We start from the raw sequence: 144,179 nt of genomic DNA on the forward strand, positions 1-144,179 counted from the left end.
AAATGTAAATAAGAATTCTATCTTTTCACTTTTGCAATTCATATGAGGGTAGTAATAACGAAGGAGCAGACTTGTCTTTGTTCTTATGTGCTCTTAGACTTCATCCTTACCCTCTTTAAGTATACGAGTCAAGGGACATGTCCTTAGAAAGGACATGTCTCTTCCAAAATTATTTGCCTAACCTCTAGAAGTCAATGACTTTCTAAGAATGATTAAGTTTAGTCACAAACATAACCAATGATGTTTAGATTAGTTTTAAACCAAAACACAAGGATAGACACTGATCTTATAAAGGCAGCATTGCAAACAACTTAGTCCTATATTTATCATGCTATCTCAGATCAGATTGATCTATTCTCAGATCAATATGCTTTAACAAGTTACGTAATTAACATTCCCTCTTAACTTGATAATCATACTGAGAGATATCATATCTAGCAACATCAATAAAGATGAAAAAGCAAGAATTGATACTCTATATCTATCTAAATCCCCTTGAATGTGGTATCATAGAACACATAATACAATGTCATATTACTAAACCTGTAGTATGACAAATCAATGCAACTAGTGATAACAATATTGCAAAGAATACAATGTACAAGTTAAATCTAAAGAGTAATTTATTTTCTTCATTTATCCAAGTTGTGACTCATAGATACTGGTATTCCTATATCACAACATGATCCCGAGTTTAAGATCTACCAGAATATAGGATAAACCTGGAGAATGATAAAATTCATTCTTTATCCAAATTCTGACTTATTGACATAGTAATGTCAACATCACAATATGATCTTGAACTCATCTAGACCTTACAGTAGAACTCTATTATTTAGCACATCATCTAAGAGATCATCATCTCCCATAATGTCTTTTATACAAGTGTTCATTATCTTAGAGATCGTCACCTCTTAAATAATGAATACAAATGGTGGAGCCCATAACAGTTAATAGCCTAACAAATAAAATTATTTTATTAATAATTTAAAGAATACAAATAGATTACAATTCAACCATATCAACTCTTCTCCTAAAGTGGTCTATCTTCACTCTAGATAGAGGTTTGGTGAGTATGTCTACTGTCTGATCTACAATGCAAATGTATTCTAATTATACAGAATTCTTGTCTACCATATCTCTTACATAATGGTAAGGAATTTCAATATGCTTGGACTTGTCATGAAAACTAGATTCACCAAAAGCTTGATGGAAGTTTGATTATCACAATGAATAATTGTAGGATGCATGGCTTGCCCAAATAGTCCCACAAATAATTTCTTCAGCCAAAGTGCTTCTCGAGGGGCCATGGCTACTACAATGTATTTGGCTTCTGTGGAGTTTTGAGCTACTGAAGTCTACTTTCTGCATATCTAAGATGTCATTGCTGATCCTAAACTAAAACAACATCCTAAAGTACTTTTCTTGTCTTTAACACTTCCACCCTAATTTGAGGTAGTGAATCCATGTAAATCTAAGCCAACCTTCTCATGTTTGAGTCCAAAATTAATAGTGCCTTGTAAGTATCCCATAATGTGTTTAATTGCAACTAGGTGAATGTCCTTTGGCTCACACATAAACTAGCTTAAGGCATTAACAACATAGAAAATATCAGGTCCTATATTTACTAAGTACATAAAGGCCCAATAATTTGTCTGTAGAGAGTAGAATTTATGGAAGGTGATTTTTTTATTGCTTCTTTAAGTTTATGTAGATTAGTCTCCATTGGAGAAGACATAGACTTTTAATTCCACATTCCAAATCTCTTCAAAATGTCTGATGTATACTTCTCTTGATTAAGTATGATACTATCAGAATTCTGCCGTACTTCCAGTCCTAGGAAGTAATGAAGGAGTCCCAAGTCTTTCATCTCGAATTCTTTAGTTAGATCTTTCTTGCATTGATCTGTAAGATAATCATCACCTGTTATTAGTAAATCATCAACATATAGTATCATAATTACCATATCATCTTTATCTCTTTTGTAATATAAATTTGGACCGGCTTCATTCTTGGAGAATCCTAAGCTATTGAGATACTTATCAATTCTTTTATACCGGGCCCATAGAGAGCTTTCTTGAGCCCGCAAATAAAACATTATGATCATGAGTTTCAAATCCTTTAGGTTTCTCCAGATATACTTCTTATGTAATATTTCCATTTAGGAATACTATTTTTACATCCGTCTGATGTACTTTCCATCCCTTCAATGTTGCAATTGCTAGGATGACTCTTATGGAGGCATATTTGGAAACAGGAGCAAATGTTTCTTCATAAGCAATCCCTTCTTTCTAAGAAAATCCTTTGGCTACAAATCTAGCTTTATACTTCTCAATACTATCGTTAGCAACATGCTTTATTTTAAATATCCACTTGGAAGAAACAACAGATTTTCATTTAGGTCTTGGAACAATTTCCCAAACATCATTCTTCATAATAGATTGGTACTTTTCTATCATAGCTTCATTCTAGGCTAAATTTTTAATAGCATCTAAAGGATTGGTTAGTTGTATTTTGGACAAGTCATTCATGTTTGCTATATAGCTAGAAAATCTTTTAGGTCTTTTGATTTCTCTTACTGTTCCAGAAGGTGGAACAAAGTCTTGTGCTTCCTCTACTAATCTGATGGCCCTCTTTTCTTTGAATTTTGAATTTCTTCAAGATTTAGATTATCAATTTCATCTTCAATTTCTTCTATGTTCTCCATCTGAGACCCATACCAATATTTCTCTCAAAACTAGGTAAAGAAGAAGGTTTTTCAAAACTTAGGGCTCTTTTGAATGCTAGATCTTCTTCAAAAATTACATCCCTAACAAGTTCAATAGTTTTTTGTCCAGGTATGAAAATCCTATATGCCTTAGATGTTTCACTATACCCTACAAAAATACCTTTCTTCCTAGAGGGTTCTAACTTGGTTCTCTTTTCTTTTGGAATATGGATATATACAAGGCACCCAAAAATCCTAAGATGACTTATATTGGATTTAACCTTAGTAAATATTTCTGGAGTTTTATCTCTAAGTAAAGAGTGAGGGATTTTATTTTGAATATAAACAATAGTACAAGAGGCTTCTGCCCAAAGATAATATTTTGGATTTGATCAAATATCATAGCTCTAACTGCTTCTATAATTGTTCTATTTTTTCTATCTGCTATGCTATTTTGTTTTGGATTATAAGGAATGGTGTACTCCCTCTTAATTCCTATTTTTTTACAAAACCTTTTAAACAAATTTGAGGTGTATCCCCCTCCATTGTCAATTCTAAGAGTTTTAATTTTATGTCTTGATGAGTTTTCAATTTTCAGTTTTGAATTCTTTAAATCTCTTTAGGATTTCTTCTGATTCTTTGCACTTTAAGGAGTAAATCCATGTTTTCTAAGAGAAGTCATCTATGAAAAAAATATAATACCAGAATCCTCCAAGAGAAGGAACATACATAGATCCACATAGATATGAATGAATTAATTCTAAAACATTATTTATTTTTCTAGTGTTATCATGAAATAGACTTCTAGTGTTCTTATCTAGTGCGCACCTTTCTCATATGCTTGAGTGGTCTTTATTGAGTTTAGGTAAACTAGTAACCATCTTTTTCATAGTTGATAAGGTTTTGAAGTTTAGATTCCCTAATATTCTATGCCAAATTTTATTTATGTCTTTAGCTTTATGAATTAAGGCTTGAATAGGTTGACTAGATTCCGAATTCAATTCATACAAATATCCTTTTCTTTGTCCAATCAACTTTGCTTTCTTGATTGAGGAGTACTTTGCCCAAGTTATCACTTTACTGTCTAGAAATGCAATATTATGCCCATTATCTTTAAGTGCTATAATTGAGATTAGATTTCTTTTAATTCCTAGTATGTAGAGTACACCTTTGAGAAGAATAGAATTTCTAGATTTTAGTTTCAAGGTGCAATTTCCAATTCTTTTGACAAGATGTGTTGAATTGTCACCAATGGTGACTTCGCCATTGAACTTTTTTGAAATAGAGTCTAGTGCTTCTTTGTATCCTATTATATGTCTAGAAGATCCATTATCAATTACCCATGCTTTATTTGAGATTTCATTTGATAGTGAGGAATATAATACATGATTCTTAGGATCATAATTATCTTCTTCCCTAGTAACACTTGTACAGTTTGCTTGTTGTTTAGAATTCTCAGGACAGTTAGATCTATAGTGTTCAAACTTTTCACATTTGAAGCACTTTATTTTAGATAAATCTTACTTGGGTTTTCCATTCTTTTGATTTCCCTTTTTCTTCTTGAAATGCTTCTTCTTGCTCTTATATGAAATTTTATTAAGAACATGAAGTTCTTCATCTTTTGTTTTCAATTTCCCTCCTTTCTTTAGTTTTCTAGATTCTTCTTGAAGAAAATCATTCTTAAGTCTGTTGAAGTCATGAAGTTTATCTCTGGCACTTATTCCTTGTGCAAAAGTTTCCCATGAATCTAGTAATCCATCTATCACCATTAGTGTTAGTTTCATGTCACTAATAATGGTTCCTATACTTGATAGTTCATATCTAATGCTTGCAACCCTTAGGAAGCAAGAATTCATTGATTCTTCTTGCTTTATTTGAATGTGATTTAGTTGCCTTTTCAGTGTGAGGATCCTAGTTGCATTATTGACCTCATATGCATTTAGTAATACATTCATCATATCAAATGCTATCTAATGTTTTGTAAGAATGGGCACAATTTCATTTTTTACTCCATCTAATATGATTTGAATTGCTTTCCTATTTCCTTTGCTCTAGATAGATTTGTGAGGTTCAACTTGAGGTTGTTTGGACACTTTATCAACAAATTGTTTTACATCATTCACTTCAAGAATCATCACGATTCTGAATTTCTAGGCTTCAAAGTGTTCTTTCCCATCAAACTTGTCCTCAAGTGTGATTGTGTATGCCATTGAAGATAGGAGATAGTTGCTAGATATATATAAAGTTTGATTACTAAATTTTGCAGAGCCTAGGTTCGACTACCAGAGCTTTGATACCATGTAAAGTTTCTGCAAATTCTATGACTGAATATAGACTAGATTTTATTCTTCTTCTCCTTGTGATTTTATAAGAATAACTTCAAAAATATTGCCTTTGATTGAATTATAAATGTAAATCAAAATTTTTTCTTTTCACTTTTGTAATTCATATGAGGGCAGTAATGACTAAGGAGTAGACTTGTCTTTGTTCTTGTGTGCTCTTAAACTTCATCCTTACCCTCTATAAGTATAGGAGTCAAGGGACATGTCCTTAGAAAGGACATATCTCTTCCAAAATTATTTTCCTAATCTCTAGAAGTCAGCAAATTTCTAAGAATGATTAAGTTTAATCAAAAACATAACAAATGAAGTTTAGATTAGTCTTAAACCAAAACATAAGGATATACACTGATCTTATAGAGGGAACAATGCAAACAACTTAGTCCTATATTTATCATGCCATCTTAGATCAGATTGATCTATTGTCAGATCAATATGCTTTAACAAGTTACAAAATTAACAATTTTCTCCAATCCCAGATGACTGAAATAGAGATTTGTAATCTACAAATGGAGTTGTAAGTTGTTATCAAATCAAGCCTTATTGTTACTCTCTAAAAATTTTATTGGTCTAGGGTAAATCCTTTGGATTAAGGTTGACCTAATAGTCATTTGTAAAACCTTCAACTAGGTGAGATTCCAAGTGAATGGTTTAATGTCCTTTAACAAGGCTCATTCCTAATAGGGTGATTAAAATCCTTTAACAAGGTTGGCCTTTCACAGGGCATCACTTCATAAGAAAGAAAAAAGTAGCATGTTACTGGTGGTTTTTCCCAAATTGAGTTTCCATGTAAATTATTGTGTCAAGTGTGTTGTTGAATCTGTTATGTTTCATGTTTACATTTCTACAAATTGATTTAATAATAACCTACAAGTTTCAAGTGATTGCATAATCTTATGGATGCATGCATGATGGTAAATGTTTTATGGGTTTAATAAGATGTGAAAAGTTTTATTTATAAATATGGACCTTGGATAATTGATTCACCCCCAGTTATTCTAAAGAAATCCAACAATTAGTATCAGAGTCATCCACTTCAGAGTACTAGTTTGAAGGTACTAGAATCACAAAGATCAAGATGTCAAAAAGAGATGTGCCCAAGCTTAAAAGAGATAACTTTCCTGCATGGAAAATTTTGATGAAGCTACATCTTGGAGGACTTGGGGATCATGCACAATTTACCATTACTACTAAGCATGTTGATCCTACTGGAGCCCTAACTATTGAAGATTTGAAAAAGAAGAAAGAACACAACCTAGAAATGTTGGAGATTGCCTCTACCCTAAGCTATGCTGAATTTTATGATATCAAAAGTCTTGACAATGCAAAGAAAATGTGGGATGCTTTACACACCATCTATGGAGGAGACAAGAATGTTCTAAGAGCTAAATCTGAGAGTCTTAGAGGTAAGTTTGATGATATGGGAATACAAGAAGGTGAAAATATTGCTCAAGGACAAAAGATTTTGTTAATGCAATAAGAGGATCTATTGGTACAATAGATGATGATATTTTACTAAGAAAAGTTTTAAGAACACTACTACCTATATATGCTATTAGAGTTTCTTTGATACAAGAATTGAGATGTATACCAGGCAATACTCTATCTCTTGAAGGTCTAGTAGGTATACTCACTGCTTTTGAGCTATCTAACTTTGATAATTACAAATCTAAAAATATTGAATCTACTTTCAAAGCTAAGCTGTCATTGAAAGAACCTAATGTGAAGAAGAAAAGGACAAAGTATTTCTCCAATGATAGTGATACAAATGAGGAGGATGTAGATCAACTTGAAGCACTATTTTCAAGGATATTTCATAGAGGTAAAGGCAATTTTAAAGGTAAATTACATATCATTTATTTCAATTGCAATGAGGTTGCTCATATTGTTGCTAGATGTCCATAGAAGAAGAACTATAGAGGTGGTGACAAGTATAAAAGTAGAATAGATGAAGACAACAAATATTATAAAGACAAAGGTGAGAAGTCTTGCTACATTTTTGAAGAGGAAATAAAAGATGAATCTGATGAACATGATGATGAAGTGGTGTATGTTACAATGAAGGATGAATTTGATGAAGATGAGTCAACTGTATTTTTGTCTTGTGTGAACAAGAATGACAGATGGAACATTGACATTGGGTGTTTACATCACATGACTAAAGATAAAAATAAGTTCATTACCTTGAATTGTTATGACAAAAATAGTGTAAGTTTTGGCAATGATACACCATGTTTGATAAAAGGAAAAGGTTCTATCAAACTCATAGAAAAGATTTTATGTGACAATGCATACTATGTTGAAGGAGTTAACTATAATCTATTGAGTGTGTCACTATTGAATAATTTAGGATGTAAGGTTGAGTTTGAAAACAAGATTTCTAAGATATATGATACTGATGTAAAACTGATTGGAAAGGGTGATCAAACAAGGAGTAATCTATTCTACCATTATATAGAGGATGCTACTTGTCTAATTGTAAAATTTGATGATCTGTGGCTATGACACAAAAGGTTATGTCATGTTAATTTTGATAACTAAGTTAGTATTAGTAACATGAGAAAAGTTAGAGGTTTGCCTAAGTTGAAGAGGCCTGATAATGTAATGTGTAAACAATGTTAGCTAGGAAAAATGACAAAGTCAAGTTTTAAGAGTACAACTCATACCTCTAAAGGAATACTAGAGATTGTTCATACTGATCTGTGTGGACCAATTGAAGTGAAAAGCTACAAAGGAGATAAGTACATTATGCTACTTGTTGATGAGTATTCTAGAATGATGACAACTATGTTTCTGAAATAAAATTTTGATGCTTTCCAAATGTTTAAGTGGTACTTATCAAGAGTTGAGAAGGAAACAGGTAAAAGTCTAAAATGTTTGAGATCTGATAGAGGAGGAGAATTTACATCAAATGAGTTTGAGATGTTCTGTAATGATAGAGCAATCAAAAGAGAGACATCTACTCCTACAATCCCTCCACAAAATGGAATTGCTAAAAGGAGAAACTTGTTTATAATGGACTATGATAGGACACTCATGATGGAGAAAAATGTTGCTTTATGATACTAGAGAGAAGCTATAAGTACAACTGTCTATACTTTGAACTTTGTACAAGTTAAGAAAGGTACTCATTCAACACCTTTAAAACTATGGTATGAATACTCACCCAATGTAAAATATTTTAAGGTATTTGAAAACAAATGCTTTATTTTCAAAAATTTCAAGAATTGTAAACTAGATGCAAAAAGTGAAGAAGGTATATTCCTAAGTTATTCCACAAGATGTAAAGCTTATAAGTGTTTAATACTAACACTAACAAAGTTGTGGAAAGTCCAAATGTGAAATTTGATGAATATAGAAAAGTATATGAGGCTGAACCTATGAAGGAATTAAAAGAATACAAATCATTTTTACACTTTTATGAAGGTATGCATATTAAAGAAGATGCTACAAATCAAGCTACAAACCAACAAAAAGTTTCAGTGATTATTGAGTCACATACTATGAATGCCGAGTTGCATTCAGGAACCAAGCTACATTCAAATGCTGAGTTATAGAATGAAGTTGAGGCACATTTTGATTCTAAGATTAGTGTACATGAGAGAGATGCTGAACTACCTGACAGAAATGTACATAGTGATTTTGAAATAGATAGACCAAATGAAGAGACCAAAGCTGAACCAAGATTGTCTAAATATGTCAATAGACATCATCCTACTGCACAAATCATTGGAGATAAAGATGCTAGACCAATGACAAGGAACAAATTGAGAAATGATACATGTTTGCTAAGCATGAAAGAACCAAAAATAGTAAAAGATGCCTTAGAAGATGTGGACTTGAGTAAAGCCATGGAAGAAGAGATTGAACCAATTGAGAAAAATAAGACATGGACTCTAGTTCACCAAGTGGGTATACAGAAATGAGCTAGATGAAAATGGTGAAGTCACAAGGACTAAGGCAAGATTAGTTTGCAAAGGCTATGCACAAGAAGAAAGAATTGACTATGGAGAAACATTTGCTCCTGTTGCTAGATTGGAAGGAGTAAGAACTCTACTTGCTTATTCTACATACAAAGGTTTAAAAGTTTACAAAATGGATGTTAAATTTGCATTTCTGAATGGCATATTAGAGAAAGAAGTTTACATAGAACAATTGATGCAGGAGCATCCAGAGGTATAAGAGCAATCCTGTGTCACCAAAAAAATGTCCCTAGACATAGTTTATATTTCATGTGTTTTCATTTCTGGATACCCATTTGGGTCAAATAAAGGTTCCAACTCTCACAGTTCCACTATCAATGTTCTTGGTTAGAGTATTTAAGCACCTTGGGATAAGTGTAAATGTCAAAAAAATAGAACTATGTAATTGAGCCATAAGTATGGTGAATCAGAATGTTTAAATTGGAGGGAGGATTAAAATTGTAATTTAGAACATTCTAGAAAAAGAATCAGGTCAAAAGGCTGCATGGTTTGAAAGCTATCGCAATTTTTCAATTTTTGGAGACCTCCTAAGAATGCTTCAAAGTAAGGTTCAAGGCATTAAATGACCTCATAAAAGGCCAAAAAATGGGGGATGAGTAGAGCTGGTCCATAGGGCTATAGAGCACTCTAAGAACTTTTCAAAAATGTAAACAGTTTGTCGATCGGAGCTACGATTCAAAAGTTATGCCTCTCGAAAGTTCGGCTACCATTTTTGGATTCTTCTAATTTTGTATTGACTTCTAAAGTGACTTCTGGAGCCTTCCATTTTGGCGGTGGATGCCAACTAGCACTTTCTAGAATGTATTCCTAATCCTTAACCCTTTGGGGTCTATTTAAGGACATTTTTGGCATTGTAAAAGGCAGTTCAGAGTGGAGTTTGAGAGAAGGTACTGGGAGAAGAAATTATCTCCAGATTTATGCTATTGTAAGCCCATAGGGAATGTTTTGGAGTTTGTTCCCTATGGACTAAGTGTACTAGCATATTTTCATAGTTAATAAAATTTTCCCTTTCCTATTATGTCCATTCTATGCTTGGGTCGTGTCCCCATCAACAACCAAAAGGATTTGTTGATGTTAATAATAAGAACATGGTATGTAGACTACACAAAGCTTTATATGGTTTGAAACAAGCACCAAGAGAATGGTATGAGAGACTTCATAATTATGTTGTGAAGATGGGATTTGAAAGGACTAGTGATAACAATAATTTGTACATAAAGATAGTGAAAGACAAAGATATTTTGTTATCTAAAATTTTGGTTGATGATTTAGCCGAGATGATTCAAATATTATATAGGTCTATGATTAGCAAATTATAATATATAGTACATGGCAAACTTGATATTGCATTATCTGTAGGGATAGTTGCTAGATTCTTTGCTAATCCTAGAGAGAATCATTTGATGGCTGTAAAGAGAATAATGAGATATTTGATAGGATCAGAGGAATATGATCTATACTACAAGAAAATGAGAAATTTGAATTAAGAGCCTATACTAATGTTGATTGGGCTGGACACATTGATGATAGAAAGAGCATCGATGGAGGAGAATTCTTCTTATGCAAGAGGTTGGTTACATGGACTAGCAAGAAACAAAACTACAGTTCACAATCTACTGCTGAAGCTGAATATGTTGTTGCTACTGTAAATTGTACAAACATTGTATGTATCAAACAACTACTCAAAGGTATGAAGGAAAAGACCACTGAACCAGTGATACGTTATTGTGATAATACAAGTGCTATAAATATATTAAAAAATCATGTGATGCACACAAAGACTAAGTACATTGCACTCAAATATCATTACTTGAGAGCATTAGTTCAAGATAAAGAGGTGAAGATGGAATATGTTAACAAAAAAGAGAAAATTGCTAATATCTTCACAAAATATTTACCTAAGGATGCTCATGAGTATCTAAGAGGTAAACTAGGGGTGATACTCCTATTAAAGACTATCTAAGAAAAAAAGAAGTGCCTTGCATCACAAATGCTAATTGACATATGTTACACATTGATGTAGTGGATCTTACTTTAGGAATTGGCCAAAGTAATCATAGTGCTGAAACTACAAATTAGTCACAAGCAAGGTGACTAAAGAGAAACTAAAGAAGTTCATATATGCATATTAAGATGACAAGTCTTTGGCATTGTTGTCAAAGAGGGAGAAATACAAGAGACTGAACTGATCCTAATTGGTCCTAAAGGGAGAAATACAAGAGATTAAACAAAGAGGGAGAAATGCTGACTGTTGAGAAAGAAAGTGTATCTACTAATAATATCTATCTACCTAGTAAGAGGGAGATACTATAGAAGGGAGAAATAAGTAATTTAGAGGGAGTCATAAGGATGAATTAATTGTTGATTGTCTATTGATTAGAGCATAACATAATTTTGTAACCTATTCAAAAGATGAAAGTTGCTGATAGAGGGAGAGATTTCAATACAAGGAATTGTTTCTTTTTGGTATTTTGTTGGTCTTAATATTTTAACCAAGTCATTTTGGTTTTCCATCAATGTCAAAGATGGAGATTATTGGAAACATATTGATACAAGTATGATAAATGTGTTTCAATCATTGTTTTGTCACTGATGTCAAACCTACTTTTTGTTGGTAAGACAACTTCTTATATGATTTAAGTACTATCACTTATTTGATTAATGAAGATGATTTGATCAAAAGATGTAACAATATCACCTAGAGGAAATATTGAGTTATGATATAAAAAAGGAGTACAAGAATCAACTAAGACAATGATATCATAGTGCATTGATAATCTACTTAAGGTTACAAAGGTTGGTTACGCTAAGCAAGTTCAAAAGAACAAGTTAAACAAAGTTTTTCTACCAAGCTTGAATGAATGGATAGTAGGTGCTGAGAAAAGTTAGTGTAAGTTGAGCATAAAATTAGTTCGAGCCGAGTAAAAGTGTATTTTAGTGTATGAAAAGTAAAACAGTGGATGCCAAGTAAAGTTTAGTTGATACAATGTAATAATAAACTTTAGTTCATGCCAAGTGATTTTATAGAGGATGCCAAAAAATGTATTATGTGCTGAGCATTAGAAGTAAGTTAATGTCGAGTGCCAACTTTATTAGAAAGATCATGAATTTTATGGATCTAAGTTGACAAGTTTGTTTTCTTGGATTGTGTGAACTAGGTGGAAGATAGTATTGATGAGCTGGTGGCATAGAATTCATGGTAAACCATTTTGAGGGAAATTCAAAGAGGATTGAAGGAGGAGTTTCTAGAAGTGATATGAAATGAGGGGTAGATTCATTGAATCCTACCTAATGTATCCTAACCCTAAGTTGGATGATGGAGAATGAACGACAAAAGATCTTAATTCTCTATTTATAGGGATGGCTAGTCAGAAGCAAGGGTTGTCATGTGAAAGAACCTAAGGAAGACAAGGAGTCAAGGGTATTACTTCATTCAGTGACCTAATTGAGAGTTTGCATTGGCATGTTAAGCAAGAAGGCTTAAGGGTATGGATGCTTGAAGGGTGAACAATCTATTAGAGCTGAAATGTGTGAAAGCCAAGCAGAATGGAGGACTAAAATAGAGATCTATAATCTACAAATGGAGTTGTAAGTTTTTATCAGATCAAACCTTACTATTACTCTCTAATAGTTATATCATTCTAGGGTAAATCCTTTGGATTAAGGTTGACTTTACACTCATTTGTAAATCCTTTAATCAAGTGACATTCCAAGTGAATGGTCTAAAGTCCTCTAACAAGGTTCACTCCTAATAGGGTGATTGAGATCCTTTAACGGGGTTACATTTAACAATTTGTATTTGTAACCTTTAATAAGGCTGGCTTTTCACAGGGCATCACTTCAGAAGAGTGAAAAAGAGTAGCATGTTACTAGTGGTTTTTCCCAAATTGGGTTTCCACATAAATCATTATGTCAAGTGTGTTGTTGAATCTATTATGTTTCATATTTACATTTTTGTAAATTAATTTGACAGTAACCTACAAGTTTTAAGTGATTGCATAATCTTATGGATGCATGCATGATGATAAATGCTTTATGGGTTCACTAAGCTGTGAAAAGTTTTATTTATAAATCTGGACCTTGGATAATTGATTTACCCCTCTCCTCATTTATTCTAAAGAATTCCAATAGTTTTTGGAATGTTCTGAGGATATTTTCTTCAAGGAATTATAGTAGTGGTAATTTTCATATTCACCATTGGATTAGCACAAGAAATTGTTGCACTCACAATTGGATTAGTAGTGAGAATTATTGGAATCAATATTGATATTGTTTCCATAAGTACTCTTTTCTTCTTTACATTGTCTTATTGACTAAGATCACCTCAAATCTTCATGTATAATCTTAATATCCTTTTTGAACCACTATAAATATCCATTCCATCCTCACTAGTGGCAATTGACTTGGTTTAGATTGAATTTGAGTGTTTAGAATATGTGGATTTGGAATTAAAGATGGAACATATGAAGGTGCAAGGGTATGAGATAGAGTTGTAACTTTTATTTGATGAACCTAATGATTCACCTCCAATGACTAGTTTATTATCAGAGCTCATTTTAAACACTAGGAGCCTAACCCATTATGTTTCAAATTATGCATAAAATTTGACCTTGTGAAGGATGCCTATAGTTACCTACAATGGTCACCGAAGAGGTAGGATCACTAGAGCTATACATGTGGTACAATTTGAGGTAGAGAAGGAAGTTAGGAAACCTCCATCTAAATAGCATCACAACCTCAACTAAATACTTTATGTAATTCAAAACCTTATTGGAGTAGTTCAACAAAGGCTACTACCCATAACCTCTCAACGAGAGTAGCAGTGTCGAGAGCACCTAGAGACATAGGATATGCAATTAGGGAGTTTTATTCCACTAATATTTTTTTTTTCCTCTTCTCCCATCAAGAATCCTTGGCATGGCTGCATCATTCTTGTAATGTGAAAATAGTTATTCAATATGAGTTGTTGCTGGTTCTTTGTTGCAAATTCTTTTATTTATATGTTTTTTCCAACAATGTGAAGTTTATTGTTACGCTACTTAGCTAGATCTCTTGTTCATGGTCCTATTTTTCCCTAGGGACATGCCTTGTTTTGATTGGGGTTTACCATTGTGGCCACATTTGTGTTTGTTTCCTTTAAATTGTTTTTTTTTTTCTTTGGTTTTTAGTTATTTATGATGCATTTTCTTGTGAACAATGTTGGCAAGTATATTGTACTATGGCTTATGAAACAATGATACTAAGAAGGATCCTTGAAAAACCATATATGAAATTAGAACACTATGAGACCTTCTTGTTATAAAATATGAAGCTACTAGATAAGGCCCCTAGGACACCGTCCTTTCCTATGTTGTAAATATGGGGAATAGTCAAACTCCTTCAATTGCTATTAGCATAAAGATAGTTATTTCTTAAACTTATTAAGGCTATATATGGAAACCATGTTAAGGACAATAAGTAAGGACATTAAAAAGTGATAAGAATATACAATGGGCAACTAAAATTGGAGCCCATTCACATTTTGGCCTGATGGACCTTGGTACTTCGAGGCAGAGAGCTAGATTAGGTTAGGGTTTAGTGGGATTTTTATGATGAGGACATTACATCATGGGAGGATGCAATACAAATGAGATCTTATTTGCCATGCCTTTTGATGAACTCTAGGAGGAGGTTCATGCCTAGGGGGGAGGATGTGAGACCTCACCCCGACCCATCATAGCATAGATGATACATTCATAATTTGTCATTTCATGACTTGATATTTTGACACACTTTTGATTTAGTTAGACAATGAATTTTATAGTTATGTTACTTTAATACATGTGCATTATGATGATATTCATTTATGTTGTAGAACCTAACTTATATGTTTTAATAACTTGAGATACATGTTTCCAATGCTTTATTTATTTGAAATTGTATTACAGAGATGCTTGAAATGTTAAATGGTAATGTTTAGGTGAATAAATGATGTAGATGAGTAGGTCACGATGTTATAATGTTACAATATTTATGTGATATTGTTTTGATTAAGTAAAAATAGGTTTTAAAGGACCCAAAACCTTATACATAAAACCAAAAGTCTAGAGATAAACGAGAGAAGTAAACATCAGAGAAAAGTAGCACAAGACAACATGAGACAAACCTCCAAAAAGAATAGCCATGAGGTCACCCAAGACAAAGCTGAAAAAGACAACAAAAGAATAGTAAAAGAATAGCAACTGGATAGCTAAGAAGTCTTTATTAGGTCAACAACCTGATCTGCCAGAATATGAATATTTTCAGCAATGACCTTCACCTCGTCCTTTTTACTCACATCCTTATTCTTCTTAGAATGAGCTTGGGTGCATTTGCTAGGTCCTTGAATATCTTCCACCAGAGAGGAGTCCTGCCCTTTGTCATTCTCAAGGCACTTCAAGAGGTTACGCACATTATTAGCCATCTGTTTAAACAACTTTTCCAAATTGCCCAACTTAGCATCCATTTTAGATGCCTTCCCTTGAATACCACTAATCTCTTTATCCATCACCCTTTATTTGGCATTGAGCAATGGTATCTTATGCATGAGGTTTTTAACTTCTTCTACATTCCCAATAACCTCCAAAAGTCTATCTTAATGCTGGCCCAATATATGCTCACCTATGGCATTTTTGCTGACTTGCTCCATTTCCTTGCCCAACAACTACATTTGTTGCTTGAGGAAGCCAATTTCATTCAAGATTGTACTAAAGTTACCAAAAAGACCCATCGACGACCCAAGCCCACCATCAATATTATCACCCAAATCTCGAAGATGCCCCTATTCCCCAACATCCTCATTATCCAAATCCCCATTCTTCATAGTCTATAACCTCTCCTCCTGCCACCTTCAAGATTTTCTTTTCCTTCCCAGCCGGTGAGCTAGAGGCTCATCATCAGAAGGGGGAGAGGTGTGGTCATCTTGAAATCCCTTAATACCCTTTCATTTACCTCCACTCCTCTTAATATAGCAATCTCTCACCAATTCCTCCATGAAATTGCTTTCCCAGTCAGAATCACAATCAACAACTATCATTTTCTTCTTTTTAGAGCTACGACCAGAGCCCTTTTTCAAACTCCCTATACCCCCTTTAGCTTCATCTTGGGTATCTGAATAATAACCCTTATCCGGGAGACTCCCTTTTGTATCCTGGTCTACCCCTTTCAAACTGCCCCTAGGTTTCATAATCTTCTTGGAATTTAACACATTCATTATTAGAACCATAAGACCCTCATGGAAAAATGCTCAACATTTGGGTCTTTCTGAATAGCCTGAGTGGAAATGCTAAGAGACTGCATTAAATAAAATGGGAAGTTGATCCTAACATCATGCCTAAAGTGATTTTCCAACATGAAATGGTACCCATACAACTTAGTAAATCTCCCATCTAAAGTTAGATATTCCATTATCACAAAAAGCACAAATCTCCGTGGTTGAGAAATAGAGGCCGGGTTGAAATACAAATCACCTATTTTTACCAAGTGACTTTTCTCCTACTCTATCTCCACAAAATCATCTATGGCTCTATCCGAGAGCTTCCTCTCTTGATAAAAGTTAATCCTGCCCAAGTCTAGCCCCGTGGCCTTTGCAATTACTTCTTTGGTAACATCCATTCACTGGTTACCAACCATAATAGAGCCATCCTTCCAAGATTTAATAAATTGATGCATAATAGAAGGGTTGTTACCTCTAAGCCTTTCCATATACCCTGTGAAATTTCCATGCCTTAAAATATCCTAGACCTTAATCTTGTTCCTCCACTCTGAGTAGCTTGTTGGCTCCACCCTTTTCCTTTTTCCTCCCATATTCACTTCACCAAATTCACTAGTTTTCTTTGTCTAAAATTCCCAACTTGCTCTATAAAAAAAGGCCACACCACAATCGAAAAGAGAAATAGCAAAAACTACCCAGAATCTATGTAAAATGCTCAACTTTCTAAAAAACATAACCCATCGCACTTTGAAATAGTTCTCCTCGTAATTAAAAAACTATTGACACCATCACAATTAAAATAAATTTTCCTAGCTCTCCATTTATCAAACTCGATAAATTGGTGGCTATCTAGAGGTAAGGACTCATTATAATCCCAAATGATTTTATGATTACTAAAGCAAGCCATATTCATAGCCCAATCAATAGTATGGTTGGCTTCTCTAAAATTATGAGTTATAATGCATGTTTGAAAATAATTTATAATGTGAATAGCTTTGAAGATAATATTACTAATAGTCCATGATGGTTTAGTAGTTTTATTTAAACAATTAATAATGTTGAGGGAGTCACCTTCCACCCATATCTTCCTCAAATTCATACTCTTAGCATAAAGAAGACCATGAAGAGCAGCATAGGCTTTGGAAACATGATTGGTTTGATCCCCAATTGGAATAGCCATACCTCCCACATAGTCACCATTAGAATTTCTAATAACAACTCCACATCCTGCTTTGCCTAGGTTCCCTTTCAAAGCCTCATCAAAGTTTATCTTGAACCAATTTGCCAGAGGACAGTCCCATCTAGCATTATCCCTTGGATTAGGATCCTTAATATCCATTCCCAAACTCTTTAGATTCTAGCTATTAAACACCCATTCTTCCCACTCATTATAAGGTTGTTATCCATAACCATCTATTTTAATATTCTCAATCATAAGGACATTAATTTTATAGAACACCTGATCAATACTAGATTCTACTCCTCTAAAGATCCTATCATAGCACTCCTTCCAAATGCCCCAACATAGATAGGGAGGAATGAAGTCCCATAGTTTGACAGTCAAAGCATTCCTGGAAGGAGCCATCCAATTGGTGAAGAAAAATTGAATAGTAGCATGGAAAACCCAATCCACTTTCAATAAGCTACAAACTTTATCCCAAAGCTTCTTGGTAAAGGGGCAATGCAACATGATACGATCCACTGATTCCCAATCAATTTTTGCAGAGAACACATCGATTTATAATGATGAAACTTCTCTTCTTAAGATTATCAAGAGTCAAAATTTTATTCTGTAGAAGAATCCAAAAGAAGATATTAGCTTTGGGTGTCATACCTTTCACCCAAGCCTTAGCCCAATAGGGTTCATCATGATCATCGAAAGAATTAGCATAGGCAGAGGCAATAGAGTATATACCACTAGAGTCAATTTTCCATATTAGATCATCCTCTTTATGGTTTAGAAAGAACACATTCAAACACTTACCCAACTCAACCAAGTTATGGTCCACACTATTAAGATCCACCCACATATCATCCTTCCAATAATCACCCACAAAAGTACCAAACTGATTCTTGCATTGCTCCATATACCTGTTCCATCTTGGATCATCACAAAGTGGGTGGTCCAAGATCCAAATTTCTTCCCAAAAAAGAGCTCTTCTACCATTACCCACCTTCCATTTAACCCCTTTCCTTAAAATATATTTGAAATTCTGAGCATTCTTCCAGATCATGGACCCCCCTTGTTCTAATTCACTATTAAGGAAATGATTAAAATCAAAGTAGTCCCTATTATATTTATCAAACCAAATATTCTTTCATTCCCCCTCTTCCTTATGCCATCTCCATAATAATTTAGCCAATAAGAATTCATTCATTGTAGTAACCCTTCACAATCCAAGCCCTCCCTTCTCTCGGGGCATACACACATTTTCCCAAGCAACTAGAGGGAGTCTTTTTTTGATCTTCATTCTAGTCCACAAGAAAGTCTTCTAAATTTTCTCAATAGCAAGAGAAAACTTTCTCAGAATTTTAAAAACACTCAAAGCATAAAGCAAAACACTTTGCAGGATATACTTGAAAACAATAACCTTACTAGCTTGACTGAGGAGAGAACCTTTCCAATCAGCAAGTTTTGAGTGGATTTTATCAATCAACAAGTTTTAAAAGCTGTCAGGAGGGGCTAAACCCAAAGGTAAACCCATATAGGTTCTAGGCAGAAAGCCAATCTCACAACCAATTATCTTTTTGATCTTATTTTGTCTTGACTCACTAACATTAATAAAGTAGATTAGGCTTTTGCTACAGTTAATGATTTGACCAGTGGCCATCCCATAGTCGCTCAAAGCCTTCTTAATGTTCCTTGTATTTCTCACCAAAGCCTTCCCCATAACAATATAATCATCAACAAATTGTTGATGAGAGAAAACTAAAGCAAAAGGTGAGGGATTAAGGCCCACAAAGTCCCCTTTCACCACCATATTATCCACAAATCTCCCCTTTATGTGATATTGTTAGTAGAGAGACTTAATTGTAAATATTGGATATACAAACCTAATTTTAAATGCAATCATGTGATAATAAATTATTGTGTTTATATATATATTTATTATATGATTTCCTTAGACTATTGATGCTCGAGTTTAGTGTGTAGGGAATTAACCATGTAATTAAATCGGGGAATCAAGGCTCAAACTCTTGTGTACAAGGTTAAGCCAAGGTGAATCTTTGGAAAATTCAAAAACCTTGTTGTAATGTATTTTTCATTTCATAAATGTGAATTTTATATGTGAGATGTATTTAATTTCATGAGAAATTAGAGACATGTCATTGTGAATTATAATGTGTTTTATTGTGTCACTTGACACTTGTATGGTTCATGTGTAGATGACATGTCATTTAGGGAAGTAACCTACCCTAAACCTAACATCAATATAATACCCAAGTTAACTTAACATGGAAAAATGTTACGAGAAGTCTCCATCCTTTTGAAATTCGAATTCCAACTTCCTAGTGACTTTAGGGGATCTAAAAGTAGTCCTAGGGGGTTATTTTGGTGAAAATATAGTGCCCATATGATAGTAGTATGAGTTGGGGGTCTAAATTTCAACATAGTTTGGTTTAGATGGCTTAGGAGACCCTTCAAACAAGTCACTTTCAAAGCATTTCGAAATTAGGAGTGTCACATGACTTCTTCCACACCCTCTAAGTTGGTCAAGGCTATATTTTTAGAAGGAGATAGTGGTGTAAGGAAGGAAGGCTTATGTTATGCCCAATTTTAGTAAGTGAGGGTTTTGGGATCCTTTTTAGTGGACTTGAGATAGAATTAGTAAATTTTCTACCCACTCTCTAACTTTAGAGATACTTAGGATTTTAGAGACTTGGAGGGAAGGAAAAAGGAGCTCTTCTTCAACTTTCATTTCCATTTGCATAGGACCAAGGTTGGTGCTTCTTTCCCATGTAGTTAATCTTCTTAAAAACTTGCATAGTAGTGTTGCATTCATGTGCATGAAGGAGTGTGATTTAATATTGTAAGAAGATTGTGGTTTATGTTGTTTTGTGGTGAATATGTGGTTTTTTTGCATTTGATTTTCTCATTGTTTTTCCTCATCTTGCTATGCGAGTGTTGTTATAGGTGTGAAGACTTCACTCACCCTTTAGGAAGGGAAGAGAAGTCTTGGGTGAAAGGGTTAGTTGGGATCAAGAATGTAGTTGAGAGCCTCTTCTCTTGGAGGGAAGAGAGATTTCATGGATTATGGGCTCCATTGAATCCATTATCTTGATATTATGATTTGGGGGTGATATGTGGAAAATGTGAAGAGAAGAATGTGTTGTGAAAGCCTTGTAGAGGCATGGTGAATGTCAATGTATGTGATTGGTATTGACATGGAATTTATCCTCTTGGAGAGTTCACCTTAACCCTCTGTTCATGGTTCCATTTGTGAACCATTGTGAAAAACCTTGGGTTGGGATTATTCAAGCATTACATTGTGGTGTTGATGCATTTGCAAGATTGCATGTTGTATCCCATTTGATCCTTATTACCCCTAGCTCGGGGGTGGTCTCGTTGGAGGCCTATGGTTGGGAGGAGAGTCTCCATGGTTATTGTTGTTGTTTTTATTTTTATGTATTTGCATATTTTGTGCTCAATGGACCAATGGGAAAAGCTCAAATTACTCAATGTGATGATGTAGCATGAGGAAGAATCCTATCATTATGTGATCCATTTGAATGAAGATTTCTTAATCTATATTGTGTATTAAATTTGTAAGAATGAAACCTCTATTATATGTACATTATTGTGAAATGTAATTTCATGAAAAAGAAGATAATATTGGGATATGATTATAGTTGATTGCGTTGCAAGTTCAATCACACTCATTTAGGTGTATTGAAATGGAAGGATTGATGTATCAAAATAGTCTTAGATGGAATGTAAAATGGACTAATATCTAGGATAACTCATTGTTTGATACTTATGTAATGAACATGCATTAATTGTATCTTGCTCATTTTGAATCATGAATCAACACATGTCCAAAATATTGTTCATATGAAGAAATCTCATGATGCCTTAGTTCAATAAGAAATATCACTTAAAGTTCCATAATTGATAGGAATGATTAATCTATTAGTTCATATTTAATCTTTCTTCAAATTCAATTCATGTGTTAAATTTATTGCTCAAGTAATTATAACTAGGTTCATACAATGGAATTCTAAAGACAATATAATATCTAGATACTTCCCAACCAATATTCCTAACATCATAGTTGATTAAGGAGAATGAATCACAATAGTAAACTTCCACAAGGAAATAAGGGGACATGCTAATATCTAGAAAAAATGCACTAAAGACAAAATAAAGTCAATTTTTTTTTCCAGATTCATGAACACATAGTGATTTTTTCCATTTTTGTTGTTGTTTTCGACTACAAACTATGCAGATCATGAAGATCAAATGCTAATTTTTTTAGAAAAATCCATGATGTTTTTGATTTATTGAGAATTGGTCAACTATACAGTTTGTAGGGAGGATAACCACGTCTAGAAATAAGTCTCTACATGTATATTAGCTCTCTAGATTTTGTATGGTAAGTGCAAAATAATTCCCCTCCAGAATACTTTTGAGGGGGGGGGGGGGGGGGGGGGCGGTGAATTGCCAAACTTTATGCTATAAACCTTTTAATTGAAATCAATACATGCATGAAACATTTCTAATTAACATGAAAGTAAAGGCATGCATGAAAATAGATAACACAATATTTGATCACCCAGAAACCCTCCAAAATGAGAAGGTAAAACTTGGGTGAGGATGACACCCACAACTTATCACTGTAGCAATATGTAACTTGTCAAGGTTACAAAGTTTGACCATTAGCAATGGTCTACCCTGTGAAAGGCCTGCCCTATTAAAGGCTCCAATGCCCTATTAATGGTGTATCTATCTAAAGGATTTACAAACATTCACTTGGAATGTCACCTTGTTAAAAGATTTACAAAATGGCTGTTAAACCAACCTATCTTCATAGGATTTTCATTCTCCTAATACAATGGCTAGAAAGTATAGTAGAATGTGTTGACCTGATAACTTACAATCTTCAATTGTTGATTTTAGATTGATGTTCAATCCATTGTGATATGATCCTTTTTGATCTGATATGATTCTGTATGAAATGTTGACACTCTGTTCTGATGTCTAGTGATCTGGTAATTCCTCTATTTTTCTAAGTCACCTTGAATGTATTCTTCACCCTTCTATTCTTCGCTCTCTTTTAATCTATCATTCCTATCTTCAATTCTCTTCTCACATACTCTCTCATTAATTCCCATACATTACTAAATTATGGGGTTTCAATCTCCTTAAAAAGGTTTCATGGCTTAAGGTTAGGTATGAATCTACGATTGAGATTCATCCATCTTTCCTGCTCAATTCTTTCCATTTTTTTGATTGGTTGCATGTTGATTTCATAGGGAATCAAAAATATTTGATCTTATCTTTTAATCCTTTGAGATTCATCATATGTTGGCTCAAAAATAGTTTACATCTTAGTTTGTGAGGGCACAAACTCTTATGTTAATTCTGTGTTACTTGACACTTACTGATTATTGATGCTTGACACATATAGAAATTATGTCTTTCTTGGCACCTATAGAAATTCTGTCTTACTCGACACCTATAGTTTACTCAGCACATATATTGACTCAACATCTATTAGTCACTTGATAGTTGAAACTTTCTTGGCAGTATCTATTTTCTCAGCATCTGAATGACTTCTCACATATTGTAACTCAACATCTATATTATACTCGACATTAACTTAAAATTTTTCTCAAGTGTGTTGACACTCAATTTTCAAAACCAATCTAAGACCTACAATCTCTGCCTTTGAAATGAGTGTCAAAAATACTTAACCATACATGATGAATCTACTTTCTTCGAGTATAATATACATTCTGTTCAGCATATATATAAAACTTCAAAAATTATTCAAAATTTTTGTGAAGGAGTTTATACCTCAAAATTTATAACTCCCCCTGAGTTGATGTGCCTTTGTTGTATGCACAACTTCTCATGCTAATTCTGTTACTCTTGTCATTCTTTCTCTATCTGCTCTGTACTGACTCCCCCTTTCACACATCTTTACTTGTAGTTATTGTTTTCTTTTGGCTTATCTATTTCTCCCCCCAAAATTTATCTCCCCAAAATTTTATCTCCCCCTTTTTGATACTTATGTCAAAGGGGTCTATACATTAACTAAATATTTAGCCAAAAATAATTTATTTACCTCCATTACTATCCTCAAAGTAGCATCACAATTTTCTAGTGCAATTTCTAGTTATTTAAGCTGGATGGTTGTCTTTGTTGCAAGGTGAACTAGGCCTTCCAATGTAGAAATATTGGGGTCTTTCTTTAACACATTTTTAGCATAGGTTAGTTCTTTCTGCAAAATTTCCATGTGTGAGGTTATGGCAGATTGAATTAGTATCAATTTGACCTTTGTATTTTCCTCATCCACTTTTAACACAGCTAGTTCCTTCTAAGTGTGAAGCGTAGTTTGAAAATGCTTTTCACTCTGAGATAGATCTTTAGGTAGTTTTATAGATATATTTAGGTTCCTCTCCAAGCTCATTATTCATTGGCTGAATTCTTGTTTGAAAATTGATGGGCCACACAATTTTGAGTACAATGAGAATATATTCTCAAGTACTGCCTTTACCTTTTCAATCTTCTTGGCCAACTCAACTTGTGAAAGTGCTATTTCACTTGACATTCTTTTATTCACATTTTTTTGAAACTTCTTTTCAGACCATTCTAATAGTTTTGCATTTGTATCAAGGTCTTCAGTCTGTACCTAGTCCACTATACTGGATAGTTGCTCCATAATGGGCTTAGTTTCATCAGGTATCTGCAAGCTAAATGCATCTAGAAAGATGTCTTTTATCTCAATTAATTCTTGCCTTTGTTTATACTCATTTCTGAGTATCTCCTATTTCTTTTTCTTTTCCAGTGCCTCTTGCACTTCATTTATCTGTTCAATGTTCATGGTTGCATAGTCATACTTAGGAATGACTATCTCTTCATCTAGAGTAGGGTCTCCATAATGAATTACCCTTGCAACCTTTGTAGAGCTTGAGCCTAGTGCTAAAATTTGAAGTGGTATTGCATTTGTACTTGACTTTTGAGATGTTCCAGTTGGAGTCCCTGTTGTAGGAAAGTTTATAAATGTTTTTATTGCCTCTTGCTCCTTCTCCTTAGGACTTTTCTTGTCCTCTTTAGATCTTCCCTTGTCAATTATAGTAATCTTTGGGGGTGCACCTTGTTCTTGTGCTATAGAGACAGAGGTATCCATCTATCATATTTGATCCTTTGCGGGCTCCTCAACAGTTGTAGTGATTGGTACTATGGAGTCAACCTTAGTTGATGTGTCTTGTGTAGTTTTCTCTTGGGGTTGTCCACTTGTAGCTATTAGGATATGAGAAGGTGGTTCTTGTGGCTTATCCCTTGTGAAGTTAGCTACAACCTTTTGTAGTTCTTCCACACTCACCAAGAATGGATTTGTACACATCTGTGCTTGTAGGGTAGTCTGGTGAAGGATTCTTTTAATATCCTCTACAATTAGTGGATTTATGTTCTAACTAGAATTGTCAGGAACATCTTGTATAGTTACTGTACCTGTAGGTGTGGGAGTTACATGTGGAGGACTTGGTGGTGGCAATTGTGTGTCTTGCACACTCTATTCTATTTATTGTTGTTCAACAGTTGCCATATCATCCTTTTGTGTTTCCTTCTCCACTTTTTCATCTTCCTTTTCTTTTTCACCTTCTTCATCCTTATCATTTTCCTCTTCTTCTTCATTGTTTCTTTCCTCAAAGGGATCTACCTCTCCTTGTTTCACAGTTGTGAGGCCATAGATTAACTTCCACATCTAAGTGGACTTCTTCACAACATTCTCAATTTTATTCTATAGAATACTAAAGGCTCTATACTTGGGTGCAAATTTTCTCCCATGCTTCTTATTTGCCTTGCTAATTTTCCCTTTAGTAAGTTCAAGCATTACTCAAGCCAATGTTGACTCTCTTATTTATTTTTTCATATTGAGACAATAACACCATTTATTTTCTATAATTGAATATAACTCCTTAGGCATTGAATTGTAAAGTTTAAGTGGAGTGTTCTTGAACTTGGCTATCATAGTGTAGACTTACTCTTCAACTATGTTCTGTTCTTCTCTAGTCAATTTATTAAAATCAATGCCTTTTAAGCCAAATAAGTCTGCATTGTCTCTAATATTATCACATATATTTTCTAAGTCAAACTTGGTGGTTTGACTTATCACTCTAAATTGGCTTGTATCCTCAAAATCTATTCTTTCTTCATCTGATTCAGAAGGTGCAACATACTTTCTTCTCAACTTCTTATTGGTTGGACTTTCTTATTCAATAGCCTTCTTCTTTTCCTGCTCCTTAGCCTTCTTTGTTGTAGCTCTTATCTTTTCCCTTGTAGTAGGCTTTTCTGGGCTTGGCTTAGCTATCTTCTTGCCTTTGGGTTGAGCTGCAAGCTATTTCTGAGCTTTTCTCTTCTTTGGCTTAGGTTTGGTAGGAGCTTCCTTGGCTTGCTCTTCCTCCTCGACACCTTCTACCTCTTCTACATCTTCTCCCATGCCTTGGGTTAATGTAAGTGGCTCCTGGTCTTGTTCTTGTTCTTGTTCTTGTTCTTCTATTGTCCCTTCTCCAAATCTAACCTCTAGCTTCTTCAACAGTCTATCTTTCTTTTTCAAAATTGATGTTGTCTTCAGTTCCATGTCCACCTTGGATCTGACAACATCATAAGTGTCAAAGGGTTGAGCAATTTTATCCACTTCCTCTACAAGTAAAGTTGTTATTGCTGCTAATTCCTGATCAATATTGATTTCATATCCAAGTGGCCTCATCCATCTCACCCTTGGTCCTACTGCTTGGATATATGTATAATCAATGTCCACTAAGAAACAAATGTCATTGATGTGTTGCTCAACAAGAGAGACAGGTATCCTGAGTCTCTATTTCATAGACTTCTTGAAGTCTTCAAAGTAATTAGTCATTATAGTTTCAAAATTTCCCCCCATCTACTCCATGTATTCATTAACTTGTACTGCTATTGCCCTGTTTGTTTTCCAACCTATCTTGCCAAAGGAAGGAATTTCATTCTGAACATAAAAGAATATGCATATCAAAATTGCTCCAAATTTGCATTGGGTACCTTTATACCTTCTTATGGCTCCCAAGTTCTCCATAATCTGTTGTAATTGTATTTCAACTAGATCATATGTATGATCCTTCTTGACAATTTGATCCCTCCTTTATTGTTCACTGTGCGTATAATCCCACACACCCATTTGATCTCGAATGATGATATGTACTGAATGCTGAGTGTCTATGCTGAGTGCTCCAAAACCATCCATTTCATGCCTTCATCTATACACAATGTCTTTCTAGTTTCCTTCTACTCGCACACCCATTTCATTTCATATGATCATCTGAAAATTGTCACTCTAACCTCTCAACTGTTTCCTCTTGATTGATCATCTCATAACTACTGATTTCTCTAACATAATCAGTTTTTTCCTGACATGTCATCTGCTAATATAGTGATTAATAGTAAATACTATGATTTATCTTGATCCTAGTTTTAGTATTGGCTATGGTATTGTTATTATTCTAAGCCATTTTGTTAAAGATTATATCTCTCAAAATAGGGGCATGTACTAGACAACCTATTCATCATGTATTTTAGAGACAATAGCCTTCACATAAATATAAGTTTCTTCTTATCATCTCTAGAGAAAAATATAAGACAACTCGGGACTCAAAAAAATTGAGTGTAAGCTAGAACCATACCCAATGTTGTCATCATGAACAAAATAGATCAAGTAACCACTATCCTCCTCCAGATCTAACCCAGAATCCCTGGGTATAAATATTGCCTCAGAACCAAATCTTCTAGGTCCAAAGTCAAAAACCCCTAGCACATTGCCTCCAACTTCAATCTGAAACTTTCTTGCCTCAGGTTCTACTTGAAGATCAAACTTTACGAGTCCGTTGACCTTAACTACTGAATCTAGTGTAGTACCATACACATAACACTATTTTCTACATGCATTTTCAATCATAAAGTAGGATTAGATATTTCCCAATCAAACTTGTATCCAAGGTAATAAGATCGACCAAAAATAGAGACAAAATCAGAGATATATAAAACTCCCAAGAGATATCTCAACTTGTTTTCAGAGTGATTGACCAGCCTATGTAGGATGATCATAAAACTAACAATAGTAATATAAACTTATCCACTACTAGTTGTAAAAGAGAAAAATGTAAGTTTATTAAATATAACATTAAAAAATGCGAGGAAAAATGAGTCTTGAAGGAAACTTAAGGCAAAACAGTCTATAAGTTATCAAGACAATACTAAAATATTATGCTTGTGTCTTAACATTACCATTATGAAAGATGTAGCAGTTTGGTAGCTCAAACCATCTCATCTAAAGATCATTTTTGGCATATTGAGGTAGTATACCAAAATGTAATTTCACTGTAGTATCGTAAGAAATAATGAATTTTCCATCCTTCACCATATCCTGAGATAGTAGCAAGTAAAATTGAGCAATCTAATTTATTTTGGAGAGATGTATAGACAACCTCTACCCTATATTTTCTTTATGAGGAAAAAAAAGGATCTAAAGTTCTAAGGCTTTAACTTTAGTTATAGTCATGATATGGGTGATGCACAACTACCTCTTGGATTCATGTTCCATCCTACTGAGGAAGAGCTCATAACACATTATCTCATTAGCAAGGTTTTAGACAACAATTTCATAGGAAGGGCCATTGCTGAAGTGGACCTCAACAACTGTGAGCCTCAGGGAGGGTTTGATTTGCTCCTTTAATATTCATTATGCATATAATCCCACACACCCATTTGATCTTGAATGATGATATGTACTGAATGCTGAGTGTCTGTGCTAAGTGCTAAAAAACCATCCATTTCATGCCTTCATTTGTACACAATGTTTTTCTAGTTTCTTTCTACTCGCACGCCCATTTCATTTCATATGATCATCTAAAAATTGTGTCACTCTAAGCTCTCAACTATTTCCTCTTGATTGATCATCTCGTAACTGCTGAATGAGAGCTTTGGGATAAGCTATAGGCATCCATCAAAGCATAAAGGATTTTTTCAGATGGCGTAGATGAAGTAGTAGTATTTTCCTTGGGAGACATGCTTGCAAAATGGAAGCATAGATAAGTCATGTGAACTGTTTGACAGGATGCCTAAACTTAATGTGGTCATCAAAAGCCATGGTTGCTGGATATGCACAAAATAGATATATTGAGAGAATATATTTGTTTAAGTTGCAACTGCCTTGGTAGACATGCATGCAAAATGTGGAATCCTAAATGAATAGTTCAACTGAATCCTCCTCCTAGAGGAAGGCTACAAAAAATACCTATTTCAATTGAATGGTCTATATATACCATCAGGATCAACATTTTGAACAATCCATCAAGATCCTAAATTTCTAGACCACACATTAATGAGGCTTGGTTCAAGCACTTCTTTTGGTGTTTGAACATAACCAATGCAGGTAATAAGCAACGAATTTTATATCCAATATAGGTTATAAGCAGCAAATTCTATATCAAAGTTTAACTCTGGCAATTCAAATACTATTTACTTCATGAAGAATTATGAAGACTTGTCCTTGAAAAGTTGATATCAATTTTTATTAAATATAGTGATCAATTCCATCAAAGCTAAGCCACAATGTCAAAAATCTCATGCCAAACAGATATTTAATGCCCATTCGCCATTACATTGAAAGTGAGAAATGAAAATCTACTATTCCCTCAAAACATTTAGGTGCTAAAATAACTCATCTAGTGATATCCAGTTGATTAAATGGTTTCCGGCCAACAAAACATTTCTAAATCTGCATCACATAGTTCAAGTGAAAGAAAAATGTCTCTTTTACATTAAAGAATTTAATAGTTGAATTTCCATCAATGGACACAAATACTGAAAGAATGAAATCTGATTTTTGCAATCCACAATATCTAAATTGTAAAATTAACTTGCTAACTAAAAAAATACCAAAGATAATGTGGGACATCCATCATCATGTATCTTCAAGGCTCGCTAAATGAAGGATTTGGCTTCATAAACTTTAAAGACAAGTGGCGATAATCTCCATAAAGACAACTAGAATATTTGGGCTGTGTCCAGGGCATGCATGACCAATCCTTATTGAATAGTGGCTTACCACCCACTCTTTGTTTATTTTAATTTGTCTTTTTTTTATCTTTGTATTATGGCTATTATGTGTTATCAACCGATTCTCAATCTATATATAGGACAATTGGTACTGATCAAATAGCTAGAAAGAAGGAGAAAGGGCAACATCATGCTTTGTCAAGATGGCACTATCACTTTTCATTGATGATCTCAGAGGATTTGTCAACAAACAATGAACTCAACTTGCCTCTATTCAAAATTCTTTCAAGCTTAACAACACAAAATTTTGGGCACACGTAGAGAAGGAGATGGAAGATATGGAGTGGCTGGGAACATAGGTTGAGCAGATGACTACAACTGAACTAGCATGAAATGATAATCTCCACAAAGGCACTTTGAAGAACTGGGGAACATTTATCACATGCATAATCAATCCATCTTGACAAGTGGTTTGCAAACCACCTATCATTGGATCAAAGTCTATTTTCAATTTTTTCTCTCCTTGTATTAAGGGTACTACTATTACATTTTTTGATCTAATTCTCGATCTGCATGTATGACTATAGGAAGTTGGCATATTCTTTACAGGGCCTATGGGAATATTGATAGGCAACCATTACCATTAAATAGATTACCAAAAAATCTTTGATTCCATTTTTACTCAAAGCTTAACAATTTCACATCTATCCATTACTCAAAATGACAAAAATAGTACTTTTAAGCCCAAGAGTAAAATCTATGAGAATGGAATGGTTTGAGTTATACCTGAGCATTGACCATGTACTACTTCTAGAGATGCCTACTTTATCATTCCTCCAGTAACAATGCCTCGTACTGGATCTTTCCAGATTTTATACAAATCTTGAATGAGCTCTTACCGGTGCGCCTGAGCACAAACTAGGCCTACATACTTTGTGACTTTAGGCCAGTCTTGAGATGTAACCACCTAACATTTGCAACAAACCCAAAATATTAAGATAAGCATTTTTCATATGAATTGTGTGAACCAGAACAATAGCAAACAATGATCTATATTGAAAACCTACTACCGCTATTGATGGATTGGAATCTTCTCCAGGGTATGGATGTGTAACATCTGCCCCACGAGAGTCTAAAAGACATTGTGAAGCAGAGTAGTCCTGTTGTTGGCAGGTATAAACTAAATTCTAAAAATCAAAGAACACATTACAACATCAAACACTTCAAGAAACTATCAACATTAACAATACACCATAGTTGATGTGGAACCCCTTCTGAAGGTAGAATAAAGTAATATTAATTACCTCACGACCAACTAGAGTCAACAATATTGTTCCAAAACCTCTAGCAAAGATCTCCTTCTAAATAGAAGAGCCCAGAAGCTAAACAAACAAGGCCAGTACAACCACCTCCACTGTAGTATAAAGAGCATTGGTGGTGAATTCAAGTCCAAGCTGCAAAAGCAAAGACATTTACATAAAAACTAAGCAACCCTATTTGGCAAGAAAAGATATATAGAGATTTATGAGCGAAATTACAAATTGATGCTGAAAAACTTAAACCATAAGAATTGTTCTGTAGAAGATAGATTTTGAAATATCATCTGAAATGTTGATACAAAAGTTAAATATTATGGACTACAAACAAGGGACTACACTGTGTACAAGGGACTAATCCTTTACTACACTATGTACAAGGGACTAATCCTTTACGACACTTTTTACATGTTCTAGTTAAATGTTATGGACTACAAGAAATTGTTACTATCCTCAGCCTTATGCTTACATTCTCCTTGCGCAATGATGTCTTTACTACTACCTTGGGTGTATGCCCCAGAAGAAGTTCTTTCTTTTCTTCAATCTACTATCTACATAACATTCAGAAAAGGTCCAGCTTAGCAAACATTCAAGACACTACAATCAATTTTATAAGATGAGTAGGAAATTCCATAAAATGTGAAGGAATCACATATATCTATTCATAAATTAAATCTTTAAAACTAGCAAATTGAATGTTCTATTTATTACACTATAAACTCCTAAATATTTAGGTAGTACTCCAAAATAACTCTGAGTGTCCTTGCTACTTTTACTTTTTCATGAAAACTAGATAAAATAAGTCTTTATATACAAGATCTACATCAATCTCTAGAACATCTAGTAATTCATCCTTGTGATTCCTTTAAAAAATTTCAACACTCACTTGTACCACCCATTGATGTTTATAAATGTTCCCTCGTGAACCCATGAAACTTTGTCAAGATCTAACAATAAAGAAATCATACTAGAAAAATGCAATGCACTAAAACATATAATTAAGAAGGTATGGTCAATCCTCACTGGTTAAGTGTCTTTACATCCAGAGCCTTTTATCTACCAAGTTGCAAATACTTTGATATAAAGTTTTGGTGTCAAAACTATGATGATTTGCAACTTGTCATATAAAACCATGGGATATGTCAACCCCCATAGTATTCTTAAATGATATTTTTCCTTAAATAGTTCTAACAAAAAAATTAATACCCATGGATGCACTTAAATTTTTACTAAGATGGTTAAATAAGCATGTCCTTGGTGGGTGCACTTAAATTTGCATTATCATCATTCGTTGCCTATTGTTGTTATCATCATTTGTTGCTTGCTCTTGTTAGAAGCACTACATATATATAATTTGTCAAGTGTCAAAGGAAATGACAGAAACATAAAACATTACTGAAGATTTTTTCGCATTCTTGTGCTTTGCCAGTGCATCATTCTGTAACATCATGTTGGAGAATTAATGTTGAATCATTTTTGATGATCCATTTGAAAGATATTAAGAGAAATTCTCTTCTTTGCAAGGCAATCTAAGAATATGCTTTGTTAAGAATGATGAACTCTCCAACACAAGGAATGAAGTTGAAAGTAAAACCACATGCAAAGAGGGTCAACTTGGTCCCAAAAATAGGAAGAAGACCAAAAAATGATAGTATAATCCACTCAAACTAAAACAAGAGATAGCCAAAGTTCTAGTCAAGAAGCTATCTAGGGTGCAAAAATGTGTGAGAAACTATAGGACCAAATAAAATTAATTCCAATTTCTAACTTTGACCTTATAATTTTGTGTGCTTGCTTCTAATATTATTATTACAATTACTAGTTTGGAGTGAGATTCAACATTGTTTGTCTTGTTACTTGTATGCAAGATGGTTGATGAGCAACTATCCAAATAAGTATGATTATGACCATTTCCATGGCAAAAACCAAAACATGTTGTTGTGAAGGAAAAGCTTAGAAGGATATAAGATACTGATATTAATAAAAAATAATTTATTAATCATATTCTAATTTACATGGTAGAATGCTCATACTGGTTGAGGCAAACATGCATTCCCAGTGTATGCAAGAGAGTTACCAATTTCTCTTTAAATTAGAGTCATCATGTCTCACAGGCTCTAGGGTTGCAAACCCATATTTGTAACCTATTTTATTCTTCTGACAGACAATTAGCTAGTGTCTACCGAGTTTCTATGAATCAAGGTATCAAGTTGTGGCTATTACATCTTGTTCTCAAAAAAATACTTTATTCAAACACCTAATTGGGCACAAGCAATATTTTGAAGGACTGTAAGAGTTGACAAAAACTTTTGTTCAGAAGCATAATTTAGTGCATATTCAAAATGGAGACATCAAGCTGTTGAACACAAAATGATAGTAAGCACGCAAAAGGCAAATCAAAGTGAAATAAAAGGTCTTATACATCCTAGGGCATCTCAAAATAAAAATAGATAAGTAGAAATGTCACTATAGGAAAATCAATGTAAAATAGTACAAAAAAATGATGGGCTAAAGACAACCTAGAGTTAGCTGAATATAAATATCTACTTCATGTTGTTTATATGTAGAATATTTACAAAAAAATGTATATACTCAAGATAACTTGGTGTGATAAAGGACATACCTTGTGGCTTGGACATCAAGCATCTGCCCATGGTGTTTTCCCAGGAGCTCTACAACAACACCCACATATGTTTTTGGTACTTTAACAATAGCAATCTGCATTTCATTATTTCTAACATATGAGAAGTAATGTTTGATATTGAAAATGCATATAGTATATACTGTCATCATCTTTTCATCATTTTACTCTTTATAGGATTCCACAATCATCAATAGAAATCTAGGATGATGAAGATATTATTGTACCTCATAGGGTTCAAACAATTTATCGTTAACTTTTTTGTTTATAACTTTAGGTGGACCTACCATAAACTCAAATCCTTCCCTCTGCCTACAAGATCAAAATGTTAAAATAATTGTCAAAGGTTCCTTATGATTGTAAGATTTTCAAGATAAATAGTTGCATAGTGATAAGAAACTAGCTCCATAATTATAAATGTGTTGCAGCTTGCAAAAGAACATATTATTGTAATTAACCATATCTAGCTTGGAGAAAATAAAAATCCATATACACCTACATGTTCTCAATTAATATTTTTATATGCAATGTACCCCTCCCACTAACAATGAATGTATCAACTATGTCCCCATCTTCAACTTTCATTGCCAAATTCCTCTCAAGTTCATGATAAAGATGTTCCCTAATTTTTCTATTTGTCACATGTTTCCCCTGAAAAATTGTTCAAAGAAAAAATGAATTAGCTTGATCAATAGAAGTTTCTATGATAAGTGCATAAACACTATTTGACTTAATCAAGGAGCAAACCTCATGCCCAACAACTGGTGAAGTGTTGATTGCAAATGCCATTTTCACAGTAGGTTTTTCAATTTTAATTCTAAGCAAAGCTGAGCCATTAACTTTATCTGCCAAAGTTTCACCAATCTGTATTGATCATAGTACATAACCAAAAAAACCAAAAACTATACATTTTAGTATTACCTTGAAAATTACTCAAAAGAAATGCTTTGCGATGGACAAGATTAGGAATGCAAATTAGGGATATTTAATGGATGAACAGAGGAACATATATACATACAAGGACATCATTTATACCACAGAAAGCACAAATATCTCCAACTTTGACCATTTCAGTTGGAACTTTTGTAAAATTCTCATACACAAACAATTCATTGACTTTACCCAACCTAAATTTTTCATCTGATGAATACACCTGTAGAAGTTTCAATTAAGAAGAGCTGAAATTAAATTTGTAACTTAAATACCTGATTAAGACCTCTTAAAAATTAGATGAACATAGAAAATAATGTTAGACCAGTAGGAAAATAGCATTAGAAAGGTAAAATAAATGTAAACAGTAAGAAAATAAATATTATCTCAGCAAATATCTTCAACTTCACATATACTTTGACATTTGTGAGAAGATTTCTAAAATATTTATAATACAACTAGTGCTGTTACCACCATCCAATTTTTCTTAGCATAACATATATGGCCCTAGTTTGTCCATTTGACCCATTCATAGAATTCAAGTAACATTTCTAGTAATTTAAAATAGCTACATCAATTTACAAAACAATTTTGATATGAAATAGGAATATAAAATCCTTTCTTTCTTTTGAGCTTCACTTGGAAGTTGAAAATGAATTACTAAAAGTCATAATTTGGCAACAAGAAAAGCTACTTTGTAAGCATCCTTTAAAACTAAGAGTTGAAGAGATTGTTGAAAGATGTAATTTTAAGAAACAAATGATTGAATAGGAAATCAAGTAAAACAACCTTAACAAAAAAGTACAACATAATACATTACTCATACAGAACAGACCCTAGAAGCAAAAGTGTAGCAGTGACAAATATGTTTTAAGAACAATTTCTATGGAATAGATTATAAATTATAATGTTCACCTTTTGCAATAAAAAGTCTAAAAAAGAGTAGCCAATAGGTAGCCTAGTCTTTAGATTTACAATTACTCTAGTATTGAGATTTCTTATATTCAATTTGGGAATTTTATTTTTTTCATTGCAAGGATTCTCTATTTTTACTTGCATAATATTGACCATAAAATTTTCCCAGAGTCCATACAAAATTTCATGCAAATAAATTTTTTGACATTATCTTCAACCAATCATATACAATGTTGCTATGCCACATCTAAACACCACATTTGTTGGAATATATCTAATATAAGGGTTAACTGTGGCATCAAATTTACCGTATCTTTCTATATATCTAAAATATCCTTTACCTTTATCTCCATACCTCTGTGAATAGTACTAGAGTTTACCCTCCTGATAACTATTTGTCCTTTGCATTCATCAAAATCCAAATTTTTTGCCTACAACATTCAACCACATTTGTTGATAGGTTATAAATTTGTTAATTCATTCATAAGAAATAACCTTTTCAACCATTGTAAAGCACTATGGAGGACCTGGTATTAATTACTAGATCCAAACAAAACCAGGGTAGAAGTTGCATTGATCTGATATCAGATCAATCCATTTTTAGTAAAAAAATAGAAACAACTATTACAACTATTTGACTTAGTAAATAAGTAACTGTTCTATTCAAATTACAATATTCCTAAATAGTAGCTGGCATGCTCCACGTAGAAACATTATCCTCTACTCTAACAACTTGATGTATGTGGCCAAGTGTTTTTTGCAGTCGGTCTCTCTTAATTTTTTATCAATCCATTAACTCTCTAGAGTGCTTTTCTAACTCATTGTGATCACTTGCTTTATCTACTACAATGAACTAATGATTTCTCTTGGTGTGTCCTTAGCATTACAAACTGCAAGATTCCTATTAAATTCCTTTATCGATAAGCTGCAGATTGGAAGGAAAAAACACATTGGGGAAGGATATCATTCAATGTGAAACTTTTAGTGCTTCCACTAAAGAAGAGTTTTCTGCTTGTTTAAGTAACAAAAAAGGAAATCACTTGTTAGAAGGTAATTTTGGTCATCCATCCATCTTTAGATATTTTCCTATCCATAGATTAATTTTGTATCTCAGAAAAGCTAAATTTTTCAGAGTTGTTTTTGCATGTACGATAGTCAAGTATAAAATTTCTTTGCAAAGTTCTTCTAAACATTTTGCTAGCACCATTTGTTCCATCAATCTAGACATAAAGCTGAATGGAAATGCCAATAGCATAAGCTTGCCAAGAAAGAATGGAGAATCGCAAGAAGCCTTGCATTGAAGACTATCAAGAGAGGAAAAAATGTTGGGAACGTGATAGAGTCTCACTCGGTTCAACTTGAAGGCATTGATGAGTCAAAAAGACTTCGTGAGGATTAGCAAAATTTCCTAACAAAGTTTCACTGCCTCTCTGAAGAACTCTTCCATGAATCATTTTTGTCCCATTAGATTTCTCATACATGTATTCAATAAAAAGAATATTGGGAAGATCCTTAGAGTGCTGGTCCTGACCTTTTGAATACACTAGAACTACGCTTCCCATAGCAATATCTCCATCAGTAGAAACCATCTTATACATGGGTTCTCTAGATGATGTTTTACTAATAGATTGGCCTTCCCATTTTATATCTTTGCTACTCAATCTACCTCTCCCTATTCTAATGATAGGGGGGAGTTCAGTTTTGTCCACCATAATCAAATCAGTCTCTTCCTCATCCTCACTATCTTCCTGAGCCCGTTCTTCCTAATTTTTCTCACCATTCTCACCATTTTCTTCCTTTATTTCATCAGACACAGAAATTGAGTAGTACTCACTCCAAATGCGACTTATCAGCTTTGTAGTAGTTGGACGCATTTCTTGTTTGCTAATAGTTTTAGGCTGTGCATTAGCCCTAGGATTTAAATTCTTTTCTTTGACTATGACTCCCTTTTTTGTGAAAGACAATTTTGTATGATGTCTTTGTTCCATCTTTATAGAAAGGCCTATCACAAAGGCATTCCTTTGTATGCATTCATCTAGATACTCTGCAAACTGTTGCAAAATGATTTGACCATGAACAACAACATACCTTTCTATAGCATCCAGATTGGGTGAGATAAAAAATGGCTTAGTTTTATGTAGGCTTGCTAGCTTCCTAATCACATTTGAGAAAGAAAGTTTTGAAGCTTGACTCTGCTCCTTCAGCAATACAATTATTTTGATTGCAAGCCTGGCAATTTTTAGAATGGGTTTATACCATGGTAAATATTTCTTAGAAGGCTTCCCAAGCCTATACCAAGCACCATCAGTGCGTATTGATATGAAGAGCATATTTGCTCCAAATTCTATCATCCATTCCTTGATAGCACTTAAATATATGTGAATCCCATGTAGCTCATTATCTTGAGAATTTTTACCCCCTCTAGAGTCAGCATCCAAGCAATAGCTGCTACCATCATCTTCTGTCATGACACCTGAGCTAAATACTATAGTATCTATCTCAGTACCACCAAGAATTGGAAGAAGTTCCAAGGGAACAAGCTTGGAATCAGAATTGTATAAAGACCAATCATGCAACATCCTACGAGATAGATCTTCAAGATCTAATATACATGAATCATCATAAAAAAGATATTCATCCATTTCATCTTTAGTGGCCTTATAATATGTAGGCAATGGATAATCATTTAAAATTTCATCTTCATTGATTTTAACATAGAACTTCTTCTTGCCTTGAGACTTTTGACTTGGTCTTGCAGCCATCCAATCATTCTCCGCTTGCATCAATCTTGCAAGCTTCTCATCCTTGTCATAGACAGATGAAGCACCAACAACAATACTAGTGGAGCTCTCTTTAATTTATATACCAACAAGCCTCATATGTTTTGATTGAAGACACTCTTGCTCCAGAGCTATAAGAGCAGGAAAACCAATAAAAATTTGATCACCTTCTTCAGAATTGTTGTCCAAACTAGTTAACTTTTTTACAATTAAATCTCCCCGAGAAAGTATGAAATCTCTCCTACAAAAGCTTCCCTAAAAACTCTTATTAGAAGACATAGATCATGCAACATGTGCCACCAATTCATCCAATCCTAGTTCAGGATTACCTCCATCAGACTTGGAAAGAGCCTTGTATATCTCAACACAAATCATTGCTTTTTCATTTAGAATACTGAAGAACTTCTTATAAGAGCCAACAGGCTTTACACACACATACTCTGCTACCTTAGTTTGAAGCCATATAACAGGAGACCCATTTTCATATCCTGTTATGGACCATGTTTCCACAACCCCAAACCCCTCACAATTAACCCCTTTTGATTTATCCAATAAACCTTCCTTTCACAAAATTAATCTAGAAATATAAAGATCCATAGCATACACTATTTCTATTGGCTGAGAGGCACCCTAAGAATCATGGATTATAAAATCTATCAAGTGTTGTTGTTGAGGCATTTCTTCTTGGTGTTGTTCATTCACTGTTAAACTAATGGAAAGCTCCTCCTCTTCCACGGTTGTTTCCTCCTTGGCTTCAATGATTGAATCTTTCGCATTCAGACGAAGTGTCTTTTCCTTGTAATTCATCATAGTGGCTGCTTGTTTGGGGTGTTTTCTAGCTAGTTTATGTTCACCCTCATCTTGAACCTTGACCACATTAGCTTGATTTTTACCAATTTTCTTTTTGGGTCTCTTTCAGCCCATATCCTTTGCACTGTCAGAATCCTTGCCTGATGCCAAGTATTTCACACAGTCCTTCAAGCTATAAAATTTCTCCCCTGTTCTCACATGAAGGGCTTATGTATTAAGGGAAAAATGTATGAACACATCATTTAGGCAAATCTAGTACTTGAGTTAAATAATGAAGTGTGTCTTATATTAATCAAAACTTGCTAAAGAATACATTATTTGAAAACAACAGACCCAAGATTCCTCACCCTCCCAGAGAGATATTATTGTGTATGTGTTCAAGTATCTCATTGGGTCAAATTATGTTACTTTTCTAAGGCCCCTATGAGTGCTTCTTTCCATTGAAAAAGAAGAAAATTCAAGAACCTAGCTCCTTTCCATCAACTGTTTGCTTGCAAACAAAGAGTTTTTCACTACTAGAAGTAGAACTTAGTCATGCCAAAAAACCAAGGGCTGATTAATCTAACTCCATGGTTTCTCCAAGAAGTCATGGCCTTCTCACAAGGAAATCCTCATAGTAGCATAGATTAGAACTTCAGATATGCTTTTCCCAAAGAGAATCCTTAGATATGCAAAGAAGAGTTACTCCTTGACAAAGATAACATTCTCAATCAAAAAAACAAAGCGAAAAAATCTTGATGCTCAAAGAACCAACCCTTATATGCAACACACAGAAACCCTCCACAAACAAAAAAATTTAAGGATTTGATTCCAAAAGAATTGGAAATCATCAATACCAGTGCAAATTTAAATGGTGTGAAAAGAATACACATCAAAGTCTTTTGAATAAAGCAAGAGAATAATCAAACTTGTCAAAGTGAGCCATTGTTCATTAAAAAATGTGTCTATTCATGTATTTAATATGTGCTTTTCAATCCAAATTGAGACTTACTTAATATCTGCACTAGCTGGTTGGGGTGGATGGGAGGAGATAGAGGCCTGCCGGAGAGACAGAGTCAATAAACGAGATCGTGAAGTGAGCACACTCAATCGCAAATAGATCACCCTGAGAGTAGAGTGAATAGTTTAACTTCTTCTACTTGATCGAAGCCCTGGGGTCCCCTAACCCAACCCAACCAAGGAGGCATACAACCCTTCTTGGCTCCTACAGTCCAACAAATCTCCAATGCCCCTAAAATCAACAAAAGTAGTGCGGGTAGCCACTTCCTCCAGGATATGAACCAGTGACTTCTGTTTTTGCAGGAATCACTACAAGGATGCCCTCACTTCCTCGTAGAAGAGATGCATTTCCATTTTCCCTAGTGTGTTTGTATTTGTGCACGTGAAATAGAACTTTGATGCATTTCCATTTTTCCTAGCGTGTTTGTATTTGTTTGCGCGAAATAGAACTTTTTGTATTTTAACATCATGAAGCCCATGTTGGTCAAAATTTTGACCAACACTTAGGGTGAAATATGTGTTGGTCAAAATTTTGACCAACACGGGCATGAATTTGAAAAAAAATATTTTTCCTTGCCTATTTTGACCAATTTGACCCGATTTTAATAGATGGTCAAAAATTTTGGTCTAAAAATGGGGTCAAATGTACTAGTGAGGGCACAAGTTAAGCCCTTCCTCTCAACAATTTGAAATTCTTCCTTCAATACCCTGTTCTCGCAAATTTTATCATAAGCTTGTTGAATCTCCATGTTGCCAATTCCACCTATCTTACAATTATAAAACCCTCTGACATCTTGTACCATCACAACTTTAGTTGGAATAACAGATAAATCACTGAAAGGCTCATTCTTATATGCAACTTCAAGAATTGTTCTAAAGTTTGGTTGTTTTACTTCATTACTAACTAACTAAACCTTAAATTGTTCCTTGTCATGGGGTTTCCTAGAGCTAGATTCCATTTTCAAAAACTAGGGTTTAATGACTTCAAATACTGTGTATCTTAGCACTAGTGTAAATACCTTGAATTGATGAAATGATGCTAAATCTTGGTTGGAATCTTTGCAAAAGCATTAATCTCTGCTGGAAATCATTTTTGCACTCTACTTGCTCTTGCTTTGTGTTCACAATGATGAAAAATGATTGAAAACTCAACCTTATACCTTTCATTTCATAGCATTTAATGCTTAGTGCATATACAACTATCCACTTGGATCCTTATGCAATTCTATTTCACTCAGCATCCACTGGAGTTTTCCTTACTCAGCTTCAATAAGAATTTCCCTTTATTCGACAACTACAACTAACTTGGCTTCTACTAAATTTGGTAGATAAATCGACATATGAAGACAAATTTTCTTGCTCGGAAATAATTGGGAGATTTTAAAGATTTAACCTTGCATCTTTATTCATGCTGATCTATCCTTTTCAGTGCTAACTTATTTTGGGAACTGATGTATAATAAAGTATTTGAATATCAATCCCACACACCTTCTTTTGCTTAGTTGGATGAAGTGTGACCACTTGACCTTTTAGGTGAAGTGATCACTCCATTAGATGTGCTACTTCCATCTTTTCTTTTCCATGTTCTATTCATTTCTCCTTTGATGTGTTCAACATCAACTTGCCCTTTTCCTTTGTGGAACTTTGAGTTGGCTACCTTTGATCTTGTTGGGCAACACTTGTTGATATGTCCTATCTTTAGGTAGCTAAAACAAGCGGTTTGACTCAACCACCTATTGTAATTGCCACTAAAGTGTGTTCTTATGCAGTTCTCAAGAATGTGTACATATTCTTGACAGTAGTGACAACTCTGCTTGGTGTTGTAGTCCCAATTGTTGTAATGTCTATGAATATTTGACTTTTTTGCTTGGTTTGGTGTCCTCATAGGCTTAGATCTACATTTGAAGGCTCTATGTCCATACTTGTTGCAATTGTAGCAGTGTCCTTCAAATCTAGGTGTCTTGATGATTGTAGTCCTGCAGTCATGTGCCTGATGACCTTACTTGTTGTACTTTTGACAGTGACCCATGTTTTTAGGTTTGTCATGCTGATTGGTGTTCTTTCTCATGAATACATTAGAGGTATGCCCCTTTTTACCACAAAATGAAAAGTGGGTTTAGTATTCTTACCTTTGTCACTACTTTCTTCTACAGTCTTTGATGATTCTCCTTTTTAGTGCTGGTGTATCCTAGTCCTGAAGTGTCATTACTAGATTGGTGATTTTAATAGTTTTTTGAAGTACTTGATGGCTTCATTAGGTTTGTTGGAGCTTTCTAAAATTTCTTTTTCTCTTCTCAAGTCATTTTGTAGTTGTTCATTCTGCATCTTTAGTATGGAGATCTCAATGTTTTTGACATTCAACTCATGATGGGCATTCATCATTTGACTTAGGGTGTCTAGCTGCATGTTGGAAACTCTTGCAAGCTCAATTGAGTTTTCCTCTAGTATGTTGGCAAGGTTTCTCTTTTCATCTTCTATCATAGCTTTATCTTCAATGGCTCTCTTCTTCTGTTCAATCGCTTCACAAAGCATCAGGGCTTGTGATTCTTGTTCAATCTTGAGAGTTCTGATCTCTTCTGCTTGAGCTCTGTTCTTCTCCATTAGGTTTGCAATTGCTGCATCAAAATCTTTAGAATCTCCATTGGCAAATACTTTTGAGGGGTCAATCTCCTTGTACTATGTATCATTCTTAGCTATGGAAATTTCTTTTCTTCTCTTTAGGGATTTCCTCAATTCTTCCCTAGCTTCTTCTAGAGAATGTAGAATGATATGTATCTCAATCTCTTGATTCTCTATAATCTTCCCAAGCTTGTAGACCTCCAATTCTAGATCTTTTCTTCAAGCTATCAGGCTTCTCCTTGTAATAACTTGGCTTTGATACGAATTGTTGAAATTTACAAGTGGGAAGAATACTTTGGGGGGGGGGGGGGGGGGTTGAATCTGAAGTACCAAAATTTAAGCTATAAAACTTTTAACTGAAATCAATACATGCATGAAACATTTTTAATTAACATTAAAGTAAAGGCATGCATGAAAATAGACAACACAATATTTGATCACCCAAAAACCCTCCAAAATGAGAAGGTAAAACTTGGGTAGGGATGACACCCACAACTTATCACTACAACAATATGTAACTTGTCAAGGTTACAAAGTTTGACCATTAGCAATGGTCTGCCCTGTGAAAGGCCTACCCTATTAAAGGCTCCAACACCCTATTAATGGTGTACCTATCTAAAGGATTTACAAACATTCACTTGGAATGTCATCCCATTAAAATATTTACAAAATGGTTTTTAAACCAACCTATCTTTATAGGATTTTCATTCTCCTAATACAATGGCTAGAAAGTATAGTAGAATGTGTTGACTTGATAACTTACAATCTTCAATTGCTGATTTTAGATTGATGTTCAGTCCATTTTGATTTGATCCTTTTTGATCTGATATGATTCTATATGAAACGTTGATACTCTATTCAGATGTCCACTGATCTGGTAATTCCTCTATTTTTCTAAGTCACCTTGAATGTATTCTTCATCCTTCTATTCTTCACTCTCTTTTACTTTGTCATTCCTCTCTTCAATTCTCTTCTCACATACTCTCTCATGCATTCCCATACATTATTGAATTATGGGGTTTCAATCTCCTTAAAAAGGTTTCATGACTTAAGGTTAGGTATGAATCTATGATTGAGATTCATCCATCTTTCTCACTCAATTCTTTCCATTTTTCTGATTGGTTGCATGTTGATTTCATAGGGAATAAAAAATATTCAATCTTATCTTTTAATCCTTTGAGATTCATCATATGTCAGCTCAAAAATGGTTTACATCTTAGTTTGTGAGGGCACAAACTCTTATGCTGATTCTGTGTTACTTGTAACTTACTAATTACTGATGCTCGACACATATAGAAATTCTATCTTGCTCGGCACCTATAGAAATTTTTTCTTTCTTGGCACCTATAGAAATTTTCTTGCTCGGCACCTATAGTTTACTCGGCACATATGCTGACTCGACATTTATTAGTCACTCGGCAGTTGAAACTTGCTCGACACTATCCATCTGTTCGATATTTGAATGACTCGACACATATTGTAACTCGACATCTATATTATACTTGGCATCAACTTAGAAAGTTTCTTAAGTGTGTTGACACTCAATTGTCAAAACCAATCTGAGACCAACACTCCCTATTACAAAACAATAAAATAATCATAAGAAATATTCCCTAGGATCTCTTACTTCTAAGCTCAAATATATGCCTAGTAGATAACAACATTTTTGAAAAGAAATTAATCTAAACTAAAATAAATTGATGGTATGTCTAAAGTATTTCCCCCAAGAATGACCCTTGGGATGAACATAACATGTCCTATTAACAATAAAATAAAATAAAATAACAAACTAATACCTTTCCCCTTCATCGCCTCATTCCATGCATTCTAGGACATGACGTTGACTTGAGGAAGGAGGGAAACAGTACCAAGAGGTTTTTGGTCATATATATCAATCCCTTACTCCATATTGGCCATGGCATCTCACTTGTTCCACCACCCCATTTACCAAGGTACCTTATGGAAAATAATGTATGATATTGCTTAGAAACACATAGGACATTTCATAACTACACCCACCTAACCCTCTTACCCACACCTCCACACAAGCATGCCATAACTCTACCACATCTCCACGTCTTTCTCATACCTATGCCTCCAAGGAAAAGTTGCCACCTCGTATGGAGAATAAAAGGCATGAAAGGTGGAGGGTGCAGGAGTAAGGGGCACGTGAGTGAAAAAACCAAAAAAAGAAGCACTTAGGTTGGGAAAAGGGTTAGTCTTAAGCTAGTTCAAGATGTGTGGAAGGGAGTAGGTGTTAGAAAAAAAATTAGTGCTTAGGATAGGATAATTAATGAATTTGTTAGTTTGGGGTTTGAGTAGTTAAAAAAATAGTTAGTAGGTAGTGTTAGTAGGAGATTAGGTTTTGGTGAGTATAATTAGTAATTAGGTACTTGAGAGGTTATTCGTTGGGTTGAATTAATATTTAGTAGGTAAATTAGTAGAAAAATAAATAAGAAAATTAGTATTAGTCTAATCTTAAATAAGTATATTTGATTGTTGATATGTTGCATATATTAAATAATATGTATGTATATTTCATATATTTTACTATATAATAACTTTATATAGCATTTAAAAAATAATAATTTCAGCAACATGCATAACATACAAAGTGCATTGAAAGTCCAATATCAATTTTAAATAACTAATACTTATTATTGAATGTATAATCAATTCATATTATATGATATGAAGATTTTGAAATATCATGTTTAGTTATTAATTGTAAATATAAATATTGGACATGACATCCAATGGATTGTTTAGCAATTACCTTATCGTGAATTTATGGTAACCTAAACCTTATGTAGTATAATTTATATACCCATATGATAAATATATATACTCATGAAACAAATATTAAATCTAAATGAACACACACACACACACACACACACACACACACACACACATATATACATATATGTATATGCATATACATATATGTATATGCATATACATATATGTATATGTATATACATATATATGTATATATACATACATGTATTTATGTATATATACATATATATGTATATGTGTATACATATTTATGTATATATACATACATACATGTATGTATATATACATATATGTGTATATACATACATACATGTATAGATGCATGCATGTATGTATGTATGTATATATACATATATATATGTATGTATGTATGTATATATACATATATATATATGTATATATGTATGTATATATACATACATATATATATATGTATATATGTATGTATATATACATACATACATACATACATATATATATATATATATATATATATTGTGTGTGTATATATGTATACAAACACACACATATATATGTATGTATGTAAAATCAACTTAAGGATATTCACTTAACCTAGGAATGCATCAAATTTTATAAATGTACATTTGATAGATATTCATAATTAGTAGATCGAGTATGAAGATGAGTGGAGCAGATTTATAACTCTAGTGGAGCAAAAAGAATAAATAGGGTTTTAATTATAAACATTTGAATTAAATATTTAATTGTGATATTTCACTTCCATACCTTAGAGTAATTGTCACTCTAATAAATATGATGTAATCATTATACATGCATGATAAAATGGGAAAGTGAGCTTGGCACATTACTCCAGTGAAGTGTTGAATGGATCATCCAGCTTACCATAATCAAATTCACCACATGTGCTTAGATTTAGATACTTTAGCAAGACCTTCATCCCTATACCATAGCTCAATTGACAACAAGAATAAATCATAGTCCAACCCATGATTAATATAAGCATATTCATCGATAAACAAGGACAACATATAGTGAACCTACCTAGATGCATAGTTCATGCCATGAAGATTAGTAATCCCTAATATATTCTAACATCAAGAACTCATGAGATTTGAATTTCTTTCTAATGAGGTTGTATCCACAAAACATCTCCTCTAAATTCTTGATGCCAATTAGAGTAGAACCTTCAACCAACCTATTAAAGATTATTTCGGTTAAATATTGAAAGTATGTTGCAACTATATGAATATAACTGTTAGGTATTCCAAACTCTTGGTCATTCAATAACCTAGTTGGTAATGTATAGTGCCGTAGGAGATATTTCTAGGTGTTATCATCAAAAAAAAAAATGTAGTTGTGTTTTTGACTGTAAATTTTTGGCATGACATTTATTATCACATTTTGGTGGATCTAGTTTGGCAACTACAAACCAAAGTCCTTCACCTATTGGACCCAACCCACCATCACCTAAATAACGTAAATTCTCTATCATCTCTACCCCTTTTCCATAATATGTCCTCATCTTTATATCAAGTACAACAAAATATATATAGACTATAGTATTTTAATGAGTAAAATCAGTGTATTTGGGATCCACAAAATCCTCTTATTGATCATCTTCACCCTTATTAATGGTGTAATATGATTCATCTGTATGCTTGTTATTCTACAATTTTCTAAATATTTTATCCTCTTCCAAATAATAAAGATCCATAGAGGTATTTGGATCACCAAGATTCTTTCTAATTTCCCAAAAAATAGTAATTTTTGTTTCTATCTAATTACCATCTTTACAATCCTCAAATTTTTGATCCCTAGGTCTTATTGTCTATTAGAGTCAAACACTTAGTCATTCCTATGGCATAATTGGTTGGTCATCACTATGAATAAGCCATCTTACTAAGGCCGAGCTATGTATATAGGACTTATTCTTATCTTAGTTGAAGCTGAGTAGTTATTATTGCTGAGAAAGTCTATGGTCATAGAGTACTCCTATATATACCAAGTTGATTAGGATACTATACAAGATGAGCTATCCAAAGTCAATTCATGTTGAGTCATACAATTTTTGCTGAGCAGATAGAAGTCAAGGGACAACATGGATATTAGTTTTGACAAAGCATCAGAGTGTTCATTTGTCAAACAAGCTAGTTTTGGTATATTTGTTTGGAATTGTACAAAAACTAAGATAAACCATTTTTTAGCTAATGTAATGCATGATTTAATGATTGTAGAGTCATTTAAGGATATGCTTACACATTTATTTCAAGGTCACTAATCCTTATGCATAGTGATCAACCAATCATAAAAATGGAAGGAAAAAGTGGCAAAAGTGAAGGATCTAGATCATTGATTTTGATCTAGAAAATTCTACACATGGTTCTAAAAGAAGGATCAAACCCTAATTTTATGTATACATAAGAGAAGAAAAGTTTGGAAGTTGTAAGAAATTTTTAAAGGAGAATCAGATAGAGTGATTGAGCATAGTAGTGAAGGCAAGAATATATAACTATCAGATTAGAGATCAGATCAAATATTGGAAAGATGAGATTTGTAATTAGCATTTTAAGTGTACACCAAAGGATCAGGTATTGATACATTCTAGAAAAGTGTTTTAGGGTAAAACTCTTAAAAAATGGTCCTAATAGACCTTTGTAAATTTCCCAACATGGTGCTTACTTAGTTGCAATTTTTAAATCCTTTAATCAAGGTAGACTGAATCAATCTTGTAAGCTCTTAATAGGGTAGACCCCTTACAAGGTAGATCATCATGAGTGATCTAAATTGTAGCCCTAATAGGTGAAATTTATTATTGCAGTAGTGAAGATTTGTGGGTGTGATCCCCATCCTAGTTTTACCTTTAACTTGGAGGGTTTCTGGGTAACCAAAATCTTTGTGCTATGTGTTGATCATTTACTTTCATATTTTATTGATATGATTAGTTGTTAGATCTGATACATCATTATAATAAATGTTTATGTAATTTATGATATTGTTGAGATAAGGGTTTAAGGTGAAAGATATTAGATTTAATATTTTTTTTAAAGGTTAAAAATTGTATAGATCCCAATTCAACCCCCTTAGTATCTAACTTTCCCAATAGACTTCCAATAATTGGTACCAAAGAACCATTCTCTTAGAAAAAATCTAATCACTTGAGATTAAAGACCTTGGAGATGGAGGCTTATAATTTGGGAAAGATCATTGAAAATCAAAAGCTTGACATACAAATTGTACTGCAAAAACTTGAAATGGAAAGAGAAGAATTGAAAAAATCTTAAAAAGAAGGAAGGAAATGCTGATCTAATAGAATGATACACAATACCAGTAAGAAGACACTAAAGTTCTACTTGATGATGGAAATTCCAATGAAAGTGATTTAACAATAGAAAATCTATTAGAGATGAACAACAGACTGAATGGACAGATAAGAGGACTAAAAAAAGAACACGAGATCCAATCAATAAGACTGTGTGAAGTGACTAAACATAAAATGAAAGATAAAGAAGATAAGATAATGGTTGATAAAGAGAAAAGGAAAATGGACACAAGACTTGATGAAAGGATATCTGATGTGCATAAACTCACACATAAGAAATTTGATATGCTCAACCAACTACTACATGTAAATCAAGAGCTTAATAGGGAAGATGTGGAGATTAAAAAATATAAGATGAGAAAATTATCATTTGAGGAATGAGTTGAGATCTGAAAAGGAATTCATTGAAAGGTTGATTAAATCCAAATAAGATATTAGATACTATGAAGAGCTGATGAGATCATAGAGAAGATCCCATGAAACATCCAAACTAGGATATGCTGATAACCTATCATCTACCAAGGAAGGAGAATCATCAAAAAGTGGAGATAGAGGAATGAAAAGCCAAAGAATAGGAAACATACATGTTATCATTGTGGGAAACTAGGTCATACAACAAATGTTTGCGGAAGTAATATTGGTAAGAAAACCCTAAGCCCAAATTTATTGGATACTGTAATAAGAAGGGTCATCAAACACATGATTGTAGATCCAAAGCTATCAATACACTAGTTGCACCTAAATTTGAAGGATATTGCAACAAATGTTAGAAGTATGGACATAGAGCTCAAGAATACAGATCAAAGGAAAAACCTAATTGGGCACCCAAGAAGCAAGGAAATGCACCTTAGAAAGGTAACTCTTACAATTGGGATTACAACACATGGCACAATTGTCATTTATGTCATGAATATGGTGATATTAATTTTTTATATATATTAGGACACTTTTCAGGGGTAAATCCAAGAGTTGGATGAATGACAATATAGTTTTCTATAGATGTCATAAGATTGGACATTTGAGGATAAATTATAAGACCCAAGCACCAACACCTAGAAATGAAAATAAAAAAGGTAAAAGTGTTGTTGATGTAGAATAAACAAGAAACTAGATGAATCAAACATGGAGGAAGAAGGAAGAAGAAAACATTAGTAGAACTAGTGAATTCAAGATCACCCAATCCAATAGATCAGGTGATCACACCACTTCAAACTAAGTAAAGAAGGTATGTGAGGAACTTTAATTGAAATGATAAATAATACAATAGTTCTTAACATCTGATGTAGTGAAGTCCATTTTTGCATAAGATGAGATGCATTAGGATAGATCTAAAGTGTGAACAAAGCAAAGAGCATATATATCAAGTTTGAGCATAGTTGATGCTAAGCATCAATATTAATGATAGTTGTGATTGAGTTATAGTGTGGACCTAACCTCGTGTATCAACCGAGTTGATGTGTTGACTAAGCAAGTGAATGAAAGTATAAATGATGAGTTTTTGTATGTATGTTGAGATAGTTGTCAGACATTTTGCATCCACCTACTAAAAGTACAAAATATTAAATGAAAGAGAATTTTGACTATTTAAAGGTATTTAGTCAAAATTTTAGTTCATTTTTCATTCACCCAATAATTAATAACTATCAAAATGATATCAAGGTGATTGTAGAGCAATTTGTGCAAATTTTAGATAGATTATAGTGCATTCTATCAACCAAAGAGTGTAAATGTACAAAGTTTTCTTTGCACTAAGATGATTAATTTGTGAAATTGTTTGAAGTTCAAACCTAGTTTCAAAATGACATTATCTATGTCTACAAGTGAGAAGGATGCATTGAAGGGAAATACTAATTATATTGTGTGTAATGATTTATGTCCTCCTCCAAAATTCAAGACATATCCAAAGATTGTGATGATTGGAGACTCATTTGGGGTATTATCCTCAATGCCACCCCATGTGACCATGGTGCCTGATGTAAGGTCATGCTACATGTGAAAAATTGAAAAAATTGGTGATTTTTAATTGAAGAATGCATATGATAAGCTATACAAGAATGGGGTACTGAAGGAGGAAAACAAAGTAGCTACCAAGAAAGGGTTAACTCATTCCCTAGCATTTCCCAAGGTATTCAAGGTTGAATGGATTAAAATTATTTTGAGTAGGTTTCATGATATTAAGTTATGGTTGTAGAATAGGCTAGTTAAAATCACAAAATCCATCATAAATCATGTAACCGATTACCCTACTCTTGACCAATGAAGAATACTCATTTCCAGGAAAGAACTATAATTGAAGACCATAGAAAAGAAAAGTGGAATGATCAAGGGATGTCTATTGATACAATCACAGATCTAATCATTAAGTTTTCATGTAGAGTTATTGCACATAACTTCTATCAGTCGAGCTAGCTAAACAATGTGTCTTGTGTAGTAGTTGACATGGGATACAAACTAGTCAAGAAGGACCATAGCTACAACTTGGCTGAGCTACAATTGGTATAGTTTGTAGAAAATATTGGAGCCATCAAGAAAGCCATGAACACAACATATAAGTATAAATCACTTTTATTAAGTATATTCTTTTATATTTAGAACACCTTTCCCATGATTGGAAATGCAGAATGGGATAAGGCTAGACTAGTGACTGAGCATATATACGAAAATATAGAATAACTAGGTGATAATTTTGAAACAATTTTTGATAGATATTTTGAAGATTTCAAAAGGAAAATGAAGAATAGGTCAAGGATACCTAGGTTGATGGTTGATCGATATTATGATCACATATTTTTTATGGTTGATACCGACTATACTTATGTACAAGCAATAATACCGAGAGTGGCATGGCTAAGGTCTATGTAGTATGAAGTCAACATTGATGAAGTGTCTGCTACTATTATAACACTATTAGCAAAGGAAATTGACAAGAGTACAAAGCCATTTGGTACATATAAGACCGCAAAGATAAAAATGATGATGTACACAAAAGTCCCTAAGATGGATAGAAAGAGAAAGAAAATGATAGACTTAGAAGGTAAGCTTAGAGAATAACCACTACAAATCAAAGAAGGTCAAGGAGAAGATCATGGTAGTGAAGGTGATGACGAGGAATAATATGAAGCTAAAGAAAAAGAGATTTGTGTTGCCAAGCCTCAGGCAACAAAAGGTAAACAAGATTGTAATTATTGATCCTAGGATGAAAAAGAGCCTTTAAAGTGGCTACACCACCCACTTCTATGCCAAGGACAGTTACCAGACAAGGATCTAAGGCAACATGACCTACAGCTACCAAGTCAAAGAAATAATTAGTAAAGATTACCAAACCAACAAAGGGAAAGACTCCAAAGAAGAGGACATCTTAAGAAAAGAAGATCGAGCTAGGTCAACAGTAGAAAAAGGCCATGGAGAAAACTTGTTGTTAAACTTGATGATGAGGAGGATGATGAAGTTGAGAGGAATTAATCTAATGACTTGAGAAAGTTTCAGATAGTACCAAGGAAAGCTCCTTAAGACATTTAAAATGTATGTCAAAATATAAGAAGTTCAACATGATTAACATTCTATAAACATGCAAAGTATAATACTTTAGATAAAGGTGATAAAGAGGAAGTAGAACAAGCTGTGTTGGAAATGATGGTGAATTTTAAATACACACCAATAGAACTAGGTAAGCAATTTCATGACGTACAATTATATAATAAAATTGATGCAAAATGGAAATGACATTAACTACTAAAAGAAAAATGTGAGAGGCTACATTGACCCAAGTTATGCCAAACTTAAGGAAGCATCATGTGGCTATAGCTATGAAAGATTTTGTAAAGAAATTTTTGCCTAAGACAAAGGAATATATATTTTTGAGAAACATAATTGAATATGTTGTACATGAGAGAAAAATTGTCTAGAAGAAAGCTTTTGGGTTGATGCCAACATTAGCAGAAGAAGAAGAAAAGGAAGATGACAGAGTTGAATTGGACATCACATAAGACATCTACAATGATGGTGAAGAATTTGTAGAAATAGTAGAGAAAATGGCTCAAGAAAAGACACAACAAACATATATAGTCATAATTGAGGATGAAACACTGATCACTACATTGCCCAACATGACTATAACTGTCAAAGAGCCAGAAAAATTAGTGTATATTGAGTAAGAAATAGAGGAGAAAGATCCTAATTATATCAAATACACTTTGATGTACACCACCAATCCAATTATTGTGCAAATTAAGGAATATCCATAGATTGGAAAGATAGATTTGGATCACTAGGTAACTGTGACTATAATAGAAAGACCCAAAATTATTGTCAATTAAAAAAAAACACTTACATAAAAAGACACTTGTTATAGATGTCGTGGAGCAAAGTGTTCCAGCTATTGAAGAGAAAAGAGATGGAGAGCTTACTAAGGAATATTAGAGTACAAAGGGTCATACTGATGAGATGGACACTTAAATAGATAATTCTAGTATTGGTGAAATAAGACCACAAGTCTCAGGACCTCTTGATCACCTGGAGATTTAGTAATACTTGATGAAGTTAGAGCGATCCTAAAGTATGACACTAATAACTTAACTAATGAGAAAATGCAAATCTTACAAGACCTATTAGCTAGGAAGACCAGGCAAGAGATTTAAGAAAGGAGCATCAGCAAAAACAAGTACTACAAGAGATTAATGATATCTTTGTAGATGCTTATGATATCAAAGATGTTGATGAAAAAGCCCCAATAATGGCCCAATTAGTTAATATTGTATAAAAGGTAAATAATTATGATATTTTGGCTAATGATAAGCTCATGCAATGGTTTGAGAAGAAAGTGTCAACTGAAATCGCCATAAGGAAAGTTGAACTTTCTAATCTTGTAAATACTTTAGAGGGAGTTGTAATGGATATCCAAACTTTGTATAAAATATTATGTGATGTACCAATATTCATGGGATATTCATGATCAGATTGAGAAGTTGCAATTAGATTTGAAATCAACAAGGCATTCTTTAATATGGACACACGTTCAAGTTCTATTCATTATAATAGATTGATATTTTCCCAAGGAAGATTGGCTAAATTGCAAGCTGCAAATGGTAGGATGAAATAAAAAAGTATTTCCATTCAATAAATGTCGATACCTCACTTAAAGTTTATGCATAGAGAGTTATCATTAGCAAAGGAGATAGTTAAAAGAGATTCACATCTCTCTACTATTGATAGTTTGGTTGATCTAGTTGCTCAACTAGAAATAAAAATTCAAGTTTTGGAATATGTTAATTTAGTTGGGATAATGCATTGGTAATGGTTATATAGACTCACAAATACTTTTTGGAGAAATATGATTTGACCCCATCACCCCAACAACCATGAGTGACAATAACAAGGGGAAAATGAACATAAAGGGGAGATACAAATGAAAATGGATATGATAAAAGGTATGATTCTTTGAACATTTTTTGTAATGTATTGTATATATTGAAGTCTTTATGAAGACTGAGTCATAGTCAAAGGGGGAGTACTATTTTCAATTTTGGATATAATGTTGGATAATGAAAAGGTATTTTTTCCACTAATGTCAAAGGGGGAGATTGTTTATCCGTAAGTCTTGTTGTCTATTAGTTACAAACACTTAGTCATTCCTATGGTAGAGTTGGTTGATCATCACCATGACCAAGCCAACTTACTAAGGTCAAGCTATGTATATAGGACTTGTTCTTATCTCAGTTGAAGCTAGTCAGTTAATATAGCTGAGAGAGTTTATGGTCGTTGAGTACTCCTATACATGCCGAGTTGATCAAGATACTATATAAGATGAGCTTGAGATAGTTCATTCCAAGTCATATAATTATTGCTAAGAAGATAGAATCAAGGAACAACATGGATATTAGTTTTGATTGAGCATCAATGTGTTCATGTGCTAAGCAAGCTAGTTTTGGTATATTTGTTTGGAATTGCACAAACACTGTGATAAACCATTTTTAATTGACTTAATGCATGTTTTAATGATTGTGGAGTAATTTAAAGAGATGATTATGAATTTAGTTTAAGGTCATTAATCCCTATGCATAGTGATCAATGAATCAAAAAATGGAAGGATTAAGTAGAAAAAGTGAAGGATCCAGATCATTGATTTTGATCTAGAAACTTCTACACATGGTTATAAAAGAAGGATCGAAGCCCTAATTTTATGTTTGTGAGAGAAGTGAAGTTTGGAAGCTACAAGCAAAGTTTGAAGGAGAATCAGAGAAAGTGATTGAGAAGAGTGTGAAGGGTAGAATATAGAAATACCAGATTAGAGGTCATATCAGAGATTGGAAAGAAGATATTCCTAATTAACATATTAAGTGCACACCAAAGGATTAGGTACTGATACATTCTAGAAAAGATTTTTTAGGGTAAATTGCTTAACACAGTGGTCCTAACATACCTTTGTAAATCTCCTAACAAAGTGCTTACTTATATGTAATTTTTAAATCCTTTAATTAAGGTATACTGAATAAGTCTTGTAATCTCTTAACAGGGTAGACCCCTCACAGGGTATATCATCACAAGTGATCAAAATTATAGCCCTAATAGGTGAAATTTGTTTCTCTAGTAGTGAAGATGTGTGGGTTTCATCCCCGCCCCAATTTTACCTTTACCTTGGAGGGTTTCTAGGTAACCAAAATCTTTGTGCTATGTGTTGATCATTTATTTTCATATTTCATTGATGTGATTAGTTGTTAGATTTGATAGATCATTGCAATGAATGTTTATGTGATTTGTGATATAATTGAGATAAGGGTTTAAGTTGAAAGACATCATATTTGATACTTGTTTCAAAGGTTAAAATTTTTATAGATCCTGATGCACCGCCCCCTCTCAATATCTAACTTTCCAATAGACTTCCAACACAAATATGTTGTTTGGAACATATTTTCTAGATGGGTGATCAACTTTATAGTAGAAATTGTAGGATGTCCTAAGTTTCACTTTTCCTTTCTATTTGTGCAATGCTATAATTTGTGATGACAATTCCTATATTGAAATATTGTTTTCAGCAGTGTATTTCTCCATCTCTTTTTTGACTGCATCCTAGAATCCATGTTTTAATTTTTTACATCCATGACATACTCTCATATTGACATTTGGATATGGAGTTCCTATTATGTATATGATTTGTACTAATTATGGAGAGTGAGTCATATTGCTAGTGATTGTCAATATCAAAGTTAAAAATTGTAAGAAAATGTTTTGTCACTTTGAATTCTTTTCTATCAAATATAAACCCTTTGCATGAGAAAGGAAAGGAATAAACATCATTTTCATTTTTTGACCATGAAAGAATACATGTGTTCTCTCTATCTACCATACATATTCCAATTCAAAAACCCCATCCATTACATGTATTTGAAAGTTTGTAGGGTTCTTTTGCTGAACTATAAAACCTTAATGATGCATGATCTGATGCAAGAGCATCTTGCATGGGAAAATTATTTATTCACAAAAAAAAAAAAAAAAAAAAAAAATTGGAGGAGAGAGAAAGTGATGAAAATAGAAGGAAAAATAATTTAAAAATAAAATAAGGGAAAAAGGAGAAAAGAGGAATTTCTATTTTCAAGGTGCATAGGTGGCGTAAATAGAAAAATAATAAAAATAGTTGTTATTCCATTAATCGAGGTGTGTAGGTGGCATCTTAGAAGTTTGTGGAAAGTTCCTTGAATCATACATTTAATATTTGTTGTGAAGGAAATGTAATTTTCTAATTGGGCCACATAGTGGTGCTTAGTTGTATTTAGGTGGAAATTCTAGAAAGTTGTAGATATTGTAGAAGGTTGTAGGTGAAATTCTAGAAGGTTGTGGATATTCTAGAATGTTGTGGATAAATCATCCATTGGGTGGTAAGTGCCTATTTAAGGAAGGCTTATGTTCATTTGTAATCAAGCTCTTCGAATGTAATCTCTCTTAGGGCCTGTTTGGTTGCTGGAATACAACCGGAATAGGAATAGGAAATTAGAATATGATTTGTATTTTTTGTTTGGTGCGTGGAATAGGAATAGGGAATAGGAATATGTATTCTCATTTTAGCCTCAAAATGAGCTTTTGTCCATTCCAAAAAATACCTGTAATTGGAATTGCTATTCTTGCATTCATTTTAACTTTCTCAAATTTGATTAAATTTTCAAATCCACTTTGACCTGGTGTGAACGCTGGAACTTTTTCTTCAATATTTTCAAATATTTCAGCAATTTTCCAATGGCGTTGGTTGCATCTTCAAAAATATTTTCAAATGGCATCGATTGCAAGTTAACCCTATTCCAATTTAAGCTTGCATAACCAAACAAGGGATAAACAAGATTAGATTGCATTTTTCCATTCCTATTCTTCATTCTCCATTCTCATTCAAATTTTCTATTCTAATTCTCAATTCCTACGCTTGCAACCAAACGGGCCCTTAAGGAAGCTTGAGAAGTAGAAGTTTGGGGAAGTAGAAGCTGTTAGAAAGAAAATATCTCTTATATTGTAAGAATTTGGAGTCCTTTCATTTGGAGGATATTGTAATGAATTTCAAGTATTAACAGATGCTTTTATGAAGCATTTTTGTCATCTCTCTATCTCCATATTGTTGCATTTTTGGTTGTGAGTTGGTACGGGTGGTGTGGCCCTTCATCAGTGGTATCAGAGCAGGAGTTCTTGAGCGTGCGAACAGATCACCGACTGTGAGGCAGTTTGCACCAGGACCTTGAGTTGGTTGAATTTTTTCAAGAAGTTCTTGATTGTGTAGACAGATCGTCGACTATGAGGCAGTTTGCACAAGGTTCTTGTGTTGCATGAGATTTGTCTTCTAAAGACTTGATTATGGAGAAGAGAAAGAAGAAGATGAATTTTGTGATTGGATGGATTCTAAGGATTCCTCAACTAGAGAAAATTAGGGCAAGAAATCAAGAGGCATTGATAGTTGATTTGCAGAAGCAAGTAAATGGATTAGAAGCTGAGTTGTGGAAATGAAGAGCATGTCACCAGAAAAGAGATGTTGATAATTATTTGGATGCAAAAAAGAAAGATGATCCAGTGGAAGAGCAAGCGGATGAAGAAGAAATCATTTGTAAACCTAAAGAAGATGAAAGAGAAGAGGAAGAGCATAAAGATGACAAGATTTATGAACCTGAAATAGATCAAGATGATGTGAAGATTGCAGCAATGGAGGAAAAGTATAGTGCCTTCATTGGGGATCAAGCAAGTGAAGTAGTTACATGCATTGTCGATGACATGAAAGAGGCAAGCAAAGATGAATATGTCAAACAGGTAAATTCTTATGTATCATGGGATGTTGTCTTTAAGATGAGTTTAAAAGATATTGATGATGGTTTGCATGAGAATCTTGTTAGTTATGTGTGGTATGCAAAGAAAGATTGGTATGGTGTTGCTAGGTTTATTACAGGTGTGATTAATTCAACAAGATTGGATGAGGAAGAGAGATTTCAGCAGCAAACACTTGTTCCAGCTAGGTATTGGAAAAGAAGAAAGAAGGAAATATATCAGTACCGGATACTTGTTCCAGTTATGTGTTGGAGGAAGAGAAAAAAATATATCAACAATGGCTACTTCATTTTGTGAATCCATATTCACAAAATTTTCCTACCATGGGAGTCAGATGCATGAGCATCATGCATCAGGAAAAAAAAAATGTGGAAGCCTTTAGTGAAGATGAAGATGGATGTATATCTTTCTTTTGGCATCAAAGTGTGGGACACACTTTTCTATCTACCAAGGGAGTCTAATGCAGGAGCATCTTGCATGGGAAAATTATTTATTCACAAAAAAAATAAAAATAAAAAAAATTGTGGAGGAGAGAGAAAGTGACAAAAATAGAAGAAAAAATAATTTAAAAATAAAATAAGGAAAAAAGGAGAAAAGAGGAATTTCTATTTTCAAGGTGCATAGGTGGCGTAAATAGAAAAATAATAAAAATAGTTGTTATTCCATTAATCGAGGTGTGTAGGTGGCATCTTAGAAGTTTGTGGAAAGTTCCTTGAATCATGCATTTAATATTTTTTGTGAAGGAAATGTAATTTTCTAATTGGGCCACATAGTGGTGCTTAGTTGTATTTAGGTGGAAATTCTAGAAAGTTGTAGATATTGTAGAAGGTTGTAGGTGAAATTCTAGAAGGTTGTGGATATTCTAGAATGTTGTGGATAAATCATCCATTGGGTGGTAAGTGCCTATTTAAGGAAGGCTTATGTTCATTTGTAATCAAGCTCTTCAAATGTAATCTCTCTTAAAGAAGCTTGAGAAGTAGAAGTTTGGGGAAGTAGAAGCTCTTAGTAAGCAAATATCTCTTATATTGTAAGAATTTGGAGTCCTTTCATTTGGAGGATATTGTAATGAATTTCAAGTATTAATGGATGCTTTTATGAAGCATTTTTGTCATCTCTCTATCTCCATATGGTTGCATTTTTGGTTGTGAGTTGGTACGGGTGGTGTGGCCCTTCATCACTTAATATAGTGTAGTATTCCATGAAGTAGTAGTTAGCCAATTGTATTCGTTTTCTGAGTTGAATATAATCTCTACACAGAATAGACAATCTAAGCATTGAAGTGCCTATAATTTTATGATACATCAATTTCAAAAAGAACTCCACAAAATAGTGGTAGCTCCTTTTGTCACCACTTATCCTTATTAGAGGTGTCCATTCATATATTTGAAAATAAACTTGAATTTGAAGCTTGTTTGTCTAACATATTTGATGATGCTTTGATAATAGAATATAACACAAGTAGGATTTGAATTTAAGTATCTTCAATGAACCTCTTTTAATCATTAGAAATTTTTCTCGCATGTAATTAAAATGTGGTCAATAAAATTATATCTTACTAGTTCTGATTGACAATGAATATTATAATCATTTTTAGAATGCTAGCACCCACTTCTTTGTCACTTTTCATTCCCAAACAAAATGTTAGCAAGGAAATACTATCCTAAAATCATTGCATAAAAATATCATAATTATAACAAGGCTTATGATCAAGATCTATTCTATAGTAATTTGTTATTCTTCTGATATAGTAATCTTTATGATTTTTATTTGAGTTCTTATATTTCTTTGCCAACTCTTCTAGGTCAATGTGCATGTCTTATTTGTGTGCTTCAATTTCTTTACTGTTTTCATCATATTTTTCAGTACAAAATATGACATTTCTAGACAAGGGAATACTTGAGGTTACATAATGCATGCCGATCCAACAACCCATGGTACAATTTCATTTGTTCTTGAATATTATCTGTTGTTAAATGGATAAATTTTTTTCTCCTTCATTATATTGTTCCACTAATTTTCAAGTGCAAATCTAATTTACATGACATTCTTTTTGTCATGGATAATAGGATCATAAATATCATAGAATTCATAAGTGAAACTTAGTTTTTTAACTAATTTGTGAAAGCCTGTTACCACTTTCTCCTATTTTTGTGTTGTACTCTTTAAAAACTTCAAATGACTCTACATAGTTATAATTTTTAGGTGTGATTAAAACTTAAAGTCATATGTGATTAAAAATTAAACCCTAATTTTGGTTCTATAATATAAATAATAAATCACAAGATTTGTTTTGGCCATCATGGTACAAACAATTTGTTCTACCATCATGGACTCTTTTAAAAATTGAAAGTAATTCTACAATTTAACAATTTATAGTCACACAAGTGATTCAAAATTAAACCCAAATTCTAGTTCTATAATTTATAATCACTACTACATTTGGGCTTGAATTGCCACTGTAAGGCCCACACTTGTACCCTATTATAAATCATAAGGAATGAATGTGATTAGGAGTTAAATTAGGTCACGATTGACATCTTCATTACTAATAATGATTTATGATATCATATTAGAGAATGATGTAAATTTTGGTTATTATAATTTTAATACCATTTCAATAAAATTAGGTTGAATAGTTAAGATCACATGAAAATGAGACTTAATATGTTCTAGCTAGGAACTTGGTCAAGGAATTTAAGGTATGATCTACAAGACAATTAGGAAAGATGAAGTAACATTTACTTTCGTGAGAAATAACAATGATTGTATATTATAATGACAGCAAAACATAAGTGGTTACATTCATAGATTGCTTTTAAATCATGATGACATAATTATGAAAACATCCAATGGCTTGAGGAATTAACTTTTGAACACATAGCCCCCTCCTCATAATGTAATAAAGGGGCATTGCTAGGAATGGCATTATGTTTAACTTGATTGAAAGGATACTAGTTACATGTTTGCATATTAGTGACTTCCACTTAAGACATATACTAGGATCCATTTAATTTCTTAAATGATTTAATAGATATGACTTCAGTGTTTCATGATTATGATAAACAAGTATTGTGATAGTGTTTAGAATGGTAATTTCGCTATGATAAAAAAGATAAATGTTGATATACATATTTTGATATTGTAACGTTTTGAGTATTTTATGAAAATAATTAGATGGAAGTTAATTAAATATGTTAATGAAAATTAAGTGATATTGGATTATTCTACACTTATCTACATGTATTTTTGTATTATTTCATTGGGCTACTGAAGTTAAGTTGAGTGTGCAGGAAAATTGAACCATGGAAATTATTCAGGGAAACAAGGTTCAAATCTATGTGAACATGGTAAAGCCAAGGTGAATCTTTGGAAGATTCAAAACCTCATTGTATTGTGTTTTTTTGTAATGTGTTTATGCATGGGTGTAATTAATTCAAAGATCATGATTAATTAGAGACATGTCATCGTGATGTGTAAAGTATTTTAATGTGTGTGTCATTTGACATTCTATTGTCTATGTGTAAATGACATGTCATATGGGGTTTTTGGGAATGAAGTCACTTAACCTAAACTTAATATTATTATGAAATTAAGTCAATCCACTTTGGAGAGTGTTTGGAGGAGTCACCATCTTGTTGGCATTCGAATTCAAGCTTGGTAGGAATTTTAGAGAGCCTAAAAGTGATTCCCAAGTGTTATTTTAGTGAAAATAAGTAATTCACATGGTAATAGTATAGGTTGGGGGTCTAAATATAACAATAAGTTGGTCTAGGGAACTTAGGAGACCCTCTAAACTAGTCATTTTCAAGCCAATTCGAAAATCAGAGTGTCACATGACTTCTTTCCTCATCCCTCCACTTGGTTAAGTTCCTATTGGTAGAAAGGTACAAGGGTGTAAGAGGGGTAGGTAGGGATGGAATGGGAGGTATTTTATGGAGTTTGCACCAAAATTAGTGGTTGTTCACCCACTCTCTAATTGTAGAGACAGTTAGGGTTTCTAGGAGAAGAAACTTGGAAGCCAAGGAAGGAAAGCTCTTCATCACCATTTCATAGCCATTAGCTTGGAAGGAGGTTAGTGCTTCATGCCATGGATTATTTCATCTCATGAAAGTTGAAAGATGGAATTTGTAAGAGTTATCTTGTAGGATTTATGTGTTTTGCATATGGTGTATGTGTAGTTGCTTATGTATATAAATGAGCATGTTGGATGTACTTGCCTTTGATTTTGTTTTCTTTGAGTTGTTGTGGTAGATTGAATGTTGTGTTGGGTGTGAAGGCTTCACTCACCCTTGGGAGGGAAGTGAAGCCTTGGGGTGAAGGGGTTAGTTGGGCTTAACATTGAAGTTGAGAAATCCTCCTCTTGGAGAGGGGATAGATTTCATGGAGTATGGGCTCCATTGAAGCCATATACCTTTCTATTGTCCCATGGGAGGTATAAATGAGGATATGTGAAGAAGAGTAAGTGCTGATAGCCTTTTTGAGGCATGTGATTATTGATAGCCTTGATGAGGCATGATTCTTGAAAGCCTTATTGGCATATTGCAATTTTCAAGATTTGCTGTTCATAAGGATATGGCATTCTCCTCCTTGGAGAGCCCACATTCACCCAATGTTTATGATTCCATTTGTGAATCATTGTGAAAACCTTGGTTAGGGTTGTAAATGTGTTGTGAGATTCTTGTATCCATGTTGGTGCTTCGTGTGATAATGTTGAATGTAACTTGGTTGAGCCTTGTTTCCCTTAGTTTGGTGGGTGGCCTCCTTGAGGCATAGGTTGGGAGGTGAGCCTCCATAGTTCTCTATTTTTATCTCTCAATTGTAGGTTTTATTTGATGATCTTGGAAACTTGGAGTCCCTATAATCCTTCCATGTGCATAGAAGAAGAAGACATTATGGTATTTGTGTTGTGATAGAGAGCAACTACATCTTGTTATGTGAATCTAATTGTATTGTAAGAGTAATGTTATTGTATTATTCATTGTTAGTGAAGAGGCTGTGAATCATCTATGTTTAGTAAAAATTATTTCCATTGTGTAAATTTTGATATGGTGTTTTCACCACCTTATGATCATGCTTGATAAGTGTGTCAGATGGAAGCTTGAGAGTATCATGGAAGAGAAATTCATTATATTGATGTTGTTGTTTCATTAACTTGGATATGAGTGTATGGAAGAGAAGAGTTGAACATCATTGTAGTTAATGGTAAGATGTAAATCTAACTACCTCTCTATTATCCCATTTTTCTCCATTCTTATAGAAATAAGTAGATGCATTCTATGATCAATCTTAATTCCTATATAAGTGTAAAATATGCATTCGATAGATAACAAAATTGTATTTAGTTATGGTCATGATATGGATATACATCATGGAATTAGAATATTTGATGTTTCTTGAGTTGCATGCAAAAGAGTGTCAAATTGAATTTAATATCATAGAAGAAGTTGTAATGATAGGAAGATTTTCTTTGTGAAACGTTATTATCATCTCAGCACTATTGTATAGTAGTTGTATATTCAAATTGATTCTTTGCATGAGAATGCAATATTAATTCTGGAGCTAATGGTTTCTAAACTTCATTATTCATAGATAAGAATACTTCGTTAATTTCATATAAGATCCTGTTATGATATATATATATATATATATATATATATATATATATATATATATATATAGAGTCTATTGAACAAATGATTAAATAAATTCATCAATCTAGACTATACATAGTATATTGATTAACTCCAAATTATCATTTAAATAGCATATCAAGAATATCTTAGGCTATAAGGATATAAAATCAAATGGTTGTATTAAATGCATAAGTTTATAAGAAATAAACATGCTGTAGGTGCCCATTCATCTCTCTAGATTTTTTATGGGAATGCATAAATTAGTCCTAGGTCTAATAGAGACCAATAATTTATTCAAGGAATATCCTCAGAATCCCTTGCAAGGCATTAATAAATTAGGTAGATTAAAGGAGACAAGACATAAGTCTAAATCCCCATCAAGGGAAAAAGAGTACTTAAATAAAATAAAATAAAATTACATGGCTCTAGGTGCCACCTTCATAAAAGGGGAGGAAGTCAATGTGTATCAAACATTTTAAAGGGACAGTGGCCCCCACATGATGCCTACTCTTCTTAATGCCTTTTTGGGCGCATATGAACAAGGCTATAAGCTTTCCTTTGTTTTGACATGAGTCAAAACCACTTACCTAGGCAACCTCACATCTGTGCCATCTTTTAGGCACATGTACAATGTTGACATTGTTTGAGATTGGTCAGAACCACCATCCCTAGGAAACCATCTTTTAAAGGGATAAAAAAAAGTAATGTTGCAACATGTTGAGTGGTCCCCATTCTTACCAAATACCAATACACCATTGCGAAGAGTAGTTGGGTGCTATGGGGAAAAGATCCATGTCAACAATAATTTTTAAGCCACCTCCAATATTGGATGGAATGGGGAAAAGTGCCCACCCACCTTGGGAATAGTATATTTCCTAGGATGGATAAAGGCAAGTGCTAGGTCATCATTGGAATTGGGTGCCTAATTAGTAGTAAGATAGGTTATTTTAATAGAGGGTTAATTAGTAATGCTTTTGGGTAGGATGGTAATATAAGTCATGTGATAAGAAGTATAGTGGAAGTTAGTAAGTAGCATTGGTTAGTGGGTAGGTTCAAAAATATAAAATGTTTAATTAGTAGAATATGTTATTTCGTTGGTGGTATATATTATATATTTAGAGTAATATAATAATATACATGAGATTAGAATAGGTGTCGAGGTAGGGTTGAAATGTTGTTTAGTGGATTAGATGAACATGTGTATGTGGTTCAATATTTAATATGATTTTAATTAAATGGGTGGGTTAGTATTAGGGTAGTTAAAATATGTTAGTTGGGCTTAGTTAGAACATGATATAATTTTTAAATTTTTTTTTATTCTTAGCTACATTGAAATATAATTAGTAAGTTGATAGGATTAACATGGTTAGTTGGATTTAGGGAATTTAAATGTTAGATAGCCTTAGTCAATAGGATATAATGATTTGTAAATGTAATTTAGTTTAATGTGCTATAGAACAAGTAGAGAGCCTTAGTCACTGAAAGATGCTAGTTAAGATAGTATTGATGAGATCAATCCTATTCACATTCTCTCTCTAAATGTTCATTGAGAAATATAAGTAATCAAAGTTAAAATTCATTGATCATAATGAAGGATAGTTCTATAGTATATACATAAGACAATGGTTAAGTAGTGTAATGTGAACTCTTCGTATATGTTTAGTGCCTTGGGAATTTAATTGATTACTGCTAAGAACAAATCATAAGGACCCTTAGGGCATGATAGTTTTATAGCCATGGTGTTATGCCTTTTAAAATGATCTTTATGAATCAGACTCTACAACATTTTATGACTAATAGAGTCTTAAGATTGATACGAGCTCAATCTTTCAAAAGTTATCCTAGGAGATCAAGCATTCTAGAATATTACAAACTCCTAATTACTTCCTTGTACTAATAGTGTGCTAGTAAACCTTGACATATTAATTAAATCTGTAAACCTCATCAATCGGTATTGCATGTGATGAGGCTAATTGTTGCCTCTATTTAATGATAGTTTTAAAACACTTTGTTAATACTCTATTTTATTTTCATCAAGACATTTTTGGACCTATGTTAACCTAAACCAATGATTAACCTATGGGTAGATAGTATGTCATCTTTTGCCAATATCATATATATGATGCAATATTTCATATAATTATCAAAATGTGTGTTCCTATATATGAATTTAATTTGAAAATGCTTATTTGCAATTATCTCTGCATTATAACTAACCTGTTAGCAATGAAGCTGAAGATGATTGGAAGAATTCAAAGATGAACTTTCAAGACAACCAATAGCATTCACAAAGAAAAGAACATTGAAGTGTAGCCACGGTGGAGAAAAGTCATAACGGTACCAAATAACATTACAATGAGTATGGAGGAGCTATGAAGACTTACTGCATTCTCTACATTTATTAATATGGCAAGCGATTGTTTAGACTTTATTGTTCTTGCCTTAAGCTGTTATCTCTTCTTCCTGCCTTGAGTTGTTATTTTCCTTCTTTCTCTCCTTCAGATTTATAGCTAGGTTGTTTTCTTTTCTATTTTAGAATAAGCATCAATCTCCTATATATAGGAATCAGACCAACTATGTTAGTTTAGTTAGAAGGAACAAGACTATTAACTTTTACAGTGAGTTGTGTTTTTATAGTTCTATGTGTTGTTTCCATGTAATGAATTTTTGACATGTAATGAAATAGTTTTTGGATTTTTTCCTATGTTAGTAGTTTAGTTGAAGCTAACCAAGGGGGCCCACTTGGAAGATGGATTAGATTAGGATAGTATAGATTTATTTCCAAGTATTTTTAGTATTGCAAGTAGAAATTGTAAGTTCCTTCATGTAGCATCACACTTCATGAATGTTCTTGCAGCACCCATGATAACAGTTAAAATGGATAATCTGAGTTGGAATATTTGTTAGTGTTTCATTGTATTTCTAGTATTGTTTCATAGAAGTTAAGTGTGTTAGTTTCCTGTAGCAATAATGTAAGTTCTTTTCCTTGCATTTTACTTTCCTGTAGCATAAGCATAGTGACTCATTAAGAGACCTAGTGCACATACTATGCCAACCATTTCAAGTATACGTCCCTGGGTTGACAAGATTAAATGCACCTCATAGTGGGAAAATAGTCCTTAGATTGAATACAATATTCCTAAGCATGACCCAGAGCATGACTATGATACACCTATTGTGAGGTAGACCAACATGCATTATGTTTTCCTTGAACTAGCAAACTATGCCCCACTATCAACCTTGCAACATACTGAAATGCAATTGAATACACTTGTATGTCTAGCCTAAGAAGTAAGAATGAACTTCTCATATATACATCAACTTCACCTAATTACTATCACCTTGAATAATAAGGGTAGTATTGAATATTAAGCCCTAAGTTCTAGTGACAGATTGTATTACTTTGAGATTTAAGAATTATAAGCATTATCTTTTGCCATCTTAGTATTTGGATCACTTAGTGAAAATTTTTGATAATTTTTTTTTTTTTTGAGTTGTGTTTTACCTTGGAATCATGGCATGACATCAACAATAGACCGTCACAATTGTGATGATCACCCATTGCCCAAGTGACACCAACAAGAATTGGCTCCCATCGAATGGTTTATCATCACAACTTGCGATCACAAGGCCTTCTTTTGTAATTGCAATGCCAAAAGATGTCATGAATTGAAGCTAGACAGGGCCACACACCATCAAAATTGCGACAACTATACTTCAAAGACATTGTCACACATGTACTGTTTATGCGACAACAATGCTATGGGTTTGACAGTTGGCAGTTGAACCTGTCTATCACAATACATATGGATTTGTGGTAGCAATGCTGTGGAACTGATAGTTAGCCATCAAAATTGTGACGATATTGTAATAGAAAAAAATATGGAATGTGTGACATTGGAGAGAGTGCTTTCCTAAAAAATCTATTTCTAAAATTGAACTTTGGTTATGAACATTATTAGGATATTTTAATGCTCTTAGCCCCATAACTAGTTTTCTTGTTATTTTTATCTTTTGCTAGAGATTAAATGATTCTTTTAACTGTCAAATTCTTCCCATTATGGGGAGGATTGATGACTAATGGCAAAAAGTTGTCTATATATTCAAGCTTGACACAAACAACTTTTTTCTATTAGTCTTTGAACCTCCCCACAATGGGTAGACTTTGATAGTCACATGAATCATCTAGTCTCTCCCAAAAGATAAAAATAATAGGAAAACTAGCTATAGGGGTAAGAGCATTGCAGTCTCATGATAATGTACATAACTAAAGTTGAATTTTAGAAATAGATTTTTTAGGAAAGCACTCTCTCCAATGTCACACATTCCATATTTTTTTCTATTAAAATTGCAAAATTTCAAGTTATTGGATTTTTCCTAGTCTATATATATATGCATATACATACATACATATATACATAGAAGCAAAACTTGCTTCTTCAACTCTTACACTCAACTCTTTACTAAAGTTATTCTTCTAGTAGTGAGAATAACAACTACAAATTCCTAGGAGCAAAGGGATGCTGAATCTATGCTAGATTTTCCAGAGATATAGGAGGAGTTTTCATAACATTCTAGATCATATAGTGATGCCCAAATTAATATTAGGAGAAGATACTTGGGATCCTCGCAAGGAGAGCATGCCAATACATGCACAGTTCGCTTCCATTATTGGGCTAGCATATGGAGCCTTTATATCAAACTATTTTTTATAAATTGGGAAATGTGCTTCATGCTAGACATTAAAGTGATGCATCTGCATATGCAATTTTATCACCTTAGAAAACTGTATTTGATCCTGTTAGTTGGGAATAGTTGATTGTTCATTTTATCATACCCAATCTGATGATAGTTCTACATGAATTTATAATCAACCCAATTAATTAGAAACTAGAAAAATGAATCATAGTGACAAAGACATAAAATTTGTGATTGAAGTCCCTAAGAAAAGAGATTTAGACAGTGAATCATTTGAGAGGGTACCAGAAAAAAGGGAAAAATGGAGAAGATGTGATTATGACCACAATAGTGAAAATAAAAACTATGGATATATTTGAATGAATTTAGAGAAATATAATAGAAAATCTAAGAAAGATTCTAATTAGAGGAATGATATTTATGGAGGTACCAAACACAATGATATTATATATGATGTAGAGGGAAAATACAAGAACAAAGATATGGAAAATAATTTTTTTGATTGTAGAACTAGTAAGCATTATACATTTGTAAGAAATCAAGATGATACATAACCTAAAAGGGTTGAGACAATGGGAGAAAGAAGAAATTGGGGTAGAGATGCTGAGGGTGATAGGAAAAAAGAATGAGGAAGATAGTAATAAGAAAGTTCTACTAGCTGGGAACAATTGACTATTCATTTTATTGTACCTAATCTGATGATAATTCTAGAAGAATTTATAATCAACCTAGCTAATTAGAAAGTAGACCAATGAATCGCAGTGACAAAGGCATAAAATCTGTGATTGAAGTCAGAGAATGTTTGCATAAGTTTGCAAGCTCCTTGAGATATTATTTTGTACAATTTACTATGTGCATGGTATGAGATTTATTTTTTGTGTCTGTAGACATGTTACTAAGAATTAAAAGTTTTTATATTTTAGTTTGCCATTGACTCATAATCTGGTATGGTGGGTTATATATTAGAATTTGGTAATTGCAAGATTTGTTTTTTGCTATATTTCAAAATAGATTTATATTTGTAAATTGGCCAAACAATATTTTTGGGCTCACCATTTTAAAAATAATTAGAAGGTTGTTTGATTAATACCAACAATGTACTTCACTTGAAAGTTCATTTTTACCTTAAATGCATCATGCAATGAGAAATTTTGTTTAAAAAGTGTATGGGCCACTCATTTTTTGGTGGTACTATTTCTTAAGTTATTCAAAGTTAACTTTGTGTTGATTTGTGGTGGATTAGAATGCATCTAAAAGGAAACAATGAATTTGTCAAGGTTTCATGTCAAACTACTTTTTACTTATAAGCTATTACTAAAAATGAAAATGCAGGTAGCAGTGACAACTCTCACTCTTGTAATAATGTTGTTACTAAAGTCTTCAGAAAACCAAACTCATACTGAAAAAGTAATAAAAGTCTTGGCGAAATAAAAAAAACTTTAAGAAAACTAACATTGAATTGAAATTCAAGAGCTATTTACTTAATCTTTTTTTTGATGTATATACATATCATAGTCAGGCATAGCCCAGTTGAGGGTATTATATCAAGTAGGAGATGTTCCATTTTTTTGGATCTAGGACTATTTTTACATTCCAAGTATGTGAGGAAAACAAGTGAATTTGACTTTTGTTATACATACATACATACATATACATACATACATACATATACATACATACATATATCTACATACATACATATATACATACATACATATATATACACACATACATACATACATACATACATACATACATACACACACACACACACATACATACATACATACATACATACATACATACATCATTTGCATGGTTTAGAGGTAATGTCATTGTGGTAGAGGCTTCTGCAAGGGAATGAGCTTTGTGAGTTAATATATAATTGTTGGAAATATTAGATAGGCAATGTTACTGAGAGGAAAGGGGCAAATGAGGAACCAATAAAACTTTAACTTATTTCATCAATTAATCCTTCATATAATATTTTGATCTAATTGTATGCATGAAAGAATCAAAGAAAATTAACATTCATAGCAATTTGACATAAGATATGGTGATCCAGAAACCTTCCAAGTAGAAAGTAAAACTGGAGTGGGAATGATACCCACAGGCTTCATTATTGCAATACAAAGTTGGCCTGTTAAGCTATAAAATTGATCACTTCTAATGATATACCCTATTAAGAGCAATAAGGATTGCTAGGTCCACATTGTGAAAGGATTTACAAAACATATAATGAAGTATGCACTCGGTAAAGAGATTTGTCAAAGATTGCTAAGTTTACCCTGTTAAAGGATTTAATTGATGCACCTATTAGGATGAACCAGTGGCTAATCTTTGCTTTGCAACTCTGATTTGCTAGTTGAGATTCCTTTAAAATGTAAAGATCACATTGCTATGGTAGATAAATCTTTGTTGTCCCTTATATTTCTTGTAGCCTTCTCAATTCACACTTCTTCTCTTCATAATCACTTCATACTTATTTATTTGTATATGATACAATTTATTACATATATACCAAGCCAAATCACAATTCATCAAAGTTGGCTACAATATAGGTTTCCATCAAGATCATAAAGTTGGCCCAACTACTCGCACTTGGATTCAGAAGGAAAACTCAATGATGTTCTGATACTCGACAACCATTATCAAAACTCAACATCATCATGCACTCAGTAGACATAGAAGCTTAGTTCATACTAATCACTTTCAAGTAGCTTGAATTTGATCAGCACTTGTGTGACTTGGTGAACACTACAAAACTTAGTATATAAACTAAAACACTTGGTTGACTCTCCATGGCTCGGTCAACATTAACACTGTGAGCTTGATATAAAGTGAATCACATGGTTGACATTCTTTGGCTTGGTCAACACTAGATTCACATCACTAATACTATAAGCTCGATAGATACAGGAGAGCATGGTTGACAATATGCAACTCAATTAATACCATGAAGCTTGGTTAGCACTATCACTAAATAGCTCATTAGATATTGTTCATCATGAACTATATAAAGATTCTAGAACTTGTTAGCAACTGTAGAACTAGGTAACAACTATATTACTTGGTAGTAATTGGACCACTTGGTTAACACTACAAATCGAAAGATAAGCTTGGTAGCATCTTAACCAATTGACTAAGTGTGAGTCACTAATACACAAACTTTGACATTAATGTCAACAATCTCCCCCTTTGGCATTAGTGATAAAAAAACTTATCAATCCAAAATTGAATTCTCATAATTTTAGGTCCAAAACATTCTTTTATCTCCTTTTCGTGTCTACAACTCAGTAACATACTTTGTTTTGAGATTTTCCAATTTTTTTTTTTTTGTAAACGATGTTTTCTGATTATCTATACATGTATTTGTATAATATTATGCTGCTCTACAATACATATATCTCATCTATACACATATATCTTATATTATACTTCTCCCCAATATTCTTCATATATAAATTCATCTTATATTATACTTCTCCCCCTTTTTGACATAAATTCCAAAGGTTTATACTACATGTTAATGCCAGAATGTGACAAGAAGTCAAAATTTACCTTCAAAATCAATGCCATTATCTTGTCCCAATTTTCCTATAACACCTTGCTTGCATGTAATGCAATCTACACTTCTGCTGATAACTCTATCATGTGATCAACTATGGAAAAGTTATTGTTATGGATGAGTGTCTTGGCATGTGCAATGTGTTTTTGCAATGCATCCATGTTTGGAAGAATCATGCCTTGTATGTCTACAAGTGTGGCTCTGATCCTGGCTTCTTCCCTTAATAATTCTTCTTGTAAATTTGTTAGATATCTGATATTTGAATAGTGAACAGAACTATATCTTGGGTCAAGTGACAATTGGTGTGCACTTGCCTTCAAGTCTTCATCTATCTTAGATAATTTTTCCTTGATTCCTTGGGTGAAGATAGATGTATCACCCAACTTACTAAATAATGAAGTTATATTATTTGCAGATGTTTCCAATGAACTAAGAATAGTAGACAATTCTACTTGATTTATTGCAATTTTTTGTACCACCTATTCCAATACTTTGTTTTCAAATTTTTTTTTTCTACTCTTTGTAGCAACTTATCTTGTCCATTCAAATCTTCATTGAATTTTTGGACAAATTTTTCTAATTGATTCAAAATATGTTGTGTACTATCAACCTCAATACTTAGTGCACTTACAAATATGTCCTTTACATCTTTAGGCACTTGGGTTTCCTTTCTCTTCTATTCTCTAAGCATTTGTTGCTTAGCTCTTTTCTATAGTAATTTCCCTAGGATGTTCATCTTGTTAGTAGTGAGGGTAGTGATATCCCAATTTAGGATAATAATATCCTCATCTAAATCTATTTCCTCTTCTTCATCCTTTGCTTTCATAGTAGGAGAAATAATTTTCTTAACCTTGCCTAACACTTTAGTACTCGGTTGTGTATGCACCCAAAAATGGTCGCCTAGACTATGGGCCCCCATTATTCAATTTATCAATTTATCAAATTTTTTGAATCAATAGTTTGTAATATTTTATTAAATCAATTCAAATCAATTTCCTTGATCAAATTCGATTTATTTCATTTCTAAGATTGATCATTTTATTCCAAGTCTTATTTAATTAAAAGAAAATCTTCTCTTTTAATTAAATTAAATAAAATCCCCATTTAATTAAAATAAAACCTCTCTTTTAATTAAACAGTTCATCCACATTTAATTAATTAAGAGAAAAACCTCTCTTTTAATTTAATTTAATATCTTCTATTTAATTAAAAAGAACTCGCTCCCTTTTAATTAAATAAAAATCCCACTTAAATATCTCTTTTGATGAAAAAAAGAAATAAAATAAATTCTTTTTATTTAATTTCTCTACACTTAAAAATATGATCTAAGTGGGATTTATCTTTCCACTTTCTCCTCAACCACTCCTCTTTTCTAATTGGTGGAATCTTGTCTCACATGGATCACCTCTTTTTTCTCAACCACTCCTCTTTTCTCATTGGTGGAATTTTGTCTCACATGGATCAAGCTCTATTATCCCATATTGGTTGTGAGAAGCCTCTCACCTCCATAATTTTCTTTATAAGGGAGAGCCCTCTCCTCATGTTAGACACCCATGATTATGCTATCGTTATGCTGCAGGTTTGAAGACCAATTTTTGAAGGAGTTTGAGTACAAAAGCTTTTTGTGGAGAACTTCTATTTTCTTGTCTTTTTCTCTCTTGCACCCATCATGGGCTTTTAGCTTAGATCTTGCATTTATAGATTAGATTTTGCTTTCATAGATTAGATCTTATTTTCATGCATATTTGAAGATCATGGAGACTAGCATTCTTGCTTTTCCTTTTTGAATCTCTCATCTCATGGTGTACTTGCATGGGCACAAAAATAGGTCAAATTGAGGGCCTCCATTGCAAACCCTTGCACTCTATGAGTAGAGAGCTATGGATCAATTTGTGAGGGCTCATTCTTGAGTTTTCTTACATGTAATGATTCATAGAAGTGTGACAACATTTTAGCACACATTTTTGGCGCCCACCGTGGGGCTTGAATCAAGTTTCTAGCTCCATTTGCTTTTATTTTTCATCTCTAATTTTTTACAGCAGCATATTGGATCTAATCAAGTGCTTTTGTAAATTTTTCACTTTGGTTTTAAGGCCAACCCATATATAAATTGGTTTGTAGGCAAAAAATCTAGTTGGTTTAAAGATTCAATCATATCTTTTAAACCACTTAGAGTTTGGTTCTGAATTTTTTTTTGTGGGTTCTGTATGTGCCCAAAATGTCCTAGTTCTATTTTTAGAGCATTTTGACATGATTTGCGTGAGTTATGAATTTATCTTTATTTTTCATAAAAAGCCATTTTTGATAGCAAATCAACATATTTTTCAAAAAAAATTACATTTTTAAAAATATTTTTTAATTCTAAGGGGGGTTATTTCTTTGTGTTTTGAATTTTGAGGCCGTATTAAGGAAAAAAAATTGGATTTGATGAATCTAGCATATTTTGAAAAATTGGGTCCCTAGGGCACAAATGAAGAGATTTTTTTGAATTTCTTACATTTTTGAAAAGCTCTTTAGTTTTTAGCAGGGGTCTCTTTTTTTCATTTCTATTTTTGGGTCTGAAATCATAGCAAAAAAAAGGTCTAATCATGTTGACTAGGTTATTCGTATTTTTTTTGCAGAGATTTTCGTGTTTTTCTGATTTTTTCTGCTAACTGCTCACTGCTTTGGGTTTTTCTGTGTTTTCTGATTTTTTTGGAACAACATAGGAGCAAGTTGTGATTTCATTGGAAAAACATGCTAAAGTTGTTAAAAATAGGTAAGATCTACTAAGCGCGTTGCAAGGACTTCAGGTATTCTTCTTTGGCTGATAACACTTTGATTTGGAACCTTAAAATGAACCTCTCATGTGTCTAGCTTGTGTGTTTTGCTTATGCTTTTATTTTTCAAACACATGCATAATTGATACTAGGTTGTAATCTCCACTGATTTTTATTTAGCAAGCTTGATTATTAGTGATAGATTTAGATAGCTATATTGGGTTATTAGACTCGTTGAATCCACCGGTCCCTCATTCCACCCCGTGGTTGCAAGATCAACACCACATTAAAGGGGAGGGGTCTATAGGATAGAAGCATTAAGTGCTCCACTTGACAACCCTCTTGTGCTTTCTAGAACTCACTAATCTTTGAGTTGTGGACTCGTTTTGGCTTATGTGAGGGGTTAAGTGTTCCACATCTTTGGACTCACCTTGCATTAGTTGAAGTGTTAAGTGTACCACCTTGTGCTTTTTGATTATTCTTGGATAGATTTTCTTTTGGGGAATTAACATCTGTACACACATAGTAATTAGGCCCCATGAATACTATTCGTGGATCTTGAGGGAGTGAGTTCCTAGTGAAACTCCTCTCAAAGACGGATTCCTTGTAGGTGGGGGGGATACTTTGAGAATCTCTTAGATAGATGGATCTTCAACTTGGTGATTGAGGCATCCTTTCTCCAGAGAGGTTGATAGATCACTAGGGGTTGATATCATAGATCTTGAGATAATCTTAGTTAGCGTGTCAGATTAATCTGCTTGCTTTGATTGGGCTAAAAGTGAAAAGGTGTCAAAACCTTGGATCTGAAAGCTAAGTCCCTTTGTGGTCCACTATTGTGAGTTGGTCACCTTTAGAGAGGGTTAACCATAGTAGACAATCCCTAAATAGGGCAAACTATAGACAAAACCTCAAGCGGTAATAGCCACTTCTGTCGTGGTTGCAACAATCTCTATATAAATGTCCTCGTGGAAGAAATCTCCATGGGGTATGGTTCATTGTGGGTTGTCAGATCTCCCTAGCAGCTCTTGAAGATTAAGTTCTCAGACTGTGTCAAAACCTCAGTGCGCCGGGATTGGAGGTCACCCCTGTGAATCATAAAAGTTGCAGAGTCAAACCATTACTAAAAACCTTAGAGAGGCCAACTTTTATTTTCTAGGGATGTATGCAATGATTGTGAAACTCTTTGAAAACATACACAATTCGCTCTCCTAGGGATTAGCATAAACTAAGTCACTTGATTGCTCATGCGCAAGGTTGCTTTGCCCCTTGTTCATTGTTTGAAGACTGTTTTCTTGAAATCCCTGTTTTCTATCTTGCATGCTTGGTTTATGATAAAGAATCTATTGATACATCTAGTTGGATATTTAAAATGAACAAAATCTGAGTTCTTGAGTTGAGACTTTACGATCGAATAACTTTGTTATCCCATTATTTCTAGTCTCCCTAGGTTGGTCCTATTTGGATTAGGCTACTTTTCTCATTGTTAAAAGCCTTTTTGCACCATGGGTTATTGTGCTTTGACCTCTTGAATTAGTAATCATTGATTTCACAAGAGACCTTGTTTGGAGTTGGTAAGTTAGAAACCGTCCTTATTGAGAAAGATATACACTTGGATCCTTTGATATTACACTTGGAGAATCTTAGTAATCTCTTGTCCATTCACTTTCATCAAAGTTCAATTTTAATTATTTATAATTTGGGTCAATTATCCTCCTGGTCCATATGTGCTAGGGTATTCACCCAAAGTTGTGGGCACCTCTGTGGCAGTGTTGGTTTACACCTATTGCAAAATTCTATCTTATCACATCTCTTTTGAACAAGTGAGAGCTTTTACTATCCTAGTTTGGTACCAACATTTCTTAGGGTTATCCTATCAACAAGTGCCTTTTCTTTCATGTTGATTACAAGTGCTATTACATGTTGCTCAACATTCAAATGATCTCAAATGGTATCAAATTTTCCAAAATGACTCTTGGTCTTCTTTCTTCTTTATCTTCCATGTCTTTCTAATCTGTCATTTCCACTCTTCCTCTTCTTCATGTCTTCTTGATTCTTTTCCTCCTATTATCATATAGTCCACCTTCTTCTATCCATTCTTTCTCTTCTTCCATACTTGATTCTTCTTCTTCTAGAACCATGGATCTTGGATATCTTTTTAGGGATCCTCATTTGAGCTCAGATGAAATCCACCTCCTTCTTGAATTTGAAAAGTGTTGTCACTCCAATAGATGCATGGATGCTAATGTTGCAACAAAGATGATTAAAAAAATGGATAAATCAGACACCTTTTCTAGGATCATGTGCAAGATTAAATCACAATATCCTTCTTCCAAATATTTTCCATCTTCCAAGTCTTATCATGATTCTTCTAAATATCATACAGATTCTTCATCCTCCAAGTCTTATCATGATTCTTCTAAATATCGTTCAAATTCCTTATCTTCCAAGTCTTATCATGATTCTTCTAAATATCCTTCATATTCTTCATCTTCTAAGTCTTACGATAATTCTTCTAAATATCATTCACATACTTCATCTTCTAAATCTTACCATGAATCTTCTAGATATCATCCATCTAGGTCTTCACCTACCTCTTTTTCACGATATCATTCTTCTTCTACTTCTACCAAGAGTCTTATTCCTCTTATTAAGACATATGATAATGAACAACATGAAAAGTCTTGTGATATGCCTATCTATAATTCTTCTAGTGACAATAGTGACAATGATTATGATGGTGATGATTATTACATTCCAACAGTTCCTAAAAGTCCTCCTAGTCCTATGCTTGTGCTTAAAGGGGATGAGTCACGAAAAGATATTGATGGTAATTCACATGAATCAAATCTTGAAAACAACATTGATAAATTTTGTGAACAATACCTAAATGATAAATCTGCATTTTTTTATGAAGAGAAAGCATTTTTTTGTGCTGAAATACAACATCAATGGGATAAGAGTTCCTCTTCTAAGAACCCTCATGTTGAAAATAAAGATTACACTCTTGAGCAAGATCATGTTAATGTTGAACCTTTGTCTTCTGATGCTCCTCTTCCATCTTCTACTTCCTCCATAATCCATACATCCCCTAAAGATTCTGAGTCTTTCAAATCTTCTACCAATCATTCGTCCAACAAAGATCCTAATGCTTTTCATGCAGTTCCCTATAGTTATCCTCAAGGGCTACCTCTTAAAGAAACTCAAGCTAACCTTCACTTGGCTACAAATACCTTTGACAATGCTAAACCTAAAGAGCCTAAGCCTTCATGCACTATAATGCCTACTTCAGCTAGTCCTTCATCATCTATTCCAAAGTCTTCCATACAATTCCAACATGCTTCCTTCTCCTTAGCACTGGCTTCATGTCAAGAGGACTCTAAAAATGATAAAGAAAAGAATAAAAAAAAAAATCAAGATCAAGAACCTTCCACGTCATCCAATCCTTTTCACAATGTTTCTGATACATTTCATGGTTCTTTTGATCCCTTACACCCTTCCTCATTCATTCCACCATGTCTTAAGTCTTCTCCTAAGCAAGATCAAGATACTACTTACACTACTGAGCTTATTGACAATAAAAATGGCCTTAGTACACTTTCTCCTTCCAAAGATGATACTTCCATTAAGGTTATTAAAAATGATGCTATTACTTCCAATGTTGAGCCTATTGAAAATCAAGAGAACAATTCTATGCTTATGTTAGCCAAAGATCCTTGTCAAGATCAAAGTCTTCCATCTTCTTGTTCTACCACTCCATGTTCCCTTCCACTTTCTACTCTTCCTAAGTCTTCTCAAGTTATAAGTTTCCCTATCAAAGAAGTTGCTCCTATTAAAGATGTTTATGTTCCTATTGAAAATCCTGATGCTCACTCTAAAGATGCTAATGTCCTTGATTGTCATATAGATGTTAATGAACTTATTGATTATCCTTTTACATCTTCCGCATCCATCCTTGGACCTCCCCCACCAATACTAAATCCTTCACATTTTCCTTCCATCTTGGGTCCTTATGTCCCTTCACTTTCCCCTCCCAATTCTCCTAGTTCTTCATCCATTTTGGGTCCTTATGTCCCTCCCTCTCCTATCTTTCCTCAAGATCAACATAGATGCATATCCTTGAATCCTTTTCATCCACCCACTCACCTAAACCAGTCATATCATCCTTCTTCTTCCACAAGTCCCAAGTCTTTTGGAAGTAACTTGAATGTTCAATACAAGAAAAAGAAGCAATTCAAGAATCCATATAAAAAAGAAGACCACCATGTCTCTTCTAATCGACATGGGGGCATTAAGTCAAAAGAGATATCTAAGAAAAAAATTACAAGACAAGTATGGGTTCCAAAATCCATCATTGAAGATATTATCTCTAAATCATCAAAAAGAAATGAAAAGAAGCCTAAGGCTATATGGATTCCAAAATCTCTCTTGAGAGAGTCTAATGTTGAACAACAATTAAATTTGACATTCAAGCTTCCAAAGAATTCCGCTTCATCTTCTTCCAAAAGCATTCTTCGATTCCATGTGCCTAAACTGCAACCTTTTCTATCCACTCACCATATTCCTTCATTCACATTTTCTCCATCCTTTCGCTACCCTTCAAGGCATGTGTTGACGTTGTTCTTGCGTTCATTTCCATTTTTCAATCTCACTCACTTCGCATAAAGCCATATCCTCCATTTTTGTCTCCCATCTTCCTTTCCCTATTAGCATCTTTGAGCATATCATTTGAATTCCTTTGTATATCATGGTTTAAACATTCAAAGAGAATTATCTCAAAAGCTTGACTTCTTCCAAAAAAAAAAAATTTGAAAAAGATTGAAAAAAATAAAAAATTTGAAAATGTGTCTTGGTGAAAACCTAGTAATCAGGCACCTTGGTAGCAAAAGTAAAGAGAAATAAATTTGTCCTATGGTGAAAACCACTCCCTTGTGGCACTTTGGATAAGTACCATGATGAAAACCTAACAAATAGGCATCATGCGTAATTCTTCTACATCTTTCATTCATTTCGTCTTCTCTCTTTGATCTTGACAATGTTGACCTATAGACAAAAATTTGGCTATCTTGTGAGATATCTTATGATGATCTTGTTTTCATTCCTTTCATGTTTAACCTTCATATCTATTTTCCTCCATTCATTCTAGTCTTTCGCTACCCTTTTCCCATTTACCCCTTTGGTCTTGATCTAATAAAATAGATTAATATATGATGCTATGAAGTCTCTTGACATGTCTACTCCTTTGGATTGCATCTTTCCCACCTTTACATTATGCTTTCATGAATTATCATATGCTGGCCTTTCATTTCTTGTCCAAATGTTCTTTACATGACAAATTTTCCCTAGCTTGGGTACTCTTGAGGAGTCAACCTTTGAAGATCACTTTCACTTGCTTCATACACTCCTTGCTTATCCATAATATCCATTAGCTTATTGCTTCATCATGTCCTCCACCTTGTTAGACATTGGGACTGCACGATGTGATCTTGCTTAAGAGTTTAATGCCCATTCTGTCTAGGGGTATCTTTGTACATATTTATTGATCCTGAAAAAAAAAATTCAAAAAAATTGATATATTTAAAAAATCCAAAAAAATGATATATTGTAAAAATTCTAAAAATTGAAAAATGTCCTGAAAAAATGATCATCTTAGTGACAACCTAGCAAAAGGCACTTTGATGTATCTTCAAAAAAATTATATATTCCAAAAATACAAAAAAAAAATTTAAAAAAAAAAATTCAAAAATTCAAAAAAAATAGAAAAAGTGCCTTGGTGAAAACCTGGAAATAGGCGCCTTGGTAGCAAAAAATAAAATTAAAAAAAATAAAAAATAAAATCCAAGTGGTGAAAACTTGGAAACGGGCGCTACTTGAGGCTTTTGCACCCCTGTTTCTTAGCACATGTCCTTGACACTTAGCCTTTCTCCACCTTGCCTTGTCCTTGTTACCTTGGTTTGGAATTGGTCTTTGTCTAGGGGGCATAACTATGTTAGCTTTGTTTCTTAGATGTGTGAGTCTTTAGGACACCTCGCAAATGGTGTTTTTCAACACCTATTGACATCGAGTGTTTTTCAACACTTATTGGTTTGGTCTTACCCAGTATCATCATGTGATCTTACCTTCCTGCAAGCATTTGATCCTTGTCCTCAGAACTCAGTATCAGTTAACACACTTAAATTTTTAAATGCAACACTTAATGCTTGACTTATGTCATGATCTTTTCTTTGTGTGCTAACTGTTATTGATTTTTGTTGAGTGTCCTTGTGTGATAAGTCTCTTCGGGATGCATCGCTAGAGGACTTGGGGCATGGGTCATGTTTTTATTTGTTTTTTTTGCTTGCGGGTGTGGTCTTGAACTCTAGAGTGTCTTTTGTTGTCCCCTTGAAACACTTAGGAGATTTGAGACATCATCCTTGATTGTTTTTGCACAACCATTCTTATAGTCATCTTGGCATTTATGCCTTGATGCAAGCATAGTTTTTCTATATTAAATTGGGTAAGCTAACATCAAAGTCATCTTGACCTTTATGTATTTGATGCTTATGTGAGAATCTTTCCACATTTCAATCCAATATAAATCGCATTCATATCTTCATAGTTACATTTGTAACTAGTGATGATTGTGTGATTTTTCGATGTCCGTTAATAATGGCCCAATAATGAAAATAAGTTCTTTTACATTCTCTAATGAATGATGAACAAAAAATCCTATGTTACAGTTTCTCTTTTGCAAGTACACCATTGCATTTCATGTAGTTTGCATTATTAGACTTCATGTTAGTTTGCATTTTTAGGCTGCATTATGAGTTTGAGAGGGTTCTCCTTTCATCTTTATTGTGGACATTTTATCAATTGTGGTCACATTTTGATCTTCATTTCCTTATTTTCTTTCGTGATCTCAATCGAAATTTCTATCTTAAATAGTTGATTGATTTTTGGAGCATTTTCTTTTCTTATTTCTATTTCTTTCCATATCTTTCAAACTTCTATCGTCCATTTTCTTTTTCCCCACTTCTTTTCTTCTAAATCATCTTTGGGGCATAATATTTCATGCTTGATGATCTACCTTGGTTCTATGATTCTTATATCTTTCATCTTACATCAAGAACCTTATCTTTTGTTCGATTTGATCAAATTTATCAATTTGTTGTTTCTCCTCTATCTCATTTCGATTTCAATCACGAGGGGGCAGTAATTATCAATTTCAATCCTTGATTCAATTTTATCAATTTTATCCTCAACTTTTTCAAGCTAAAATTTATTTGTATTCTTTGTCCTGATGTGTTCCCGAGTCGACCACACATCTGGGTTGTTTTGTGATCCCAAATTGACCTCACACTTCAATTTCTTTCTTTGACTACATGTGTTCCCGAATCGATCACACATTAGTCAAAGAGGGGCGAATGTATGCACCCAAAAATGGTTGCCTAGACTATGGGCCCCCATTATTCAATTTATCAATTTATCAAATTTTTTGAATCAATGGTTTGTAATATTTTATTAAATCAATTCAAATCAATTTCCTTGATCAAATTCGATTTATTTCATTTATAAAATTGATCATTTTATTCCAAGTCTTATTTAATTAAAAGAAAATCTTCTCTTTTAATAAAATAAAATAAAATCCCCATTTAATTAAAATAAAACCTCTCTTTTAATTAAATAGTTCATCCACATTTAATTAATTAAGAGAAAAACCTCTCTTTTAATTAAATTAAATATCTTCTATTTAATTAAAAAGAACTTGCTCCCTTTTAATTAAACAAAAATCCCACTTAAATATCTCTTTTGATGAAAAAAAGAAATAAAATAAATTCTTTTTATTTAATTTCTCTACACTTAAAAATATGATCTAAGTGGGATTTATCTTTCCACTTTCTCCTCAACCACTCCTCTTTTCTAATTGGTGGAATCTTGTCTCACATGGATCACCACTTTCTTCTCAACCACTCCTCTTTTCTCATTGGTGGAATTTTGTCTCACATGGATCAAGCTCTATTATCCCATATTAGTTGTGAGAAGCCTCTCACCTCCATAATTTTCTTTATAAGGGAGAGCCCTCTCCTCATGTTAGACACCCATGATTATGCTATCGTTATGCTGCAGGTTTGAAGGCCAATTTTTGAAGGAGTTTGAGTACAAAAGCTTTTTGTGGAGAACTTCTATTTTCTTGTCTTTTTCTCTCTTTCACCCATCATGGGCTTTTAGCTTAGATCTTGCATTTATAGATTAGATTTTGCTTTCATAGATTAGATCTTATTTTCATGCATATTTTAAGATCATGGAGACTAGCATTCTTGCTTTTCCTCTTTGAATCTCTCATCTCATGGTGTACTTGCATGGGCACAAAAATAGGTCAAATTGAGGGCCTCCATTGCAAACCCTTGCACTCTATGAGTAGAGAGCTATGGATCGATTTGTGAGGGCTCATTTTTGAGTTTTCTTACATGTAATGATTCATAGAAGTGTGACAACATTTTAGCACACAGGTTGAGACTGGCTCTCAACTATCATTGTACTTGATATTAACACATTTGGAATTGTAACAATTGTAGAAATTGAGGGGCTAGCAACAAAATTAGATATGACACTGGTAGTAGAAATACCATATTGCTACATTGTCAAGTCTAATGATGGAGGCAGTTGCTGCTCAGTAGATGAAGTGCTGATCACTTTAGTCAATATAGTACTCAGCTGAATAGGTGCAGAGATTGGTTGGGTGCTTGGTGTTGCAGTGGTTGCCACAACCAACTTAGTAGAAGATTTATGAAAGCTTAATGACATTAAAGCTTTTCTTAGAGACTGAGGAAATGAGGCCATCACTACTGGTGCAATCTTTTCTGGGTCAGTTTCCTCAATACTCTGAATCTCAGGGAGACTTTCCTCTATAGCTTCTTGTTCTTCCTCATCATCATCTAGATTTACATCATCTTTTTTTTTCCACATTTTCTTCCTCATCACCATCGTCATCTTTGTCACTAACATGAACAATAAAATTACTGGGTTGATACAAGATGTAAATGTTTTTCCATGTAGTTGTGGCTGTCTTTACTGCATATTCAATATCTTTTACAATATCATGCATGTGTTGAATTTAAGAGTGAGCTTTTCTTCATTTTTCTTCAAAGTTTATTTCACCTCATTTTCATTGAAACTCAGCATGAGTTGCCTTAGATTCTATTCAAATATGTCTTTTGTAGTCTTCTTAGCATACTCCCATCTAGGCTTGATTGCTTGCATAAGCTCAATAGGGATTTTTTGTACAAGTTGACTAGGGGAGTACTTCCATTTACCCAATTTCATCATCATCATGTCCTCAATCTTCTTTTTCTAATATGCATTCCTAGTTTCATATGTGAGAGATTTTAAAATTTCCATTCTAGCTCCTTCTAATTCCTTTAATTTTTCTTGAAGTGTAGGTGGAGGCTTTTTAAAATTAATTTTCTTGGCATCCTCCTCACCTGACTTCAATTTCTTCCTAGATTTTGGTGTCCTTCTTGTGAACATTGTAGTGGATGAGTTAGTAGGCTTGGTTATGATAACCTTACCTTTCTTCCTTAGAGGTTCTTCTTCCTTAGAATTTGTTTCTTCTACTTCATCCTCTACTTCATCTTCTTCCACATCATCTCCTTTTCCTTTTGTTAGCAGGAGAGTAGAACTTGCTTGTTTCAATTTTCCTATCCTCTTTGTTAACTACTTGAGGAAGCTTAATTTCAAGTTCTATCCTCACCTTGGCTTCTTCAAAATTTTCAAAATATGGTGCCTTAGGATCCACATGCTCATTCAATAGATCCTCAATGATATCTTTTGTATCTATTGGGATTAAAGATAGAGTAACTGAGAGGGGGGGTGAATCAGTTACTGACAAAAATTAATCCATAGATCCCTTAGATGTCTTAAAGATCTAGTTACTGTTGATACTTAGTAAACATTACTAAAATGCTGTAACTTGGTAAATTAAACTGTTACTTATTTTCAAGCAATCATGCATGCAATTGAAAACAAAATGAACACAAGAGACACCAGATTTAACGTGGAAACTCAATATGGGAAAAACCACCAAGTAACTAGCTACCAATTTTTCACTCTTCTGAAGTGAGCCTTTTTAGGAGCCAACCCTATTAAAGGTTACAATACACACGATTAGGTGTGACCCTCTTAGAGGATTTAATCACCCTATTAGGAGTGGTCTTGTTAGAGGTCTTTTAGAACAATTCAACTGAACTGTCACCTTGTTAGAGGATTTACAAAATGGTTGTTAAACCAACTGTGTTAAGAGATTTGAAATCACTGCTACAATTGTTAGAAAGCAACAATGAATTGACCTGAACAAGATGCAATTGAATTTGCTGACTACAGGTCTCTGTTCTGCATCATTAGATCCTCCTTGATCAAATATGACTTTGCTGCTCCTCAATGATCTTTGATCATCCTTCAAATTTGCTTCCACAATAATCAGTTCTCATATCACATTAATTCCACTTCCACACTTAGAATTTGCAACTTGACCTCTTATTTATACCATTCAGATTATCAAGTTGGCTCATTCTCATGTTACATTTACCAATAATCCATACATCAGTCAGCTATAAATATTACTTTAAACAAATAAACATTATTTCACAAAATAATGGAATCCTTCACTGGCTGACCCTGCTTGGTAAATACTACTTCCAAAAATTTCTTGAGTTAACCGTCTTGACTCGGTTAACATTGCAACATCTGCAAAATCCTTTGGCTACCGAGTTTACTCGGTAATAGCTAAATTCCTTCACTATCTGTGAGAGCTCGGTAAGAACTGCTTCTGCCATATTTTCCTTTGATGACTGAGTGAGCTTGGTAAGAGCTATTTTTTCCATATTTCTCTTTGATGATCGTGTGAGCTCGGTAACAACTAAGTTTCCTTGATTAACCTTGAAAGCTTGATAACAACTATCTACTCAGTAGACACTGTAAACCTTCTTCACTAACATTCTGAGCTCGGTAGACTCTGTCCTTTGCCTTGCTGACCAAATGAGCTTGGTAGACTCTGTTCTCTGCCTTGCTAACCATCTGAGCTCAAAAAACTTTTTTTGATGATTGATATGACATTTGTGTAACATTAAAGACAACACACAATTGAACAATTGTATCCAACAATCTCCCTCTTTGGCATTGATGACAACACAACATGTCATAGCAGAATAAAATTTGAAAAAAAGTCTTTACTGAAAAAATACTTTACTTTCTTCTTCAAACATAGCAAACTCCCTCTTTCATAATAATCTCTCCCTCTTACACAAACTCTTATTATTTTGCAAATTTTAGAAAGCTATGACAATATACTCTCCCTCTTTGAAAACACATGCCAAAGACAACACAAATCAACTGAATAGCATCCTACTTGATGTACTAATTCATATGCAATGTCTTCATTGGTTTGCTACATCAACTTGATAGATCTTCAATTCTATTTCTATTGATGCATCACTAAAACTATATTTTAGTGAGCTTCAGATAGGGGAATAACCCCTAATTTACCTCTAAGATACAAGAATGCATCCTTAGGTAAAGGCTTTGTGAATATGTCAGCAATTTTTTCCTTTGAATGGACATATTCCAATCTGATTTCCTTTTTTTGTACCAATTCTCTAACAAAGTGATACTTTATGGCAATATGCTTAGTCTTTGAATGCATCACTAGATTCTTGGATATGTTGATTGCACTTGTGTTGTCACAAAACATAACAATAGGTTCTTTGATTTCTTGCTTCATACCTTCCAATAATTATTTGAACCCCATAATGTTTAAGTAGTTTACTGCTACTACAACATATTCAGCCTCTATTGTGGATTGAGATGTATAATTCTACTTTTTACTTGTCCAAGAAACCAACCTTTTTCCAAGAAAGAAAGCTCCTCCACTTGTACTTTTTCTGTCATCAACATTCCCTACCCAATCTACATCAGTGAACACTTTTAAGTCCAAATTTCCTCCAAGTTTATACCATAATCCATAATCTTCAGTTCCTTTTAAGTATCTCATGATCCTTTTGATTGCCATCATGTAATTTTCTTTTGGTTTTGCTAAGAATCTTGCTACAATTCCTACTACAAGGGCAATGTCTGGTCTTGTGTGCACTACATATTGCAACTTTTCAACCATAGATCTATACAATGTCTGATCCACTTCCTTTGATTCATCATCCTTGGTAAGTGTCAATCCAGTACACATAGGAGTCCCAACTGGTTTGCAGTCGTCCATACCAAAATTTTTCAGTATCTCCTTAATGTATTTAGATTGAGTGATGTAGATGCCATTCTTACTCTGTTGAATTTGAAGACCAACAAAAAATTTGATTTCACCAAACATTGACATTTAAAATTCCTTGTTCATCTGTTTTGAAAATTCTTTGCAAAGATCATCATTTCCTGTGAAAAAAGTATCATCTAAAAATATCTGTGCTAAAACAATCTTATTATCTGGTCCTTCCTTTATGTACAAACTACTATTATCATTAGTTCTTTGAAAACCAATCTGAATAAGATAGTTATGCAATCTTTCATACCATGCTCTAGGGGCTTGTTTCAGACCATATAATGCTTTATGCAATTTCCAGACTATGTCCTTCTTGTTTGGATCAATAAAACCTTCAGGCTATTCAATGTAAACCTCTTCATCCAATATGCCATTAAGAAATGCTAACTTGACATCCATCTGATAAACTTTGAATCCTTTGTATGTAGCATATGCAAATAAGGTTCTAACACCTTCCAATCTTGCAACAGGAGCAAAAGTTTCTCTATAGTCTTCACCTTCTTCTTGAGAGTATCCTTTGCATACTAGTCTAGCTTTGTTCCTTGACACCTTACCATCTTCATTTAGCTTATTTCCAAATAGCCACTTAGTTCCAATCACATTCTTGTCTTTGGGTCTAGGTACAAGAGTCCATGTTTTGTTTTTCTCTATCTGTTCTATCTCTTCATTCATAGCTTCAATCCAACTTTCATTGTCTAGTACATCTTTGACATTTTTAAGTTCAAAATCAGCAAGTAAACAAGTTCTTTTCAACTTACTTCTTGTCATTTTTCCTTCTTATTTGTCTCTAATGATCTGATCTGGTGCATGATGTTTCCTGACATACTTGGCTAGCAAGGGATCCTTGCCTTTTGAATGACTTGCATTGTTATCCTTATGTGCTTCAACTTCTGATTTTGATTCTAGTTGCTCAGGCTCAGTCGATGCTAACTCGATAGCTTTTGTTTGAAACTTAGGTTCTTGTAGCTCGGTAGGTATTAGCTTGATTTGAACTTCCTATGACTCAATTAATGAAGACTTGGGAGTTGAAGATTCCCAATTGATAGATGTATTTGGTATTGTATCAGGTTCAATGTAAACAAATCTCCTGTAGTCTTTAGGTTCCCTTTTGCTTTCTTCTTCAGTTCTTTCTGCAAACTAATCAACTTTCACATGTGCACTTTCTATGACTTTGTGAGTAGATAAGTTCAAACATCTTTATGTTTTACTTTTGCAAGAATTTCCCAAAAATATTCCTTCATCACCTTTTACATCAAATTTACCTTTTCTAGATTCTTTCAAAATGTAAGATTTGCTTCCAAATACTTTTAGATAACTTACATTGGGTTTTTGGCCATACCACAACTCATAGGGTATTTTGAATGAATCTTTTTTCAGCTGTACTCAGTTCAAGGTATGAACTATAGTGCTTATAGCTTCCTTCTAGTATTTGATAGCAATGCTCTTCTCAATCATTAAGGTTCTTGCACAGTGCATGATAGATCTGTTCCTTCTTTTTGCTATTTCATTTTGTTCAGGAGTTCTAGGTGCTGAAACTTGTATTTTGATTATCCTTTCAATGCAAAAGTTATTGAACTTATGTGAAATGAATTCACCACCTCTGTTAGACCTTAAGAATTTCAGTCTTTTGCCTGTTTCCTTTTCTACTCTAGCCAAATACCATTTGAACTTTTCAAATGCTTCTGATTTCTCTCTTAGGTACATGACAGTCATCTTCTTGAATAATCATCAACAAAAAGAATGAATAATTTTTCATTAGTATAACTTTCAATGCCAATAGGTCCACACAAATTATTATGCACAATTTCTAAAACTTCTACAATCTGATAGTTGTTGCTTTTAAAGCTAGTCTTTCCCATTTTACCAATTTGACAATTCTTGCGTAGACCAACCTCAAATTTTTTTATGTTAGGAATGCCTCTTACTTTCTTGAATTTATTGATTTTTATCAAGTTGTCAAAGTTTACATGACATAACCTCCCATTACATAACCAACTCTCTTCAAGTTGAGCAATAAAACATGAACATTCACCAAGTTCAAGATAAAATAAGTTACCTTTTGTTTGAGTGCCTGATCCAATCAGCTTACCTTTTTGATTCAACAGTCTTTTTTTTCCTTGCATGAATTCTTGCTTTTCCTTGCATGAATTCTACTTTAAATCCATTATTAAGTAGCTATGCCAAACTCAATGGATTGAGCTTTAGTCCTTCTACCCAATATGCATTATCACATACAAGTTCCTTGGTTAGAGAGATTCTTCCTTTTCCTTTTATACAACAAGGTTCATTGTTACCAAATCTTACACTTCCACCATCATATTCTTCAAAGTGTTCAAACTTAGTTTTATCACCAGTCATGTGATGAGAACAACCACTATCTATAATCCATGTATCATTTCTGCTCATATGAGAAATAAGTGCCATTTCTTCATCATTATTAGACTCATCTTTCATAGCAATGTAGACAATTTCATCTTCTTCTTCATCATCAGAATTATTAGAATCTTTAGTCATGAAACATGTTTTCTTATCTTTATCCTTGAAAGATTTGAAGTCTTTCTTGCCATTGTACTTGTGACCTTTCTTCTCATCCTTATTCTGCTTATTTGGGCACCTAGCAACAATATGTCCAATTCTTCACAAGAAAAATAGATTAGAGGAACCTTACTTTTGTATTTCCCTTTGCCTCTTGAATATTTTCTTGCTAGTAAAGCTTCAGCCACCTCAAGATCACTGTCTAAACTTTGTTCTGATTCTTCATCACTGTCTGATTGTGGATCCTTTGTCTTCTTTCCTTTTTCTTTGAGTGAAAGCTTGGCTTCAAATGTTGATTCAATTTTCTTGGCAGTTGGAACATAGTTATCATAGTTGTCTAGCTCAAATGCACTCAATCTTCCAACTATGGCCTCTAAATTTATCTTATGATTTTCTTCACATCTTCTTTCTTGAATTGTAGAGAATCTGATTACATAGATAGGAAGTAGAGTTCTAATTACTTTACTTATAACTATCTCCTCCATGATATCTCCTCTAGATGCTTTGATTGCACTAACACATGCTTTAACTCTTTCAACATACTTTGTAATGTTTTCATCTTCTCTCATCCTCATTTGATCAAATTGTCCTCCCAAACTTTTTTCTTTGGCTCTTCTCATATTATCATCTCCTCCATTGATCTCTTTCAGCTTGTTCCACATTTCAAAGGTAGTTTTTCAATCCTTGATGTCATCAAATTTTTCATAACTTAGAGTAGATGCTATATCTATCATCATGTCATGTTGTTGTGAGTCTTCTTTTCAGCAATATCATTGACAGATAATGTACCAGAAGGTTCTTTATATTTTTCATCAAGGTACTTCATCCCTATATCACCAATAGAAGCTAGATGAAGCCTCATCAATCCTTTCCATTTAGAGAAGTTGTCCCTATTAAGTCTTGGAATTTTTATTTTGTAAGACATCTTGATCTTTAGCTTAGATCCTTGAAATCTTTTCCTGTAAGCACCAAAAGCTTTGATACCAACTATTGGGATTAAAGATAGAGTAACTGAGAGGAGGGGTGAATTAGTTACTAACAAAAATTAATCCATAGATCCCTTAGATGTCTTAAAGATCTAGTTACTGCTGATACTTAGTAAACATAACTAAAATGTTGTAACTCGATAAATTAAACTGTTACTTATCTTCAAGCAATCATGCATGCAATTGAAAACAAAATGAACACAAGAGACACTAAATTTAACGTGGAAACCCAATATGGAAAAAACCACCAAGTAACTAGCTACCAATTTTTCAATCTTTTGAAGTGAGCCCTGTTAGGAGCCAACCCTGTTAAAGGTTACAATACACACTATTAGAGGATTTAATCACCTTGTTAGGAGTGGCCTTGTTAGAGGTCTTTTAGAACAATTCAACTAAACTGTCACCTTGTTAGAGGATTTATAAAATGGCTGTTAAACCAACTCCGTTAAGAGATTTGAAATCACTACTACAATTTTTAGAAAGCAACAATGAATTGACCTAAATAAGATGCAACTAAATTTGCTGACTACAGGTCTCTGTTCTGCATCATTAGATCCTCCTTGATCAAATATGGCTTTGCTACTCCTCAATGATCTCTGATCATCCTTCAAATTTGCTTCCACAATAATCAGTCCTCATATCACATTAATTCCACTTCCACACTTAGAATTTGCAACTTGACCTCTTATTTATACCATTCAGATGATCAAGTCAGCTCATTCTCATGTTACATTTACCAATAATCCATACATCAGCTGGCTACAAATATTACTTTAAACAAATAAATGTTATTTCACAAAATAATGGAATCCTTCACTGGCCGACCCTGCTCGATAAATATTGCTTCCAGAAATTTCTTGAGTTAACCATCTTGACTCAGTTAATAATGCAACATCTACAAAATCCTTTGGCTACTGAGTTTACTCGGTAAGAACTAAATTCCTTCACTATTCGTGAGAGCTCAGTAAGAACTGCTTTTGCCATATTTTCCTTTGATGACCGAGTAAGCTTGGTAAGAGCTATTTCTGCCATTTTTCCCTTTCATGACTGAGTGAGCTCGATAAAAACTAAATTTCCTTGATTAACCTTGAAAGCTCGGTAACAACTATCTACTTGGTAGACATTTTAAACCTTCTTCACTAACCTTCTGAGCTCGATAGACTCTGTCCTTTGCCTTTCTGACCAACTTAGCTCGGTAGACTATGTTCTCTGCCTTGTTGACCATCTGAGCTTGGTAGACTCTATCTGATGACTGATATGAAATTTTTCTAACATCAAAGACAACAAATAATTGAACAATTATATCCAATAGTATCATCAATCTTAACGTCATATTCAAGAGGCTTAACACTTTCCACCCTCAATTTGACTGCCTGAATGTACACTCTATCATAGTCTACTGGGAAAAAAATATCATCTTTGTAGTCTTCTACAAGTTTCTTTAGTATCCTATACCTATTATTCATCTTTTCTTTGAATGCATCAAAGTAGTTATCCACTGTATTGTCAAAATTTTCACCCATCTGTACTATGTATTCATTAATTTGATATAGAATAGGAACATCTTTAGAAGGGAGGAATTTTTGTACAAAGAAAAATTAACAAGTTATGAGTGAACCAAACTTACATGGATTGTTCTTGAAACCTTTGATGCTTTCCATGTTCTTATTGTACTGATTCAATAATAACTCGGTAAGGTCAAATGCCATGTTTTTTTTCACCACCTTGAGGGCCAAATCTACTGCCTCACATGACACACTGTTGAGATGACTGGAGCTGTAGATTTTATGGGTAGTCACATGAATTCCAAACTTTAATTCCAGGTCTATGATTCCATTTATCTTCATTCCTTTATCATCCCACTCGATAAGAGTTTTCTTCATTGGAGTTCAACTTGACGTAGGGTTTTGGTCACCTTGGCTTTGTTTAACATTGGAAGGCAAGTGATTCAATGAATCATCTTTTTTGTGATTAAAATGGGTTAATCCAACCATAAATTCCCATTGTGAACTTGGCTCAGTATGAATCTTATCCATTTTTCTTGAAAATCCCTTGACATATGTAAAATATGCATCAAGCCCTTTTCTTCCAAATGTTGATGCTCGAGTTTTAGAGTTCCATTCACACTTAACTCATTCAATGCCTCATGCATTTCATGTGTTCCTATCTCTTGAATAGAATAGGGATATTACAAGTGTATATCATGCACAAGTAATACTTGGGAAGGAATTTGTGATTGTGCACCTATTTGGTTGAGTGATTCAGCAATTGCTAGACTAATTTTGAATGTTGGAAGCTCACATTCTGATCCTCAAATCAACATTTCTAATCCTTTCTTTTCTTTGTTGTTGGAAGAAGCCATGCTTAATAAGGTCTTTTAGGGTTTTGAAAAACTTTGAGAATTCTTCCAACAAGAAACACACAAATCGCTTGGAAGCACAAAAATCACTCTTCGCAAATAGCTCTTGAAAATTCACAATGAAATAGGAATTTAGTTTTCTTCCTTTAAACTAATTTTCACTTTTCATTAACCATAAATGCTTCAGTATGACCACTCACTCAGTGATAGACTATCTTCCACTCAGTTTTATCTTTTAATACTCAATAGACATTCATAACTCAACAGTCTCAACATTACTTAATAGAGTCTTCAACAACTTAGTGTCCACATAAAATACTTCAATATAACTCGACCTTTCTCGACATGGTCTTGTGTCCCATTCAATCACTTGGTGATTCTTGTGCATCTTGAATGTTGATATAGATCTTTTCTTCTAGCTAGTTGGAATTGATGTGAGATATCTTCTTCAGAGTCTCAATTCTAGTTATTCCCATAGGGATTCAAGATGAGATGCTTGAGTCACCAATCTCTTGAGTGACATTTTCTTCATGACTCAGACTTTCATTCTCAGGAGACTTTGGAACCCATTTCTACTTCATTTGTTTTTTGATATTGTTAGCTTTGGATTTCTTTTCATATTCAATTCTTCTAGTGTTCATATTGTTCTCGGAAAGGTGTCCAAGTTCTGTACAAATGAAACATCTTCTAGTGGTGTCTCTTTTCCTCATGTGATGTTTCACACAATTTTCTCCAATGTGCCCAAATTCTCCACAATAGTGGCATCTATACCATGTGTTGTAGTCCCATCCAAATATTATTTTTACAATTTTTTTTGCTAGATTCAAAATCTTGGTTTTGCATTTGGAAGATTTGTGTCCTTGTTTCTTGTAATTGTGGCATTTACCTTCAAATTTAGGTTTCTCCTTGCATTCACTTGCTCTATGACCATGCTTATTGCAGCTACAACACTTTCCATTAAATTTTGCTTTACCATTACTCCAACATTTCTTTGATGTATGACCTAACTTACCACAATGATTGCAAGTAGGCCTTTGATTCTTTTGAGCCCCTTGCTTGGATGATTCACCTACATTGTGTATCATATTCTTGCTTTGCCTTTGTGTCAGTTCTAACTTTTCTCATACAACTGATTCATGCCTTCTTGAGATTTCAACATTCTTTAATTGGTTTTCTTTTTAATGTTTAGATCATTTTTTAGTCTTTCATTTTCTAATCTTAGATTCATGAGTTCTTCATTTGCATTAGTGAGCTGATCAATGAAGTTTTCTTGCTGAGGGGATAGATGCTGAATTTCATTGTTCTTTTCTTCTATCACTTCTTTGGCTTTGTTTTTTTCTTCCATGACTTCACATAATCTTACTGATTGGATTTATTGCTCTCTTTTCATCTTTCTAACTTCTTCTTTAAGATTGGAATTCTTTTCTAATAGGTTTTTGATTGCTTCATCAACTTCATCTGAATTTCTTTCTGGACAGATATCTTCAATTCTTTCTTTAGTGTAGAGATTTTCATTCATTTGTACTGCAAGATCTTTCCTTCATTTCAATGATTGAGAGATTTGTTCCTTGCTTTCTTTAGTTGACCAATGGCTAATTCCTAGTCCAACTTTTTATTGTCAATAGCCTTGTCTAGCCTATATACCTCCATTGCCTCTAATCTTTGCTCGAATTGTTAAACTTCTTTTGTGAGAACCACAATGCTCTAATACCAATTGTTGGAAATATTAGATAGGCAAGGTTACTAAGAGGGGAGGGCTGAATTAGGAACCAATGAAAATTTAACTTATTTCACCAATTAATCCTTTGTATAATATTTTTATCTAATTGTATGCATGAAAGAATCAAAGCAAATAAACATTCATAGCAATTTGACACAAGATACAGTGACCCAAAAACCTTCCAAGTAGAAAGTAAAACTAGGGTGGGGATGATACCCACAAGATTTAATACTACATATAAAATTGGCCTATTAATGATTATAATTAATCACTTTTGATGATCTACCCTGTTAGGAGCAACAAGGACTACTAGGTCCACCTTGTGAAAGGATTTACACAATATGCAATGAAGTATGCACTTAGTAAAGAGATTTGTCAAAGATTGCTAAGTATACCCTATTAAAGGATTTAATTGATGCACTTGTTAGGATGAACTAGTGGCTGATCTTTGATCTGCAACTCTAATCTGTTGGTTGAGATTCCTTTGAAATGTAAAGATCACCTTGCTATGATAGATAAATCTTTATTGTCCCTTATACTACTTGTAGCCTTCTTAATTCACACTTCTACTCTTCACAATCACTTCATACTTATTTGGATATGATACAATTCATTACATATATATGAGTCCAAATCACAATTCATCAAATTTGGTTACAACATAGATTTCCACCAAAATTATAAAGTTGACCCAACTATTGGTACTCAGGTTAAGAAGACAAACTCAATGATGTTCTAATACTCAGCAACCATTGTCAACACTCAACATCATCATGTACTCAGTAGACATAGAAGCTTGGTTCATACCGATCGCATCCAAGTAGCTTGAACTTGGTTAGCACTTGTGTGACTCAGTGAACATTGTGAAACTCAATATATAAACTGAATCACTTACTATGGCTCAGTCAACACTAACATTGCAAGCTCAGTGTAAAATGAACCACTTGTTTGACATTCCTTTGCTCAGTCAACACTAGATTCTCATCACTAATACTACAAGCTTGGTAGATACTTGAGAGAATGGTTGACACTGTGCAACTTAGTTAATACTATGAAGCTTGGTTAGCACTGTCAGTGGACAACTTGGTAGATACTGTTCATCATGAACTGTATACAGATTTTGGAACTTAGTAGCAACTGTAGAACTTGGTAACAACTATATTACTTGGTAGTAATTGGAGCACTTGGTTAACAATGAAAACTAAAAGATAAGCTCAGTAGAAGCTTAACCAATTGACTAAGTGTAAGTCACTAATAAACAAACTTTCACCTTAATGTCAATAATAATGTCTTAAAATAATTAAGTGCTACCTAACTATGTCCAAGGCATTTGCACACTGGAGCCATACTCTGCCTACCAGGCTGCCTACATACCTGTATCCACAAGATTAAGACCCTTGAACTACTCACTCTAACAAATTCATAGTTCTGGTTTCTAATTGTTTTGATGTAGCTGTATTCCTATAGCCACTAGTGAGATTTTGTCACCTAATACAACTCTTCTCCATCATACACCCACTTAGGTGAATCTGGTAGTTTTCTATAATTATAATACTCTAATACCCTAGTGCAACCTTTGTGTTGTACTTTATAGTTAATGTAAGGTTAACCTATATACATCCTAACTTACTCCTTATATATTTATGTTTAAAAGCTTGTGACAATAATCAATGTGATAAAAGCTTGTTTAAAAGCACATATTTCTTTTATTAAATGTAAGGTTGATTACCTGAATATCCATGTGTGTAAGAATGGTAAGTTACCTAGAATGTCATGAGATCAATCTTTAAAGTACCTAAAATGTCCTCATCGCCTCCTACTACTCTCAAGGGAAGTCCATCTTCATTGATCATGAGAAATTCATCACATCTTCATCTAGGAATGTCCTCATTGCCTTCTACATAAAATGAATCCAATATTACAAAATGCACCCTAAGAAATTATAGTTCAATTGAAATAAAAACATGAAAAATGAGAGAGAAAAAGAGGAATCTACTTGCTAATAGGTGTTGCCATTGCATCTGTGGCCATGCTACCTGTTAAGTGAGTTTTATTGGTTTTTGTTGTGCCAAGATCTATTTGTTTATATACATACATACATACATAGGTACATAGATACATACATACATATATTATATATGAACAAGAGCACGAAGATCACCAACAATGATCACAAGGGAATGAAAACAAAATCCTTGATCTCTACTGATTACCACCAACATTTAGAGCTCTCCACCCTCGTTTGAAGCTCTCTATGCTCTTTCATGTATAACTCTCCACATTCAATCAAAACAAATGGGGAATGATTAATGCCATTTTTTTTTTGTTTGTTTGTTTATAATCCATAATCCACAATCTACAAGATGTCTCTGTATACATACATACATACATAGACACACAAATATGTGTGTGTATGTATGCATATATACACATATATACATATACACATGTATATATATACATATACACATGTATATATATACATATATACATTTATATACATACATAAATACATACATACACATACATACATATATACATACATACATAAATACATATATACATATATACATGAAAACAACAATTTGCTTTCTACATACATACATACATACATACATGAAAACAACAATCCACTTTCTATGAGTTTACAATTGTTCAACAAAATTAATATTTTAAAAGAAAATAATGTTGAAATAGTACAAAAATTGCTTGACATGAGAGGTCCACAAGTGAGGGTGTTGAAAAATCTTGAAAACTTGAATGCTAAAATGAAAGCTATCAATGATCAAACACCTATGCTAGAGTTAAAACATACTATGAAGTTGATTTTGGTAAGGTAGAGGTAGATATTCAAAAGTTTGATAATCAAAATTTAAGGCATGAAAGAAAAATGACTTTAGAAAGAGAAGGAGAAGGAGCAGCTTTAGAAAGAGACTGCACGACAAAAAAAAAAACTAGACAACATAGAGGATATTATGTGAGCCATTGGATAGAATCCAAGAAAGTGTTGTGGTAGGTACTATAACATTGGAAACACTAGTTAAATTGGTCTAGTTGCTGATTATCCGGGTTGATTACTTCATTATTATATGATCCAATGGTAATGTTAGTTATTATTTTGACATACGTGAAAACATTATTATTATTCATTATTATACACACACACACACACACACACATGAAAATAACAATACACTTTCTATGAGTTTACAATTGTTCAACAAAATTAATGTTTTACAAGAAAATGTACCTGAATAACTATTAGATTAGAAGCAAGAACATGGTGTTGAAATAGTATAGAAAGTGCTTGACATGGGAGGTTTGAAAGTGAGGGTGTTGACCAATCTTGAAGACTTGAATGCTGAAATGAAAGCTATCGATGATCAAACACCTAAGCCAAATTTACAACATAATGTGAAGTTGATTTTAGATAAGATAGAGGCATATATTTAGAAGTTTGACAATCAAAATTTAAGGCATGAGAACAAAGGAGAAGGAGTGGCTTTAGAAAGAGAAGGAGAAGGAGAGGCTTTAAAAAGAGACTACATGAAAAAACAACATCTAGACAACATCGAGTATATTATGGGAGCCACTAGATAGAATCCATGAAAGTGTTTCCATAGGTACTATGACATTGTAATCACAACTTGCAAGTTTCTTTGAGAATTTATAGTCCAAATATCAAATGATTATAAGAGTGTTTCAAGTATTGGCATAATCTCCCTATGATGACCCCAAGTATCAAATAATTATAAGAGTGTTTCAAGGTTGGGAACCACTTCAACATCCTTTGCATGGTTTAGAGGTAATGTCATTGTGGCAGAGGCTTCTGCAAGGGAATGAGCCTCATGATTATGGCATTTACATAGAAGCAAAACTTGCTTCTTCAAATCCTTACAATCAAATTTTCACTAAAGTTATTCTTCCTATAGTGAGAATAACTGCTACAAATTCTTAGGAGCCAAGGGACCATGAACCTATGCTACATTTTTTGGAGACATGGGAGAAGTTACTACTGGCTTTAGTACTTCATAACATTCTAGATCATATAGTGATGCCCAAATTAACAACAACAATAAATACTTGAGATCCTCGCAGGGAGAGTGTGCCAATACTTGCATGGTTACATCCTTGGATTCCATTGTTGGGCCAATGTATGAAGCTTTTATATCCAACCATTTGTTATAAATTGGGGAATGCACTTCATGCTTGGCATTCAAGTGATGCATCTACATATACAATTTTATCACCATGTAAAACTGTATTTGAATGTGCTAGATGGGAACAACTAATTTTTCAATTTATTGTACCTAATCTAATGATTTTTCTACATGAATTTGTAATCAATCCAAATAATTAGAAAATAGACCCAATTTACTGGGTTATGGCTAGTTTCTTTCTAAAAATATCTGCTATGATATATTTTTGTAAAATTTCTTGCAAACTCTGCTCTTTTTTCCTAGTGTGCATTATTTTTGTGGAGGATCTTGAGGTAAGTCACTTAGTATGGGTTGAGTGAGTTTTATTGTTTTATTATTTGGATTAAGGAATTTTTATGTAGTTGGATCAATTTTTCTATTGTACTAAGATATAATAAACACCTTAAAAAAGATCTCTAAATATACATGTTTAGAAGGAAATATAAAGAAATACCTGTTTAGAAGGAAAATAAATGAACATTTACATATCCCTTGAAGAAAATGGTAGAGCTAGGGCACAACAAAAAAATCATAGAGCAAGGGCATGACATGATAACAAAATCGCAAAGCAAGGGCACATAGACTACAAGGGCACAACATGGAAAAAAATCACAGAGCAAGGGCACAACAAAAAAATCACAGAGCAAGGGCATGACAAAAAAATCATAGAGCAAGGGAATGACAACAAATACAAAGACAAAGGGCATGGAAATGAAATGTAAAGATCACAAGGGCATGACAACCAAATCATAGAGCAAGGGAACAACAAAAAACTACATAGATCACAACAACAAAATCACAGAGCAAGGGCACGACAAAGAAATGCAGAGATCACAACAACAAAATACACCAATCATAAGGGCATGACAACATTCACAACTCTTCGCCCTTGTTCAAAGCTCTCAACCCTCTTTCCTACATAACTCTCCACAATCAAAATAAATGGGGAATGATTTATGTCATTTTTTTTAATACTCATGGGGGTGTTGCAATTATGACACCAACATCGGTATTGTGATGATGTCAGGGACAATTGCAATAAAATAACATGAAAATCACCAAAAATTACATTGCCGTCACAAATTGCCATTGCAATTTGACCCCAAATGTTGTAGTGAGTATAGTAAATCACTTGGTGAGAATTAAAAAAATTAAAAGGCATGGAATAGGTGTTCAGGATTCTACCAAAATTTGCAATTTGAAAACTAGAAGATTGTGAGTGGATGAAGAGCCAAGAGATTATGTTGCAACCTAAAAGCCGTAAGTTGTAACCCCTTTCTAAATCTCCAATACTTGTTACTAGTTATAACTAAAATACTTAAATTGAAAACAAAAAGGGAAAATTTTGTTGCTTGACAACTTGTATAAATGTACAATGTGGGTGTTGGCTCATGTAAGCATATAATTTGATGTCAATTTTTTTTAAGCCTTCCTTATGAAGGTATGTCTATGACATTGGTGCAGAAGCACCTAGGCTAAATCCTAGTCATAGTTCCTCATTTTTGTTTTTGGCTTGTATTGACCTTAGCCATGTCAGTTGGGTGTGTTTGGACCTTAGAAGATCATGTTAGTTTTCTTCTAGATGGATTTGACCAGGCTCAATCCATTCTAGATATTTTTGCTTGCCTTGTGCTTAGGGTTTTAGGAAGCGAGATTAGGGGTATGGGTCTTATACCCTAGAAAACTAGAGAAGGTTTTTATTTGAGATTATTAGGCCTTCTATGATATTTTTACACCTTTTTGCATAGGTTTTAGGTCATATGTTGTCATTTGGTACAAAGTTGGGAAAGATGTCAAAAATAGGTCGATTGTTGCTAAAGTTGTCAATTAGGTTAAAGTGGTCCAAATCATGTGAGTTGATTAAATGAAGGATAAGTTATGCCTAGAAAAATTAAATAGGTCATAATAGACCTATTTTGAAGGTTCCAAGTGTCCAATGTCAAAGTTGTTAGGAGATGCAAAATGTTGTTAGCAAGTTTGCAAAGTTGCATGACAACATTGTGACAAGAAAGTTGCATGTTATGAAGATGGAGTTGATAGTTAGGATGAATATCTAAAACTTCTAAGAAAACCTATAAAACCAAGAAGGAGACCCATTCCAAGGAGGATGTTTTAGTAAGTGAATTTTGAAACTGAAAGCCATGAAAATACTATTCTAGAATTGACAGTTTTGGTGGTTTTGATTGCATGAGTACTTTAATGGATTGAAGGGAATCTATTTGTTCTTTATCCTTATATTTTATGTTATTTTAATGCATTGTATTTTGGATTTTATGTTTGTAAGAGCTCATTTATTCATAGTTTAAAAATCATTTGTATATAGCCAGTCTATTGTTTTTGTTTTGGTAGTTTTATGAAATATGGCTCCCCCATGAACCCTCACCATGAAATCATCATGGAATTGAGGGATATAGAAGTGGAGTCTTTGAAAAAAGTACATAGAAAAGGAGAAGTTTTTACAAACCTTTTTTCTATTTTTCAAGTGATTCCCTAGGCAAGCTTTTGATGCATGGCTAGGCGATCACAATGCTTACAACACGGTTTTGGCAAATTGAATGTACTATAAAGTACAATCTAAGATTTTTAGAAGGATGAGGGATGTGTGAAGAAGCTATGTGTGTGAGGAGAAGTTACCAAGACAATATTTTGTAAGTGTTTCATTAGACCCTAGTAAGCGTTGATATGAAATGCTAAAAACCCTTATTATTAGGCATAAAAGTAGCAAGGTAGTGTATGGACAAGTTGAGAACTAGAGACACACAAAATATTGAATTAATCCCAAAAGGGTATTCATATTGGAAATTAGTTTCCCACCTTGTTAAGGGAAATTTGGAGTTATAGTCCAAAAACCAAGTTTGGAGGCCTAATTCAACTAGACCTAATTAGAATCATTCTGCCAAATTTGAAGGAATTGATAGGGAAACTTATGGATTTGGAGACCAAGAGTATACTAGAATTCTAAAATCCCTCAATTAGAATCCCTCACTCCTTGTTTAAGGTAGAATGACCATTCTTGGTGAAATTTTGAGTTTGGAGAACAAGTTGGCATGTCTCCATGGTGGATGCAAGTTGTAAGAACATTGGTGTAGCTGGATAAGGAAGATTGGAGGATAAGATAGAAATCATCTTGAGGTTAGGATGAAAAAGGGGAACCCTAGTAGGCTAGAAGAGAAGTTTAGGTGAGTCCTTAGTGAAGAAAAGAGCTTAAGAAGCAATATAGTTTATATCAGAGCCACCAAAGATTTGGGGCTAGTGGCATACCTTTTTATACTAAAGATTCAATAGGGTAGACTAACATGGTGAAAAATGCATAACTTTCCAAGGAGATGAAGCAACAGAAGGAGAGGAATAGGCTCCTAGAGCAATCACTAGAGGAGATGAAAATAAAAGTGGAGGAAGTTGCCGAGGTAGCTAAGAAGAATGATGAAGATGGAGAAACTAGTGATAGAGGAAAAGGAAAGATTGGTGAGGAAGACATCATTCCTGAACTAGTACCTCCATTGATTAAGAAAATTCATCAAGGCATTGGGTGGGAAATCCTAGTAGGAATCCCTTTGTTTAGTAGAAATATGGACATTGAACTTGTGATGGAATGGATTGAGGGGATGGAAAACCACTTCGACTATGAAGGTATTACTGAACCAAAAAAGTTTAAGGTAGCCAAATCTAGGCTAAGGGGATCAACACTTACATAGTGGAAGTACCTCCATGAAGGGAGGGAGAAGATGGGAAAGAAACCCATTTCAAATTGGAAAGCCATGGTTGCTAAGGTAAAGGAACAATACCTACCTGAAGATTATGAAATTTAATTGCATAAGAAAAAGAAAAGCTTGAAACAAAAATAAATGGATGTGGCAACATATATTGAAGAATTCTAGAGGTTTTGTTTAAGATTAGGAATCCAAGGAGAAGAGCCCCTTAAGGTAGCTAGGTATTCGAGTGGGTTGAAGTGGAACATACAACAAGAAATCAATCTATGAACACCTAAAATAGTCTATAGATGTTTCTAGTTGGCACTAAAAGTGGAAGAGAAGAATAGGAAGAAATCAGACACCAACTTTAGAAGTAGAGATAGAGGCAGAGATGGTAGGAATCAAAGAGGTTATGCTAGTAGAGGTTCATATTTAAAGACCTAAGGGGAAAATAAGTTGACTGATCAATAAGAAGGGAACTCAAAATAGAGGGAGTTTCAATAGGGGAAGGAGTTTTAATGGTAATGGAAGAGGAAGAAGCAAAAACCAAGGTAGAGGATCCTACTTTGCAACTGTGAAGTTCTATAAATGTAGCCGGATGGGACACCTTGCATATAGATGCCCTGAGAAAGGTTCTACTTCCCAAGGAAGTGTAAAAGGGGTTAATTATGTGCAAGAAGAGTCTAGTAATAGCAGCAAGCCATTTGAAGTGCCCTTAGAATCAAAAGAAGGGGAAAAATTGATGATAAGGAGGACATTTATTAAAGAACCCATAAAAGAAGAACCAAGCCAAATAAGAGCACTATTTAGGGTGAAGTGAAAGATGATGCAAGAAGTGGGTAAGGTCATCATAGAATTAGGTTTCATAGATAATATTATAGCAGAGGAGAGAACTGGCAAAGTGAATATGAAAATAATCCTACTAATAACCCCAATAAAGTTACATGGCTCAACAAGGGGCAACATGTTCTTGTAAGGAAAAAATATGATGGAATTTTCAATAGGAAGGTATAAGGACCAGGTACTATGTGACATTCTATCTATGGATGCATGTCACCTTCTACTAGGAAGGTCATGACAGTTTGATAAACAAGCAATGCATGATGGAAACAAAAATGCATACTCCTTCAAGAAAGATAGTGTGGCATTCAAGATTAAATCCTTAATAGAAGAGGGGGAAGTGAAATATTCAAGTCCTAATATCCTTATGGTTGGTGAAAGGGAGTCCTTAAAGACCTTGGAGGAAAGTGAAAGAGTTGGGTTTGCCTTGGTGTTGAAGCCTAAAAAAGAAGTTGCTGACAAGGCAGAAAAGAAGAGAAGGCTACCTAAAGAAGTGCAAGAAATTCTTAATGAGTACAAGGACATTTTTAGTGATGGATAACCTGCTACCCTACCTCCCAAGAGACCTTTTAGCCATCAAATTGACTTTATTCTAGGAGCCACCCTTCCCAATAAGGCTTCCTATAAAATGACCCCTCAACAAAATGAAGAAATTTCCAAGAAAATCCAAGAACTCTTAGACCAAGGCCTAATTAGGAAAAGTATAAGCCCTTGTGTTGTACGTACTATTTTAGCACCCAAAAAGCTAGGAACTTGGAGACTTTACACTAATTCAAGAGCCATAAATAGGATTACTATTAGGTATAGGTTCCCAATACCTAGGATTTAAGACCTAATGGACTATTTAGGGAAAGCAAGGTACTTTACCAAGATAGATCTCAAAAGTGACTATCACCAAATCAAGATAAGGGAAGGGGATGAATGGAAAAAAACTTTCAATACCATAGAGGGTTTGTATGAATTTCTTGTAATGCCATTTGACTTTTCAAATTCTCCCTTAAATTTTATGAGGCTTATGAACGAGGTGTTAAAAGACTGCATTGGTAAGTTTATTGTTGTCTATTTAGATGACATTTTAATTTTTAGTAAAACTAGGTAGAAGCACATTAAACATTTGCAAATTGTTTTCAAGAAATTGCATGAGAAAATGTTGGAATTCTTTAGAATAAATGAGAGGGGGGGTGAATCCATTATCCAAGGTCTAGATATACAAATAAAACTTTTCAATTCTTAGTAGACCCATATCCATAAAACCTTATGATGCATGCATCCATTAGATCATACAATAGATAAACTTTGTAGGTTATTGTCCTAGGTCAAAACAAATTTGCAGAAATGTAAATATGAGACAACATAAGAACATTCACACAATTTGACACAAAGATTTTATGTGGAAACCCAATTTGAGAAAACCACTAGTAACATGCTACTAATTCTCACTCTTTTGAAGTGATGCCTTGTGAGAGGCCAACACTGTTAAAGGTTGCAATACATACTATTAAATGTGACTTGGTTAAAGGATTTCAATCACCTTCTTAGGAGTGAGCCTTGTTAGAGGACTAAAGACCATTCCATTAGAATGTCACCTGATTAAAGGATTTACAAATGACTGTTAGGTCAACCTTAATCGAACGGATTTACCTTAGACTAATACAATGATTAAAAATTAATAATAAGGCTTGTTATGATAAAAAATTACAACTCACTTGTAGATTATAGATAGCTATTTTAGTCCTCCATTCTGCTTGGCATTCACACACTTTAGCTCTAATAGCTTGTTCACTCTTCAAGCATTCATACTCTTAATCCTTCTTGCTTTACATGTCAACTGCAATCACTTCTATTCGGCCACTGAATGAAGCAATACCCTAGATTCCTTGTCTTCCTTAGCTTCTCACACATGACAACCTTTTCTTCTGACCAACCATCTCTATAAATAGAGAATTAAGATCTTTTTCCACTTAACCAAAAAAATTTCCATTTTAGGGTTAGGAAGGATACAATGAATCAACCCGCTCTTCCATTTGGTTCCTCTAGATACTTCTTCTATAATATTCCTTGAATTCTCCTCAAAATGGTTTAACTTGAATTTTGTGCCACCAACTCATCATAGTTATCTTCCACATGCTTCACACAATTCAAGAAAATAAAATAGTTGACTCAAATTTGACAAATCTTTGATTTAACACTATTTACTGTCACTCGACAACTATATTGTGTTGTCACTTAGCCAACACTAGTAACTTGGTGTGCACTAAAGTTTATTGATGCTTGAAACCAACTAAAATTTACTCAACATATACTAAAAATCACTAGGCTTGCACTATTTTTCATCTTTGCTCAAGATCTCTTGATTTTCATTCAGCTTCCATTGATTTCTGCTCAGCTTGCACTAACTGCTCGACAAGACTTGGCAGACATGTTTCTTACTTGATCTTCTTCTAGTCTTAACTTGAGTAATCTTTCATTTTAGACTTTAAGTAGATAAGCAATACACTATAGTATCAATGTCTTACTTGGTCTTAGTGCTTCTTTTACATACCAAATAACTCAACCTTTCCTTAGGTCATATTGTTATCTCCTCTTTTCAAATCCTCTTCATCAATCAACTAAATGATAGCTTTCAAACCAAAAAACAATTGTCTCACTAGTAGGTAGTAGGTTTGACATCATTGAAAAAATAATTATTGTTCCATTATAAGTTCTTCACTTCAAAAAAATCTTATATAAAAATGTCCCTCTCTGGCATTAATGACAAATGAATACCAACAACAATACCAAAAAGAAAATAAATCTTTCTGAAAGAATCTGCCTTAGGGAAGAATTCACCCAAGACTAAGGAACTCAAAACACAAGCACAAATTGGACCAGAGCATGATCAGAATAATTGTATAGTATTCAATTCTATGTACAAGTACACTAGGAGTGCCTCAATATAAAGGCCTCTAAGATGCATCTAGAATGCCTTGGAATTAGCATCATGATAAGTCCAAAAACCAAGCACATCTCCACCAGATATGGGTTATCCTCCATTATGCACGAAAGTAAGTGCGATGATGAGAGGATAAGCCTACAAAGGTGAAACATGCACATCAGTGTTGTAGACAACATGTACTAAATTAGTAGTGTGAAAAATTGTGTTGTCTACATGATAACTTATTGAATGATGCAAACTCCTATTGTGTAGACACCATGTGCACAATTAGAGTTGCCTACTTCTGTGTTGTCTACATGACAACTCTAGAAGATATGCAAAATCCTAAGTGTCTCATAAGGAGAAATAATAAAATAATGCAAAATAATCAAATAATGCACTAACCTAAGTAAACTTAAGTAAAGTGTAAATAGTAAATACCTATTTACACCAATACCCCCTCTTAAGTGCAACTTAGGGGAGTGCACTTAAGCTTATTGATGCATAATGGGTCCTGGCTATGAGGCCATGTTAGGTACCCATGTACAAAAGCAATGCTAATAATGATGCAATGCAATCTCTCATAAAGCAGAGAAAGAGGGAAAACCTCATGGGAAAAACCCTCCTCCAAAAAGAGAGATAAGTACAATAGAGAAAAAGATAGAGAGAAGAAGACCTCATAAGAGGAAAAAATCCCTCTTAGAAGAAGAAGAAGAAGAGAGAAGTGTAGGTACTTCCCTATCTACAACATCTTGCACCCCCAAGAGATCTTGCAAATGAGTATACTTGACCTTGGTGAAGGGTTTGGTGAAGACATCAGCAACCTGCTCTGCTGTAGGACAATATTGTAGTGCAATGATTTGCTCATGTATAAGCTCTCTGATATAGTGCATATGAACCTCAATGTGCTTTGTCCACTGATGTTGAATGAGATGCTTAGAGATTTCAATGGCACTCTGGTTGTCATAATGAATAACTGTCAACTTAGGTAGATCAAATCCAAACTTCTCTAGGATGTGCTATAACCAAAGAGCCTCTGTAGCTGCATTGAAAACCCCTCGACACTCAGCCTCTGTGGAAGAAAGAGCAACATTGTTCTACTTCTTACTTTGCCAACAAATAGGACTAGAACCAAGGTGAAATATGTACCCTAAAGTAGACTTCTGAGAATCTAAGTCTCCTACATAGTCTGAATCTATGTATCCAATCAACTGAAGCCCTGTAACTATTGCATAATGAATCCCATGTGTGTGTGTTCCCTTGATATAGTCCAAAATGTGCTTGGAAACCTTCCAATGAAGCTCATGAGGTTCTTGCATAAAGCATGAAACCATACCAATGATAAAATAAATATTAGGGTGTGTGTGTGTCAAGTAGATAAGGCTCCCAACTAACTATCTATATAATGTTGCATCAACAAGTGGAGTGGTGCACTTAGCCTCTAGCTTGACACCTGATAGGAAGGGAGTAGGAGTAGGCTTTTAGTCACTCATGTGAAACTGAGAAAGAAAGTCACGAGCATACTTGGGCTATGAAAGTGTGATTCTTGTTGAAGACTATATGATCTCAATGCCAAGGAAGTAATGTAGCAAACCCAAGTCTGTCATGGAAAATCTATCCTGTAGAGAGGTCTTGATAGTGGCAATGATGGATGCAGTGCTCCCTTTAATGATCAAGTCATCGACATAAAGCACTAATATCAAGTGAGAATCATCCTTCTAAAGAATGTAGACATTTGAATCAGAATGACATCTGGTGAAACCTACTGAGAGGAGGAATGAATCCATTTTGGCATACCAAGCCTGAGGAGCCTGCTTTAGACCATAAATAGACTTCTTTAATTTGCAAACCATAGTAGAATCCTATACAAACCCCTGTGGTTTCTCCATATAAATTTACTCATGAAGGTCACCATTCAAAAATGTGCTCTTAACATCCATTTGGTGTACAACCCAACCTTGAGCTGTAGCAATTGCTAGTGCTAGGTAAATGGAGTTCATCTTGGCAACCAGTGCAAAAGTCTCTGTATAGTCAATACTTGGAACCTACGAGAAACCTTTGGCAACTAGTCTAGCCTTATATTTATCCACACTTCCATCCATTGCAAATTTGGTTCGATAGATCCACTTGCATCAAACCACTTTTCTTCCCTTAGGAAGGGGAAATAAGTCCCATGTGTTGTTTTTCATCAATGAATTGTATTCTTCCTCCATAGCCTTATCCCATTCTAGAATCCCTGATGCTTCCTTAAGAGATTATGGATCTGAAGCAATGGCTATGTATGCATGTGGAAATGACTTGTGCTATGACCTAGTCCTCTGAGTGTCTGAAGGATTTCCCACCAATGAACCTGCTACATTAAGAGTTTCCTGTGCCCAATGAGGTTTAGTGGAAGAAGATGAAGGAATTTTCTCAACTATTTTTTGACCTTGTGAAGGTGGTGACCTATGAGTCAAGGTTGGAGGAATTTCATCTTCTGAGTCACTTTCATCACTATGATCACTATCCACATAGGAGGAAGGAGGAGTTGAAGAAGCCAAACTTGGACATGTCTCTTCAAAATGAACACTCCTCTCACAAAATATTTTTTGAGTCTCTGGATCCATTAATTTATATTCCTTGAGATGATCAAGATATCCAACAAATATGCATGGTTTGCTTTGTGGTTCTAATGCCTTTCACTTTTGTGGAGGTATCCTAGCCCATGCTGGACAACCAAAAACTTTGAAGTGATTAACACTTGGTTTCCTACCACACCATGCCTCAAAAGGTGTTATCCCATCTAAGGCCTTATGCGGACTTTAGTTTTTGATGTAGTTGGCACAACACATGGCTTTAGCCCAAAACACTTGATCGAGAGACTTGTGTTGAAGCATTCAAGTAGTCATTTCCTTAAGGGTTATGTTCTTTCTTTTAGCTAAACCATTTTTCTGTGGCGTTTATGCAACTAAATGTTGAAGATCTATCCCCTCATGTGTGCAAAAGTCTATAAGTCTGGAGTTGACATATTCTCTGCCATTATCTATCCTTAGGATCTTGATGGCTTTCCTAGATTTCTTCTCAACTTGAGCTTTGAAGGTGATAAATTTGTCAAAGAATTCACTCTTATGGCCAAGGAAAAAGACCCAAGTGTACCTTGAAAAGTCATCAATAAATGTGAGAAAATAGCAAGCCTTACCAAAAGAAGGTACTGGAAAAGGGCTAGCTACATCACTATGAACCAATTCTAGAACAATAGTTGCCTTCCAAGACTTCTCCTTGTCATATTTCTCTTCAGGATGTTTACCTGCTTCACAACCTGGAGATACACCCTCTAAAAACTCGACTTGAGGTAGACCAATGACCATTTCCTTGCTGCTTAATTGATGAAGGTAGCGATAATTAAGGTGTCCAAATCTTTCATGCCATAGTTTACTTTGAGTGTCTGAATGAGTCAACAAGGCAAGAGACATGGACTTAGGCACAAAATGTGAGAAATAATAAAGTCTTCTCTCATGGTTTTCCTTTCCAATTGCCACCATTGAATCATCTTTTAGATTTTTCACCACTGCTGTGTCATGGAGGAACTCTACTTTGTTGCCACATCCATAGTGAGTGATTTGATAGATGGAGAGAAGGTTGGTGCTAAGTTTAGGAACATGAAGTACATCCTTGAAGATGCCATTCTCTAACTCAACATTCCCTTTACCTTCTACTTCAACTTGAGTATCATTTCCCACATAGATGTATGGTACATTTGAAGGTTTTAAAGAGGAAAATTTCTCCCTTGAAGCACCCATATGATGAGTTGCTCCTGAATCTATAACCCATTCCTCAACATTGTTTGTACTTGCAACTAAAGCTTGGCCCTTGCCCTTTGAAGTGGATGAAGAACCCTTGTCCTTGTATGCATTTGGAACATCAATTTTGTGTTTCCTCATAATGTTAACCAATTCATCAATCTACTTATCTTTGCACTCATGTTCATCATATCCATTCCTCTTACAACAGGAACATGTTTTCTTCTCCTTCTTGTTGGAATTGTTCCCCTTTTGATTATTCTTGGAAGAAGACTTTCCTTGTTGTGAAGAAGAATGTTGAGTGGAAGAAGATTGGCTTGTGGAAGATTGTTGTTATGAGGATGACTGTTGTGTGTCATCTTTTGGCTTAGCCTTCCATTGCTTCTGCTTCTTGTTTTATTTTTTACAACTTGAATTACCTTCATTTGCTACCAAGGCTTTGGTTTTGGAAGACTTGAGAATCCCCATTCCCACTAGATTGTCATGTTCAAAGATCAACATTTTTGAGAATTTCTCGAATGAAAGATTAACATTGGAACTACCCATTGTCACTTTGTGTGTATTAAAACTAGAAACAAAAGGATCATATTCAGGTGGAAGATGAGTCATGATGTGTTTGATCATCTTTCCATCTTTAATGGGTTCACCAAAACCCTTCAACTATGCCCTATACATTTCTACCTGGGTAAGATAGTCTTTAATTGTGTCAAAATTTCTAGGATCCAATTTGAGAAGTTTATCCTCTATGGTGTAAGCCATCTCTTCATCTACTGTCCTATACAAAGCTTCTAGTTTAGCCCAAACCTCTATTGGATCTATAAGCTTCCTAATGTGAAATTTGACAGGATCAGAGATATTTTTCAACAAGGTTCCTAGGGCCATATCTTGTTTGGATTCCCAACCTTCTTTATGAGCTTCATCAGCATCAGCAGGAGGTTTCTTGGCTGCACCAATGACATAACGCCATAAACCTTTTTCTACCAATGGCTCTTTAATGTTTTCTTTCCAAGTAGCATAATTATTAGGAGTTAACTTTGAAAAGGAACCCATAATGCAAGAAAACAAGATAAAGGAGACATAGTACAAAGTACACACACCCCCTTTTCACTCAATAAAAAATCCCCCCCCCCCCCTCCCCCCAAAACAAAATGATTTGGGCACTTTATATATAGTGCATTTACAATGGGCTACTTGCCAAAATGGATAAAGTGGGCTTTCTAATTTTACTGATTACAACCTCTGTATATAGTAAAAATTTGAACTATTACAATGTAGCTCAAAATTACATCAATTGTGAAGCATTACAATGTAAAACAAGACCTATCTCTGAAAGTGATACTTTTGTCCAAATAAGACTACAATCTAATTGCAGATCTAAAAATTAGACAAAAAAAATACACTTTCAAAAAAAACAAAATCTATAAAGGAGTCCAGATGAGCCTGTACGATGCGTTTGAAGTTGCAAAAAGTAGGATTAGATAGGTATAGTCACCAAAAAATTCTTATACTGACCAATCCAAGCACCAAAAATAGAAACTAGCTGCACCACTAAAAAATTCAAGAAATTTTACCCAAAATAAAAAAAAATTGCACCTGATTTGGAGTTCCTATGATCGAGTTATGGCTGTTTAAAGTCAGGTTGCCAAATTAAAACTACATATGAAGAGGGGTCTACAGAGGAAAACACTGTGTTAAATTTGATGTTCAAACGACCATTGCAGTAGTTCAAAAATGCCTTGGAATGATGGTTAGATGGCCGTTCAATTTTAGGATAGTAGTTTGCTAACATTAGCATCTACGCAGGGCTAGGATGATGTCACATTATATGGATGCTAATGTGGCATGTATAGATTGTACATAAAAGTATGCTTGTGGTAGCTTGCATGGTAGTACAGATCAACTATGGTGGCAGTGGACCAGTTGGCATCTGACGTGGCAGAGTGTGTAGTACTAATGTGGCACTCTGTCATGTCAAAGGTGGAGGTGGTAATCTTTCCACGTGGTAGGCAGGAGTGATTGTCGTGTCAGCTTCTGCGTGGCATGGAAAAATGCATCTTCAAACAATGTGTGATAGAAAAATAACTGATGGAGATTGAAAAAAACTTATCGCAGTGGGTGCCATAATTCCCAAATAGATGGTGGGAATTTTTTTAGTCCCACATTGCTCAAATCTTGAGGTACAAACATTTTTATAACCAACCCATGGAGAGGTTAAAGTAAAATGCAGTCGCTTAGGCTGGGAAGTGTTCATCGCTGGGTGAGTGAAAATTTGTAGGTTTTAGAAATGTTGACCACTAGTTTGGGTGAATATGTGGTCGAAAAATGGAGGGGCTGGCTTGGTGGAAATAATTTTGTCGGAGCTTGAACACTGCTATTGCGGGCTTCCAAATGAAAATGCCACCTGTGATTTAAATATAGAATATACTATGCACAAGGCCAGGGTGTGATTTCCTGGTGCTTGTGCAAAAAAAATTTCTCTACACACCCAATTGGGAAAAAAATAATTCTGAAAAAAATTGAAAAAATGGAGAATAAGTCATATCTGTAAAATAAATTGCAGATCAAATAAGACCATACCTAGATTTTCAAATCGGGCCTTTAGATTTCGATTTGCAAATTTTTTTTGCTTCCCGATTGATTATGGCCTAAAATAGGCAAATTTATAGTCAATCTTCACCAAATCATCACTTTGGACACAATGGCGAGGTCCACTTTGGCTCTAGATGCTCCCAATTGCTGCTGATGCTCCAAATCTGAATCAAGTCTCTTAGAGAGATGAAGCAACAAGGTCTCCAATGACTATGTGATGAGTATCTCCCTCAACTCTAATACCATGAAAGAATCTACCTTAGGGCAGAATTCACCCAAGACCAAGGAACTCAAAACACAAGCATAAATTAGACCAGAGTATGATTAGAATAACTGTATAGTATTCAATTCTATGTACAAGTACACTAGGAGTGCCTCAATATAAAGGCCTCTGAGATGCATCTATAACGCCTTGGAATTAGCAACATGATAAGTCCAATAACTAGGCACATGTCCAACAGATATATGTTATCCTCCATTATGCATGAAAGTAAGTGCGATGATGAGAGGATAAGCCTACAAAGGTGAAACATGCACATCAGTGTTGTAGACAACATGTGCTAAATTAGGAGTGCAAAAAAACTGTGTTTTCTACATGACAATTCAGTGAATGATGCAAAATCCTATTGTGTAGACACCATGCACACAATTAGAGTTGCGTACTTCTGTGTTGTCTACATGACAACTCTAGAAGATGTGCAAACTTCTAAGTGTCTCATAAAGAGAAATAATAAAATAATGCAAAATAATAAAATAATGCACTAACCTAAGTAACTTAAGTAAAGTGTAAATAGTAAATACCTATTTACATCAACACTTTTAAATTTCTCCCTCTATTAGTGTAGTATATGTCCTTCCTTTGTGTAGGGAAATGCAAGATTTGTCAAGTTCCTTTATTGCTCTCTCTTTCTTATATCTCCCTGTTTAGAGTATCTCTCCCTTCTTTTTGATATTCAAGTATCTATCTCTTTATACTTATATCTTGCTCAGTTCTTTCTCCCTCTTACTAGGTATATGTATATGTATTTCTCCCTTAGTCTTATATCTCCCTCTTTGAAAATAATGCCAAAGACTTGTCATCTCTATATGCAGATATAATCAATTCAGGTTCTCCCTCTATCACCTTACATGTGACTGTAAATCTTCTAATTTAGATCCTTCAATACTTTAGGAAGCTCCTAAAGAAACATCCACTACATTAAGTTGTAAGATACAAAATTCAACTCAGTTGATGTAGGGCACTACTTATGTTTCTTAAGTAGCTTTGGATAGGGGTATCACCCCTAATTTACCTCTTAGATACTCATGAGCATCCTTAGGTAAAGCTATTGTGAACATATTAACTGTTTGTTCTTATGTATTCACATATTCCATCCTCACTTCTTTTTCTTGAACTAACTCTCAAGTAATGATACTTGATTGCAATGTGCTTAGTCTTTGTGTGCATCATAGGGTTCTTTGATAAATTTACAACACTTGTATTATCACAATAAAGTACCACAGGTTTAGTGATTTCCTCCTTCATACCTTTGAGTAGCTATTTGATGCATATCACATTTGTACAATTTACTACAACATCCACATATTCAGCTTCAATAGTAGATTGAGATATGCAACTTTGTTTCTTACTGGTCCAAGTGACGAACCTCTTTCCTAAGAAAAATGCTCCACCACTTGTGTGTTTTTTCTATCACCAATGTTTCCAGCCCAACCAACATTAGTGTAGGCTCTCAACTCAAATTTTTCATTTTTCTTGTAGTATAGACCATAGTCTTCTATTCCTTTTAGATATCTCATAATTCTCTTAACAACCATCAAATGATTCTCCTTAGGATTAGCAAAGAATCTTGCAACAATCCTAATAGATAATGCAATGTCAGGTCTGCTATGTACTACATATTGTAAATTTTCCAATCATTGACCTGTGCAATGTTTGATTGGCATCAGCAGAATCATCATTCTTTGATAGTTTGTGTCATCTCAACATAGGTGTGCTAAATGATTTAGAATCTTCCAATCCAAAAGTTTTCAATATTTCCTTTACATACTCAGACTGAGTGATGTATATATAATATTTCATCTGATATACTTGCAAACCAACAAAGAATATAATCTCTCCAAACATAGACATCTCAAATTCTTTCTTCATTTCATTTGCAAACACTTTACATAATGTATTTTGACCTCCAAATATGATATCATCAACAAAAATTTTAGCTAGTAAATGTTAGTTTGTGGTGATTGATCAGGAAAGTATTGTACATACTTCATAAATTATTTAAATTTTTTTTGGTCCATGGCTGATGTTGTGGCCAACGTATGGCCAACATATGGCTGACATGTTGTAACCCTAAAGTGACAAAAAAATACTTGTATAAAAGGGCTTAGGGTTAGGGATTATTTCATTGTGGTGATGCAAAAATTGGTTCTTGTGGTGGTATTGAGTTGTAAGAGATTGCGGATTGTAATTAGGCTGTAATCACTAGATTTTTATAATATCAAACTTGCTGTTTGGTGGACATAGCCCAGAGATTGGGTGAACCATGTTAAATCTTGGTGCCTTGTGTTCTTTTCTGTGTGATCTATTATTTTCTGTTATTGGTTATATTTGCATGTAATTTTTATTTCTATCTATGGTTTAATCCTAACAAGTGGTATCAGAATAAGGCTATTTTTTTAGTTATCCTTTGCAGGAAAGTCTCACAGTTGAGTGGGAGTGATGGCAGATGAGATTAAGTTGAGGGTTGATAGCTTTAATGGGTAGAACTTCCAGTTATGGAAGATGTAAATGGAAGACTATCTTTATCAGAAGGATTTATGGAAGCTGTTAGAAGGCAAAGCCAAGAATTAGGGATCTATGTCAAATGATGAATGGGATCTTTTGGACAAAAAGGCACTTGGAAGCATTTGATTATGCCTAGCATTATCGATGGCATTTAATATTACAAAAGAAAAGACAACATAAGAGTTGATGAAAACCCTAGCAACACTATATGAAAAGCCCTCTACTTCAAACAAGGTATTTCTCATGAATCATTTATTTAATATGAAAATGGTAGAAGGTGGGTCTGTTGCAGATTATTTAAATGAGTTTAATACTATTACTAGTCAGTTATCTTCTGTGGGTATCAATTTTGAAAAAAAAATTAGGGCTCTCTTGATTTTGTGTTCTTTTCTTGAAAGTTAGAATGGCTTGGTAATGGTTATGAGTAATTCTGTTCTTGGATCTAGTACCCTAAAATATGATGATGTGATCAATGTTATTTTGAGTGAGGAAACTCGTAGGAAATTCTTAGGTGGATCTACATCAAGAAGTGCTTTGAATGCACAAATAAGGGCTAGAAAAAATGAGAAAGGAAGTAATTTTGGAAATTATGGGAAATCAAGAGGAAATACAAAGGGGAGGAAGTCTTAATTGAGAGGACTGAATGACTGCTGGTACTATGAGAAACTAGGTCATAAAAAAAAAGATTGCTAGAATTGAAAGAAAAATGAGGGAGATAAACTAGATGGAGACAAGGAGGAAAATGTGGTAAGTAATAAATCTAAAGAGGATGCTTTGCTTTTGTCTTTAGAAAGTGTTGATGATTCATTGGTTTTAGATTCTAGTGCTTCATTTCATGCTACACCTCATAGAGGTTATTTCATTAATTATGTCCAAGGGGATTTTGGGATTGTTTATTTGGGGGATAATGAACCTTATCAGATTGTTGGAAAGGGAAAAATTAAGATTAAGTTGCAGAATGGGAATCATTGGCTACTACATGAGGTAAGACATGTTCCAAGGCTGAGTAGGAATTTAATTTCAGTAGAAAAATTCAATGATGAGGGTTGTGTAGTTAATTTTAATGATAAAAATTTGGAAGGTTTCAAAAGGTTCCCTTGTAGTAGCAAAAGGTGTGAAAGTAGGCACCTCATATCTTTGTACAAGTCATATTGTTCCTTCTACTTTAATTGTTTTAGAGAAAAATGAATGTTCAGGAACAATTGCTGCGGTTGAGTAGGGAGAACAAATAGTTGTTGTAGATTGTGATACAACACTCTGGCACAATAGACTTGGGCACATGAGTGAGAAAGGTATGAAATTACTTCATTCAAAGAAAGTTTTACTAGGTTTGAAATATGTTAATATGGATTGCTATGAAATTTTTGTGTACGAAAAACAAAAGAGAGTGAGTTTTGTAAAGACTGGGAAGGAAAACAAAAAGGAGAAATTAGAGCTTGTGCATACAGATGTATGGGGACTGGCTTAGGTATCTTCCCTTGGTGGCTCTCATTATTATGTTACATTTATTGATGATGCAACTAGAAAAGTATGGGTTTATTTCCTTAGACAGAAATTTGATGTCTTTCAAACTTTTAAGAAATGGAAATGCTTGGTTGAAAATGAGACTAGTAAGAAATTAAAATGTCTCAAATCTGTTAATGGTGGTGAGTATTATAGTCATGAATTTGAAAATTATTACTCCACTAATGGTATTCATAGATAGAAATCTATTCTAAGGACTCCACAGGAAAATGGAGTGGCTGAATGCATAAACAAGACTATAATGGAGCACGCAAGGAGCATGAGGTTGCATGCTAGGTTGCCCTTACACATGTGGGCAGAGGCTATCAATACTACTATATATTTGATTAATAGAGGTCCCTGTACTCCTTTGCCCTATGGTATTCCAGAGGAAGCATGGATTGGTAAGAAGGTGAGTTATTCTTTTCTCAAAACCTTTGGCTATGAAGCATTTTCTCACATAGATTCTAAAAATAAAACCAAGCTGGAAGCAAAGTCAAAGAAATGTGTATTTGTTGGATATTGCATTAATGAATTTGGTTATAGGCTTTGGGATTTTTTAAATCATAAAATTTTAAGAAGTAGGGATGTCATATTCAATGAGAAAGTGTTGTACAAAGATCTATTACAACAACATGAGAAGAAAGAAGATGATTATGTAGTGCTGGATAATACTCCAAAGGCTGATGTTCTAGCCTTTCCTCATGATGTGCAACAACCACAACAACAAATACCACAAACATCGGTGAATGTTAGATGGTCAACAAGGAAAATTAGAGCTCTAGAAAGATTCTCTCCCTCTTTGTATTCAATTTTAATTATTGATGCTGGTGAACTTGAATGTTATGATGAAACTGTGCAGGTGGATACTAAGATTTAGTGGGAGTCTGCAATGAAAGACGAAATGAACTCTTTGCTGAAGAATAAGACATGAGATTTATGCAAGTTGTCTGCAGGTAAAAGAGCTTTATAGAATAAGTGGGTTTACAGGTTGAAAGAAGAGGAAGGAGGTAAGAAAATATTTAAAGCCCGGTTAGTTGTGAAAGGATTTGCACAGAAAAGGGCATTGATTTTGATGAGATATTTTCTCTTGTTGTTAAGATGACTTCTATTCTTACTGTTTTAAGTCTTGTGGCTACTGAAGATTTGAATTTAGAGTATCTTGATGTTAAAATAGCCTTCCTTCATGGTGATTTGGATGAAGAGATATATATGGCTCAGCCATAGGGATTTGTGGTCAAAGGTAAGGAGAACTTAGTCTGCAAATTCAAAAAAAAGTTTATATGGCTTGAAGCAAGCACCTCGGCAATGGTATCTAAAATTTGATAGTTTTATGCATGAGCATGGATATGATAGGTGTCATTCAGATCATTGTGTTTATTTTAAGAGGTTGGATGATGACAACTAAATTATTTTATGTTTATATGTTGATGATATGCTTGTAGCTGGGTCTAACATGGATCACATTAAGGGGCTAAAACACCAATTAGCACATGCATTTTCTATGAAGGATTTGGAAGTAGCAAAACAAAACCTTAGTATGAATATTTTTAGAGATAGGAAAAATAGAAAATTGATGCTATTTGAGGCTGATTATGTTGAGAAGGTGTTGCAATGTTTCTCTATGGAGAATGTTAACGCTGTCAACACACCTTTACTTGGTCATTCGAAGTTGACTAAGGAGATGTGTCCTAAGACACAAGAAGAGGATGATAAGATGTCTAAGGTACCTTATGCTTTAGTTGTGTTAGAAGCTGTAATCTTTCCTTGGTATATTTATAAACCAAGTTTAGAACTCCTTTCTTTATTGTTGTAATATATTAGGATATAAGCCAAGGTATCCTAATATATTTATTTTTGTCCTTTTTCCACTACATCTTATTTTGTCATCTAGTGGAATATGTGAGGACAAATATATATTGTAATTTCTAATTTTAGATTATTCCTCCTTAAGAGGAATCTCACACTTGGCCTCACACACTTATGAATGGTGGCATTCATAGACATAGGAGTTACATTCCAACTCCTCTCTCTCATCTCTATTTAAGAGATGACCCTCCTCTCTCATTAAACAACAATGAGGGTTCTTCCTCTTCTCAAGTATTGTATGAGCCATAGCTCTTTTGCTCTCTCTCTCTTTCATCTTAGGCTTTTCATGCCTCATTCATAATGTCACAAGGGGTTTTCTTTGATTTCCCCTTTCCAAATATCTTGTCTCATGGTGTTGGAGCTTGAAGCTTTCTCTCTCCTATTTTATGGTAATATCTTTTCATGCATTTACTCACTTAGATTCTTTCCTGGTATTGTTTATTTACAGATTTCTTTTTCCATTTCTAACATGGTATCAGAGCAGTTTAATCTTTGTTTTGAGTGTTTGCATGAAGGTACAATTCGAAGGAGACTCTTGAGAGAGATTTCACTACTTTCTTCTTTAGTCTTTTTAAGATGGAAGAAATTGAATTTTTTTTGGATTTGGCTGGTTTACCGCCAAACCCATTTAACTTTTGTTTGCTCTAATTTGTGCAGGTTACTTCTTATTTTCTAGTAATTTTCATCTAACCCCCTTTGGAAGGCTTGCCGCCAAAGGATTTTCCTATAAAAGCTTCAATTTTTTTTTTTTGGAAGGCGTGCCGCCAAAACAACAAAATATTACTTCATATCATTTATTTATTATTATGCTCTGACAAAGATCGGTTTTCTTTATGCAATCAGGTTTATTAGATTGTCTCTGCATGCATGCTTTAAGTTTTTAAAACTTTATCTGAATTTTTGAGAAAATTTGTATCCCACTATGTTGGATCTTGAATTTTATCCCCATACTGTTCTTTGATCGGTTTTGATGGAGACTGGTTCTTCCTCCTCCATCCTTCCTGCGATCATGTTGTTATTTCAGGGTTTGTTTTGGAGGCCCGGGCGTCATTGTTTTTTTCCCTTTGGGCTTCTTTTCAGTAGCCCTTGCTGCTCTTCGTGTCAGTGTTTGGCACTTTGTGCCTTTGGCTCCCTCGTCGCCATCGGATGCGGTGTTAAGCATTTCCTTCCTCCTTTCTTCAAAATGTCGATGAACAATTTCTTCAAAAAAAAAAAAAATTTTATGCAGATATTTCTGAGTCACCTTCTTGCTCAGATATTTCTTGTGCTTGATAATAAGATTTGTTAATACCTCTACCAACAACCGCAGCCTGCAAATGGGTTGATTTTCTTTTGGGCATGCCAGTTTCATCACTCTCCTCAAGGGGTTTTCTGTGGGGCAACGTATTGGATGCATCATCGTTCTGTTCATCAGACTCACCATTTGTAAGTACATTGGAATGCTTCTCTACATAAGAAGCATCCTCATAGAATCTAAAAATATCATTTAGTACATAGTAACCATTCTCCTGAGGTGCAAGGAAAAATGTCTGAACAAAATTCTTTTTGACCTCTCTGTCCCTTCTTTCGATAGAGCTAGTGACCATTACGAGTACACCTCCATTTAATGAATCTTGAGCATTTGCTGATTTAAGCTCAATAAGATAGACAATGTAGTTCAAAGACATTACTCGGTTATGAATTTCCATCATCCCAGAAGCCGTTTCTTGTTTGTCCCCATCCACGTGAGACATGGTGCTTATCTCTGTAAAATTGATACGCACATTCTGGCTGCTGTTGCAGAACTTGGTAATACTGGTTAACGAAATAAGTTCCCACCTGCACAACAGTTACTGGAGTAGAATATGAGGACGCCATCGCCCCTTAGCGAGATCTGATCTAGTAAGCAGGGTAAAAATGGGAGAATCGGCCCAAGTCAGCAAAAACTAGAGTGAAAACAAGGATATTCACTCCCTCCAAAAAACTGATGGTCTTACATGAGAAAGAAGGGGGATTTGAACGCCAAGAGCTATCCCTTTCAATTCTTCTCGCATTTCCCTAGTCTCTATCGCCAAACGGCTCATATTCTGTATGCTTTGTTTGCGGATATTTCTGTGATGTTTGATTAGCAACCAAACTATCAACCCTTGCGGCAGATCCCATTTCCATCTCAGCGGGATGGAGAAATTTTGCTCTCCTAGTAGAGAAAGCAGTCAGGAATAAATAATTTATATGTCCAACCCTGCACATAGTCACATTATCTAGCATATATAAAATGGCTAGCATCTCAATGAGCTCTGCACCAAAAAAGATCCTTTGATTCTGCAGTGCGCCAAGCAGATGTCCATCAAAATTCTCAAAGTATGTTCAGGCCCTTACTGTCTAGTGCACCAGCTACATCGTTTTATGCCAACAAAGCAACTAGCTTACAACGCAGGACATATTCCATGAACTCTTCGATGACCACAAGCAGTAATGCAAGCTCCGAGCATGGTGCAAGTGTTGTGCCTGACATTGAAGGAAGTGAGCATGATCAAGATGACATAGGCAGTAAATGGGAAAAGAGCTCATTTCCTCACATTCAAGAGGATGTATTAGTTGTTGATAAGATAAAAGTAAAACGTCCATATGCCCAGACTTGTTCTGCAGATATTGGTGGGTAGCAAGAGGATGGTCCGGACCATGATGTTACTGTGAGTAAGAATGACTTCTACCTCGAATCCCACCAAAAATCTAAACAGTATTCAAGTTCGAAAACCAAAAGACAAAAGAATTAATTCAAAACTCTATTGCAGTACGTATTTTTTTTTCTGTCAAACAGCCGGGAAATTTGTAACTCATAAACCTTTAGAATTCCTGCAAACGTATACCTCATTAAAGCCAAACACATAAGTCAGAGACAACCACATAGTATCTCCTGAGAAAATTTATATACACAAAATATCCCAGCTCTCTATTGCTGCCTGAGAGAAGTCGTCTCTCTTCTCTTAATAAGCTTCTGTTTTACCTCACTTAATTCTGGGATTAAACGTCAAAAAATTGGTTCATCGCCGTTTATAGATCTTGCAAATGTTTGAGCGGAGTTAATAAATCTCGAGACAATTTTGTTGATATTGTGAGTTAAATGTGTTCGATATTGGGAACACAAAAATTGAGTTTAATATTTTTTAGTTTTTGACAAAAATCTGTATGGTGGATCTGCCATTGGATACCACTGGGGAAGCTTTTCTTTTTTTTTCAGTTTTTTCTCAGATGATTGCTTGTTATGGTAAGAATTTTAAAAGCAGAATCAGACTGATTCCTGCTCACTCATTTTTTGTCAGTATGCTATGACATATCTCTACTATTCCTAGTAACCTTTTTCTTGTCTTTGCATGCAAGATTCTTTTTCCTTTTTGAGCTCTGACAGAGGCATCTTTTGCTTTTATCATTGCCTCTTGTCAACCTATTTTTGGCAGGTAATCATTCATTGTCAGACAAGTGCAATATTCTCTTACACATTACAAGCTTTTATTCAAACTTTTTTTAGAAAAGTTTTTAACTTTTTTTAGTATACTCTTATCTGCCAGCTCTAAACTCTATCATTATTTACTAACCTTTTTTGCAGGGTTAGTTGTAACAAATTTTACATAAAAAAAGAAGGGGAAATCATTTTTTTTTAGCACCAAGCTATCATTTAATAATTGTAATTATATGATTTCATACTATGATATTTTAAGTATATTTATTCAAGTATATATGGGTGCACACATATATACCAAGATAAATATACCAGCTATTATAATTTTCATATCCATGTTTACCCTTAATGGAGTTTTATACCTGATATCTATATTTAATCATTTTACTTAGTTCTGATTGGATTATGAGTAATCTTACACATTTGCCTTCATTTTGATATTTTGATGTGCCCATAGTTGCACTTTTATGCTTTTATAGCATTGTTCTATGCCCATGTTGGCACTTTATGGTGTTATACCATTGATATTCATGATTTATATGATATTTGTTTTGAGTTGCATAGGGAGCAAATTTTTTTTAAGGATAACTATGTAGGTCCCCTCAGTATAACTGATACATAGTTTCCTTATCTGGCCCATGGAGTATTCCTCCATCCTATATTGGTATGCACTCATTTTATATGGAGTTTCCCTCCATTTGATCCTATCTGTTCCATTTTGATAGGATAATCTTTTTATGGAGTTTCCCTCCATGTTGTTCCATTTTTGTTCCTCAATGAAGAGGATGTTATTATTGGAGTTTTCTCTCCAAATTTAGATGATTTGAACCAATTTGAAGGCAATATGTTGTTATATCCTCATAATCCATTCTTTTGATTATCCTAACACAAATCATGATAATTCTAATTTGATCAGCATGTCTCTCTTTTTACTTTATTTTCATATATTAATATGATAATGATCTGCATACTTTATTGCTTAGATCATAAGTCATGCATGTTATGGATTGATCACCCATTAACTTGCAGGGATGATTCATTAAGTGGACTATCTATATCCACGTGATTAATGCAATGTTGATGCACATATCATTAGTTGACATTCTCTGTGGTCATTTGTGCATTAGTATAATATTCTTTTCATGAGAGCATTGATCAATTTTTTAACTCAATTTGTCCTTGTTGACAAATTTTTGAGCATATAATTTATCTTGATATCAGGTTATCTCCATTGTTTTGTGGTAACATGTTTTACTCATTGTTTCTCTATGAGAGTTTTATTATCCTTATTCAAAAGGATTTCGAATTTTCATTTCTAACAATTTTCATATATGATACAATTCTACTTGTGGATATTTGTCTTGTTGTTCTTTGTTTTTCAGGTGATCCATCAAGGAACCTTCTTGATTTTTCAAATATGAAGATCTGTCTATGCTTCCACATGATCACATTCAAAGGACTCATGTACTTATCTTGGATCTACAAATGTTCCATATGGCTTGAAGACAATCAAATTACTTCATATTGAAGATTAAGTTGCAGATTTTTGTAAATTATGGGTTTAATACCCTTTGATGTAATTACCCCAAGTAAAGATTAAAGGGGGGTGTTAGAAGCTGTAATCTTTCCTTGGTATATTTATAAACCAAGGTTAGAACTCCTTTCTTTATTGTTGTAATATATTAGGATATAAGCCAAGGTATCCTAATATATTTATTTTTGTCCTTTTTCCACTACATCTTATTTTGTCATCTAGTGGAATATGTGAGGACAAATATATATTGTAATTTCTAATTTTAGATTATTCCTCCTTAAGAGGAATCTCACACTTGGCCTCACACACTTATGAATGGTGGCATTCATAGACATGGGAGTTACATTCCAACTCCTCTGTCTCATCTCTATTTAAGAGATGACCCTCCTCTCTCATTAAACAACAATGAGGGTTCTTCCTCTTCTCAAGTATTGTATGAGCCATAGCTCTTTTTCTCTCTCTCTCTCTCTTTCATCTTAGGCTTTTCATGCCTCATTCATAATGTCACAAGGGGTTTTCTTTGCTTTCCCCTTTCCAAATATCTTGTCTCATGGTGTTGGAGCTTGAAGCTTTCTCTCTCCTATTTTATGGTAATATCTTTTCATGCATTTACTCACTTAGATTCTTTCCTGGTATTGTTTATTTACAGATTTCTTTTTCCATTTCTAACAAGTTGTAGGAAGCTTTATGTATGCTATGGTATGTACTAGGCCAAATATTGCACATATAGTGGGAGTTGTTAGCAAGCATATGAGTCATCCAAGAATTGAGTATTAGAATGTCATCAAATGGGTTCTTAGATATTTGAGAGGAACATCTAATAAGTGCTTACACTTTGGGGGCTCTACTATTGATTTATAGGGCTATGTTAACTTAGATTTGGTAGGGGATATTGATACAAGGTGGAGTACTATAGGTTATGTCTTTACTGTTGGTGGGGTAGCCATGAGCAAAGTTTTTAGGTTACAAAAGGTTAATGCTTTATCCACTATAGAGGCAGAGTATGTAGCTACTACAGAGGTAGCCAAGGAGATGATATGGCTTTAGTTCTTCTTGGAAGAATTGGGAAACCCTCAAAGGGATAATTAATTATTTACAGATAGTCAAAGTGTCATTCATCTTGTAAAGAATTCAACTTTGCATTCAAAGACCAAGTACATATGGTTGTGGTACCATTTCATTCGATCAATTTTGGAGGATTGATAGTTAAAGTTGGATAAGATACATACAGATGACAATCCAACATATATGTTTACAAAGGTAGTAACAAGGGAGAAGCTGAACTCCTCTTCTTCTTTGGTTGATCTTCTAGACTTAACATGCATAAAAGAACAACAGAGTCCAGGGTGGTTTGATCCAGTGGGAGCCCCATGTGGTAGCAGTATAGCTATAGGATTAGTCTCCAAGTGGGAGATTGTTGTTTAGTGTAGAGCCTGATCAGTCCCCAAGTGAGAGATTGTTAGTTTGTGGTGACTAATTAGGAAATTACTATACATACTTCATAAATTCTTTAAAAAAAATTTGGGTCGTGGCTGACGTTGTGGCCGATATATGGCCGACATATGGCCAACATGTTGTAACCATAAAGTGGCATAAAAATACTTGTATAAAAGGGCTTAGGGTTAGGGATTTTTTCATTGTGGTGATGCAAAAATTGGTTCTTGTGGTAGTATTGAGTTGCAAGGGATTGTAGATTGTAATCATGTTGTAATCATTGGATCATAATAATATCAGACTTGCTGTTTGGTGGATGTAGCCCAAGGATTGGGTGAACCACATTAAATCTTGGTGCCTTGTGTTCTTTTCTATGTGATCTATTATTTTAATAGTAAAATACCATTACCTTATTTTGTCTTCAAGTATAGATTGTTGTTATCATCAGTCTTCTCAAAACATTTCTTCACAAGATAATTGTGAAGCCTTTCATACCATGCTCTTGGGGCTTTCTTTAAACCATATAAAGATTTGTGTAGTCTACATACCATATTCTTTTTGTTAGCATCAAAAAATCCTTCAAGCTATTCTATATAAACCTCTTCTTCTAACATACCATTCAGAAATGTTGACTTCACATCCATTTGATAAACTTTGAAAACTTTGTATGCAAAGTAAGAAAATAGAGTTCTTACTGCTTTCAATCTTGCAATGGGAGCAAATGTTTCTCCATAGTCAATTCCTTCTTCTTTTGCATACCCCTTGAAAACTAATCTTTCTTTATTCCTTGTGACTTCACCATTTTCATCTAACTTGTTTCTGTACACCCACTTGGTTTCAATAACATTCTTGTCCTCTAGTCTGGGAACTAGAGTCCATTATTATATTTCTAAATCTTCTCAATCTCTTCTCTCATCGATTTACTCCAATTCTCATTTTCTAAGGCATATTTCACTATCTTAGGCTCATGCATGCTCAACAAACATGTATCACTTCTTAGACTATTTCTTGTCATTGGTCTAGCATCTTTATCTCCAATAATTTGTGCAATAGGGTGATGTCTTTTGACATAATTTGACAATCTTGGTTATGTTCTTCTTTCCTCATTAGTCAACTTCAAAATTATTATGTACTTCTCTATCAGGTAATTCAACATCTCTTTCATGTAAACTTGTCTTAGAATCAAAATGTGCCTTAGCTTCTATCTACAACTCAAATCCTAACTGTAATTTAGTCCCTGAATGCAACTTGACATTCATTGTATGTGACTCGGTAGTCACTGAAACTTGCTATTGATTTACAACTTGGTTTACAACATCTTCATTAGTAGTCATATCTTCATAAAAGTATACAAATGATTTTTAATCTTCAAGTTCCTTCATAGGTTCAGCTTCACGTACCTCTATATATTAATCAAACTTTACACTTGCACTTTCCACAACTTTGTTAGTGTTAGTAGTTAAACACTTGTAAGCTTTACTTCTTGTGTAATAGCCAAAGAATATACCTTCTTCACTTTTAGAATCTAATTTTCCATTCCTAAAATCCCTAATAATGTAGCACTTTCTTCCAAATACATCAAAATATTTTACATTGGGTGAGTATCCATATAATAATTCAAAATGTGTTGAATGCATACCTATCTTGACTTGCACATAGTTCAATGTATAGATAGTTGTACTTACAACCTCTCTCCATTATTTCAAAGCAACATTCTTCTCCATTGTGAGTGTCCTAGCACAATCCATTACAAATCTATTCCTCCTTTCAGTAATCCCATTCTGTGGAGGGGTCCTAGGTGCAGAAGTCTATCTTTTGATTCCTCTATCATTACAGAACATCTCAAACTCATTTGATGTAAATTCTCCACCTTTGTTAGATCTCATACATTTCAAGATTTTTTCTATCTCCTTTTCAACTCTATCTAAGTACCACTTAAACATTTTAAAAGCATTAGATTTTTATTTTAGAAACATAATTATCATCATCCTACAATAATCATCAACAAATAGGATAATGTACTTGTCACCTTTGTAGCGTTGCACATCAATTGGTCCACACAAATCAATATGAACAATCTCTAGAATATCTTTAGAGGTGTGAGTCTTACTTTTAAAACTAGATTTTGTCATCTTACCTAACTAACATTGTGTGCATATCATATTTTCAGGTTTCTTCAATTTAGAAAAACCTCTGACTCTTTTCATGTTACTGATACTTAATAATTTATCAAAGTAAACATGACATAAGCTCTTGTGGCATAACCAAACATCATCAAATTCTACAATAAGACAAGTAGCATCATTCATATCAAGATAAAATAGATTACCTCTAGTCTAATCACCTTTCCCAATTAGTTTCCCATCAGTGTCATAGATCTTTTCTATCTTGTTCTCAAACTAAACTTTGCAACATAAACTATTCAGTTGTGACACACTCAAAAAATTATAGTTAGGTTTGTCTACATAATAAGCATTGTCACACATGATCTTTTTTGTGAGTTTGATTGATCCTTTTCCTTTTGTTAGACATGGTGTATCATTACCAAACCCTACACTATTTTCATCATAATAATCAAGGGTAATGAACTTACTTTTATCTCCAGTCATGTTATGTGAACACCCACTATCAATGATCCATCTACCACTCTTGTTCACATAAGATACTAGTGTAGTTGCCTCATTCTAATTAGAATCATCTTTCATTGTAAAATACACCACTTCATCATGATGGTCGTCAGATCCATCTTTGGTTTCCTCTTCAACAATGTAGCAAGATTTCTTGCCTTTATCTTCTTAATCATTGTTGTTCTCATCTCTTTTACTTTTTTATTTATCTCCACTTCTATTTTTCTTATTCTCTAGACATCTAGCAATAATATGACCAACCTCATTGCAATTAAAATAGATGACAAGTAGCTTATCTTTGAATTTTCCTTTTCCTTTGTGAAATCTCCTTGCTAGAAGTGCTTCAAGTTGCTCTCATCTTCCTCATTTGTATCATTATAACTAGAAATATATTTGATCTTTTTCTTCTTCTCTTTAGGTTATTTTAATGATATTTTATTTTTGAAAGAAGATTCAACATTCTTAGATTTGAAATTATCAAAATTAGAGAGTTCAAAGGCAGTGAGTCTACCTATCAATCCTTCAAGGGTCAGATCATTACTAGGTGTGCATCTTAGTTCTTGTATGGCAAAGACTCTAATAACATAGATGAGCAGTATGGTTCTCAATACTTTTCTCATCATAGTCTCATCTTGAATCTTACCAGTTGCTCCTCTAATAGCATTGACTACTTCTTTTAATCTGGTACAATATTGAACTATATTCTCGCCTTCTTGCATTCTCATATCATCAAACTTACCTCTATGACTTTTAGATTTGGTTCTTAGTACATTTTTGTCTCCTCCATATATATTTTCTATAGCATCCCACATCTTCTTAGTAGTATCACATTCCTTGATGTCATCAAAATTAGTGTAGCTTAGGGAAGAAGCAATATCAAACATTGCCTAACTATGTTCTTTCTTCTTTTTCAAATCCTCGACAGTTAGGACTCCGACATAGTCAACATGCTTAGTGGTGATGGTATATTGTGCATGATCTCCAAGACCACCTAGGTGTAGCCTCATCAATCTTTTCCATAGGCTCCTTGTTAAGATTGGGTACCTCTCTTTTGGACATCTTGTTCTTTTTCTTCTAGTACCTTCAAACTAGTCCTCTTAAGCACTATGGCTCTAATACCAATTGTTGGAATTCTTTAGAAAAAATGAGAGGCAGGGGGGGTGAATAAGTTATCCAAGGTCTAGATGTACAAATAAATTTTTTTCAATTCTTAGTAGATCCATATCTATAAAACCTTATCATGCATGCATCCATTAGATTGTACAATACATAAAATTTGTAGGTTACTAGTCTAGGTCAAAATAATTTTGCAAAAATGTAAACATGAGACAACATAAGAACATTCACATAATTTAACACAAGGATTTTACATGGCAACCCAATTTGGGAAAAACCACCAGTAACATGCTACTAATTCTCACTCTTCTAAAGTGATAAACTGTGAAAGGCCAACCCTGTTAAAAGTTACAATATACACTGTTAAATGTGACTAGTTAAAGGATTTCAATCACCCTATTAGGAGTAAGCCTTGTTAAAGGACTTTAGACCATTCCATTATAATGTTACCTAGTTAACAAAATTACAAATGACTGTTATGTCAACCTTAATCCAAAGGATTTATCCTAGAGTAATACACTGATTAGAAAGTAATAGTAAGGCTTGATCTAATAACAAATTACAACTCACTTGTAGATTACAGATCTTTGTTTCAGTCCTCCATTGTATTTGGTATTCACATACTTTGTCTTGATAGCTTGTTCACCCTTCAAGCATTCATACTCTTAAGCCATCTTTCTTTACATGTCAATTATAGTCACTTCTATTCTATAGATGAATGAAGCAATACCCTAGACTCCTTGTCTTCCTTAGGTTCTTGCACATGAAAACATTTTCTTCTAATCAACTATCTCTATAAATAGAGAATTAAGATCTTTTTCCACTTAACCATAATTTTCCATTTTAGAGTTAGGTAGGATACAATGCATCTACCCACTTTTCCATTTGGTTCCTCTAGAAACTTTTACAATATTCTTTGAATTCACCTCAAAATGGTTTACCTTGAATTCTGTGCCACCAACTCATCATAGTTATCTTCCACACACTTCACACAATTCAAGAAAACAAAATAGTTAGCTTACATTCATTAAATATTTGATTTAGCACTATTTTTTTTCACTCGAAAACTATACTATTATGTCACTCAACTAACACTAGTTCACTCAGAAAACACTAAAGTTTACTAATGCTTGACACCAACTAAACTTTACTCAGCATATACTAAAAATCACTCGACTTGCACTATTTTTCATCTTTGCTCAGCATCTCTTGATTTTCACTCGACTTCCATTAATTTCTGCTCAACTTGTATTGACTGCTTAGCAAGGCTTGGTAGACACTTTTCTTACTTGATCTTCTTCTAGTCTTAACTTGATGAATCTTTCACTTCAAAATCTAAGTAGATAAAAAATACGCTATAGTGTCAATGTCTTACTTGGTCTTAGTGCTTCTTTTACATACCAAATAACTCAACCTTTCTCTAGGTGCTATTGTTATCTCCTCTTTTAAAATCCTCTTCATCAATCACCTAAATGATAGCTTTCAGACCAAAAAGCAATTGTCTCACTAGTAGGTAGAAAGTTTGACATCATTGAAAAAATAATGATTGTTCCATTATAGGTTCTTCACTTCAAAACAATTTTATATCAACAGGAAAAGCTAATGATAAATTTGAATAAGTGTGACTTCTTGAAGAAAGAGCTAGTGTACCTTGGATTTGTTTTGTCTCAAGGGAACCTCAAGATGGATCAAAGTGAAGTGGATGGCATCCTAAATTGGCCTATTCCCAAAGTAGAAACAAAGGTGACAATTTTTCATGGTTTGGCCCAATATTATAGGAAGTTTATCAAACATTTCAATGCTTTATGCTCCTATATTAGACACTATCAAAGGTGGAATGAAGACAAAGTTCCAGCGGACTCCTTAAGAAAAAAAAAAGGGGTTAAAACACTCAAGAAGAGGATAGCTACTCAAATCATTCTCACTCTGTCTTTGAATAACTCTTCATAGTGGAATGTAATGCTAAAAATGTGGCTATTGGGGCAGTCCTAAGCCAAGAAGGGAGGCCAGTGGATTTTCATAGTGAGAAGACAATTGATGCAAAGAGGAAGTATTCTTCCTATGACTTATATCTATATGCTCTAGTCTAAGATTTATGAAAGTGAAGACATTATTTTCTTCCAAATGCGTTTGTGGTATATTCACATAATCAAGCCCTTAGTTTCCTCAACTTTCAAGATAAGCTTCATAGAAAACATATGAAGTGGGTGGAATATCTACAAGCTTACACTTTCAACATCAAACATAAGAATGGAGTGCAAAACAAGGTAGCTGATACATTAAGCAGGAGACTCCTAACAATAAAAGAGGTTCAATTGCAAAGCATTGGTATTTATTGTTGAAAACATATTGATACAAGTATGATAAATGTGTTTTAATCATTATTTTGTCACTAATGTCAAACCTTATACTTTCTAGTACAACAATTTCTTATATGATTTAAGTACTATCATTTGTTTGAGTGATAAAGTGTAATGCCCCACCAAGGGATCTAAAAGAACTAACCTAAATTTTTACTAAGTTTTCCAAACATTTTCTTCTTAAATAATAACATGTACAACAATCATAAAGTAGTGGAAGCAATAACATACAATCATACATAATCAAATATAATAGATTACATTCCTTAAGGATCCCAAGACGTTGAGTCACATTTAAATTTAAATAATACTAAGTCTAATAAATAACACATTCTCATGAAAGAATAATTACAAGTCCAAGTCCATTTAAATAATATACATTTGTTTCAAATTTTCCTCTTGGCAATAAAATTTGGAATGCACAATCATCCATTATACATGTGACAGGGTATGAAAGTCTAAAAGAATATACATTTATAAAATAGATTACATTATCCCTTTCAGATCCATGATAAAAAGTACAATACAATAACTAAAATCATCTATCATAAAGATATAACCATCCATCATAATACACAAAGATAGAATGAAAGGAAATGCAGACAACAAACTCTAGCCACAACATCTATGGACAAATCTCAACAATAAAAGTAAAAAGCACTACCACCTGACCTCGTGGTAATCCAAAAAGGTAAACTCCCATTGCACTGAGGAGATAGTTTCAAGTCCCACACATGATTTCATTCCCAAAAATCAAAAGTAAGATCTATGTCAAGGAAATCCCTAAAAGTAATCTAACTCAAAGGTTCCAAGATTATACGACATCTAGACCCATAGGCAAACAAAGACATATAGGAAATCTATACTGATAGTGGGCAAGTGTCATTGCACGAACCAACTCTAAGGTAATCAAGATAGTCCTTTAATCCTCCAACCGCTTAGTGACTCTATGTGGCACTAGTATCCTTTCATACTGACAAGGCATATGGACAATGCATGGTCACAACCAAGTGTCCTGTCTACTCCTATCCCAGTCTATACTAGCACTCGAGGCATGGGAAAGGAAAGAAAAGACTATTATTAGGTTCATTTTACTTTCATTTAGTATAGTGTTTTCACTTATTAACTACTTACAATGGGTTACCTTGGCAGCCACTTTGAGGCCTGACCTTCATTGCAAGCCACTTCCCAACTTAACATATAGATTACCTATCCTAGCCTCATAAAAATACAAATCAAAGAAGCACAAGTTTCACCTCAATCCTATACAAGTGACTAGAAAGCATCAAAAGATAATTCACAATAACCCCTCACTCCATTAAAAGAAACTAGAAAGCATCCCAAAATAACTGATCGAAGACTCAAAGGTTAAGTCAAAAATGTCATACCATTCATCTTAGTTTCACACAAGAACACTGAAAAGTAAATACAAACAATATATCCAAACTAATACAAACAATAGATCCAAACTCATCATAGAGCATACCAGACACATTACCATGGTTGAGTTTTAAAAGATTAGAATCAAATCATCATAATATTAGTAACACAGAACTCCCAAACCTCTAGTAGATGTCTTAAGACTGGTCAACGCTCTAGTCAACCCAAACCCAAAACATAAGACAACATACAAATAACAGTGCAGTTTCATAGTTTGGTTTGATTTTGAAAACACATAGTTTGAGTTAATAGTAAAGTTTAAATTTTTGTTCAATGTAAGCTTTTGAATATACGAATTTTATAGTTTATCCTTACAACTTAACCCATTCTTATTTTAAAAAAATATGCACAACTTATCCTTAATTTATGAAGTTACAAATATCCCCATTAAATATCATGAGATAACAACAATTATCTATCAAATTATTAAAATAATAAATATCGATCATTAAATAAAACACTCAAGATTCTATTAATAATCAATTTATTAAATAATAATAAAGTAAATATGTTTTAACATTATTGATTGATACTCATCAATGATAATGTAAATTACTAAATTACTAATTATTAATTAAAATACTTTAATAATTAATATTTATTAATTAAAACACTTCAATAATTAATATTTATTAATTTAATAAATATTAATAAAAACTATTAATAAATAATAATTTAAAATTATTAATGAATAATAATAAAAATTTAAATAAAATTAAATTTAAAAATAACTTTTAAAACAATCGCAATGCAGTTAAGGCCCACCGACCGGCCTTTATAGGCAGCTGCCGTGTGGCTGCATACTGTTTGCTATCGCACGCAACAATGTTTAATACTGCTACTATGGTGGCAGTACAGACTATGTTGCAAGCAGTATAAAATGGAGAGGTGGGGAATTGGTGGCCTCACCTCCTCCAAAGTCTTTTTAAAATTTTAATTTTTTAAATTTTGTTTTATATACTTTTTATTTATAAAAATGTTTTCAAAACAAGCCCCCCGATAATAAAGTTTTGAACATATATATTTTTTAATAAACATAGAAATTTAGTCTGATAGGAAAACCCAGATCAACTGGTCACATTTTAATTTAAAATTGATTTCTTTTCAAAACTAACTCTGATCTATTAACAATTATTCAATTCATGGAATGAGGGTTTCCTAGTTTTCAATCCTTATATACAGAAGAATTCACATTAGTAACAGTAATCCACACTGAGAGATTGAAAGATTTATCATAGCTGAAATTTGAAACAAACGATTCAACAAACATGATGAAGATGAGAACTTTGAAGAATGTAATTCATTGCGTAAATAAAATGTGAGGCTCTACCTAGTTCTGATGCTAATTCACAATCACTTGAAGATTTTGAGAGAAATCTCTTCTCTCAAAACCTTCTCTCTAAATATTTCCTTCTGCAAAATTCTCGGTCCCTGCGAAAAGAACTCTAAATCACTGATATGGAGTTCTTCCCTAAAATCAGGGCATTGATTGTTTGATCATGTGAGGGAACTCGTTGATCAATATTTTTTAACTCTTTATTAACTTTTTCAAATATTCATGCATACTTTATGCAATTTTAAATATCTTTAATAAATTAATTTTTCTTTCACTCTTTATTTAATTTTTGAAGCATTTTTAATATAATATTTATTAAATTAAGTAATAATAATATTTAGCATTCATTTAAAAATGATCTCCTAAATATATTATTATTAAATTAAATAAATATTATTACGCTCTAAAATTACAACTATAATTTTCTCTTTAAAATTTAATTCCTTTTATTTAATTAATTTTCTAATTAATTAAATATAATTAAATATTGAAAATATCTTAATAATTTTCCATTAAATTAAATCATTAATAAATCTTTTAATTTGACTTAATTAACAAAAAAATCATCAAAAACCTACAAGATGAAATATGAAAACCTATCATAAAATATAACACACAAAATCAAACTCAAGGTTATAATCACAAATTTACATCTTATGACAAATTCAGAAGGGTAAGCATATCAAATACTTGTCCTAGTTTTTTCTAGGTCAATTGGTTTAAAGGTTAGGATTGGGACTTATGAATTTATCTCCCCTCTCTTACCATTGAGATATTGTGATAAGGTATGCTCATCCTAGCAATTTAGGGAAATAGATACCTAGCACCTGCAATCTGCATAAAATCCACACATGTAAAAAAACATATATTCTAAGCTAAACAGGCAATGGGAGGAAGTGGTGCATTGTGTAGATCTTACCTAGAAAGTGACTATGACTCCCTTCCTTAACCAAATTAGAAATTTCATACATAAAGAAAACATACAAGCACACCATACAAATGTAGTATGGGGTGAGTATCCATAAGAAAACACGTATAATAATCCATCTAACTAACATCATCAAATAACTAAAATCAATGTAATAATCGTCATCAAGGTATAATCATGAATACATGAAGTAACTAGTACCAAGCAGTCTCATCATAAAATTAACTGAGTATGAAACAATATCTGATAATCTGGAAAATAATGCTACTAATCATCAAGCATAAACATAAACTAGCCTAAAAGAATTTGGCAATAATAACTGAATGCAAACCAGGGGCATGCACTACATCCACGCCCTAGACTTAAGCTTACTCCTATAAGCCTACAAGAATGATAAAACTAAAGAACTCACTATGCAGGTCTCATTGGACCCTTTTCCCCGGTAGGAGAATATGACTCCATTAAGAACACCCTCTGTGACCTACCCATGTCTCCAACTATAGGTTCTAAAGCTAAAGGTCTCTAGTCTAAGAATCATGATTTACCTTGAAGGCAATGGGACAACTTGTGTCCACATTGTCTACATGAGAAAAACTCTCCATCAAAATTCCTTTGCACTCTAGGTGCACTAGACTACTAAATGCTAACCCCACTAGGATAAGATTGGTTTCTTAGTGCAGGCCAAGTGTTCTAATTTTGCCTGTTGTGCTGAACATTACAATAGCTCCTAGAATTGGAACCACTACCACTACTCTGTATTGGAGGATAAGTTCCTCCCTACTATTGATTACCTCAAGAAGGAGGTTCCCTACTACCACCTACTCTCAAATTACCCTTAGATCATGATACTGTAGGTGCTCCAACAAAACCCCCATGTCCTAGGTTAACACTCTGTTCTACAAGTATGGCTTGATGTATCACATCTTTAAGGGTTTTAGGTTCAAATACCTTAATACCCCCAACAGAATGGTTGTTCAAGCCTCTGATGAAATGTTGAGCCAACTGTGCTGGTTTATCACTAATTCCCACATAGGGCACGAGCTCATTTAATTTGTGCTCATACTCTGCTACGATCATAGTGAACTATCTTGGGTTGTGAAATTCATTTACTCTCTGTTGGTTCCATTCCTCTAGTAGGAATCACTCACAAAAGTGTTCTAGGAATAACTCCCATGTGACATTGTTCATGTTCATACCCAATTTATTCTCTTTGATAGTCCACCATGTGGCTCCAAAGAGTTTTAGGTTGGTAATAACAAATCTTGCTTTGACATTAGTGTTAAAGTCCTAAATAGCAAAAACCATATCAAGAGCAATAAGCCACTGCTCGGCTACACAACCTGAACCATGCCCATTAAAGGGTTTGACCTTGGACCTCTAAAGGTCATTCATCTAAGCAGCTACAATTGATCTCTGCTGGTCCCTTTGAGGGCTCATAGACCTAGGTCTATACTCAAATCCTTCCTGGTGTTCCCCATTTTGACCAACACCTTGAAGAGGAGGTAGGCGATCAATGATGGTCTTCATCATTTTCCTTAGGTCAAATTTCTTTGATTCAACTTCCTGCTCTCTCTCTATTGTTCTCTTCTTGATGCTCACTAACATGCTCTTCCCTACCCTCTTCTTGATTAAGGCCTTCATAGATAGACTCATGTACACTGATGTTTCTGCCTCATCCACGACCTCTACCATGGCCTAGGCTATGGCCTCTAACTGAAGATGTCATCCCTGATACCATCCTACAATAATATCTAAGATACAAGATGCTATAATAACCATAAAATGTACTATTATGAGGCATACATACAAGGCACATGTTTTGAAAATAGTATAAGTTGAATTTTTAGTTTTGCCTAATTTAGGTTTAAGTATATTTCAATTTTGAAGTTTAAGTGTTCAAGTTTGAGAATATACAACTAATAATTTAAGTTCTATTTCAATTCAACTAGTTCAAGTTTTTACTTTGTAATAAATATACATAACAGTTTAAATTTTGTTCTAGTTCAACTAGTTAACAACTAGTGGCATTCCAATATGCCTAGAGCTCCCAATGTAGAACTTGTGCTCTAATACCAGATGTAACACTCCACCAAGGGATCCAAAAGAACTAATCTAAAGTTTTACTAAGTTTTCCAAACATTTAAAAAATAATAATAATAACATGTACAATAATCATAAAGTAGTGAAAGCAATAACATACAATCATACGTAATCAAACATAATAGATTACATTCCTTAAGGATCCCAAGACATTGAGTCACATTTAAATTTAAATAATACTAAGTCAAATAAATAACACATTCTCATAAAAGAATAATTACAAGTCCAAGTCCATTTAAATAATATACATTTGTTCCAAATACATCTTTGCAATAAAATTTGGAATGCACAATCATCCACTGTACATGTCACAGGGTATGAAAGGTTGAAAGAATATACATTTATAAAATAGATTACATCATCCCTTTCAGATCCATGAAATAAAGTAAAATAAAATAAGTAAAATAATCCATCATAAAGATATAACCATCCATCATAATACACAAAGATAAAATGAAAGGAAATGTAGACAAGGAATTCCAGCCACGACATCTATAGATGGATCTCAATGGTAAAAGTAAAAATCACTACCACTCGACCTCGTGGTAACCCAAAAAGGTCCACTCTCACAATGTTGAGGAGATAGTCTCAAGTCCCACACAGGATATCAATCCCAAAAATCAAAAGTAAGATCTATGTCAAGGAAATCCCTAAAAGTAATCTAACTAAAAGGTTCCAAGATAATACAACATCTACTCCCAGAGGCAAACAAAGACACAGAGGAAATCTATACTAGTAGTGGGAAAGTGTCATCACACGAACCAACTCTAGGGTCAACTAGCTAGTCTTTTAATCCTATGGCCCCTTAGTGACTCTATGTAGCACTTGTATCCTTTCATACTGACAAGGCTTACTAATGATGTATGGTCATAACCAAGCGTCCTCTCTACTTCCATCCTAGTCTGTACTAGCACTCGAGGCATGGGTGAGGAAAGAAAATACTCTTATTAGGTTCATTTTACTCTCATTTAGTATAGTGTTTTCACTTATTAGCTACTTACAATGGATTACTTTGGCAATCACTTTGGGCCCTGACCTCTATTGCAAGCCACTTCCCAATTTAACATACAAATTACCTACCCTAGGCTCAAAAAAGTACAAATCAAGGAATCACAAGTTTCACCTCAATCCTATACAAGTGACTGGAAAGAATCAAAAGATAATTCACAATAACCCCTCACTCCTTTACAAGCAACTGGAAAGCATCCCAAAATAATTAATTGAAGACTCAAAGGTTAAGTCAAATATGTCATACCATTCATCTTAGTTTAACACAAGAACACTAAAAAGTAAATACAAACAATAGATCCAAACCCATCATAGAGCATACCAGGCACATTACTATGGTTGAGTTTTAAAAGATCAGAATCAAATCAACATAATATCTCAAAAACAAAACTCCCAAGCCTTTTGTAGACATCCTAATACTGGTCAACACTCTAATCAACCCAAACCCAAAACATAAGACAACATATAGATAACAATGCAATTTAATAGTTTGGTTTGATTTTGAAAACACATAGTTTGAGTTAATAGTAAGGTTTGAATTTTTTTTCAATGTAAGTTTTCAAATATATGAATTTTACAATTTATCCTTACAACTTAACCCATTCTCGTTTTTGAAGAATTTGCATAATTTATCATTAATTTATGAAGTTACAAATATCCCCATTAAATATCACAAGATAACAATAATTATCTATCAAATTATTAAAATAATAAATATCAATCATTGAATAAAATACTCATGATTCTATTAATAATCAATTTATTAAATAATAGTAAAGTAAATATGTTTTAACATTATTGATTGTTACTCATCAATAGTAATCTAAATTACTAAATTACTAATTATTAATTCAAATACTTTGATAATTAATATTTATTAATTTAATAAATATTAATAAAAATTATTAATAAATAATAATTTAAATTTATTAATAAATAATAACTAAAGTTTAAATAAAATTAAATTTAAAAATAATTTCTAAAACAATCACAATGTGGTTAAGGTCCGTTAGCTGGCCTTTATAGGCGGCTATCATGTAGCCGTAGACTATCTACTATCGCACATAACAGTGTTTAATACTATTGCTACAACGATAGTACAGACTCTGCCACAGGCAATGATAAAGCCCGTGGGGAGGTAAAATGGAGAGGTGGGGAATTGGTGGCCCCACCTCCTTCAAACTCTCTTTTTTTATATACTTTTTTTTTATATATAAACATTTTCAAAACAAGCCCCCCCACACCCCCCCCCCCCAATATATATATATATATATATATATATATATATATATATATATATATATATATATATATATATATATATATATAAAATAAACATAGCAAATTCAGTTTGATAGGAAAACCCAAATCAACTAGTTAGATTTTAATTTAAAATTGATTTCTTTTCAAATTTAACTTTGATCTATTAACAATTATTCAATTCATGGAATGAGGGTTTCTTAGTTTTCAATCCTTATATACATAAGAATTCACATGAGTAACAATAATCCACAATGAGAGATTGAAAGATTTATCACAGACGAAATTTGAAACAAATGATTCAACAAGCACGGTGAAGATAGAAACTTCAAAGAACGTAATTAATTGGGTGAATAAAACATGAGGCTCTACCTGGTTTTGATGCTAATTCGCATTCACCCGAAGATTGTGAGAGAAATATCTTCTCTCAAAACCTTCTCTTGAAAAATTCTCAGTCCGTGCAAAAAGAACTCTCAATCATTGATATGGAGTTCTTCCCTAAAATTGGGGCACTAATTGTGCGATTACATGAGGGAACTCGTTGATCACAATCTTTTAACTCTTTACTAAGTTTTTTGAATATTCATGCATACTTATGCAATTTAAAATATCTTTACTAAATTAATTTTTATTTCACTCTTTATTTAATTTTCGAAGCATTTTTAATATAATATTTATTAACTAATAATAATATTTAGCATTTATTTAAAAATGATCTCCTAAATATATTATTATTAAATTAAATAAATATTATTACGCTCTAAAATTAGAACTATAATTTTCTCCTTAGAATTTATTTATTTTTATTTAATTGATTTTCCAATTAATTAAATATTGAAAATATCATAATACTTTTCCATTAAATTAAATCATTAATTAATCTTTTAATTTGACTTAATTAATAAAAAAAATCAAAGACCTACAAGATGAAATATGAAAACCCATCATAAAATATAACACACAAAATCAAACTCAAGGGTTATAATCATGAATTTACATCTTATGACGAATTTGAAAGGGTAAACATCTCATATACTTGTCTTAGTTTTTTCTAGGACAATTGGTTTAAAGGTTAGGATTTGGACTTAAGAATTTATCTCCCCTCTTTTACCATTGAGATATTGTGATAGGGTACGCTCATCCTAGCAATTCAAGGAAGTTGATACCCAGAACCTGCAATCTACATAAAATTCATGCATGTACAAACACATATATTCTAAGCTAAACAGGCAATGGTGGGAAGTGGTGCATCGTGTAGATCCCAACTAGTAGGTGACTATGACTCCCTTCCTTAACCACATCAGAAACATCATACATAAAGAAAACACACACACACACACACACACACACACACACCATATAAATGCAATATGGGGTAAGTATCCATAAGAAAACAAGTATAATAATCCATCTAACTACCATCATCAAATAATTGAAATCACTATAATAATCATCATCAAGGTATAATTATGAATACATGAAGTAACTAGTACCAAGTAGTCTCATCATAAAATCAATTGAGTATGAAACAATATCTAATAATCTAGAAAATAATGCTACTAATCATCAAGCATAAACATAAACTAGCCTAAAAGAGTCTGACAATAATAACTGAATGCAAACTAGGGGCAGGCACTACATGAAGAGGATTTGATCAAATGAGGTAGCAATAATACCTAGAGGAAAGGTTGAGTTATGAAATGAAAAGGAGTACAAGAATCAATTAAGACAATGATATTATAGTGCATTCATAATCTACTTAAGTTTGCAAAGGTTGGTTACACTAAGTAAGTTTAGAAGAACAAGTTAAACAAAGTTTGTCTACCAAACTTGACCAAGTGGATAGTAGGTGTAGAGTAAAGTTAGTGCAAGCCAAGCAAAAAAATTAGTTGGAGCCAAGAAAAGTCAATTTCAATATAAGCAAAGTGAAATAGTGTAAGTCGAGTAAAGTTTAGTTGATGCTAAGCATCAATAAACTTTAGTTCACACCCGAGTGTTTTGACAATAGATGTCGAGCAATGCAGTATGTGCCAAGCATCAAAAGCCAATTAATGCTGAGTGTGAGCATTATGAGAAAGATCAAGAATTCAATTAATTTGAGTTTAATTTCTTGGATTGTGTGAACCATGTGGAAGATAAGATTGATAAGTCAGTGGCACATAATTCAAGATGAACCATTTTGGGACAAATTCAAAGAGGATTGAAGGAGAAGTTTCTAGAGGGAATGAAATGAAATTAGGGGTAGATTCATTGAATCCTACCTAATCTAACCTAACCCTAAAATGGATGATGAACAATGAATGGTAAAATATCTTAATTCTCTATTTATGGAGATGGTTTGTCAGAAGCAAGGGTTTTCATGTGTGAGAAGCTAAGGAAGACAAGGAGTCTAAGATATTTTGCTTAATTTGGTAACCTAATAGAAGAGATTGCATTGGAAAATAAAGTAAGAAGGCTTAAGGGTATGGATCAGAGCTGAAGAGTGTGAAAGCCAAGAAAAATAGAGGACTAAAACAAAGATCTGTAGTCTACAAAGGAAGTTTTTATTGTTTTTATATCAAGCCCTACTGTTACTCTCTAATCATTGTATCAGTCTAGGGTAAATCTTTTGGATTAAGGTTGACCTAATAGTCATTTGTAAATCCTTTAACTAGGTGACATTCTAAGTGAATGATCTAAAGTCCTCTAACAAGGCTCACTCCTAATAGGGTGATTGAAATCCTTTAACTGGATCATATTTAACAATGTGCATGGTAACCTTTGACAAGGTTCGCCTTTCACAGGGCATCACTTCAGATGAGTGAGAATGAGTAGCATATTCCTAGTGTTTTTTTCTAATTTGGGTTTCCATGTTAAATTATTGTGTTAAATGTGTTATTGAATCTATTATGTTTCATGTTTATTCTTATGCAAATTGATTTGACAACAACCTACAAGTTTAAATGATTGCATAATCTAATGGATGCATACATGATAAATTTTTTTTATGGATATGAGTTCACTAAGCTGTGAAAAGTTATAATTGTACATCTGGACCCTAGATAACTAATCGTGCTAGAGCCCTAACTATTGAAGATCTGAAAAAGAAGAAATAACACAACCAGGAAATGTTAGAGATTGCCTTTGCCCTAAGCTATGCTAAGTTTAATGATATCAAAAGTCTTGATAGTGCAAAGAAAGGATTCTCTACACACTATCTATGGAGGTGACATGAAGGTTCTAAGAGAAAAGCTAAAAAATATTAGAGGTAAGTTCGATGATATGAGAATGCAAGAAGGTGAGAATATTGCTCAATATTTCTCTAGGATAAAAGATGGTGTTAATGTAATAAGAGGAGCCACTAGTACAATAGATGATGATATTGTACTAAGAAAAGTTTTGAGAACACTGTTACCTATATATGCTATTAGAGTTTATGTAATACAAGAATTGAGATGTATACCAGGGAATAATCTAAGTCTTGAAGGTCTGGTAGGTAGGCTCATTGCTTTTGAGTTATCTAACTTTGATAATTATAAACTAGAAAATATGGAATTTGTTGTCAAAGCTAAGCTTTCATTGAAGGAACCTGATGAGAAGTAAAAGAAGAAAAAGGCAAAATATGTGTCCAGTGATAGTGATATAGATGAGGAAGATGTTGATAAACTTGAAGCACTATTAGCAAGGAGATTTCACAAAGGTAAAGGCAAGTTTAAAGGTAAGTTACCTATAATGTGTTTCAATTGTAATGAGGTTGGTCATATTGCTGCTAGATGTCTAGAGAAGAAGAATTATAGAGGTGGTGACAAGTACAAAAGTAGAAGAGATGAAGACAACAAAGAATACAAAGACAAAGGCAAGAAGTCTTGCTACATTTCTAAAGAGGAAAACAAAGAAGGATATAAAGATCATGATGATGAAGTGGTGTATGTTGCAATGAAGGATGAATCCAATGAGGATGAGGCAACTACACTAATGTCTTGTCTGAACAAGAATGACAGATGGATCATTGACAGTGGGTGTTCACATCACATGACTAGAGATAAAAGTAAGTGCATTACCTTAAATTATTATGATGGAAATAGTGTAAGGTTTGGTAATGATGCACCATGTCTGATAAAAGGAAAAGGTTCAATCAAGCTCATAGAAAAGATTTTATGTGACTATACTTATTATGCTGAAAGAATTAACTATAATGTGTTGAGTGTATCAAAACTAAATAACATGGGTTGTAAGGTTGATTTTGAGAACAAAATTGCTAAGATATATGATACTGATGGAAAACTATTTGGAAAAGGTGATCAAACTAGAGGTAATCTATTCTACCTTGATATAGAGGATGCTACTTGTTTAGTTGTAGAATTTGATGATGTGTGGCTATGGCACAAAAGGTTATGTCATGCTAATTTTAGTACTAGTAACGTGAGAAAAGACAGAGGTTTGCCTCAATTGAAAAAGCTTGACAATATAATTTGCAAACAATGTTAGTTAGGAAAAATGACAAAGTCAAGTTTTAAGAGTAAGACTCATGCCTCTAGATGAATATTAGAGATTGTTCATACTGACTTGTGTGAACTAGTTGAAGTGCAACGCTAAAAAGGAGATAAGTACATTATGCTACTTGTTGATGATTATTCTAGAATGATGACAATTATGTTTCTAAAACAAAAATCTAATGATTTTCAAATGTTTAAATGGTACTTAGCAAGAGTTGAGAAAGAAACAGGTAAAAGTCTAAAATTTTTGAGATCTGATAGAGGAGGAGAATTTATATCAAATGAGTTTGAGATGTTTTGTAATGAAAAAAATATCAAAAGACAAACATCTTCTCCTAAAACCCCTCCACAAAATAGAATTTCTGAAAGGAGAAACATGTCTATAATGGACTATGCTAGGACACTCATGATGGAGAAAAATGTTACTTTGAAATACTAGAGAGAAGCTATAAGTATAATTGTTTATATCTTGAACCATGT

General features: G+C 33.6%; 1 pseudogene; it reads right to left on the bottom strand.

Annotated features, from left to right (window-relative positions):
* Positions 1-15,197: 15,197 nt before the first annotated feature.
* On the bottom strand, positions 15,198-120,790 carry LOC149567003 (DNA (cytosine-5)-methyltransferase 1A-like; annotated as a pseudogene).
* Positions 120,791-144,179: the final 23,389 nt, after the last annotated feature.

This window comes from Cupressus sempervirens, chromosome 3 (assembly GCF_028749045.1).
Source record: "Cupressus sempervirens isolate cs-2001-9-10 chromosome 3, ASM2874904v1, whole genome shotgun sequence".
Taxonomy (NCBI): Eukaryota; Viridiplantae; Streptophyta; class Pinopsida; order Cupressales; family Cupressaceae; genus Cupressus; species Cupressus sempervirens.